Source organism: Nomascus leucogenys, chromosome 13 (assembly GCF_006542625.1).
Source record: "Nomascus leucogenys isolate Asia chromosome 13, Asia_NLE_v1, whole genome shotgun sequence".
Lineage (NCBI taxonomy): Eukaryota > Metazoa > Chordata > Mammalia > Primates > Hylobatidae > Nomascus > Nomascus leucogenys.
In genome coordinates, this window is record NC_044393.1 from 41,653,388 (window position 1) to 41,795,562 (window position 142,175).

Here is a 142,175-nt window from a genome sequence, read left to right on the forward strand (position 1 = left end):
ATCAACGGGTAGCCAACTCACATTGGCATTGGTGTAGAGGCAATTCAATGTATAAAGAACAATCTTTTCAATAAATGATGTTGGAACCATTGAGCTTCCATATGCAATAGAAATGAATCTGAAACTAAATTTCATCATATCTGCATTATAGAAGAATTAACTCATAATTGAATCCTAGATAAAAATATAAAACTATAATAGTTTTAGAGCAAAATATTCATGGCATGAAGTTAGAATTTTTAGACATGAGACCAAAGGCATGATCCTTTTTTAAAAAAATTATATATCTCTCATTTTATGTTAAGGAGTCATAAAAATGATGTCTCAGGATACAAAATCAATGTGCAAAAATTACTAACATTTCTATACACCAACAACAGTCAAGCCAAGAGTCAAATCAGGAATGTACACCCATTCACAATTGCCACAAAAAGAATAAAATACCTAGGAATACAGATAACTAGGGAAGTGAAAGATCTTTATAAAGAGAACTACAAGACACTGCTCAAAGAAATCAGAGATGACACAAACAAATGGAAAAACATTCCATGCTCATGGATAGGAAGAACCAACGTTGTTAAAATCAATATTGTTAAAAAGCAATTTATAGATTCAATGCTATTCCTATTAAACTACCATTGACATTCTTCACAGAACTAAAAAAAAAAAACTATTTTAATATTCATCTAGAACCAAAAGAAGAGCCCAAATAGCCAAGGCAATCCTAAGCAAAAAGAACAAACCTGGAGGTATCATGCTACCTGACTTCAAACTATACTACAGGGCTACTGTAACCAAAACAGCATGGTACAAAAACATACACACACACCAATGGAACAGAATAGAGAACCCAGAAATAAGGCCACGCACCTACAACTATCTGACTTTTGAAAGATCTGACAAAAACAAGCAATGGGGAAAGGATTTCCTATTCAATAAATGATTCTGGGATAACTGGCTAGCCATATGTAGAAGATAGAAACTGGACCCCTTTCTTATATTATATACAAAAATTAACTCAAGATGAATTAAATACTTAAATGTAAAACTCAAAACTATAAAGACAACCTAGGCAACACCATTTAGGACACAGGCATGGGCAAAGATTTCATGACAATGACACCAAAAGCAATTGCAACAAAAGCAAAAATTGACAAGTGGGATCTAATTAAACTAAAGAGATTCAGCACAGCAAAAGAAGCTATCAACAGAGTGAGCAGACAACCTACAGAATGGAGAAAATGTTTGCAAGCCATGTGTCTAACAAAGGTCTAGTATCCAGCATCTATAAGGAACTTAAATTTACAAGAAAAAAGCAAACAACCCCATTAAAAAGTGGGCAAAGGACATGAACAGACACTTTTCAAAAGAAGATATACATGCGGCCAACAAGCATTTGAACAAAGGTCAACATCACTTATCATTAGAGAAATGCAAATTAAAACCACAAAGAGCTATCATCTCACACCAATCAAAATGGCTGCTGTTAAAAATTTTAAAAATAACAGATGCTGGCAAGGTTATGGAGAAAAAAAGAATGCTTATATACTATTAGTGGAAATATAAATTAGTTCAACCATTGTGGAAGACAGTGTGGTGATTCCTCAAAGTCCCAAAGAGAGAAATACCATTTGACCTAGCAATCCCATTACTGGGCATATACCCAAAGGAATATCAATTGTTCTGTTATAAAGACACATTCATGCGTATGTGCATTGCAGCACTATTCACAATAGCAAAGACATGGAATCAACATAAATGTCCCTCAATGATAGACTAAATAAAGAAAATGTTGTACACATACACCATGGAAAACTATGCAGCCATAAAAAGGAATACGATCATATCCTTTGCAGGGACATGGATGAAGTGGCAGGCCAATATTCTTAGCAAACTAATGCAGAAACAGAAAACCAAATACCACATGTTCTCACTTATAAGTGGGAGCTAAATGATGAGAAAACATGGACACATAGAGGGAAACAACCCACACTGGGGCCTATTGGAAGGTGGAGGGTAGGAGGAAAAAGAGGATCAGGCAAAACTAACCAATGGGTACCAGACTTAACACCTGGGCAATGAAATAATCTTTACAACAAACCCTCATGACACAAGTTGACCTACAAAACAAACCTGTACATGTACCCCTGGAAAAAAGAAGATAAATTGAACTTCATGAAAATTTAAAGTTTTACTCTAATAAAGACACTGTTAAATGAAAAGGCAAGCTACAGACTGAAAAAGGATATTTTCAAATCACATACCTAAAAAATTGTAACCAGAAAAAAAAAAACCTCAAAAACTCAATAGTAAAAAAACAAACACACCAATTAATAAGTGGACAAAAGACATGAATACTTTACCAAAGATAAACACATAGTAAATAAACATATAAAAAGATCACTAGTTATTAGTGAATGGGCTCCATGTCATTAGTCCTTGGACAAATGCTGATTTAAACCATGATGAGATACCACACAGCTAAAATAAAAAACAGTGATAACAACAAATGCTGGTGAGGATGTGGATAAACTGTTTCTCTCATTCACTGCCAGTCAGAATGCAAAATAGTATAATCACTATAGATATGTTTTGCAATTTCTTACATAGGCATACCTTGGAGACATTGGGCGTTTCATTTTAGACCACCACAATAAAGTGAATATTGCAATAAAGTGAGTCACACAATTTTTGGAAGGGTTTTCCAGTGCATATAAAAGTTGTGTTTATACTATATTATAGTCTATTAAGTGTGTAATAGAATCCTGTATAAAAAACAATATATATATACCTTAATTAAATGATTTATTCCTAAAAATGCTAACAATCTGTGCCTTCAGTGAGTCATAATCCTTTTGCTGGTGGAGAGTCTTGCCTTGATTTTGATGGTTGCTGACTGGTCAGACTGGTGGTTGCTGAAGGTTGGGATGGCTGTGGCAATGTCTGAAAATAAGACAACAATAAATTTTGTGTCTGGTGGGCCGGAGTGACTGCACCTTTAAAGAGAAACTATCAACTTGCATTGCCACGGTGAAGTTTTAACATCTCACTAGGAATTTCCTTGTGGGCAGAATATGGGGGAGGTAAGTAGCTTTTCATCTTGTAGTCAGCTTACTTAGGAACCAAAAGGTGAAGGCAGGTTTGCATGACCCAGTTCCCAACTTGACTTTTCCCCTTGGCTAAATGAGCTTGGGGTCCCAAAATTTAATTTCCTTTCACAGGGTGTATCTGACTGTTTCCCTACCCTGTTTTGTCTGTGTTATCTTCAGTAAAATGCGGATTTCCAACTTTTTTTGTGCCATTTGTTTATGTGAAAACTGTGGGCTTCTCAATATCCCACCCTTTCCCCTTTAAATTTCGAGCCCTCAAAATCATCTTCAGAGAAAGGCAGAGACCTGTCTCCCAGATGCATCCTTAACTTTGGCAAATAAATCTCCAAAAATGATTGAGACTTGTCTCACCACTTTCCTCAATTGACAACCCTATGATTACAAAATTTATGAATTAAAAAGTGAAAGATGACTATTCAACAAATGGGGCAGGTAAAACTAGATAGCCATCTGTAAAATAAATAGATAAATAAATACATAGTTCAATCCCCAGGGCATTCCTTCCACCCACACAAATTCCAGATGGGATCAACAAGTACAAGGGATACTTCTGAAGTCTCCTCTGCAGCAGGACAGCCTCCCCGTGACCCTCTGGATCCTACTGAGGCTACAAGGGAACCCTGGCTAAATGGGGAGAAGGAGCCGGACTTCCTGTTGGTGGGGATATTTGGGGAGCTCAGCTGTTAAGCAGCCACCATTTGCCTTCTGAGCTGTGAAGGAGGATCCCATTGTATTTGTTCCCAGAATGGTATAAATGCATTTTAGGTGCTTATAAGGGACTTGGGGAGGCCAGCAGGATTTGTGGAAAAGGCGTTCTCATCTAATGTTGGCAGAAGTGCAAGCTGGGGAAGTATAAACAGAAGTGATGCTATAAACACTAGTTGTCTTGTGAGTTTGTTCCTTATCTGCTAGACCACTGGGAACCAGTTGAAGACCTCGCAGCAGTGGTGTAAAACTAGCTGTTTTGTGCAGGGAGAGGCCAGAGTGGACAGTGCAGGAATGGTCAGGATATTACATGAGTCTGGATGGAGTCAGTGAAGAGCGGGCTGGTAGGCAGCTGTGGAAATGCAGTCTATGGGGAAAAGGATTTTATTCATTCAATCATCCATGTGTGCATGCTTTCACTCATCCAACATATTTTTGAGCAATGACTTTGTGTCAGGCCCTGGAGATACAGTTGTGAATAAAACTAAATCCTGCGCCATGCCAGTGGTTTTTGACAGGTGTTCTGAAGAATGACCCAATGGGACCTTATGACTGACTGGGTACAAAGAATGAGCCAGAGGAGAGAACCAAAGTTTAACATTTGGGCCGGGCGCAGTGGCTCACGCTTGTAATCCCAGCACTTTGGGAGGCCGAGGCGGGCGGATCACGAGGTCAGGAGATCGAGACCACGGTGAAACCCCGTCTCTACTAAAAATACAAAAAAATTAGCCGGGCGTGGTGGTGGGTGCCTGTAGTCCCAGCTACTCGGAGAGGCTGAGGCAGGAGAATGGCGTGAACCCAGGAGGCGGAGCTTGCAGTGAGCCGAGATTGCGCCACTGCACTCCAGCCTGGGCGACAGAGCAAGACTCCGTCTCAAAAAAAAAAAAAAAAAAAAAAAAACATTTGGGCAAGTGCGTGCGTGTGTCTGTGTGTGTGTGTGTGTGTGAACATTGTCAGCGGTTCATTCAACATCAAGAACTGCACTACTTGTCAGAAATACAGAAAATAACAAATGATAATAACAACAACAATAATAATTGAACATTTTTTTAAAACCATTATAAGCTCTTTGCCTGGATTATCTCATTTCATTAGCATGAATGGGAACTATTTTATACCCATTTTGCAGGTGAGAAGACTGAGGCACGTTGAATGTAAGTAATTTGCCCACAGCCACCCAGCTGGTCAATGGTGGAGCCAGAGGTGAGTCCAGTCAGTCTGACTTTGTTGTCCCAAGGGATTCAAAGTGAGGTTCCAGAGGCAGAGCCGAAGAGCAGTTGAAGGGGAACAGCTTGCATGTTTTGATAGAAGTGTGGCCAGAGAGCAGTGGTATTCGTGTTAGCTTGGGCAGAAGGTGGGCCAGGCAATCAGAAGGCGCTTCCTGGAGATTGCTCTTCAGCAGAGTCCAGGAATATGAGCAGCTGTTAACAAAAGGAAGAGAAGGACGAGAGTGCTCAGCAGAGGGGAATCCCCTACCAAGACTGAGCTACAGCACGTATGCTGGAGACTTTGTAGGAGGGAATTCGGCTGCCCCAGGAAGCTCATGATCTTGGACTCCTATAAACCTACATCTCTTAAATGTTGGCCCCAATTTAATGGAAAGAGGAGGCCAAATGGTCTAGGGAAGGTGAGGAAAAGGAGTCTCTGGCTAAAAGCTCAGCCTCTCCTCTGAGGCCCAGCAATTCCAACTCCTCTGACCCCAGACCCATAAAACAAAACCCATCTTAACCAAAGTCCCAAAGGAAACTGGGACCACCTCCAATGGTCCAGGGGCCTTCCTTCCTGGGAACAGTACTGATAAATGTGCCTTTCTCATCCTCACTGTAATTCAGTGATATTTGCTGCTTCTCCTGGGAGACTGGCACCCTCCTGATTAATTGCCCACTCAATCCTCTCTGAGTCCAGCGAGCTGCATTGTTCAATTTGGCCGGGAGAACAGTTTCCATGAGACATGAAAGCTGAGGTAACAACAGCAAGCAAGAATCAACATGCAAGGAGACACATCCACCTGAGCTATGGGGAACAGTGAAGAAAATTTAGCAGGGCAGGAACATTCATTGATTGCAATCTGAAAACTTACAAAGCCACTGGAGTTGAAGAGTGCATGGAAAATTTTAGAAACCAGCGAGTTCCTCAGCATGTTCATCTATGTGAGATGACAGTTCAGTGGCCAGATAACATCTTCCAGCAGAGCAACTCCATGCCTGTGGCTGCGGGAACTTTGGGCAAATATACGCAAACTGCAGTCTGAGTATTCTATACCAGGTTGAGAGGAAGTCTTTCTGACAGCTGGAAAGGGCAGTCCATTCTATTTTTAATTTTAGCATCTTAACCAATTCTTGGTAGGATGTGGAAAGTCAGAAAGATTTTTTTGGAGGATAAACATGCTATAATATTGCATCCGTGGATGGATGTCTCCTAGCAATTAATCCATGGACCCATGGATCCATGTTACCAAGAAGAAGCCATAGGGGATGAGGTGTGGAACTGAGACATGACTAGAGGACTTGTGGGACTTGATAGCTAACTCTGGGGCTCCCAAGAGACAAAATAGGGTACCCCAGAGAGGCGGTGGAAGGGAGTCAAGACAATGACTTTGCCTGGAGGAGATTCAGTTTACAGTGGGACTTTCAAAGGAATTTGCAGCAAATAGGTAGCAATATAGAATCACACTTCAAAAAGGGAACTTGGAATGAAGTTAACTATATGGGAGTCACCTCTATAGGAGCATTGGATGTGGCCAAATTGTTAGTAACTGAGACTGTAGAAAAGGGGTTCCGAAAATAGCATCAAGGTTGGTGCAAGTACAATGGTATTTACAACTTATTGATCACAACCAGTTACAGATTCCTTTGTTCTTTCTCCACTCCCACTGCTTCACTTGACTAGCCTTTAAAAAAAAAATACATATATATATATATATATATACACATATATATACGTACATACATATTATTCCATGCCAAGGGATTGGATTCAGGGGCCTGTAACCTCCCTAAAGTCATATGCAACATTTTATGTAAATGTTACTGAATGTTAAATGGAATTTTTTATTAGTACAAATTTCAAAATCAGGTGCCAGAGAAGAATGTAAAATTTTTCATAGTGGATACAGAAGCCACCCGAATTGCTCACCAATGTTGAGAAAATGGAATGTCCAGGAGTCGGGAACAGAGGAAGTTCTGAGGGAGGTGATCTACCTGACCCTCGCCCAAGCTAGTGGTGACTGACTTCCTGCTTTTCTGGCCAGGCAGCCAAGAAGAGGCTGGGTTGAGACGGTCCAGAGCAGAGAAGGAACTGAGGTGGTAGGGATGTCAACAGGGCTCCACATACCTCAGCCAAAAGAACCACAGCAGTCCTGGCCGAGGCAAGAGCAGCCAGCAGCCAGAAGGGAGAGCCTCTGTGCTGCCATGACAGGCAGAATAACACCCCACCCGAGATGTCCACATCCTAACCCCAGAACCTGTGAACTTGTTACCTTGTGGGCAAAAGTGACTTTGCAGATGTGATTAAGTTAAGGATCTTAAGATGGTGAGATTATCTGAAGGGGCCCCATGTAATTAATCACAAGGGTCCTCAGAAGAGGGAGATGGAGAGTCAGAGAAGGAGACGTGCTGGGAGAACCAGAGGCCAGAGGATAGAGAGACTGAAGAGACTCCATGCTGGCTTTGATGAGGGAAGAAGGGGCCAGAAGCCACACAATGCTGGCAGCTGAAAAAACAGATTCTCCCCTAGGGCCTCCAGAGGGAATGCGACCCTGCCAATACCTTGATTGTAGGGCTGGTAACCTCCAGAATTGCAAGATAATAAAAGGGTGCTGCTTTAAACCACTGTTGTTAGTAACTAGTTACAGCAGCCACAGGAAATGAGCACAGCTGCCAGGGTAGCTGCAGGGGAGGGGCTGCTAGCAATGGAGGCTGGGCCGAGGCAGGAAGGGACCCCAGAACAGCCAGTTTTAAAATTCTGCCAAAGCTGGGGAGCACAGCAGCTGCAGCCAAGTAGGAATTTTCCACTCTTCTACATCTTCCTCCTCTGCTCGTTCTGACACAGAGGGGCCCTAAAAACCATGGCTGGTGAGATGGAAGAGGCAGAGGAGATGTGGTGCATAGGGAAAAAGAGAAAGAGCAAGCACTCCTCCCCAAATGCAAGCCTCCAGGAGGGAGAAGCGCAACTTTAAAGCACGTTCAAAATTTTGACCATCTCCAAAAACTAGCATTTCAATAACTGGATTGAGACTGTGTATATTGTCTGGGAGTCACTTGAAAAGTCACAGAGGACAAATAGCATAGCTGAGTCCATGCAAAGGAACAGTAGGAAGTGAGGACAAAGCCACACCATGATGACACTTCCAAGTGAAGCCTGTTCCCCATAAGGGGCACATTCTCTGTTTTCGGGGGGAGGGGGCCACAGCTTCCATCAGCTTCTCAACGGGGATTCTTGTATCTGCTGAGGTAAAGAACTATGAACACAGAGGAAGAGGTCAAGATTTGGGCTTGGAGAAGAGCTTGTATTCCAGCCTGTAGGGGAGTGGGGAGGGAATAACAAGAAGAAAAAGCAGAGGGGAAAAAAGACAAGATCAAGAGGGCTGGAGGACGTGGTGTTCTTCACACTGCTCACCTCCCCATGCAGGGCCAGGAGGGCGAGTGGATGACAGGAATAGAACCCACGGGCCACTGATGAGCTCAACCAAGAGGTAATGCTGCCAGTGCAACCCTGCGGAAGATCGACCACCTGCGCCTCCTGGCCTGGCTTCTTTGTTGCCACCCTCTTGCCTTGCTACCTGGGGCCTGAGGGAACTGGCAAGGTATGTTTGCACTGATAGAAGTGAAGGCCCACGGGCCGCCCACTGAGGTCAGAGATGAACATTGCCAGTTCTGCACAGCTGCAAAGCACACACGGGAGGGGATCCACAGTCAGACCCCCACAGACATTGATAGAAGGGATTCTTTGTGAGCCCCACCACCCTGCCCCACCACGTGCTGGATGCTTACATATACTATTCCTAGTCTTACAGCAACTCTGCCAGAGACATGTAGTAAGTATGTCTATACCATGAACAACCTAAATCAGACAATAAAAAACAAAATTTCATAAATACTGTTCAGACAATTGCACAATAATCCCACTACATATTAAGCACTTATTATGAGTCAGATTCTGTTTCAATTAGTATGTGGCCAGCCATGAGAATTAGAGACCAAAACTATGGTGGTTTAAGCACACAAGAGTTGAAAATATACTCTTATTTATATAAACAAGAAAATAAACTTTACTATAAAAGAGTTGGGATGGCAATATAGGGCTAGCACTCCAAAAAGTGGCAAGAGCACAAGGCACCACAATCCTTTCATCTTTTTCTCTCCATCCTCAGAGCTGGCTTCTGTTCTCCAGATTACTTCATGTTCCAATAGAGCTGCTGGAGCTCCAGCCATCATATCCTCATTCCCAGTGGCAGATAAGGCAAAAATGACTCTTTGCAACTAAGTCAGCAATTTACAGAGTAAATTCCTTTATGTCTCAAACAACAATTTCACTTAGATCTTGGTCATGAGACCACCCCCTCTGCAAGGAAGGCTGGGAAATGCAGTCTTTATTGCAGGCAGTCCCATACTCAAACAAAAATGCAGCTCTGTTACTGAGGAAAATAAAATGAGCAGTCTCTGCCCATAGGCTCTTAATTATAATATAAGAGTAACCCAATGAAAAGAGCATTGATATCCCACTTACAGCCGCTCAGGGAGCTCAGGGCAGAGGCCAAGCAGACCTCATACTAGGTCCAACTGATGCCCAGTTTCTCACCTTTTTCCACTTTGCCTTTGTGCCACCAGACAAATTGAGGCTGTCCTGGAAGCACAGACGGGAGGCGGAGACAGAGCCCTTCCACAGTGTTCACTCTGCGGTGATGTCAAACCCTCCATCAAGAGGCCGTGGAGGACGTGCACCCCACTGTACTCCAAGGAGTGAACCCTGAGGTCCATGAGTTTTGGGAGTGTGTGTGTGTGCAGGTGTGTATGTCTGTGTGTGTACTGTGTCTGTGTGTTTTAGTGTGAGTGTGGGTATGTATGTGTGGGGGTGTGTGTCTGTGTGTGTTGTGTGTGTGTTTCAGTGTGAGTGTGGGTGTGTACATGTAAGTATGTGTCTGCGTGTATGTTGTGTGTCTGTGTGTTTCAGTGTGAGTGTGGGTGTGTAATGTAGGTGTGTGTACCTGTGTGTGTTGTGTGTCTGTGTGTTTCAATGTGAGTGTGGGCATGTACGTGTAGGTGTGTGTTTGTCGTGTGTCTATATGTTTCAGTGTGTCGTGTACGTGTAGATGTGTGTGTAGTATGTCCGTGTGTTTCAGTGTGAGTGTGGTTGTGTATGTGTAGGTGCGTGTGTCTCTGTGTGTTGTGTGTCTGTGTTTCAGTGTGTATGTGTGCATGTGTGGCGGTATGTGTGTGTGTTGTGTGTCTGTGTTTTTCATTGTGAATGTGGTCGTATACATGTAGGTGTGTGTGTCTGTATATTTCAGTGTGAGTGTGGATAGGTATGTGTCTGTGTTTCCGTGTGTGAGTGTGACTGTGTGTGTAAGTATGTGTATGTATTTTGTGTCTGTGTGTTCGGGTGTGAATGTGGCTATGCAGCAAGTGTATCTGTGAGGGAAGGCTGAGCAGGGGTGTCAGGAAAGAGCCCTGGCTTCCTGGTTCCTGGCCTCCACTGGAGGCACATGAGGAAGCCTCAAAACAGGCCTTGGGTGTGCCCAGGGCTTCTCCCTGGGTTCCCACACAGGAGCCATCACTGCATATTTTTATATCGCATCTTCCCAAAAGACACCATAACAGGCCTTCTAGGAATCAAACATAACCGCGCCAAGCCTGCATTCTGTGTGCCATGGGACACAAGCTCTGGCCTCCACCCACCAGTGGCTTCTTCCTTCTCTAACTGGCAGCCAAGTCTGGGGACTCCCATCGGGTCCCCAGGATGGGACCTTTAGGAGACCAGAATGTCCAACCAGAAAGCTCCCTGTGTCTCACGCCTGAAGCTTCCTCGCCACTGCCTCCTCCTCCAAAACATCCAAGTCCAGTGGAGGCCACTCTAGGACTTGGCAGTACTGGGGAATCGTGGGTGTCAGAGTTGACTCTCCCTCCCTTCACACCTTTCTGTAGGGTGCCTCTGCTCCTTTGTCCTCTAAGGGAGGTGATTTTCCAGAACTCGTCTGCAGGAACCAGGTTGGGGGAGAGTGGCTTCCAGTGCAGGCGGCCCCTCCCCACAGTGCCCACCCCCACTGCTCACCCATGCACGCGCCAGTCCTGGCATCCAGTCTCCTCGTGTCTCCAGCAGCTACCATCCTCCAGGACTCCCAGGGGCCCTGGCCTGGCTCCCACCAAGACAATGCTGGGTGCACAGAAGCCTGTGTGTTGCTGAGGGAGCAGCCCCTCAAAAGAGAAAATGTGTGTGTTAGCATGTGTGTGTGTGGCATGAACTTAAGCAAAAACCATTGCACAGTCTCTTGCTGCTCTCCCCTAGAGTTCAGCTGCTGATGAAGAGGGAGGAGGAGGAGAGGAGAGCTGTGGGTGTCCACCACCAGCAGCTCTTAAATCCTGCCAGGGCAGGTAGGGTCAGTGTGATTCGACTTGTCCCTGAGGAGTGCAGAGAGGATTCTTCCTGTTCCTCTGCAGCTGAAGGATGATGGCTGAGCCCTGGCAGGCCCTACAGCTCCTGTTGGCCATTCTGTTGACTCTGATGGCCCTCCCCTACCAAGCAAGGAAGAAAACCTTTCTAAGCGTCCATGAAGTGACGGCAGTAGAAAACCATGCAAAGGACATCTTGCAGTGGATCACCGACCAGTATAACAAGGAAAGTGATGACAAGTACCACTTCAGGATCTTCCGAGTCCTCAAAGTCCAGAGGCAGGTGAGTGTGACTTCCCGCCTCTCCCCAGGCCTGATACGCCCACACTGGGTGGCCACTGGTGTCAGGAATAGTCCCATTCAAGGGAAATTCAACCTTGCTTAGTTTGAAGTGAGCACTTTAAGAGAAGCATAAATTCACTAGGGTGATGAAATTAAGGCACTTAAACGAAACCCAGGACCAGGAATCCTCAGCACATTACATCCCAAGGGCCAAATCTGCCTGCCGCCCACTTTTGTAAGTCGTGTTCTTGTGACCTAGCCATGTGTGTGCCTGTGCTTTGTCTGCCACTGCTTGCTGCTGCCACACTCACACTGAACTGAGTAGTTATAGAGACCGCATGGCCAATAAAACCTAAGATGTTTACTATGTAGCCCTTTACAGAAAAAGTTTACAGACCCCTATCCAGAACCACTAGCGTCACTTGCATTATCCAAGGGATAGATCTGCCCAGGGGGAAAGATCATGTTTCTGGTGGTTTCTGGTTAATTCTCTTGGAATGACAAAAACAATCATGAGTCAAATAGAAAGAGGAGAGAGGAGCCCGCTAATCCACCTAGGACCAGCTCCTTGCCCTTGGACGTAGGGTAGCGGGGCTCCCAGGCACAGAAACCACAGACAGGGGAGAAGGAGACACGCTGTGCCTCCCCCACGCCTGCCACCCACAGATCACTGACCACCTGGAGTATCACCTGAACGTGGAAATGCAGCGGACCACCTGCCGAAAGCCAGAGACCACGAACTGTGTCCCCCAGGAAGGGGAGCTTCACAAGGTATTGGGTAAAAGCACTTTAACGTAGACAGAAGTCCTTTTCAGTGAGGTTTTTCTGTGGCTTTAGAATGAGTTGGAAAGAATTAATTGGAATTTCCTCAAGCTGGCTTGAAAAGAATGCATGGGTAACACCTCCTTCCTCAGAGAGGGAAAGCAAAGGTGGAGACGGCCGGGATGCTGCTCCTTTGTTGCTGGAAGGAGTGTGAGGAGGCTGAACATGTCCAGAGAGAGGAGTTGAGGTGGCTGAGCTGCAGGGACACACTCTGGGGTGAGGGAAGCAGACAATTCCTAATATTTGAGCAGCCTGTGGGAGGGACCTGGCAGGTGCGCTGACTGAATACCTCAGAGTCAACATGACAAGGCCGCACAAGTGCTGAGCTTCTGTCCTCTCTCATTTCATCCAGCCGTGTTCATCCGGGGAGGAGGAGGTGAGGAAACAAGTTCAGAAGTGATTCGACTGGTGGGTGAGGGTGGGTGAGGGGCACAAACTTGCATGCATGTGCTCTGCTGGGAAGCCACCACCCCCGAAGGCAGCTCCAGCTCCAACAGGCCTTCATCCCACCTGGCACTGGCCCATCTGTGGGAGATGGTGCAATGGACAGATGGAGGAAGGAATGAAGCAAGGCTGCATGCACTGAGGGAGAGGAAGCAAAGTCAGGAAGTAAAGATGGATGGGTGGATGGAAGGAGGGATAAATGGAAGAATGAATGGAGATGGATGAGGGATGAATGGAAGGATGGATGAATGGGTTGATGGGTGGACAGATGGGTAAATGGATGGATTGGGGATGGATTGAAGGACAAATGGATGGACAAATGGATGGATAGACATATGGGTAGATGAATGGAGGGATAAATAGATGTTTGGAAGAATGGGTAGATGAATAAATGGAGCCAAGAGACGACAAGTAAGGGAAGAAGTGAAGTTTAAAAAAATGAGTAAAAATGAAGAGGGGGAAAAAAGAATCAGCAGTACCCATGGTGAATATGGGCTGCGCAGACACTTTATTTCTAAATATCTTGTTTGATATTTATTTTGATTTCAGCCGCTTGATAGTAACATTGCTGGGATCATTCCAGAAAATGTCCTTCTGTTTGTGGCCAAATAGGATTGTAGGGGTGGAGAGGTGGTGGCCTTTTCTCCATCTTCGTGTCTTACATCCTCTTCCTTCTCCTTTTAAATTTCACCTTGCATCTTTTAAAATATTGCCTTTGTTTTTTGTTTTAGCAAGTCAACTGCTTCTTCTCAGTGTTTGCTGTACCCTGGTTTGAACAGTACAAAATTTTGAACAAAAGCTGCAGCAGTGACTAGGTGTCCTGGAGCGTACACCTGTGGCCACTACATGTGAGAGAATCCTGCAATGAGCAATAATCCTTAATATAGGCAATAAATGTTTGTCAGCATATTCTCTTAAGATCGTGATTCCACTTTTTTTCTTTTTCCTTTTATCCAAATTCTTCAGCTCATAGTAATAATCTGAAAGTCTGCTGGGCCAGGGCAGTTTGGGGGTCCAAATGAGGTGACCTACATTATTCCTGACCTTATCACCTACACCTTCATGGTAGCAGAACTTCAATTTCATTCTCATATCAGGCAAGATTTTAAGATTCTTTAGATTTTAAAATAGTATGGAGAAATTGAGAAGCAGAATAAGGAGAGGGAAGAAGCTCAAAGCAACTGAACAGCCAAGAGACATTTGCAAGTATGGCCTATGATGGCACCTCTGAGGGGCCCAGTGAAGATCACCCTCTCTCCTTGCCTAAAGTGTGAAATAAGAAGAAATCACCAAAGAACTAAGAAAGACAAAGCTTTTGCTACTGATACGATAACCAGGTTGAGAGATGTGCCTTATTTTTGCAAGCAAGTGCACTTTCTAACTGGAAACTCCAGAATTAGACTTCTGCCCCCTTGCATGAGCAACACTGGACAAACTAGGTCTGTCTATAAACAAATTCCTCTCCTGGAGGAGCAAAGGGACATATGTGCCCCCCGTGAAGGAGGCAGACCTGGTGACAATGCCCAGTTCATTCTTCCCAAACAGACCAGTCAGATTAATCCCAGCAGGAGAGGAAGTCCTGAGGACAAGGAGAAGCCAGGAGTCCTCTGTTCAAGGGGCTTTCTTTCCACAGAAGGCACAGCAGCCACGGGAGGAAGCATCCCCCAACTCCACAGCCTGATTCAAGGTCTCAGATGATGTCGCCGGGCTTACCCCACTCCACTTCCTCCTCCATGTGGTCGCAGGGAGGCTGCCAGCAGCTCAGTGGGTTAGGTGTGTCCTCCTTCACATCCAGTAAGAAAGGCAGGAAGATCTTGTTCCCAAAAGCTCAAGCAAAAGCCCTGGGTTTAATACACCAGGTGAGGTCTAGGGACACCATAGCAAACACACACACACACACACACACACACACACACACACACGGCATTACCGCATTCATTTCCCTGCAGGGAGAGGGAGTTGGGGTATTTATCCAACAGTTCTGTTCCCATCAGTATTGGCTCTTAGGGGGCATGAATTCCCTAGTACCTCTGGCCTGAGGCAGCTCCAGGGCAGAGTAAGCAGCAGAGACAGTGCACAGATAAAGGGCCACAGGGAAGTCAAGCTGGCATGCACAGAAAGTGCAAGATTTGAGAGATTATAGGCAGAGTACCAACAGGAGAGCTCCTGCACGTGTGAACTGTGAGCTGAGATGCACGTCAGCAACACCAATTCTCACCAAGATGGGATTGGCTTTGAAAGAACAAATCATTTTTTTTTGGCTTTTACTCTCCCTGTTGAAGTGCTGGAATGCCCAGAACCCTGTTTCAGTGGGGCCCAGGTGGGGTTTCCCTGCGCCAACTGCCTGGGATGATGCTAACCTACAATGTCTTCATCTTTAACTGAGAATAACAGTACCTACTCCTTGAGGCAGTTGTAAAGATTGATGATGATAATGCATATAAATTGCTTAACACAGTGCCTAACATGAAGCAGGCATTCAAATAAATATTAACCATTAGTAAGAACACTGGCAGTGGCAGTGGTAGTAATTTAATACCAGTCAACATTCAACACTTTTCTGACATTTTTTGCTATGGTGTCCCCAAGGCAGGCATTACTATTCTTGGGGAGACTAAAAAGAGAAGGTGGAACATTTGTGCCCATTAATCTCTTGGATTTCTCAGCCAACGTTGTGGGGGCTTTCTTTGAAGTTTTTTAAAAAATTAGTATATATTTCCAGGAAGTTACAAAGGTAGTAGAGAGACGTACCCTGTGTCCTTCCTCTAGTTTCCCCCAATGGTTACATCTTATCACATCATAGAAAAATATCACAATTAGGAAGCCAACACTGGTACTGTGTGTGTGCCATTTAGTCACATGTGTACATTCGTGTAACCAGCACCATGCTTAAGACACAGCACTGCTCCATCGCCGGAGAGCTCTGCTGTGCTGCCTCCCTGTACTCAGCCAGGGTCTGGGTGCCCACTCCTGTCTCAATGCTGGCTCAGGCCCACCCTTCCTGTTTGCCAGTTATGAAAGCAAGGTGAGCGGGTGGGGTGGGGGAGTTCACTTTAAAAAATTCAAAGTAATGCCATAAAGTTTGGTAAAACATTATAAAAAGAATAGAGTGTCGATGTGAAATTGTGTTTAAAGAGATAGAAATACATATTGGGTACAGTGTGCACTGCTCAGGTGAGAGGTGTGCCAAAATCTCAGAAACCACCACAGAAGAAGTTATCTATGTAACCAAACGGCACCAAAAACCTATTGAAATAAAATAATAATAACAATAATAATAACAATAATAATAATAAGAGATGACTCTAAAGTTGGAAAGCAAAAAAAAGATAGAAATAGTATAATTAGACCATATAAATAAAAGATGTTCAAAAAGTAAGAACTTAGAGGTTGAACAAGATTTAAATCGATAAGTAAGTAACATTAGAAAAACAAATTAGGTAAAAAACAAACAATGTTTAAAAGTCTTGAGCAAAAAATAGCTAAAGGCTAAACGTAAGCATATCCTATTACCCACTAACTCTTAGGCATATATCCAATAGAAACACATGTATGTGGCCAGGCACGGTGGCTCATGCCTGTAATCCCAGCACTTCGGGAGGCCGAGGCAGGTGGATCGCCTGAGGTCAGGTGTTCGAGACCAGCCTGGCCAACATGGTAAAACCCCATCTCTACTAAAAATACACACAAAAAATTAGCTGGGCATGGTGGCAGGCACCTGTAATTCCAGCTACTTGGGAGGCTGAGGCAGGAGAATCACTTGAACCTGGGAGGCGGAGGTTGCAGTGAGCCAAGATCATGCCACTGCACTCCAGCCTGGGCAACAAGAGAGAAACTCCGTCTCACAAAAAAAAAAAAAAAAGGAAGAAAAGAAAAGAAGTACATGTAATGTGTCCAGCATTAGACAGGCACATACACGCTTGTTAATAGCTATTGTTCTTAGAAGCTGAAAACGACCCAAAAGTTCATTATCAGTACAATAGATAAATTGTGGTAATTTACACAAAGGAATTCTATACAATAAAGAAAGTGAACTATAACTACACATGACAACACAGATGTATTGGGTTCAAGAAACCAGAAACAAAAGAATACATATTGTATGACTCCATTTCTAAAAATGCAACCAACAAACTGTGTTAAGCTAGGATGTTAGAATCTGGACAGAGGCTGCCTTTGGAGGCTCTTCATCTATAAAGTGGAGGAAAAGTTGCCATTTCGTAGGGTGGTCATGATGATCAAATGGGATAATGTGGGCAGCAGGCCAGTGCTGGTCACCCAGTCAGCCCTCAATTAGCTTAGATTTGCAGGACTGGGTGCTTTCTTGCCTTTTTGTTTTTGTGATGTTTGTGGGAAGGTTGTTTTTGTGATTTTTTTTTTGCGCAGGAATTCCACCTCCTTTAACTCTCTTCCTCCATCCTCTCTTCCTCTCTCAGGCCTTGCTGTCAAGTTGCAGGTTCTTGCTCTGTGTTTATTCTTCCCCTTTAGCAATATTCCCTCAAGTTGCCATTATGACCAGCTGGTGGCACTGATGCCTGGGAAGAGGCTGAATGGTCAAGTGGTACAATAGGCACACTGTCAGTCATTGTGTGTGGCTATTACACCATTTCTGGTCTAACATGCACCTTCTCTAATCGACTGTCAGCCAGAGAAGAGGAGAAAACACAGGTCTTATTTTAGCAGCCATCAGAACATGGGAGGCTCAATGACTCAGTGTGCAGAAAAGAGTTTGCACGGCCCGCCTGACCTGCTGTCCTTAGAAAGGTTGCTTGCAGGCCGGACGCAGTGGCTCACGCCTGTCATCACAGCACTTTGGGAGGCCGAGGTGGGTGGATCACCAGGTCAGGAGATCAAGACTACCCTGGCCCACATGGTGAAACCCTGTCTCTACTAAAAATACAAAAAAATTAGCCAGGCTAATTTTGTGCGCACCTGTAGTCCCAGCTACTAGGGAGGCTGAGGCAGGAGAATTGCTTGAACCCAGGAGGTAGAGACTGCTGTGAGCCAAGATCGTGCCACAGCATTCCAGCCTGGCGACAGAGTGAGACTTCGTCTCAAAAAAAAAAAATAAAAATAAAGAAAAGAAAAGAAAAGAAAAGAAAAGAAAGGCTGCTTGCAAGGCTGGCCTTGGATGGAGTTTGAGAACTTGGAGGGTCAACAGTTCCCTACACCGGCAGAAAACTTTTCCTGCATGATAAGAGGGCCTCAGTGTGTCTACATTCTCTGTACAGCAGTGGGGTTGATGTTGAACCCCTGCTATCCTCTGGGAGTCTGGAATTTCGGCACGTGCCAGGCAGAGGCTGCCTTCATGATCAGCCCCCGGTAAAAACCCTGGCTGCTGGGTCTTAAGGAGCTTCCTTGTGACACATACTGTCACAGCTCACTTCTGGGGGAATTGAGCGTGCTCTGTGTGACAGCACCAAGAGAGAACTCTGGAAGCTCCTGGCTGGTTTTCTCCCGACCTAGCCCCATGCACCTTTTGCCTTTGCTGGTTTGGCCCTGTGTCCCACTGCTGTCATATCACAGCCATGAGAATGACTCTAGGCTAAGTCCTGTGAGTCCTCTAGTGAGTCACTCAATGTGAATTTGGTCTTGGGATCACAAATCACAAAAATGTGTGTGAGTCACAGTGTTGTGTGTGTGCTGGGAAGAAATAGGGCTCCCCACACTAGGGTCAGAGCTCAGGGACACGCTAAATTCAGAAAAGCCATAGAGAGGTGGGGTGGTGTAGAAAGAATGATGAGGTTTCACCAATGATTATGAACATTCTGTTCTAATTACATCAGCTGGGTGGGCGCAGTAGCCCACGCCTATAATCCCAACACTTTGGGAGACTGAGGCAGGAGGATTACTTGAGCCCAGGAGTCCATGAGCAGCCTAGGCAACAAAAGGAGATATTGTCTCCACAAAAAAGTGTTTCAAAAAATTAGCTGGACAAAGTGGTGTGCACCTGTAGTCTCAGCTACTCGGGAGGCTAAGGTGAAAGGATCACTTGAGCCTGGGGAATTCGAGGCTTCGGTGAGCTGTGATTGCACCACTTCTCTCCAGCCCGGGCAGCAGAGCAAGACTGTGTCTCAAAAAAAAAAAAAAAAAGAAAGGAAAAGAAAAAAAAGATTGCACCAACCCCTGAAGACCACTGAATGTGCGGGCGAGTGAGTGTGCATGTGCTTGACATGTATGAGTGGGTGGGTGGGCGGGTGGATGAGTGTGTGAGGCTGTTAAAGTGAGTCTGCATGTATGTAAGTGGTGAGAGCATGAGGGTGTCGTGAGTGTGAGCATTGTGTGTGTGGGTTGTGAAGGTAAGTGTGTACGTGTGTGTGTGTGTACACTCGTGTGTGTGTGCATGTGTGTGTGTGTGCATGTGTAATGAGACCCCAATGAGGGAGACATGATCCTTTACAGTTTAATAACAGCCAGTGCACAACTCAATCGTCTGAGCCCTCATCCAAGGTTTCTTTCTGCCCACATGCTCAGGCCTCCAGACAGGAATTGTTCCAGAGCTGGAAATAGTTTATCCAGGGCACGGTGTATATCAAAGACTCGCAAATTAAACTCTGTGGAAGAAGAAAGAAAACAGACTTTGGGGAAAGTATTTTTCAAAGGCGAGCAATAGGCACCTGTTCCCCAGGTCTGTCCCTGTGGCTGCTCATGAACCCCGTGGGCAGAGAGGGGAGCTGCCCACAGTCAAAGGTAGAAACAGAAAGGAGGGCCAGTCTGGAACAGGAATGTCACCCTGTCTTCCCCCTACCCAGCCACTTGGGACCTACAGCAGGTGAACCTGGAGCCTGTGGCCTGGCAGCAGCCTGTCATGTGGGCCAGGCAGGCCAGCAAGGAGCAATAGCATTGTCCCCTCCTCCTGCACCCCCCAGGCATGGGGGAGCCCCTTGTATCTGCCAGCTTTCAAGGGGTGCCACCCAGGGACCAGGAAAAATAGAAGGGAACAAGGAGGAAATTGGACAACCTTAGAGACCTGGAGAGGGAGAGAGAAGACAGAAGAAGGACCCCAGGGAAAGGGAAACACTGCTTTCACGCAGAGGGTCTGGGGAGCAGGCCAGGTTGGAGAAGGGTCCAGGCGACCAGAGGCCTGGGTGCAGGACTGTACCAGCCCAAATATAAAGCCTCCCTCCTTCCCCCAGCAGCCTCAGGAGGTGCCAGGCAGCCCCAGGGCTGGGCCCCAGCTGGCGCCAATCCACACAAGTGGAAAAATTGTCAACTTCTAGCTGTTGTTTTTTAAAATATTCACTTCACAAGTCCCTTTGGGATGACTTCCACTACACACCTTTCTCAGCTTCCTGCTTTGCAGGGGGCAGGAAGAATTGCTCGTGTCATTCCTCTTGCATTTGGTCCGGCCAATCTTCACAGTGACTATATACTCCACTCCCGTCGTCAGCTGCCAAGAATCAGTTGTGCTGTTAGTGTGGACTCCAAGCATCCAGTGGCTGACCCTCTCCTGGAGAAGCTAGGACTGAGCGTAAAGCCCCCAGAGCCACAGTCCTTGTTCCCGGAGCTTACCCACCAAAAGCATGGCTCCCTTCTCCCTACTTCTGGCTGGAGGGAGGGCAATGGCAGCCAAAGCCCCTGGTCATAGGTTGATTTTGCTGCAGCAGCCACAGAAAGCTTCTCACCTGCCTCCCTTCCATCCTCAGGACAGAAGAGGTAACATCAAGCTGGGTTGCCTGGCCACCACAGGCCACTCCCAGGCTGGCACATGTGGCCTTCATAATGCAACAGAGCCAGCATCTTGTTCCCACCCCCCAGTGCCTTCTGCCATTTCCTCTCTCCCTGCTATCATTCCTGACTAACCTAGCGGAAGGCAGCTTAGCAATACAATTAAAAACAGTTTTGGAATCGAATTGATTTGGGGCACACATTTTCCATTTAGTGACTGTGACCTGGAGCAAGTTACTTAGCATCCTCAGCTTTTTCACTTACAAACTACAAACCACAATTGTGCCTGCTCGTGGAGTTGTTATGTGGGCTAAATGGAAGCTTGCATTTCCCTTAATGCATAAAATAAATTTTAAATATTTTCATAATTATAAGTTATTAAATCTTTTAGCAAACTGTCTGCAGCGTTACTTTGAAGCAGATTCGGTGTTAAGAGAGTGACAGAACAAAAATCTGGCTTTACCCCCTGCAGACTCTGTAAATTTTCCTGAATCTCAGTTTCCTCATCTAGGAAATGAGGAGAATAATGCCAGTTTCCTCCTAGCGTGTACAGAAATGAAGGAAGGAGGCATGGTGGGTACAAGAGCTGTCAAGAACGCACGCCAGGGATTTCCCCATGGCTCTTTCACTTGTGATCAAGTGTGAGGCCATGAAGCCTGCAGGGGTTGGAGTCTGGAAAAGCCCTTGTGGGCAGGGAGGTCCTACGCCCAGAAGGGAGACTCTAACAGGGAGCTTGGGGGTTACGGTTCCCTGTTGGGTTCTGAGCTGGATTCCCGAGTAGATATGTGGATTAGTGGATCTTCGCTGGTGCAGGAGAAGCTCTGGGAGGCTCCCTGTTGCCTTGCCCTGTCACTGGTCAAGTCCAATGAGAGGGCTTGGTCATCTCTGGGGTGGTGACTGAGGCAGAGAGTGCCCACACTGCTCCTGGGAGGAAGACACCCTTAGCAAACACTGGGACAGGGCAGCAGGGAGCCTAGGCCTGAGGGCAGTACCAGCCTCCCCACACCCAAGCATGTGGGGGCCATCCACGCATGGGCATTTGCAGGGCTGCCCCAGGCGTGGTCACGCTCAGAATGTAAGGAAAAACTAAACCACCGGTCATCACTGTAACTGACGTTCCAGTGTGCAAAATGTTATTCGTTATTAGACTTATTTGTTTGATAATGACAGGAGTAGTCATAATAACAGCAAAGATTTTTACAGGTGCTACTAGATGTTGGCACTGTGCTAAGTACTTCCCTCCTATTCTGAGCCACTTCGCAGGTGAAGAAACTGAGGTCTGGAGAGTCTGGATATCACTTGACCAAGAGCCTCAATTGGGAGGAGCTGGGCATGAAGCCCCAGAGGCACCTTGCAGCCCTCCATGCCTGCTCTTGTCCCCTCTGTGAGGTGTAAGGACAGACACAGTGGTCATATGGGTGTGGGGGTGCCCAGAGGCCCATGCCAAGATCACCCAGCTACCAGGAGGCACGCCTGCTCTGTCTACTTATCAACGTGAATGACATCAAATGCTCATCATTATTCTTTAACAGCTAACTTAATGGTAATAGATTGATTTCGCAAGACAAGCATCCTTGGGGTCTTAACCAATCGAGGAAGAACCAAGAACCAAATAGGCAACATCGCCATCTTGTGGTAGAAGTGCCTCACTGAGCCAGCCCACGGGACAGTCTGCACTGGGATGAGGATTTGACTTAACGCTGACTCATCCTCCCCACCCTGCCCTCCCCACTTGCCAGTTCTCTCTGTTCCAGCCACCTTACTCTCTGGCCAGAGAGCTTTCCCATAGCCAGTTGTGTTTTCCCAAATCCAGCTAATTGAACTAGGACGTAGCATTGTTGCTGCCCCAACTTCTACAATCGGCCCTCTGTACTTACGAGCTGCACATCTGTGGATGCAAACAACCCTGCATCAAAATACTCAGGAAAAAAAAATGTATGGTTGCCTCTATACTGAACTTTTTTTCTTGTAATTATTCCCTAAACAGTACAGTATAATAATTATCTACATAGCATTTACACTGTACCAGTTATTATAATTAATCTAGAAATGATTTACCATATGTGGGAAGATGTGCATAGGTTATGTGGAAACACTATTCCATTTTACATAAGAGACCTGAGAATCCATGGATGTGGGCATTCTGAGGGGTCCTGGAACCAATTCCTCATGGACACTAAGGGTGACTGTATAGTTTATTATCTGACCTTGAGGAAATGTTGTACCAATAAAAGGGGTTCCCTAACAACTTTTCTTTCTTCTATTATCCTTCGATTGATATATTTCAGAGAAATTTTATATGTAAAACAGAAGGTGAGGTGATCTGGCTGAATCCTATCTCTCACATCCCCTCCACTTCCAGAATAAACCCTCTGTGTAATTTGAAGTTTGTATAACACAGAACACCCAGTTTTGAATTTTACAACCATGCACATTGAGAAAATGTTGGGGGCTACAGGCCTACAGAGAATATTTGTATTTTGCCAAATGAGAACTTTAAAGGGAGCAAAATTATCCTTGCTGTCACTCTGGCAGGGTCAAATATCAGAATGAAAGGCATTTCTTCCCAAGGAAAAAGAGTTGGCCAGGCATGGTGGCTCACACCTGTAACTCCAGCACTTTGGGAGGCCGAAGTGGGCAGATCACCTGAGGTCAGGAGTTCAAGACCAGCCTGGCTAACACGGTGAAAACCCGTTTCTACTAAAAATACAAAAAATTAGCCAGGTGTGGTGGTGCGCACCTGTAATCTCAGCTACTTGGGAGGCTGAGGCAGGAGAATCACTTGAACCTGGGAGGAGGAGGTTGCAGTGAGCTGAGATCATGCCACTGCACTCCAGCTTGGGCAACAAGAGCGAAACTCCATCTCAAGAAAAAAAAGAGTTTAATCCTCAGTGAACATTTTTGCCTCTAAGTGTAATGGAGTTAGAGTTCATGCCAGTCCTTAGAAAAGCATTTTGGAAGCGTGGCTAAGGACATTCTGGGATTTGAACAACTCTAATATGGACCTGTTACAAGTGAAGATGCTTCCCTCTTGGGACCTCGCGGAGAACCAGCACTTGGTTCTCTTGGGAGCCACCCCAGAATCCTCACGTGTCTGAACGGGCAAGAACAGGGCCTGCCGATGTCTGGGGAGAGCAAAGTACAAACCTGCATCTGACTTCGAATTAGCTTCTGGACTCGATATAAGTAGGTGTCATTGCTGGCATTGTTGTAGGATTGAATGAAGAAGTTGAGCGTTGAATTCATGTTCTTCTTGCTCATGGGCTTCTGCTGGAAGCCCTCCCACCTTTGGAAGTGACCCAGCTTGGCCGACAGGACCAGGGTGATCAGCAGCAGCAGGGGGTTTCTCCAGCATCCGATCCCCATGTCTACAGCCTCAGAAACCTTCCTCCCAACTGCACCTTCCAGAGTGTGGTGGTGCCAGGCAGTAGCTCACTCGTTCTCCCACCATAACCCTCACCAACATAGGCTTTCCTGGGGGATGGCCTGCCTGCATTTAAACAGAGATTCAGACCTGAACCTTGTCGTTCACTTTCCAGCCAGTTCATTTTCTACCCATTTACACCACCCATTCAGTTCTTTGGTGATCCAGGCAAGCAAAATTTTTAAACACCTGCCAAGGCGTGCAAGCCCCTCTCCCTGCCTTCACACGTCTCAGGGAAGAAAGCCCCCAGAACAGCCCCTACAGTGCTCTGCAATAAGAGCTGGGGTCATAGATAGAGAAGCATCACTTACAGGAAGGGAAGAGGCCTTATGGAGAAGGTAATATCTGAACTGAGATATAAGGAAGCAGTCACATGGAGCAAGGGGTGGTACATTCTTCTTACCTTCCTTGGGTTCCAACTGTCTTACAAAGCCACCACCTGCTCCCTGTGCTTCCTTTAGAGACAGGTTCTCCTTGCTCACCTGCCACCCGCCCACCACAGATTTCTGCCTGCGGGATCCCCCTATACCTGCAGGCCCTGCACTGGCTTTTTGCTATCTTGTTGTGACCCTAGTGGAGCATTGTGAGGTAATTGCAGCCTTCCTATGAGGGAGGAATAAGCTGTGAGCCCCATTTCGAAATTATCCTGCAGACCCCTGAAGATTAGGTGTTACTTATCCCCAAAAGCCCATGAGTGCCCTATTTTAAAAACATTTGCTGGCTGGGCGTGGTGACTCACGCCTGTAATCCCAGCACTTTGGGAGGCTGAGGTGGGCAAATCACCGAGGTCAGGAGTTCGAGACCAGCCTGGCCAGCATGGTGAAACCCCATCTCTACTAAAAATACAAAATTAGCTGGGTGTGGTGGCGTGTACCTGTAGTCCCCATTACTCGGGAGGCTGAGGCAGGAGAATCACTTGAACCCGGGAGGTGGAGGCTGAAGTGAGCCAGGATGGCACCGCTGCACTCCAGCCTGGGTGACAGAGCGAGACTCTGTCTCAAAAAAAAAAAAGAAAAAGAAAAACAAACAACAAACAAACAAAAAAAACCCTAAATGGAATCCTACCAGAAAAAAAATTAATGGAATAATTGATGAAATGTGAATAAAATCTGCAGATTAGTTAATAGTATTGTGTGAATGTTGATATTCTAGTTTTCACCATTGTACTGTGATTGTATAATATGTTAACATTTGGGGAAGTGGAATGAAGGGTATATGAGAATGCTTTATGCTATTTTTGCAACCTTTGTGTAAGTCTGAAATTATTCCAAAATAAAGGTTAAAATGTCCAAAACTAAATAAAGCATTGTTCTGTGAGGAGTAGCGTGCTGAGGGAGGGGAAGCAGGAGCCTTAGGATCCAACTGTCCTGGCTCAAGTCCTTCGCTGTGGACTCTGGGAGAGTTACCTCATCTCCCTAAGCTGGGTTTCTTCATCTGTAATATGAGAATGGGAAGAAAGACTCCTCTTGAATTGTGGTAGAGACTAACTGGATGTAGGCAAAGAACCTGCTCCCAAGTCAGGTGTCGGGTGCATAGTAATGTCTTCTTCGTGATTCTTCTGTGACTCTGAACCCACACTTAACCCATGGCCTGTCAGGTCCCTCCTGTCCCAGAAGCCAGGCCACCTTCCATCATGACAATGGTGCTAGCACCTGTCACAACATCTTCCCTCGGCCCCAGAGCCTGTCTTGAGAGGACTTGTCCAGCCGGTGGAGGTGATATGTTTGAAATTCCCTGAGCCTGAGCTGCCGAGGGCCACTTGCTGTAGAATATGTAATGAAGGATTCCGAGTAATCAGGGAGGCCAGTCAGACCTGGCCATCTCAGCATGCCCCAGACACCTGGGATACCCCCATCAGGCTGAGGCCCGTAGAGAGGAAAAATAACATTGGGTGGGCCATATTAGAAACCCCATGGACGTGGGGCTCAAAGCATAAACGATAAATCCGCTTAAGAAATATGGGAGTTGGTTGTGTCTATAAAGAGGAAAATGAGTCACTGGCAATTTTAATTGAAGAAAAGGAAAACACAGACCCTGACTATGCCACAGAAGGAGATGCGAGGGGCTTAACAGGTCACACTGGCGTTCCTTAGCTTGTGTCAGCAGAACGCTGATTTCTGACTCTGTGGACATGGAATCAGGAAAAAAAATATGATTCTGGTAAGGCACATGTATAAAGGGAGACAGGGAGCCTGGTTACAGCATGGAATAGGGGCAGTGCATAGTGGCTGACACCTGGGAGGCCGAGACTAGGAGGATTGCTTCAGCCCAGGAGTTCCAGACCAGCCTGGGCAACATGGTGAAACCCCATCTCTACAGAAAATACAAAAATTAGCCAGGTATGGTGGCACACATCTGTAGTCCCAGCTACTCTGGAGGCTGAGGTGGGAAGATCGCCTGAGCCCAAGAGAGGTCGAGGCTGCAGTGAGCTGAGATCGCACCAAGCACTCCAGCCTGGGCAACAGAACAAAGGGAAATAGACGACTTAGTTGTTGTCTGGTTACTGACATGAAATAATGGAAAAATAGGAGCCTGAGTATTTCCGTGAAACAAGAGTAAATTAGGAGCGCTGGCTATAACAAATAGGAGCCCTGTTCTTGCCAATAAAAGAAGGGAAAAATATGAGATCTGGTTAGACCATGGAATAATAGGAACTGTGGGGTCTGCTCATGTCTGTGGAATAAGGGGCATAGGAGAGAAGGATTGCAGAAGAGCATGAGAAAACTTCAGGTGATAGATATGTCTGTTGTATGAATTGTAGTGATAATTCCACAGGTGCATACGTATGACAAATTTCATCAAATTGTACACTTTAAATATGTGCAATTTGGCGAGGTGCAGTGGCTCACACCTGTAATCCCAACACTTTGGGGAGGCCAAGGTAGGCAGATCACATGAAGCCAGGAGTTCAAGACCTGCCTGGCCAACATGGTGAAACCTCATCTCTACTAAAAAACACAAAAATTAGCTGTGGAGCACACGCCTGTAGTCTCAGCAACTCTGGAGGCTGAGGTGAAAGGATCGCTTGAGCCCAGGATGTCTAGAATGAAGTGAGCTGTGATTGTGCCATTGCACTCCAGCCTGCCCAACACAGTAAGACCCCGTCTGGAAAAAAAAAGAAAGAAAGAAAGAAAGAAAAGTATGTTTCCCAGGAGTCCAGCAAACCGGGCCTTCTATCTCATAAGCTGAACCTGGTAACAGGCCACTGCTGGACCAGTCATGATGGCAAGTGTGGGATTCCTGTTGGATCAACCCGTGGCTGGGTGCTGTGTGGGCGAGATGGTGTGTGTCCCACAGAGGCCCTCTATGAGCTGCACAACTTCCTGGTTCTGTCTGTTGATGACCAAGCTTGGGATTTATCAGTCCAGCTCCTAGGAGAAGCAGGAAATAAACAAGAACATGATGGTGTGTTTTATCCCAGCAGGCTCTGCTTGTGTGGGCTGAGGAACCTGCAGACAGGGAGCTTCCTGGCTGTAGTTTTTCATCACTCCTTCACCAGTAGATATGGCATTGGTGCTGGGAAAGGGTCACACTGTGACACTCTCTTCATCAGCCGACAACTGCTATCTGAAATTTTCTCATCACTCTGGGGAAACAAATAATCCTCTGTAAACAATACGGCTGATCTCGGTTGGTTTCTTCTCTCCACTCTTTTTTTTTTTTTTTTGCATGTAGCACTATTTGACAAGCTCTTCTTTGTCCCCTAAATAATCCTGTTCTAGGCTGGCTGCTGACCTGGATGTAACCCAGGCAGAATGCAAATCTATTTGCAACCCACCTGCTGCCAGGCACCCTCCAAACATGGCCCAGGAAGGAACGGTCAGCAGTCTGTGCCTGCTTGAGGAATCTCCCAGCCATGGCTGCAGGGCAGGGGTAGGGGAGCAGAGTCCATGCTGCCAGCAGCAGCTCCCACTGCAGCCCTGAACCCCCTCCCCCAGGGCAGCAGCAGAAGAACATGGCTGACCTTGGCTGGAAATGCCTTCTGATTCTGGGGAGCAGGCCAGCAGCAGGCGCACAGAAAGTCAGCAAACAAGGCGGTGCTACAGATGGCTCCAAACTGGCATTGCTCCAAAGGTCCCAGGGTACATTTTCTCTTTCCAGACACAGAAACATGAGAAATCACAAGCCTTAAAAAGTCAGAGCGTGTCACAAGAGGCCAAGGATGCCCAGAGTGGAAGGGCTTGTGGGGAGGTCATTGTCCTCATCCAGCCTTTGGTCTCCTTTCTGCAGACGTTTTCCACAACACGATATCTGTTTACCAGCTCTTAAATAGTCATCAGGTTCCATTTTGAAAGCAAAGAAAAAGCAAGTGGATTCTGCAGGCTGTGACACTCCTGCTTTCACCTTCTCCTGCGATCTTTCTGGTTTTCTGTAAGCAGATGCTCTTCCCACTGAAGCAATGAGCGGCAAAAGCAGAAGAGGGCCAAGAGTTTGTTGAAATCTGTAATTAAGTCTTCACGTTCAAATCTTTTGCCCATTTTTCTCTTTGGTTGTCTCCAATTGATTTGTAGGATTTATTTGTCCTTCTCCAAATGTCATCCTCTGGGTTGTGGTTGTCTTTTCATTTTATTTATGGCATGTTGATGAAAAAATATTCTTAATCTTAATGGAAAGAATGTATTGATTTTTCTCTCTTGTGGTTTGCATTTTTTATGTCTTATTTAGGAAATCAAGGTCACAAAGCTACTTTTAAATATTTTTTCTGAAATTTTTAAAGTTTAGCATTTCCCATTTATGTCCATAATCCATCTAGATTTTTGTGTGTGGTATGTTTACTAATGTTTTCTTCAGAATTTTTGTATCTATCTTCATGAGTTAAACTGGCCTATGATTGTTTTTTCTCATATTGTGCTTTCCTGGTTTGGGTTTCAAGGTTATACTGGCCTCATCCAATGGGTTGGGGAGCATGTCAGTCTGGGTCTCCACAGTCAGCACAGGCATGCTTGCAACAGGAGAGTTCAGGGCAGTTTCTATATGGGGCAGTGGGCAATGGTGCAGGGACACAGAAACCCCGGGACACAGGGCAAGTGTCTGCAGCAGCCATGCCAGCTACCCTAAGCCTGAAAGATAAGGCAAACAATCTAGAAAGAATTGGCATGCCAGCTGGCCACTTTGTGGAGGGAGCAGGGGACAAACACCATGATCTCAATCCCCTCTGTCCTCTACCTCATTCCTAGGCATCTTGTTGTCAAATACAGGCAGAAGTTATAGGGCACAAGAGCCCCATGGATGGAGTCCATAGCAGCCTGTGTTGTGAAACAGAGAGCAGCATGGAGAAAGTGCATTAGTCAGGGTTCTCCAGAGAAACACAGAGATATGAAGAGATTTATTACAAAGGATTGGCTTGTACAATTATGGAGGCCTCGAAGTCCACCATCTGCTGTTTGCAAGCTGGAAACCAAGGAAAGCTAATGGTGTAGTTGGAAGGCCTGAGAGCTGGAGAGCCACAGGTGTAGATTCCAACCTGAGTCTGAAGGCTTAATAACCAGGAGCACTGAGGGCAGGAGAAGATTGATGTCACAGTCCAAACAGCCAGGCAGAGCTAATTCAACCATCTGCCACTCGGGCACTCATTGGATTGGATTGGATGGTGTCGCTCACATTGGAGGGGCCATTTGCTTTACTCAGTCCACTGATTCAACTGCTGACCTTTTCCAGAAACATCCTCACAGACCCATCCAGAAATAACATTTAACAGATAGTGGGCATTCCGTGGCCCAGTCAAGTTGACACATAAAATTAACCATAACGGAAGGTTAGCAAGTGGGGCTAGGGAGCAAACAGAAATTAGCCAGCACCAGATGATTTCCCTCTGTCTTAGTTCTCTTGAAGAGCTGCTAGTTTTTGCCCATTTCCTTTAGGGATTGGGAAAGGGAGATTCTATGATCTGACTTCATTTCATTTCTTTATCCAGATACTCTCCCAATGTGCAGCTGATTTTCATCATTTGCAGAAGTTATCTTCTATAAAATCTCTGCAAACACAGAAGTAGTAAATGCTAAACCATTGTGCCCAGGAAAAATACAAGGTTTGGTTTCCTTGAGTCTCTGGTTACAACATTTTCTGTCAATTGATCAATATTTAACCTCGTTTTATGTGTGTCTCTAGTTAGAGGTGTCTTTTAAAATATATATTGTTGACTCATTATCATCAAGCTCACCACCAACAACCCTGTAAATGCCTGAATGAAGGTAATTTAAGACACATTTTCTCCATAAGGCACTTCACAGCCTTCTTGTGCTTAGGAACTAGATAGCACTGCAGCACTATGCCTGGGGCCATTTTAAACGGCAAAATCACCAACCAAAAAGCACAAAACTCAAACCACATGTGGTGGCTCATACCTGTAATCCCAGCACTTCGGGAGGCCAACGCTAAAGGCACTTGAGCTCAGGAGTTCGAGATCAGCCTGGGCAACACAGAAAGACCCTACCTCTAAAAAAAAAAAAAAAAAAGACCACACAAAATTGTGAAACGTGGCACTAAACAGGCTGTGAAGAAGGACACTTGTTAACAATACAAGAGCTGGAACAAGGCTGGGAGTGGTGGCTCAAGGCCAAGGCGGGTGGATTACCTGAGGTCAGGAGTTCGAGACCAGCCTGACCAACGTGGGGAAACCCCATCTCTACTAAAAATACAAAACTTAGCTGGGTATGGTGGCACGTGCCTGTAGTCTCAGCTACTTGGGAGGCTAAGGCAGGAGAATTCTTGAACCCAGGAGGTGTAGGTTGCAGTGAGCTGAGATTGAGCCACTGCACTCCAGCCTGGTAGACAGAGTGAGACTCCATCTCAAAAACAAACAAACAAACAAAAACAACAACAGCTGGAACAAGAAGGCAGAGTGTTGCTGTGTTTGACCTCAGCTTGCAACAAGCTGTCAGGCCACCCACATTTTTGCCCACTCTGAGTGTCTGTGAATGATGGCAAAAGCACCACAAGTGTTGATTTTAGGATTGCAACTTAATTTTAGCAAGTAGGTGAGTTTGCAAATATGAAATCCATGAATAATAAGGGTTGACTGTGTTTTTAAAGCCAGTTACTACCATGCTAAGGGTAGATTTGTGAAGACCCAGTTCTTCCCACCTGATAATGAAGAAATGCTAGCACCGCACCCTAAATAAGACTGGGACCGTGTAATCTAGTGATGGGGAAATTATTTCACTCTCCAAGACAGTCTTAGATGTTTCCCTAAGAGCCAAATGTGATGCAAACCAAATATGCCACAGAGGAAAAAGGTTTTGTGAAATTTGATTCATTCAACTATTGGCCATTAACAATCAATTACAAACACTTATAGCAACAGAGAAAATATATGTTTCATAAACAAACAAAAAATACAAACTACAAGCATACTCCTAATAATACTTACATGTGTGTAAGTTTGATGGATAAAAGTGAGATAGCACTATATATGTACAAAAAATTAAAAATGTTTCATTGGGTAGGTGGAATTATGAGCAGCTTTTTTTCCCTAAAATTTCTCCTAATGTAATATTAAATAATGATGTGAAAGGAATTCAAAGAGTATGTGGGAAATAAACCATTTTTCCCTTTAAGCAATTGTGTCTGTGGCTCACAACCATAACTTATATTAAGCATAGATAAGAAAGGTCCTAGAATATATAATATAAATAAAAATTGTCAAAATGATCTTATGCTCATTTGCCATAAATAAAGGCGTCAAGTTAATTTCAAAACTTGTTTGTAGACTTTTACATCAACTAATAAAAAGAAGACTATTTGGTCTGGCACAGTGGCTCATGCCTGTAATCCCAGCACTTTGGGAGGCTGAGATGGAAAGATTGCTTGAGCTCAGGAGTTTGAGACCAGCCTGGGCAAGACAGCAAGACCTCATCTCTACTAAAAATTAAAATTAATAAAACAACTGGGTTTGGTGGTACATGCCTGTAGTCCCAGCTACTCAGGAGGCTGAAGTAGGAGGACCACTTACGTTTGGGAGATTTCGGCTGCAGTGAGCTGTGATTGTGCACTTTAGCCTGGGCAACAGAGCGAGACCCTGTTTCAAAAAAAAAAAAAAAAAGACTTACTAATGACAATAATGTGTATTTTCTCATAAGCATTTATTTTAACTTAATTTACCATTTTTTGTTTTCCCTAACAGATATTTGTGTATATTTAATTTTACCTTTTGTAACTTTTTGATCTGTATTTTATATAGTAATTTTTTAAGGAAAGGTTAAGTAAGATTAACATTTGGGGAAACTTGTAACAAATTTGACAGGGTGTGAAATGTCACCCCACACACATAACACACAAACACATAAACTGGTGTTGTTTCAAAAAGTTTTTTAGAGATTAACAAAAGCCATTTAATTATTTCTCTGAAATGTGCCATTCAAATGTTCTTGGGTTTTGTTAGTCTACGAGAAAAATGAAAAGAATCACTGTAAATAGAACAATTAAATTCTATCCTTAGAATTGCACAACCTCATCCACACAGATGGAAGATTTATTTTCATTAATGCATTCCTTTAACGATTTTGGGTGAAGAGCCTCCTGAAATGGACTTCTTCCTTCCCTGCCTTCTGAAGCAGAACACTCTGCTTTAGATGGTTTGACCTTGTCCGATGACTCTGAGCCACGCTTAGCATTTCAGGCAGAACCAAGGCTGAGATGTCATCAGAGGAGGCCACTGCAGACCTGGGCAGGGACCGTTGGGCCATGCCATGCAGGGCCATGTGACCTGAGGACTGTCCCCCAACCCCAGCGTAGGGACTCCAGCTTCCCAACTTTGTCAGTGCAACCAGAGTGGACCAGGTTGAGCGCAGACTCCCCCTAACCTAGCTGTTGTGGTGTGAAAACATCTGCAAATCCTCGGAGGCCCTCCCGTCAGGAGATGTCATCTCATTTCCCTCCCCTTTAATGTGGGTGAGCCTTCTTGCTTTGCTTCAGTGGAGCAGCAGTGATGTCCCGTAACTTTCCATACTGGATCTTTGCCTGGTGCTTTCTTACCTTCTGTGAACACACACAGATGGCTACACCCTTTCTCCATATCGATTCTGTTCTTTTCTGACTCTGGCTTTCTTAGTGTTGGGGTTCTCAAGTAGCTTCAGCCCTGTCTTGATGGATCATCTTTCGGGGTATGTGCTGATTCAGTCTGAGTGTCCAGGTGTCCACCTCCATCTGCTCACAGGGAAAAGCCAGTAGTACTGTTGGCTCTGCCTTGTTCAGGCTACAGGCTCCTTTCCTGCTCTGCCTTCTCAGAAACTCCCTGAAGGCTTTTTCTTCTTTTCTTACACGTGTCCAGAGCTTCTGAAAAGCAAAGCACATAGAGGCTAGTGCCATCTGCTAGGACTTGTGCAATGATAAAATTGTTCTCTGTCTGTGCAGTCTGATATAGTAGTATAGGGGGCTTCTCATGCTCCATCCACCTAGGCTCCTGGTGGAGTCTGAAAATTAAACTTATATAAGACAAATTAATAGCAGGAAAGCACACAGATGTATTTGATACAAGTTTTACATGGCCTGGGAGGCCTCATAAGGAAATGAAAACCCAAAGAAGCAGTAGAGTGTGTTACTTATTTACTGAGTTGGACAAAGAATAGTAAACTGAAAATGTGATGAGGCAGAGGGGCTTGGGCTAGGGTAGTTAATTGGATAGAAAAGTGACTAACAAGATAAGGGTTAGTTTAACAGGGTTTGTACAGAATTCTCTTGGCCTCAACTTCCTGTCTTTGATGATAAGAATGTTGCTTAATTTCTAGTATAAGAAGGACATCTTTCATATGGGAATTTCATCTCTTGCTTTAAATAAACAAGAGGTTGGGGCCAGGCGTGGTGGCTCACGCCTGTAATCCCAGCACTTTGGGAGGCCAAGGAGGGTGGATCACGAGGTCAGGAGATCGAGACCATGCCGGCTAACACGGTGAAACCCCATCTCTACTAAAAATACAAAAAATTAGCTGGGTGTGGTGGTGGGTGCCTGTAGTCCCAGCTACTCGGGAGGCTGAGGCAGGAGAATGGCGTGAACCCGGGAGGTGGAGCTTGCAGTGAGCCGAGATCGCGCCACTGCACTCTAGCCTGGGCAACAGAGCGAAACTCTGTCTCAAAAAAAAAAGAAAAGAGAAAAGAAACAAGAGGTCAGAGGGTCCAGTGTGTATTCCGTATGCAAAAAGGAAAAGAAAAAGTCAAAGTAATCTTCTTGCACCTGTTGTTTTGCGGGTGTCTAACTTTTTTTTTTTTTTTGAGTGGAGTCTCACTCACTCTGTCGCCCAGGCTGGAGTGTAATGGTGCAATCTCGGCTCACTGCAACCTCTGTTCCACCTCCCAGGTTCAAGTGATTCTCCTGCCTCAGCCTCCTGAGTAGCTGGGATTACAGACATGCACCACGACACCCAACTAATTTTTGTATTTTTTGTAAATTTTGTATTTTTAGTAGAGATGGGGTTTTACTATGTTGGCCAGGCTGGTCTTGAACTACTCACCTCAAGTGATCCACTTGCCTCGGCCTCCCAAAGTGCTGGGATTATAGGCGTGAGCCACCGCCCTCAGGTATCTAATTTAGTCAATCCACCAGGTATCTAACTTAGTCAATCCACCAGGGTGCTATATTTTTAACTCTTTCAGCTGCCACTGGCTATGTGTGGCTATTGAGCACTTGAAATGTGGCTAGTACAGCCAAGAAATGGAACTTTACATTTTATTTAATATTATTTAATTTGAATGTAAATGTCCACCAGCCGTGAGTGGCTCCATCCTGGGCAGCGCAGGTGTGGGCAGTGGGTCCTTTGCCTCTTCTCCAAGATGACTTCTACTCTTCTCCTGATCCACACCAGGGTTGCTTCTCCTTTTCTTTTCCTTCTTGTTTCAAGGATTCCTCAGCTGTCTGTCTAGTCAGGCCTTATTCTGTGAGGTTCATCTCTCTGCCCTGCCTCCTTTCCTCCCCCAGCCTCTGGGAGAATAAAACACTAGCTCTACCCAGTAATTAAGGTTTGAAGGTTTTCTCCCACTTTGGTGTGGACTGGCAGAACGGTGGGAGTGCCCACAAATTTCCTGTGACAAAGAAGAGAATGAAGGAAATTACCAGAAACCACCAAAAATGTCTCTCTTAATTGCAAGTACTAGCTTCGAGGAGGCAGTCTGTTCCAGCTCCTTTTCAACTGACTACAGATATGAGAATCTAGAACGGTGTGCTTTAGAATAGGGATGGAGAGTTCTTTTCAAAATGTGCACTTTCTAGACCCCAGCTGCAAGAGACCTTGATACCAAAACCCAGTGGCCTAGGAATCAGTATTTCTTAAATATCCATTAGAGCTTCTGCATCGAACCACGTTAGGGAACTGATTTAACCAACACACTGATATACTTAGGAGCTTTTGATTTAGCCTCACTCCATTAAACCCCCATAGACTGCTCTGCTTTCCAAATGCTTATGTTCACTTTTTACAGTTTTTCTCTGGTCTCCCCTGCATTTACGGTTACCTCCAATTTCCTGCCTCCTTCTCTCTCCAAAAGCACACAGATCAGCTTTTCAAAGTTAGAATAATGCATGTAGTAATCGTAAATAAACTGCATGAAGAGCTGAGATTTCTTTCTATCTCTACAGAGTCCTGAAATGTATGAACTCTGTGACATGTGCTTTAGTCAACTGTCTTTCTAGGAGTTTGGCCCCTCTTGCCTTGCTCTCTACAGACAGTCTTCATTTTCTAAAATTTTGCATGCCAGTGCCCAGAGTGTATTTATCAACAATTTGAAACTGTCATAAATCTCACTTGGCAGTGATTTTCTTATTAGTTTCAGCATCTCTGCCTTAGCACTGCCAAGCTTGAATGGTCTAGACATTGTATTCAAAAATAACTCCCTCTGGGACAGGCCCGAAAGTCTCTGGCACAGGATTCCATCTATCTATGGATACTTCTCCTAGGAGATTAGAAGTCTTCCTGGCAGGCAAACATTTTGTCCCTGGAGATCCATCCACTATGACCAGTATTATGTAAAGGATAAGAGTTCAATGGCTCACATCCATTGACTATAATTCAGTCAACAAAAGAGTGGATTATGCATATATTGCATATATGCAACTCATTTATAACCAAGGAAGAGAGGACCAACAGAAAGTTACAGTTTGGGGAGATTTAAAAATAACTTATATTGGGGACGTCTTGCTCTTGGAGATAAAAATGGCTCTTATTGCCAGCTGTTGCTCGTTTTTTGGTGGGCGGTATCAAGCATGTGATGCTTTGGTGGCTACACCAGATTCTCTTTTGTAGAACTTGCATGCAGGGTGTGGGTTCCATCCAATCTGTTATCCCCTGTTCCTTCATCCATCCCATTGCCATGCGAGTCTTACTGAGTAGGTGATCTTTACTAGAGGCCACGGATCATTTTCCATTTCTGCATACACAAAAAATTAAAGTTCACCTTGGTCCAGGACCCCTTTGGGGGGGTCACGCCCCCTGCGCCGATGTACTGGGAGCTAGCGATGCGCAAGCTCGGCTCACACACACCCCCTCCAGGCCTCCTGGGAACTGTAGTAGGCGGCTCGCGAATCCCCGCCGCCATGACAGGACCCGGACTACAGCTCCCGAAAGGCCTCGCGCGTCGCGCCTGCGCCTGCGCCCCTGCGACCGCCAGAGGGAGGGCTAAGGCGCCTGGGCGCGCAGCGAGCCGGCTGAGGGGGCTGTGGCGGCCGCGGCGGGCGACATGGACAACGCGGGGAAGGAGCGTGAGGCAGTACAGCTGATGGCGGAGGCCGAGAAGCGAGTCAAGGCCTCCCACTCCTTCCTCCGAGGGCTGTTTGGGTGAGCGCCAGACCGTGCATACCCTGGGGGGGGTCTCCGTACTTGGCCCCCTTCCTTTCAGGCTGACCCCCCCCCCACGCAACCTCTGGGGCCCTCAGACCACGCCTAGGGGCCCTCAGCCTGCAGGCGCCCTCCAGAAATCCTGTAGGGTCCCCCAGCGCCCCCTGGAGCTCCCAGGACGCCCAGGGGCCCTCAGTCCGCACGCGCCCTCCAGAGACCCCAAAAGGGCCCCCCAGGGTCCCTGGAAACCCCGCATCCTCCCAGGGGCTCTCGGCCCCCACGCTCACTTTAGAGACCCCCTAGGGTCGGCAGAACTCCCCAGGGTTCCTCAGCCCCCACACGCCCTCCGGATCCCCTAACACGCCCCCTTAGAAACCCCGGAGTCTCACAGGGACCCTCAGCCCCCACGCGCGTTTCAGAGAACCCCTAGGACCCCCAGAGCCCCCCAAGCGCCCCACGAAGCCCCTAGAACACTCTGGGGGGGCTGTCAGCCCCACGCGCCCTGTGTAGACCCCAGATCGCCCCCCTCGCCTTGGCTCGCGTTGGTGCGGGGGTCCCACGACCTAGAAGGTCAGCGGCTCCCTGAGGCCCGCGGGCGCGGTAGCTCGCGGCGCGCGTGGGGCCCCTTTCTCCATGCGTGGCGAGTCGTATTGGTGCATTTCGCCACGCTGAAGCCCGTATCGCTCCGGAGACCCGTCCGGGTGAGGCGCGCCCGGGTGGAGCCGGAGGGGTCGGTGCAGGGGCCGCCCCTGGCGCCTGGCACGCGCATCTGGGGGCGTCCCGCCTGCAGGTGGGCCCGGCGGGGGAGGGGGCGGTCCGGCGCGGGATCCAGAGCTGGTGTGCTTGTTGGCCTCCCTCCAGGGGCCTTGCGGCGAGTACAACTTTAGTAAATACTTGAATAATGAACGAATATATTTTCTCAGCGTAGTATTTTTCCTTCTCCAGAGATTGATTGATAGCCAGGGCCTCCTGTTTGATTAACGGTAACGCTGCTCCTGTTTAAGTCAGCGCCCTTTGGGAATCCCTTTAATTTCCTGTAATTCTTCCGTGCTCTCCTAAGGAGGATTTTAAATTCCAACCTCTCAAAAAGCAGAGCCCGCACTGACAGCCCGGAAGAATTCTGGGCTGTTGAATATGTGAATGATTCAGCTGTTTAGGATGAGAAAGGCAGAAATTTTGTGTGTGCCTGTTTCGTTGTTTTCTTTTGAAAGTGAAAGATCCTTTGCTGTTACCAAGAGCAGATACTTAACCCGTTGCATGACTAGACACGATTTTATTTCTGTACACATTCAGTTCAGACTCTATTTCAGAAGACAGACATAATGGGCTCTTAGCTTGTTTTGCCAACTTCATTGCTTTGGCTATAAATTATAACAGTTTACCGCTATTGATACATCTTTAGGAAATGCTTAAGGACAAGTTTCATGCAGTACGCATAACTGCAGAAATACATAAAGGGCTGCAAAAATGCAAGAAGATAAGGGTCCCTGTCCTCAGGAACCTCTCAGAGGGCATTTATCACAGCTGGTTTCTAGATTTCTCATGTGATGTATAGGAGATATAGCTAGAATTATGTTTTGTTTTGCATTTAAAAGTTATGACAGTACCATCAAGTGCTAGCGCCACACTAACTCCTTTTAAATGTTTTGATTCACAAAACATTTAAAATTCACTCTGATAAAATTTAATGTCATAGTACCTCATGCCAGGAGGTTATTTTAATGTTACAACATTATTTCAAGTCAGGAAGTGCTTCCCTGTGGGAGAGTCTGTAACTGGCAGAGGAAAAAGCATGACAGCACTTGGTGCTTGTCTCAGGAGAACACTCCTTTTGGGAAAGAGGTTTTCGATGTTTTTAGGAAACTAGGCCAAATCTTGAGCTTACAATCCTTAAAGGATTTTGAAAAGCCTTTGTTTTTAAAGAAACATCTCCCTTTTAAATGTTGCTACCTATGTTATTGACAGGACATATACGAAGACCAATCTTCACCATTCACACTCAGTTTACACAACAGTTAATGCATCTTAGTTCTTACCTGGGTACAACAGGTTGGTTTATTATCTAACTTTGGGACCTAGGGCAAGTTACTTAGCCTCTCTGTGCTTCAGTTTCCAGTGTATAAAATGGAGATAATAATGGTAGATCTCAAAATTTATGGGGGTTCAGTGAGGTTATGTTTGTAAAACATTTGGAACCATGGATGTTGGAGACAGTGACCATGAGATATGAATTAGCATATTCATCAAAATTATCAGCTCCAGTTATTTATCAAAGAAGCAGTAGGCCAAACAGATGACTTTTCCAGAATTTCAGAGCCATAGACTGCATCATTGATTTTTTTTTTTTTTTTGAGATGGAGTCTCACACTGTCGCCCAGGCTGGAGTGCAGTGGTGCAATATCAACTAACTGCAACCTCCGCCTCCCGGGTTCAAGCGATTCTCCTGCCTCAGTCTCCTGAGTAGCTGGGATTACAGCCACCCGCCACCACGCCCAGCTAATTTTTTTTTTTTTTTTTTTTTGTATTTTTAGTAGAGACGGGGTTTCACTATGTTGGCCAGGCTGGTCTCGAACGCCTGACCTCGTGATCCACCAGCCTTGGTCTCCCAAAGTGCTGGGATTACAGGCGTGAGCCACCACGCCCAGCCTCATTGATCTTTTAATAAAATAAAATATCTGAAAGAGCTTTAACCATGAATGTACCATGCAAGTGTGATTTATACTTTGAAGACTGTTATTTCCAGTAATACTTGCTCCAGGAAAGCTTGCAGGAAGGAGTACTTAGAGTTTTAGGAGTTTAGTAATATTGTATAATTATTGAAGCCAGAAAACAGACATAGTGTTTCTGTGACAGTAGGACAATTAAGATTCTGTATCAATTTTAGATGTTTAGAATCCTACCTTATAGATGGCATGTATCATCACCTTTCTAGACTGGAATACATGTTACTCCACCCTGCCCCTGCCTTGTTAGCTATAGAATGTCCCCATTTTCATTCCTAAAGGTCTACATGTAATCCTTTATTTAAAACGCAGGGTAATCCATCTCTATGTCAGACTCCAGAATTGATGTAACACAAAATTAATAAAACACACATACTGACTTGAATATCATCAGAGCTCATTTATTTAAGAGCTGACTAGCTGGTGCTTTAAAGAGGATAAGCCATCTGTTTTGAGGTTGTGGCAGTCGTTAAAAGGTGCTTGGCATATTGCAGATATTTCACATCACAGACATTCTGAATGCTCTATCTGCAGATTAAAGCCTGTCATGAGTTCTCTAGTGTTTACCACTCACTGGTTTTGTGGCAATACTGTATTCTTAGTAGTATTCTATAGCTTTTGTTTCTTGCTTTCAGTAAAATTAGATGAAAATATGCATATGTATTTATGAGAACGTGTCAGTCAAATATTTCTTCTCTGTGTAAGGCACAAATCCTCTGCCTTATCTGCTTGAGAGGTAAGGTATCAATATTCCTTCCCCATCCCCACCTTCCTCCCCAGGAAAAGAGCTGACAAGGGATGCAAACATTGCAGGAAACCACTGTTGTGGTGGTTTGTGTTTCTGCTTAATTACTGTTTAAGCAGTGATGTGCTTTTGTAGTTGTGGAATTAAAACTTTTTCTCAAGTTTGTAGTATAGTACATTTAGTAAAACTACTTCCAAAGGAGTTGTATTGTCCTTCAGTTTGTTGCCAGGGATGAGCTATGGAATTTTGTAATTAATTTCAAATTCCAACTTACAATATTAATGAACTACTGGTATCATTTTAAATCAGCCTGAGTCTGACATTAAGATTGTTTTGAATTGGAAAAGCCTCTTATAATACTATTCCCTCCATCTTGTTGCTATGAGACCCGATTGGGAATAACCTGCACAATGTACGTAGAAGAAAGTGCTTAAGACTGACAGTGGTGGCCAGGTGCGGTGGCTCACGCCTGTAATCCCAGCACTCTGGGAGGCTGAGGCGGGTGGATCACTTGAGGTCAGGAGTTTGAGACCAGCCTAGCCAACATGGTGAAACCCCATCTCTACTAAAAATACAAAAATTAGCCTGGCGTGGTGGCGAGCGCCTGTAATACCAGCTACTTTGTAGGCTGAGGCAGGAGAATCACTTGAACCTTGGAGGCAGTGGTTGTAGTGAGCTGAGATTGTGCCACTGCACTCCAGCCTGGGCCCCCGAGCGAGACTCCGTCTCAAAAAAAAAAAAAAAAAAAAAAAAGAATGCCAGTGGAAAGGTGTTTTTCATGGTTAACGCCGTCTTCCTTTGCCTTTCAGTGTTTAGTCTCAGAGTTTACACAAGAGCTATAAATCTGGCAATGTCAATGTAAATTTAATGAAAGGCCCCATTGGGTTATCTTGAAATAATTATGAATCTATAATTTATTAGTTTGTGAAAATTGTGAATATTTCTTAAGCATTGTAGACTATAAATTATCAGTATTCTTCACTTGTGTTTATTTCAACAAAGATTGCTTTTAAGTTTGGCCAAAATATGGTGGGGCCATGTGATAACATAGGTGAAGCATTTAGGTTTTCCTCAGTTACAATTCTTGTTCAAATGCAGATTGAACTTTTAAAAAATTATTAGGCTCAGGTTTACTTATAGAGATAGGTGATACAGTATAAGAAATATATACGTATATTTGTGTATCTTTCTCAAAAGAAATCGATTATAAATTGAACAATTATTTTTATAAATTATATAATATACATAAGAAATATAATTATATTATTATTCATGGGGAGACCAGGTGGAGGCTCAAGTTCTCTCATTTAATATTTTGGTGACCATGGTCAAGTAAATCATACTCAGAACTTGTTTTTTTTAGTTTTCAGATGGGCAGAGGGACAGAATCTATTTTTCACAGTAGTTAAGGATTGAATGAGGTCAGAATGCTTATTCAGTTGCACAGAGCTGTATAACTTTATTATAACTGTTTGGTTTTCTGATTTTAGGTTGTTACAGCTTGGTATCAAATGATAAACTGTTACCAGACTGACCTTTTTCTTGTTGCATTTTTGCAGTTTTCTCCACATATTCTTTCATTCTTGTGAGCTCTGTGAGGTGCAGTTACTCTGGAGAGAGAGGGAGGGCTGGTGATCATGTGTGGCTCCTTGGAAGTCTGCCTGTTTTGTTGCTGTGGCTAACACCTCACCCAGCTTGAGGTGTGCGGTGGTCACGTGGTAAATATTGGTGGAGAGAATGAATGTATTAATGCTAATACAAATGCTGATGTTTTTTCTTTTATTCTTACCTAGTTTTCAAGAGCAAAGCTATACCAAGTAAAGGAGAGTTTAAGTCGCTTTCTTCCGTTTTATTTATGCATTTATTTTTTTGAGACGAGCTCTCACTCTGTTGCCTAGGCTGGAAGGCAGTGGCGAGATACCTGCTCACTTCGACCTTGACCTCCTGAGCTCAAGAGATCCTCCCACCTCAGCCTCCCAAGTAGCTAGGACTACAGGCATGCACTACCATGCCTGACTAATTTTTTATTTTTGTAGAGACAGGGTCTTGCTACGTTGCCCAGGCTCGTCTCCAACTCCGAGACTCAAGCGATCTGCTCTGCTGACCTCATCCTCCCAAAGTGCTGCGATTACAGGTGTTAGCCACTGTACTAGGCATTTTATTTAAATATTTGCTTATTATAAACATTGTAGCTGTACACGGTAGAAAAGTACAAGGAGTACAGAGAGTTTTCTTCTTTTTTTTTTTTGAAACGGACTCTTGCTCGGTTGCCTAGGCTGGAGTGCAGTGGCATGATCTTGGCTCACTGCAACCTCCGCCTCCTGGGTTCAAGTGATTCTCCTGCCTCAGTCTCCCGAGTAGCTGGGATTACAGATGCGCACCACCACGCCCAGCTAATTTTTGTATTTTTAGTAGAGACGGGGTTTCACCATGTTGGCCAGGCTGGTCTTGAACTTCTGACCTCATGATCCGCCCACCTCGGCCTCCCAAAGTGCTGGAATTACAGGCATGAGCCACAGTGCCCAGCGCAGAGAGTTTTCAGTTGAAAAGTAAAGTTCTCTGAGTCTTCTTTTTCCATAATCTCACTCCCAAGGAGCAACCATTTTTAACTTACTAATTAGTTTTTCTGATGGTTACCACCACATTTCTAAATAATTTTAGAGCACTTCTACTTACTGATATCTTGATTTTTAGACAGTATCTATTGATTTTGCTAAAAATGATGAAGAATTTATTATAACTTACATGGTCTTACATTTTCCCCTTTACCTCCTCATTTTACTTAGTTATGTCTCAATCTCTATTACCTTTTATATATAAACAGCATATTTAAATCTTAATTCATCATATGAATTAATGCTGAATAATTAAGCTAATCAAAATATTATACTTAAAAATTTTTAAATATATTTTTCTATTTTGTGAGTTATGGAGTTAAAGAGAATATATTGTCCAAATTGTGATATTTTTGAGATACTAAGAAAATGGGTACAAGTCAAGCATATCTATGCAGTGAGGACACAGAATCACCCTAGTTACAGACTTCATATACTCTTCTTAGATTTTCACACTGTGTTTATTTGATTGGATGATAAAATCAGTAAAGCTTTTGTACCTTCAAAGAATTTTCAGTGACTAATAAAGTTCACAGTAAGGAAACTTGGAAGTAGTTTCAGAATGTTAACTATTTCTGTATTTAAGTGGAACTTATAAGTAATAACAAAATCTAATAAGTCAATACTTTCTTGAATTAAGATATCTTTTTTCATGGTGAGGACTTGTCTGTCAATTCCAGTTTTAGTCCGTGTATTCATTAGGGATTAGTGTTGTATTTTGAAAGCCTTTTTGAATATCTGTGGAGATAAACATTTTTCTCCTTAGAGTTATTATATGTTAATTAGTAAATATGAGGCCTCGTATTGTACTGTCCTCACACTCCTGGAGTAAACCTCTCAGGATTATAATATATTTTTAAATATAGATTCCATTTTTATTTTTATTTATTTGTTTATTTTTTTGCAACAGGGTCTCACTTTGTCGCCCAGGCTGGAGTGCAGTGATGTGCATATTACTCACTGCAACCTCCGCCTCCCAGGCTTAAGTGATCCTCCCACCTCAGCCTCCTCAGCAGCTGGGATTTCAGGCACAGGCCACCATGCCCAGCTAATTTTTGTATTTTTATTAGATATGGGATTTCACCATATTGGCTAGGCAAGTTTCAAACTCCTGGGCTCAAATGATCTGCCTGGTTGGTCTCCCACAGGGCTGGGATTACAGGCATGAGCCACTGTGCCCGGCCTAGATTCTATTTTTACATACATGATTTAGGATTGTTTTATCTACAATTCATTTGTATATAGCTTTACTTTATCAACTTGAAGTATTGCTGTTACAGGTGCCTCCTAAAAATAATTTGGATGTTTTTCTTTTTTTTTTTTTTTTTTTTTTTGGACTCTGGTCTTTGAAAGTTTAAGAATACACCACAGTGAAACCATTGGGGATTTTGATGGGTATTTCTTTGATAACTTTCTTGTTTTTTTCTCTGAAATTTGTAATGTTTAAATTTTCTATCTCTACTGAGGTCAATTTTGGTAAATTGTGTTTTCCTAGGAAATAATTCATTTTATCTAAGTTTTAAAAAATGTATTTGCATTGCGCATAGTAGTCTTTTCTGACTTTTAAAATGTTCTGTTTTAGTAATTTTCTTCTGTCACTTTACTTTTATATTTGTGTTTTTCCCCTTTTTTCCTTGATTCTTTTGATTCTTTTTCTCTAAACAACCAATATTTTATTGATTTGTTCTACTGGTTTTGTGTTTTCTTACTGACTTATACTTTTATCTTTATTGCTTTCTTTGGCTTCTTTTGTTTTTCTCTCTGGTTCATTTTTCTAGGGAGGTGTTCATTCACTGTTTTCATTACTTTATTTGTATGGATTAAAATATTCATGGCTATACATTTTTTTCTTAAAACTGCTTCAGTTGTATTTTATAGATCCTGTTACATAATGTTTTTATCTTAGTTTGTTTCCCCTTTGTTCCAAGAGGTTTTTATTTTAAGGGTTTTATTCCAGGTAGAAAGAACGGCCTTTCTTTGTACATTATTACTTAAACTTTTTTTTTTCATTACGATCAGAGAACTTACTGAGATTTTCTTTGCCACTTAATATATTGTTGGTGTTCATGAAAGGTCCAGGTATACTTTATTTAAAAATTTTTTTTTAGACATGGAGTCTTGCTGTGTTTCCCAAGATGGTCTTGAACTCCTGGCCTAAGCAATTCCCTGCTTTGGCCTCCCAAAGAGTGCTGGGATCATAGGCATGAGCCACCTGCACCCAGCCCCCATGTACACTTTATTGTTTTGGAGACAGAGTCTCACTCTGTCACCCAGGCTGGAGTACAGTGGTGTGGCTCACTGCAACCTCCGCCTCCCAGGTTCAAGTGATTCTCCTGCCTCAGCCTCCCCAGTAGCTAGGAATACAGGCACGCACCATGCCACCACACCTGGATAATTTTTGTGTATTTAGTAGAGACAGGGTTTCACCGTGTTGGCCAGGCTGGTCTCAAACTCCTGACCTCAAACGATCCAATTGCCTCGGCCTCCCAAAGTGCTGGGATTGTAGTCTCCCATGTATACTTTAGAAGGTGGATATTTTCTTATCAAATTTTGATAGAGATCCCTCTTGTCTAGTTATTGATTATATTGTCTGTGTCTTTCATGTCTGTATTTTCTGTTCACTTGATCTGTTTTGGACTTACAGGGACATATTAATATCTGCTTTCTTATAAGTGTATTTCTATCTTTTTTAACGTTTGCAATTTCTGCTTTATAAAGGGGGCCACTGTGTTTTTGGTACATAGATTTTCACAACTAATATTATTATGAATTATATTTTTAGCATTATGAAGTGAACTTCTTTATTTCCTTTAAGGCCTTTGAGCCCAAATTCTACTTTGTCTCATTGCAGGGTAGCAATCTCTGTTTTCTTATTGCTTGTGTTTGCATTCATTAAGACTTTTATGTAAGAGGATCATACATGCTGTCTGTTACCTTGTGCCCTCTGCTGCCAGTTGTGGCCATGTGACTGACTTTGACTGATGAAGTATGAGTGAAAGGCACTTCTGCCATGGCTTTTACCCTTCTGTAAGAAATTAAGAAGAGTATATATACCGTATAAGTGCTACATTCCAGAGTAGAGAATGATGACACTTGGAGAAAGAGCCAGCAGTCACAGCCAGTCTGCAGTAAACAAGTCAAGTGACTGAGAGAAGCCTTTGGGAGATGTCAGGGTTATTTGCTGTTATGACAGCTCTAACGAGAGCTGCTTGATTTGTTTGGTATACTTTTGACCATCTCTTTATTTTAAGCCTTTCAGAATAGGTATTTTAGTTGTGTTTCTTGTATTGAGCACAAAGTTGGGTTTTGGTTTTTGAGCAGATCTGAAAATGACAAGTATGTGATTGGTTCTTAACTGTCATACTACTATATTTACTGTATATTATATTTTCATTGCTATTTGTCTTCATGTCATCTCTTTTTTTATTTAGGAAGGTTTGTAATTTTGTTCTACTGGTTACCTTTATGCTATAAATGTTTTTAAAAATCCTTAGCTCCTTTTCCTTAGGCGCCTATTATTTTGTTCACTCCAGAAAACTCCTGTTACCTATGTGCTTCTCAGTGAGCATGTTCTACATCTCTTGTTCTCTAATATGCCTGTTTTTTTTTTTTAAAGCCGTTTGTACTTTGTCAGACATAGAATTGTTTCCCTATTATTTTTCTACCCTTGTCCCTACATTTTGTCTTAGATCTACAATACAACATATGCAGTGACACCACCAGTCATTTCAGCTATGTTTCCTAGTCATCTCTTAGTTATCCCTTGGGTCCTGGCTTACACTGGGGGGGTGCGTGATGGATGGCCTGGTGTTATAATCCTTGGCTCACACTTTTTTCCCCCTTGAGTTTCCGGTAAAGCATTGTTCCACTATTGTTTTGCTCTATATGTTGCTGTTGAAGTCTTAGCCTGATTTTCTTAGTTTTATAAGTAACTTTGCGTTTTTATGTGGAAGCCCAGAAATGTTCTTCATTTATAAAATCTAGTCGTCTTACTAGGATATGTTTCACAGTAGACTATTCTGGGTCAGTTTTCCAAGTACATGTAGGCCTGTTCAGTATTTAGATTCATGCCTTTTGTTTCCAGAAAATTTTCTCAGATTGTGAAAATGGGTTTTTTTCTTCCCTTCCTCAGGAACTCTAATTACATGGATATTGGCTCTTTGCCCATTCTGTATTACTTTTACTTAGATCCTTTTCTCTTCATTTTTGTTCCCTTGCCTGTTTTCATAGTTTTCCTTATTGTCAGTAGAATCTGCTTTCCCCTTAGGTATGTTATAACAGAGATTTTATTTCCGAGATCATTTTGTCTTTTTATTTCTATCCTTCTAGAATTTGAAACAAGAGTTCATCATCTTATTTTTTTGTGCATTTCCATGATGAGTTTTTAAATTTCTAGCTTATGGTGTACTTTCATAGCTGTTTAATAATATTTCAGTCATATGGAATTGTTTTCCTGTGCCTTGTGATTGTTTTAGGGAACGTATTTTAATTCTTGTTTCTTTTTTGTTTGGGGGCTTTTTTGGTATGACTCATTTTTATTTTAATATTTATTCTTTTTTACAACTTTTAGATTCAGGGGGTACATATGCAAGTTTGTTAACTGGGTATATTGTGTGATACTGAGGTTTAGGGTACAAATGATCCTGTCACCCAGATACTGAGCATAGTACCCAATAGTTTTTCAACTGTTTCTCTCCCCATACCCCTCTAGAGTCCCCAGTGTCTACTGTTGCCATTTTTATGCCCATGGGTATCCAGTGTTTAGCTACCACTTACAAGTGAAAACATGCGGTATTTGATTTTCTATTCCTGCATTAATTCACTTAGGATCTTCTTATGTAGTAGCTTCATATGGATGCTGTTTCTCCTTTCTGTTTAGTGTAAAGAGTCACAGAGTTTCTTGGACACACAATAGCATGTGTTTCTGTGACAGGAGATGAGGGGTTTGTGTGACTTCATGGGTTTCTTAGTTTAAATGCTGCCTTGTGTAGGTACAGTTAAGTGTGGTTTCTTTAATGAATGGTGCTGTGGAGGGGTAGGTTTGTGTGACTTCTAATTCTGTGATACTCTTTTGTTTCAAGAATGTATTTCCATCACTTGCCTTCTTTCATTTCGCTGCCAAGCCTCCATAGAGCTGCCCCCACCTTCTAAGTTGCCTTCTCCCAGAAGCAGTGTCTTCTGGAAACTGCCGTCTGTGGCAAAGCCCCTCTATTCTGTTCCCAGCTGCAGTGCTCTAACCTGCCAGGTCTTCCACCTGGTCTGGGGTGTTTGCCCACCTTGGTAGAGCACTTCCTTGTTGAGAGTTCTTCCCTGGATGATGATTGCCAGGTTAAACTCACCTCTCGTGTCCACAGACGCCCGTCTGACTGGCAGCAGAGGCAGTGTTGCTAGCTCTGGTAGTTTTGGATTTTTTATTTCCTCAATTATATTTAATGGAGGCTTGCTGAATACTGCCTCCTTTTGCTGTAGGCACGGATTATGGGTGGTTGTGTTTGCTTTTTGTTGATCTGTAAGGTTTTTGGAGGATGTGTGGATATATTTATCTGTAAGCAGCCACCATGATTTTTTGGGAATCACATGTCTCATCAGTATTTTCTGAAGACTGAAATTCAGCTTAAATTTTTATAAAGACTGAAATTCAATTTAAAAACTGCTCTTGGTAAATCAGGTTGTGTGTAACAGTCATTTCTGAATTGATCTAGCAGTTACCATTATCTTTCTTAAGTATTTAAATATCTTTGTTTTGTTTTATAAATAGGTCCAGTCTATACCTATTTCTTCTCTATAAAGATGACTACTCCCCATATAAAGTTGAGGCATTAGAAAACTATTGTCAAAATAACGTCTAACTAGCTTTCTTTGTTATACTTGTTCTCATAAGCTTTATTTCAAGAAATTGTGCTTAAACACAAATACTTTGGTCACAGTCCTTAAATGTCTCTGATTATTTTCTCTGAGAATCTATGATTTTTGTCCTTAATTAAGGAGAAGTTAAGTGAAAAGTTCTTACAAAATTGATTCTAAAAGTTCAAGGCCACTGAGACAGCGCTCCCCTTACTGGTACAGTGCTAGCTGGCTTGGTGGAATTTTTCTTTCTCTCCAAGACCAAGACAGGCCTGGCTGCTCCAGGGAACTAGAGGCTGGTAAATAAATGATAGTGTTCATTTGTAGGTGGTCTGACTCAAGCCCATGCCCTGGGCCTTTCCACCATACCTTGGGCTTCTGCATTACCAGTTTATAAAAGAACAGTGAAACATTTAAATGCTGCCTTTTGATGTAATAATTCAAATTAGCATTCTGGAGAGTATCTCCCTCCTACCTTTTTTAAAAAAATAGTTTTTAATTGACACATTACATTGCATATATTGATGGGGTACGATTTGATTTTTTGATATATGTCTGTGTTGTATAATGATCAAATCAGGATAGTTAGCATACTCATCACCTCATGCATTTATCATTTCTTTGTGTTGAGAACATGTAAAAATATCTCTTCCAGTTGTTTTGTGTCCTCCTGGGGCCTCTGCATCTCCCCCACTGAAGAAATCTCTACTTTTGCATCACATAAAATATTTGTACTTTTTTAAAATATATTAAGCCCTGAAATAAAGTAATCTTGGAAGGGTTAAGTTTACCTAGGAAAGCCCCCAGTTTTTAGAATCTGTGGAGATTCCAGGAGTGAAGCATCAGGTGGAAATAAATTGTTTATAGAGCCTATGATATCACAGAGTAGTTCTATATGGCAGAGGCACTTTCAGACAGATTTTGAATTTTCCTCTCTTATGGATTCTTTCTACATTTGCTTATTATTTTGAGGCATACATGGGAAAACTTAAAAAATTAATGTGGACAGTTTGTTCCATCCAGACACTAAGCAGTCAGCCTTGTTATTGTGGCCAGTGTGCCAGGCCCTGTGCTGCTTCCTCTTCCCCAGAGCATCAGTCTAGTGGCTAAGGAGATACTGCTGGTAAATAATGAGAAGAAGGAGGTACCATGCTTTGTGGGGGTCCCCCTGGGCTCCCCACACTGGGCAAGTCCCTTTTCAGTCTTTTGGGGTGGCTTGACACACCCCTTCATGGCATCTTGATGTTAAGAGCTGAATTTTGCCTCTGGTTCTATGTGCTTATCTTCGTAGTACTGTCACTGTCACTTTTTGTGGTATTTCTACTCTAATATCTTGTGATTTTAGAGGCAACTTTATTTCTGTCTCAGGAGTTGTCAGCCTTTTTCTTTGAGGTACATCTCATGATGTGTGTGTCATTAGTTCTCACAATTCTACGATGTCTCCTTCCTCCCACCCACAGTTTTAAAATAGTACGGACTATAGTTGTCATAATTTTACAGTGCTCTGAAATAGTTATTATTCAGGATGGGTGAAATCAAGATTTTAGATTATTTGAAGATGAATTGGTTTTCACAGCTCTGCTGTTCACTGGCTCCTGGTGGGACATTTGTGGCTTTGACCATGTTTCCTCAGGGGAACATGGGGAATTGATAGGCTTTTTCTCAGACCCTTCTAGCTGTGAAACTTGATATTCTTTCCTCAATGTTGTGACCTCCTTGTGGGCAAGAAGTTTATTTCCTTAGTGTTTTCTGGCACATATGGATCTCAGTAAATATTTCCTGAATAAGTACGGTCAAGAAGAAGTCTGCCTTGCCTCTGGAATGCAGGGGTGGTTCAGCTGGGCCAGCCAGGTGGCAGTGGTTTTTGTGCTAGCTGGGCAGTGTTTTCTTTCACGGTGGGGAAAATGTTTTCTTCTTCCAAGTCAGATTCCTGTAATACAAAAAAATAGTTAATTTAGCTCAGTTTAGCTTCTTAATGTCAATTGAGTGCCATGTATTTAACTTATGTTGCTGCTTAATACGGATTCCTCACAGAATATTTTTTCCAAGGATCTTCTGCCTCACTGTGAGACCTCTGGATGACAGTTGTTACTTTGAATGCAAATTCTGAATGCTTGTCCATAAAATTTACAAAAAATTAACTTTCACATAAAGCAAAATAAGCATCCAGCGTAATTTCAAAAGTACCTTTTTTCAGGAAGTTTTAAAGTTATGGTCGGTTTATGACAAATGGGTTTTTAAAGTGAGGCTACCTCTGGCGATTCTGTTTCAGGAGACATGAGGATCTCATGGTTTAGCAAAGTTCAAAGTTCACTGAACTTGAAGTCAAGTGTCAGGTACACTACTGACCTTGGCTGGGTAGCCTTGGATAAGCCATTGACCTCTAGATACCATTTTCTCTTCAGTAAAATGGAGATAGTGTCTTTCATGGTTGTAAGAATGAAAATGACATAACATATATGGAAATATCTAGCACAAAATCTAGAATAATGTAGGAACTCTGTTAATTCTAGCTGTATCCTGTCTCTGAAAATAAGTGGATAAAGTACATTTTAATTAAGCTAGTTTTATTTAGAAACCTTTAATAAGAGTGATTGAACTATAATTACAGTTCAAGATTCCCAGTACTCTTTAGAAAAACAAGACCCAAGAAAGTAGCAAGACTTTATGCCAAGGGAGGTATGGCTAAGGTTGAGAACGTTTTCATGTCAGGAATTTTCCATTTAGGAAACTTATTAGCTGTTTTTCTTTTTTTTTTTTTTAATGTGTAGATTTGAAGTGGAGGGAAAGGGACATGAAGGTGTGAGAGAAAGCTGTAGCTTATTCTGACACTTCATTTTTGGTATGGCTTGTTGCCATTCTGTCTTTCACTGTGTAACATAGTCTCCAAAGGTTTTTGTTTGTTTTTTGATTTTGTGTGTGTGTGTTGGGGAGGAGGTTTTATTGAGATTTAATACGCATACCGTACAATTCACTGATTTAAAATGTATAGTTCAGAGGTTTTTAGCCTATTCACAGGGCTATGCAACCACAGCAGTTTTAGAACATCTTCATCACCCCAGAAAGAAACCCTGTACCATTTAGCTGTCATTTTCCCTCACCTCCCTGTTTTTCCCCAACACTCCCGCCTCTAGATGTCTTTGCCTGCTTTGCGCTGCTGTAACACAATAACCTTGGCCTGGGTAATTTATAAGAACAGAAATGTATTTCTCACAGTTTTGGGGGCTGGAAAGTCTAAGATCAAGGCACCAGCTTCTGGTATCTGGTGAGGGCCTTCTTGCTTTGTCTTCACATGGTAGAAGAGAGAACCAGAGAAAATGGAACCTCCCTTTCACAGGCTCTTTTATTAGTGGCCTTAACAAATTCATGAGAGCAGAGGGCTGATGACCGAAACACCTCCCAGTAGGCCCTACCTCCCAACACTGTTGCATTGGGGATTAAATTTTAACTTAGTTTTGGAGGAGACAAAAACATTCAAACCATAGCACTACCAACCACTAACCTGTTTTCTGTCTCTAAAAATTTCCCTACTGTAGACCTGTCATATAAATGGCATCTCATTGTGACTGCTCAACCATGGTGTAGTAGGTACTGGTACTTCATTTCTTTTTATTGTGCATTAATATTCCACTGTATGTGTATACCACATTTTATTTATCTGTTAATCGGTTGATGGACTTTTGGGTTGTTTCCACTCTTTAGCTTTTTTTTTTGTTTTGAGATGGAGTCGCTCTGTCGCCCAGGCTGAAGTGCAGTGACACTATCTTGGCTCACTGCAACCTCCGCCTCTCAGGTTCAAGTGATTCTCCTGCCTCAGCCTCCCGTGTAGCTAGGATTGCAGGCACCCGCCACCATGCCCAGCTAATTTTTGTATTTTTACTAGAGATGGGGTTTTCACCAAGTTGGCCAGGCTGGTCTCAAACTCCTGGCCCTGAAGTGATCCGCCCACCTTGGCCTCCCAAAGCGCTGGGATTACAGGCATGAGCCACTGTGCCTGGCCACTTTTTAGCTATTATGATCAATGCTGCTGTGAACAGTTGCATACAAGTTTTTGTGTGGATATGTGTTTTCTCTCTTTCTCTCTTTCTTTCTTTCTCTCTTTCTTTCTTTCTCTCTCTCTCTCTCTTTCTCTCTCTTTCTCTTTCTTTTCTTCTTGACAAAGTCTCGCTCTGTCACCTAGACTGGTCGGCTGGAGTGCAGTGGTGCGATCTCGGATTACTGCAACCTCAGCCCCTAAAGTAGCTGGGACTACAGGCATGTGCCACCACGCCGGCTAATTGTTTTTGTATTTTTAGTGGAGATGGGGTTTCGCCATGTTGTCCAGGCTGGTCTTGAACTCCTGACCTCAGGTGATCCTCCAGCCTTGGCCTCCCAAAGTGCTGGGATTACAGGCGTGAGCCTCCTCGCCCTGCTGGGGTGTGTTTTCATTTCTCTTGGGTGTGTACCTAGGAATGGAATTGCTGGGTTATATGGTAACACTTTCCAAAGTGGCTGCACCCTTTTATATTCCTCCCAGTCGTATATAAGGTTTCTCCACGTATATAAGGTTTCTCCACGTCTTCCCTGACTCTTGTTATTTTCTGTCTTTTGACAGACAGTAGCCCATCCTAGCCATCCTAGCAGGAGCCACGTGGTATCACGTGTGTGGTTTTGATTTGCATTTATTCTAGATACATGTTCCTTATGAGACATACGATGTAATATTCCCAAAGGTTTTTATGCCTTCCATTCATGGATCTAGATACGATAACCATTCTGATTGAATACCTACTCTGGGTGAAGCTCTGCAGTGGCAGCTGTATATGGATTATTTCCTTTGATCCTCATAATAACTCCTAGGTATACATAATATTATCTTCAGTTTACACATGCCAAAACTGAGGTGTGAAGGAGTTAAAGAACTGGTCCCGGGCCATACTGTTAGTAGTTATTGCCTAAGGTCTGAGTCACACCTGAGCCTTGCTGTATGCCCAGCCTCTGCTCTGCACTAGGACTTGTGTTGACAGGGAGCTGCAAGCTCCTCTGCTGGAGCTTGGAGTTTATTGGAGTTCCTAACACGTGTGTGTGCATTCTTTCATGTACATGTGTTCATACCAGGCCCAGCATCCAGTGTCAGCCTTGACCTCTCCTATCTCTGAGTCCTTATGTCCATACCCCACTGAGTTCCTTGTTACGTGTACTGTACAGAGTCTACTACATCTCAGTTTTCCACTGGTTATTTTATGATTATAAATAGACAAGATAGATAAACATCTTTCATGGAGGAGCCTTAGCATAGTAAAAGCAAAGTTAACTCTGGGAGGATTACAGAGGATAATTTTGGCTTTTATGTGAGAAGAAATTTCCAAGTAGCTTAAAGCTGTCCCTCAGTGGAATCAGCTGCTTGGTGAAGAACTTTGCAGAACTGTGTATGTTCAAGCAACAGTGGAGGTACCCTTCTCTCAGGGTGTTGTAAAATGCATTTCTCAGGGTGTTGCAAAATGCATTTCTAAACTGGGCTGGACCCTGGGGCCTCCTCCAGGTTGGAGAAGGACTTGCCCTTACCAGAGTTGACATCATACAGCTGTAGAATGTTGTGCCACTTTCTCATAAGATGTGGCTTCTGAATAAACATAGTGATGAACTCTTGGGAGGTAACAGGGTAAAGATGTCTTTATCCTTCAAAATTTAATCTCCTTTGAAAAACGTACTTTTAACTACTCAGACTGATATACAACTTCCAGCTTTTATAGATGGGAAGGACTCTGATTAAAGATGTAATCAGAATAACATCTTTAGTTTGTAACACCTGTGGTTCTGGGGTCAGCCAGATCTGTGTTTGAGTCTTTTTTTGTCTTTTTTTTTTGAGACATAGTTTTGCTCTTGTTGCCCAGGCTGGAGTGCAATGGCGCGATCTCAGCTCACTGCAACCTCCGCCTCCCAGGTTCAAGCAGTTCTCCTGCCTCAGCCTCCTGAGTAGCTGGGACTACAGGCACATGCCACCACGCTCAGCTAATTTTTGTATTTTTAGTAGGGATGGGGTTTCACCCCGTTGGCCAGGCTGGTCTTGAACACCTACCTGACCTCAGGTGATCCGCCCGCCTTGGCCTCCCGAAGTTCTGGGATTACAGGCATGAGCCATCATGCCCTGCCCTGTGTTTGAGTCTTAATTCTGAGCTATCCTTTCTGTGTCACCTCAGGCTAGTTACTTTACCACTTAACACCCCAGTTTCCTCATCTGGAAAACAGGGATAGTAAGAGTATTTCCTTTAAGGTTAAGATTCTGTAATGCTTGTCTGGCACATAGCAAGTATATACTAAATGTTTATCATTTGAGGGAGGGAGAATTAGAGATGTGAATGGTTGTTAAAATGTAACCTAATTTTTAACTTTTTCTCAGAGGAAACACAAGAATAGAAGAGGCTTGTGAAATGTATACCAGAGCTGCAAATATGTTCAAGATGGCTAAAAATTGGAGTGGTATGTACAAAGTTTTTGTTTGTTTTTTAGGCAAATGGTTTAAAATCACTTTGAAGGAAGAAATGACTGTTTTCCCCTTGAAGAGCAAGACTATTGGCCCCAGAGACAGGTGTCAGTGCTGAATAACTGGTGTGGCTGCTACTGACATATGGAGACTGAAGGAGTCTGCTCTAAGTGAACGAAGCTGGAAAGCCTGGCTTAAGTTCAAGCACAGGGACAGTGTCTGTCTTAGTTTCTATAAACTTCTTAATAGAGTAGGCATGTGGTAACTAAAAATAGTTAAAATTACTTGGAATTAGAGTAATCTTTGCTTCTTACTAATATGTTCAAATAAACACAGTGCCATAAGGAATGAAAGTTGGAATAAAAGTCATTAAAAGTAGTGGGATAAAGAGAAATGCCTGGTTTTCTTTACCTGAACATTGGTTGAGAATGATCATTCTCTGCTATGCAATAACTTATTGTGATTCCACTGAGAACTATGACAGTGGGGTTTGGGGGGAGGGGGATGGATTTACATTAACCTCAATAGACCCCTGGTTATTTTTTAAAGTAATGTTTTCTATCCAGTGAGACCAGGCATAATAAAATCCACAGGATTATTATTTTCATTGGTCTGAGATGGGATGGCTCTTTGAGAGAAATTCATCCCTCTCCCTTCAGCAAAAGAGATCTTTCATGCCTTAGTGATGGGATATTTCTGTAGTGAAAATGGAGACCACCGTTGACCAGAGCAGGGGACGTGAGTGTTGCGCTCTGGCTCACAGCTGCTGTGGAATTGGAAGTGGGACTCGCCCTCTACAAGCTGTTTCAAGGCAGACACTTTAAAATCATTTCAAAGGAGAAAATGCTTTTGAGCTAGATGAATCTAAAAGGTCTCTTCTGGCTTTAAAGATCTTTGTAAGAAGTTTAGTTTTAGCTAAGGCTTTAGATATGCTATTTTTCAGAACATACTTATGCCTGAATTATATTGTATTTTTAAAATGGAGGAGAAAACAGTTTGTTTCACGTTCCCTCTTTTATTTTGTTCAGGTCTTATAAGTAAAAAGTGATCTTACCTGAAGAGACCACTTACTTACTTATTTACTTACTTACTTATTTGTAAGTAAATAAAACTTATTTGTTACTTACTTATTTGTTTATTTATTTATTTATTTGAGACAGAGTCTCACTCTGTAGCCCAAGCTAGAGTGCAGTGGTGCAATCTTGACTCACTGCAATCTCTGCCTCTGGGCCTCAAGTGATTCTTGTGCCTCAGCCTCCCGTGTAGCTGGGACTACAGGCACGCGCCACCACGCCCAGCTAATTTTTTGTATTTTAGTAGAGACGAGGTTTCACCATGTTGCCCAGGGTGGTCTTGAACTCCTGAGCTCAGGCGATCCAACCGCGTCGGCCTCCCAAAGTGCTGGGATTATAGTCGTGAACCACTGCACCCGGCTGAGACCACTTATTACTTATTGTATCTGGTGATCAAGTATTCTAACCTTTGGAAATTCCATTTCAGAGAGGCCACTGATCATGTATGTAACTGAGGCTTTGTATGTGCACCCCCCGTCATCTGTCATCTGTTGCCTGGAGTGATGCTCTAGCCTCCTGACATTGTCATACTGCTGCACTTTTCCAGTCTGTTTCCATTTATGTCTGAGGTTGCAATTTTTTGAATTTTGGAAATCAGACCTTGGCAATGACCTTGAGCAGTAGGATAGGATGTAAATAACTCCCACATGCTTAGCGTTCCAGTAAAGGAACACTAGGCATAAATGTGTTAATGAAGTAACGTAACACAAGTTAAGTAAGGTCATATCATTTCAAATAAGAGCTGACGTCCCTGTAGTGTCCCTCAAAGACTATCCCCTTCCTTGTGCACCCAGCTCCCACTTCAGAGCCTTTGCATGTACTGTTCCCTCTGTCTCCCTACTCTTCCCCCAAACAGAATGTTGCTGGGTCCCTGCTTCCTTCAGCTCCCTCTTCACATGTCATCTTCTTGGTGAGGTCTTCTCTGGCCACCCCTTTTAAAAATAACAATTTTGTCCTTCCTGGAACCTTTTTTTTTTTCTCCAACACTGTTATCACCATCTAGCAAAAATAAATTACATAATGTTTTATTCATTTACATTTACATGTTTTTATTATATTGTGATTCTCATTATAAAGTAAACCTTGGAAGGCCATGTTTGTGTGTTTTATCTGCTGTATCTCCAGGCCCTGGATTATCACCTGCAAAGTCATAGGTGCTCAGTGTATTTGTTGAGTGGATGAATATTAGACTCCTTGAAGTTCTATCCATGTTGCATTGGTGATGATAATAACAGCATTGCATCTCTATAGTTTTAAAAGTTCTTTCATAATGACTAAGCTAATTTGTTTGATACTCAGCTTTTGAGAGATCATCCTCACAGGTATTATAACAGTTTTGCAAGTGAGGAAATTTAGCCTAAGTTGTGTGGCTTCCCAGAGGCCATTTAATTTAATATATGATCCTTTAAAGACAGTTCCAAGTTCCCCCTCCACCTCCGAGAACGGAGTCTTGCTGTGTTGTCCAGGCTAGAGTGCAGTGGCGCGATCTCGGCTCACTGCAACCTCCGCCTCCTGAGTTTAAGTGATTCTCCTGCCTCAGCCTCCGGAGTAGCTGGGATTACAGGCATACGCCACCACGCCCAGCTGATTTTGTATTTTTAGTAGAGATGGGGTTTCTCCATGTTGGCCAGGCTGGTCTTGAACTCCTGACCTCGTGATCCACCCTAAGTGCTGGGATTACAGGCATGAGCCACTGTGCCCAGCCCGACACTTCCAAGTTTAGATAGACCGAGCTAGCATTTGCTGTCAGTGATTGGAATGAATAGTCAGAGTGAAAAAATAAGCCAGCAACTTGTTTTGGAATGTGGGAATGTGAAAATGTAAAATTAAAGCACTTAGTATTGTCTGGAGAAATGGAGGTAGCCCAGAAGAGCCTGGGTGTTGTGGTATTACTGAGCAACAAAAGGATGGCCCATGACTGATTCTGAGACAGGAAACATAGATAAGTTATCAAAAATGAAATGCCAGCAGGAGAGCAAGGATGTAGGTTGTAAAAAAATGATGGCATTTCAATATGCCAAACCACAGATATGATCTAAGGCTAGATTTGCATGTAATAATGAAAGTGGCCACCTTGTGTAATGTGAGTCAGGCCCTTCTAAGCACTTTACTTGTGAAATCCAAGCTATTACTACGTTCTTCTGAGGCAGAGCCCATCAAAGCTCCCACTTAGCCAGATATGTTCCTGAGTTGCCACTTCATGGTTAAGTGCTGCCCCAAGTACCCCAGGTGCATGGCCACTGCCCTGGCAGTGGCCTTTGCCCCTTCTGGATACCCACCAGCCTCTCATGATTCACCAGGGGCCAGCAGGGCTTCTTCAGTTCCAGCTCTAGCCCTGAGGCTGGCATGTACTCTGATTGTTCAGTGCCTTGGTTTCTTCCTGCTGCTATAACAAAATACCTTAGTGTAATTTATAAAGAAAATGAACGTATTGTTCAGAGTTCTGGAGGCTGGGTAGTTTAAGATCAAGGTGCCAGCAGACCCCGTGTTTGGTGAGGACTGTTCTCAGCTTCCACGATGGCGCCTTCTTGCTATGTCCTCATGTGGTGGAAGGAGCAAGGCAGCTCTCTTCAACCTCTTTTATAAGGGCACTCATCCCATTTATGAGGGTGGCGCTCTCATGACTTCATCACTCCCCCAAAGGCCCCACCTCTTAATACTGTCAAATTGGGTATCAGGCTCCAGTAATACAAATTCTGGGGGGATGCTACCATTCAGATCATAGCACTACCCATGTCATGCTGGTGGTTACATATTTTTCAAAGATGCCTGGGTACTCTTTTTAATCAGAAACTGGTACAGAGGAAGAATTGAACCTGGGCAGGTGGGCTCCAGAGTTTGTACTGTCCCTTTGCCCTCAGGTTCAGAAACCCACATGAGAATTATGCATTTCCTCTGGGGAGAGGGAGTTGGAACAAGAGATGCAGCTGAAGCTTTAGCAGAATTGGATGTTTACGGCTAGGTATAATCATCTGTAATCCCAGCACTTTGGGAGGCCCAGGCTGGAGGATTGCTTGAGCCCAGAAGTTCAAGACCAGCCTGGGCAACATAGTGAGAACCTATCTCTACAAAAAAAAAAAAATTTTTTTTTTTTTTTTTTTTTTTTTTTGAGACAGAGTCTTGCTCTGTCACCCAGGCTGGAGTGCAGTGGCACAATCTCAGCTCACTGCAACCTCCGCCTCCCGGATTCAAGCAGTTGTCCTACCTCAGCCTCCCAAGTAACTGGGATTATAGGCACCTGCCACCATGCCCAGCTAATTTTTTGTATTTTAAGTAGAGACAGGGTTTCGCCGTGTTGGCCAGGCTGGTCTTGAACTCCTGACCTCAGGTAATCCACCCGCCTTGGCCTCCCAAAGGGCTGGGATTACAGGCTTCAGCCACCAAACCCAGCCAAAAAATTTTTTTAAGAATTAAAAATAAAAAATAGCCAGGTGTGGTGGCACATGCAGCTACTCGGGAGGCTGGGGTAGGAGGATCTCTTGATCCTGGGAGGTGGAGGTTGCAGTGAGCTGTGATCACGCCACTGCATTGCAGCCTGGGTGACAGATTGAGACCCTGTCTTGAAAAAAGGAAAAGAATTGGATTTTTTTTTCTCACAAAAAAAATTTATAGCAAATGTTTAATATCAGCAGTGAGTACTGCTTTATGATAATTTTTTTGGAAACCCAAAGGTTTTGTGATATTCTTAACCATGCTTTTCCTGGTAGGTCAGATTCTTTCCTCTCCATTTCTGCTGTACTCACTTCCCCAGTGTGACTCATTTTTCAGAGGCAGTCTGTCGTGTTGCTTTCTCTGAACTCAGGAAGTTTCGCATGTTGATGTTGAAACCCTCTGGGAAGTGGCCTGATGCAGCTTCAGCCTTGATTTCCACTGGCCTCCTCCAGTCAGGGCAGGCTTGTCACTGGCCTCCACTTCCAGCCCTTTCTTACCTTCAAGCATTTCTTCTGTGTTCATGTGACTCCTCTGCTAGCGATTCCTTCCCCCTTTTTTTTTCCAGCACTCCAGAATCCATGGTCCCTGATCCGATACCTTTTCTGAAAAAGATTAGTTCATGTACCTTATATGTTGTACGGTGTCTCAGTTGGAGATCTGGGCAGTACCCCACAACCAGATCCATCAGTGATTCTGCAGGGAAATTTGTAAATTCTCACACTAAATGGGGTAAAATAGATTAAACCTCATATAAATTTCAGTCAGATTTTGCTGTAAACTAAAGAAAAAAATTTGGATTTTTAGACTTTTTTGGATTTCAAAATTGTGGGCCTGATTTTCACTCTTTAGGAAACTTACTTTATCCAGGAAGCCTCCATTAGCAGTTTCTTCCACACTGACAGCTAAGTGTAGGAGACACTAAGATAGAAAAGTGAGCAAATATCTTTGCGCTCAGTGTTTTACCTTTCTTTAATCATTTGTGGCTTGAAGCCCTTAGCTGGTGTTTATTATATGTTAGTGGAATTGAATTGAGTAGCCCAAGACTTGGCTATTGGTATTGAATGGCCAGATCAGGGAGTGGTGGCTTAGTGCCCAGGGACACTTGGAAAGTCTGCTGGAGCTGAGGTGGAGAAGCTTTCATCACTGTTTGACTTGATTCTGGTTATTTTTATATTTGCCCGAGTGGCACTGGACCACATGGATTTTCGCTTCTGACTAGAATGCTTCTTTCCAGTGGAATATAATTTTTCTAGGGAGGTCTAGTACTTACAGCATGGGCTGCTCTGGGGGGACTTGTTCCTCTGTGTTTAATTGTAGTGTCTTCTTCAGCTGCAGGAAACGCATTTTGTCAGGCAGCCAAGCTCCACATGCAGCTTCAGAGCAAACATGACTCCGCTACCAGCTTTGTGGATGCTGGAAACGCTTACAAAAAGGCAGATCCCCAAGGTAAGACAGCCAGGCATGTAGCATGCCTATCTCTTGTGTAACTAACCAGTCAGTACTTTCCTCAACGTTAAGGTCAGTGTTGGTGTGCTTTCAAGTCCTGGTAAAAAGGAATTTTTGTATTTTGGAATAATAGAGAAATTTTGATAACCTTAGGGATTTTTCTTTTTTAATCATTTGGGGGCTTTTATGAGGAGAAATTATGTTAAATTTATACTGGCTGTTTAGTTTATAGCAGCATTTAATTAAACTCCATTTATATTGCATTTTAGAGAATTTTTTGGAAATTACCTTTAATTTTATCTAAGACTTCTTGTATCTTAATTTTGTGAAAATGTGTATTGTTCATGAAAGGAAACTCTTATGTTCCCTTACTGCTAAATACCTAAGGAGTTTTCAGATCCAGTTAATGGGAGATTGTAATATTCAATCGTTAAAAAGTCTTATTCATATAGTATCCATTTGGTTTTTTAAAAAGTTTTTCAAAGTGTTTGTTTTGAGGAAAGAATGCAATTGGATATTTAATGTGGTAAAATTTTGCAAAGATTATTTCTTTTTAGTTAGAAGAGTGTAATTAAAAGTATTAATTTCTTCCCTTCCACACGCGTACACAGCGGAAATTTTGTGTTTTTCCTTTATCTTTTAGCAGTCCATTTTGTTTAACACACAGATCCCAAATTTTGAGAATAAATATGTCATAAAGAAATAGGGTATCTGCAAGACCTTTGTTATAAGGATTAATCACAGTTTATTTCCCAAAGTGACAAACTGGACACAGGTTAAATGAGCTGTTAGAGTGGTAAAATTGTAATGCATCAGTACTTTAGAATATGGTGCAGGCATTAAAATCCGTGGTTTCAGAGAATCTTCAGTAACCTGGTAAATGTTTACATGTCAATTAAAGAAGCACATGAGACTGAATGTTGTATAATCTCATTTTCAGAAAAAAGTTTGTGCACGTAGAAATGTGTCTAATAAACACAAAGGAAAAGTACATCTGAGTACTAACAGCGGATTTGAGTGGGATTATTGATAGATTATTTTTGTATTCTGTATTTTAAAAGGTGTAACAGGGATCCATATTTTTTATGTAGTTTAGAGGGAAATTGTTTCAATTTTTGTTCATCTGCTTACCTTTCTAATTTTGTAGTCAGGCCTTTCTACTTTGCTGCCTCTTTAAACCAAATGTAATAAACTTGGAGCTGTCACTGTATGCCAGCATTATAAACACCATCATTTTATGATAGGGAAAATTTTTTGGCTCACTTTTTTAGAAAATTAGTATAATTTATTAGCATTATTATTTATTAGATTTGTTTCTTCATTTTGTTAGTATGCTGCAATTTAGCATCTTTGAACATTATACAGAATGTTGACTTTGCTTAAGGGTTGTTTGAATAGGCATTTCAAAGTGCTTTTGCTTTTGGCTGTATGGAGAGTAGAATCTATTGAGGTGATTGTTCTTGTGATGTGGTGCCATGTTCCAAAATTAATATATATGCATGGTATTAATGAGGAATATGTTTGCATTCATATTTTAGCAGATTTATCAGTGTTGGTGACAACCTCTATGGTTTTATTTTCTTTATAATACAGTCTTTTGCCTGGATGGAGTCCTCACTTTAAGGTTAAGAGTAACTAAGCCAATGTTACTGCAGCTACAGTTCCCTAAATTATACTGTAGCTGCTGGGAACAAAGCCATGCTGATGAATCTGGACTTGTGCATGATTTTTGTTTGCTTCTCACTAACCTGCCCACCCTCCACTCCAAAATTATACCTCATTAACGTTCTAATAACAGCCAAGAAGACAGCCTCACCTGAACCCTCTTTGACTGAATGGACTTTTCCTTGTTTTTCTTAAATGCCTACGCTTCAGAGGCTATCAACTGCTTAAATGCAGCCATCGACATTTACACAGACATGGTAAGACATTGCATTGTTTGAGTGACTGTGGGGTGGAGTCTTGAGATGGCTTAGAGTTCTCTCTCTCTTTTTTATGTTCCCAAACTGGCATTCAGATAGGTAAAATGGGTGTGTGACTGTTTCTTGTTTTTTCCCCTAGGGAAGGTTTACAATTGCAGCCAAGCACCACATTACTATTGCAGAGATCTATGAGACTGAACTTGTAGACATTGAGAAGGTAAGCAGTGGGCACACTTCCTCAGATGTGAAGCAGGCAGATAAGCTGACTCAAAGAACTCTCTTCTCCTCAGTTTGAGAGTGATCATAGGTGTAGAGTGGTCATAGACGGCCTTGCCTGGAGACTTTCAGGGTCTAGCTGGCTAAGTAGATGGGCTGTTTTCCTGGAGTGGACATCTAAGACATGAGAGCTGGTTAAGATTTACAGAGATCACCTGTTGTTTCCACTGTCTCTGATTCACATCAGAATATTACCATTGCCAAAAGAACCGTCAGCTGTATTGCTTAGTACTCTAAGGCCCAGTGAAGAAAGTGTAAGAGGTGACCTCTGTACACTCAGTCAGCATCACAGCTTTAAGTATCTGTGTGCCAGTGACTCACAAATCTGACTGCAGCCCAGGCCTCTCTCCAAATGCTAGATTCCTGTATCCACCTGCCTGCTGACCTCTCCACTTTGTCCAGCAATCATCTCTAACCCAACATGTCTGGGACTGGATTCTCAGATGCCCTGTCCCCAACCCAGTGTTCCCCCCTAAACTACAGGCTTCCTTGCCCTTTCTCTTTCCCTACAAGCTGTGAGCAATTTTTCTGAGTGGTGTCCTTCCTGCTCCCAAGTCTTGGCACAACTCACTACCTTGTCTCCCAGCTTGCACTTGATCGCTGCAGGATCCTTCAAACCTGTCTCCCTGCTTTTGCTCCCCCTACCTTGCCAACCCCACATCCCCATGCCACAGAGTAGCCAGAGTGAGCCTTCTAAGCATTGCATCATACTCTGTTTCTCCACTGCTCACAGCCTTTCATTAGACCCCTTTCACTAAGAGGAACAGCTGGAGCTGTGCAGAGCCTCCATGGCTCCACTGAATTGCTTCCTCCCAGCCCCACACCCCCCATGCACCTGTGTGGCCTGGCCTCTCCTCTTTTCTCTTATTCTCCTCCTCTTGCATACCCTGCACAGCCATCCTGGCCTCCTTGCTGTTCCGCACACATGTCAGATGAGCGCTCCTGCCTCAGGACCTTTGTATCCACAATTTCCTCTGTCTGCAGAGCTCTTCCCCAGATGTCCATATGGCTGACACCTCACATCTTTCAAGTCTAACTGGATTTGAAAGTCGTGGCTAACTTCCCCATGCCCTTCCATTTTTGCTCATTTATTACCTTTTCCATGAGGCCTATTATGACCCCCTAGTTAATTTAGCCCCCCAAGAAAACATAGCAGATCCCCACACACCTCACTTCTTGTATTGCTGAGCAGATGTCTCCTTACAACATGCCGTCTCATATGCTTGTTCATCATTCTCATATTGGTTGTCTCCCTCCGCCAGAATGGGCACACGTGTCAGCAGGGAGCTTTGTCTCTGCTTTGCTGATGTGTCCCAAGAGCCCAGAACTCTGGGACCTAGTGGGATCTATATTTGCTAAATAAACAAATGCTACCCCTGCCTCCACCATACCAAATGGAGTCTTCCTGGTCTGGGGAAGGATCTGCTAGGCGTTACTGAAATTGGACTGGCATTGTTAACGTTCACTCTTTTGACTGTGTGACCTCCACCTGTTGGTTATTCAGCACAAAATTTGCTCATATTTGTTACATAAAATTTATTATTTGACCTTTTTTTTTTTATAATTGCCATACTTTTCTGAGGATACTCCCTGATCTTGATCAAGTCAGGGCCACCCTGTGCATTGACATGTGTGTGTGAGCCTTCTCTTTGGAAGGTTATCTGTGGATCCTGGAGGAAGGTGATGGAGCTGGACCTGAACCTCCTTTGTTACCAGATGTGGAATTGATGATGGAATGGGAGGAAGATGGGTCTGGTGTGGCTGGGGTATTTATTTGGTCAGGGTGTCTGGGATGGCCACGGTATCTTTATTTAGGTTTGAGTGAGTCTTGCGGGGATGAGCACTATGTGCAGAGCATCTTTGCCAGCAGAGGCTCCTGTTCCAGCTTCCTCTTTCACAGTGGTCAGAAGGGCACTCTGGGGCAGGAGCCTGCAGTGCTGTGTCATTTCTGTTGCCCAGGCATGGTCTCCAACACATGTGTCTCCATAAACTTGAGAGCAGATAAAATGAAATGGGACATACTCTTTTTTTCTCTTGAAAAAAAAAGGCCAGGTACAGTGGCTGATGCCTATAATCCTACCACTTTGGGAGGCCAAGGCAGGAGGATCACTTGAGCCCAGGAGTTCAAGACCAGCCTGGGCAACATGAGAAATCTCCATCTCTACTAAAAATATAAAAAAAAAAACTAGCCAGGAATGGTGGCATGTGCCTCATTCTGTTGCACAGGCTGGACAGGTTGGAGTGGCATGAACACAGCTCACTGTAGCCTCAACCTCCTGAGCTCAAGTGATCCTCCCACCTCAGCCTTCCGAGTAGCTGAGACTACAGGCATGTGCCACCATGCCCGGCTAATTTTTTAATTTTTCATACAAATGAGGTCTTTTCATGTTGCCCAGGCTGGTCTCAAACTCCTGGACTCAAGCAATCTTCCCATCTTGGCCTCCCAAATGCTGAGATTACAGCCATGGACCATCATGCCTGACCTTCACAGAATACTGAATTTTAAAATGCAGCTATAAAAGAATAGGTATCCTATGGTTCTCTTTTTGCAAATACTTAGTCACATACAGAAATAGTCTGGAAGAAAATATTTATTTGGAGCACCTGTCAGAGCTGTCATGTACACACATGTGAGATTACCTGATGAAGGTACATCTCCTCCCTCTAAAATGTGGGCTCTGTGAGGGCAGGGCCCATAATTGTTCCGCTCACCATCACAGCCCTGAGCCTAGCATAATGCCTGTTTACAAAGTGGGTGCTCAGTAACGGATGCGAAGTGAATGAAGACAAAGTGCATCACAAATGAAAGCTGCCTATAGTTCCATGGCCTGTTTAGTTTTATTCGTTTTCTTGTCCCTGGGGCTCTTTTCTAACTCACTAGGAGCTGCCTTGAAGCCACTTAACTAATGGGCTTGGGCAGAAAGGCAGCACCTTTAATCTGATTTTCAGAGACTGCTAGCTCCCTCATTTGCATTTGCTGGGAAACCTTTGTCATTCAAGCATCCTGCAAACCCACCACCTGCTTCTGTGTGTTTGCATGCTAAAAATGGTTTTTACAGTTTTTAATCCTTGGGAGAAAAAAGCATTTTGCGACATGTAAAAATTATATGAAATTAGAAATTTCATTGTTCATAAATATAGTTTTATTGGAACACAACCACACTTATTCATTTATATCTTGTCTATGGCTGCTTTTATGCTACCACAAGAGAGCTGAGTAGTTGCAAAAAAGATGCACAAAACCTAAAATATTTCTTGTCTGACCTGTTAGAGAAAAACTTTGGCTAGAGCCCTGGTTTAAAGAACTGCTCATACTTACCTCTTGTTATTTGGGGTATAGAAGGTTTTTTCAATCTTATGAGAGCTTTATTTCTAAGGCTGTCTACCACTGTCTACAAACCAGCTGATTCTTTGCAGAGTTCAGCTCTTACAAAACTGTGCTAAAAACAGCAGCACACACTATCATCTGGCTCTTCTCAGCCATTTTGCTTAGTTTTGGACTCCGGTAGACACCTATTTTTTGTTTGTTTGTTTGTTTTGAGACAGTTTCACTCGTCGCCCAGGCTGGAGTGCAGTGGCGTGATCTCAGCTCACTGCAACCTCTGCCTCCCGGGTTCAAGCAGTTCTCCTGTCCCAGCCTCCCAAGTAGCTGGGATTACGGGTGCCCACACCACGCCCAGCTAATTTTTGTATCTTTTTAGTAGAGACAGGGTTTCACCATGTTGGCCAGGCTGCTCCTGAACTCCTCACCTCAGGTATTCCACCCACCTTGGCCTCCAAAACTGCTGGGATTACAGGCATGAGCCACCGCACCTGGCCGACACCAGTTCTTTTTTCTGAGTTGCCACGTGCTTGATTTCACTAACTTCCACCACAGCATGACAAGGACTTCTAGCTTTCTGGCCTGTGATCTCTGTTTCTTCTCCACTTGATGCCATATGTTTTAGATTGACGACAACACCCTTATTCTAGGTGACACTTAAGGTATTAGTGGGTGTAGTCTGTGCTGCAAGTCATAGACGTAAAGTGTAATTAGGGCTTCATATCTCTCTAACAATCCAGTGTGGCTACTAAGGGTTTGACAGTGGTAGAGATACTGGGGTTGGAGGTACCTTGTGTCCTTTGTAGTTACTTAGGAACCTGCCTGACAGTTCTGCCAGTTTGGTGTCTAGCTTACAGTGTCACTCTGGACTTGGTCATAGCCATCCTAGCTCATGGGAAGTGGAAGGCCTGGAGGAGGATGCAAAGTGAGATATATGGCCCAAGCCTGGGAGTGGCCCCCAGCATGTCTGTTTACATTCCACTGGAGAGAACTAGTCATAGGCTGCCCCTCACTATAGAGGAAGCTGAGGAAGTGGTATAGCTGGGCATATGCCATATGGGGAGGGGGAAACAGATTTTGATGGTCAGCAAGCATTCTGCGTGCTTTCTTGTATTTCCTAAAGAAAGCAGGCCGAGTTGTGAAAAGTTTGCTGGTAGAGTAGGTTTATTTATGGAAAAATACCTATGCAAATGTAGTTTTAAAATGCAGCTCTCCAAATAAATTGTGTGTGAATAAAATATGTATGTTTTCAGGCTATTGCACATTATGAACAATCTGCTGATTATTACAAAGGAGAAGAATCCAACAGGCAAGTATTACTTTTCTTAATATGATTTAATGGGTTTTATTATGTGTGATAAAAAAATACTTCTTTATACTCTGTGAGTGTATTTGACTACACCAAATGAAGATGTTCTAAGGCCCAGTGCACATCTTTTGTTTTTCCATTGGCTTGTTACTCACTCTGCTTTGGTTCTTGATTTCAGCTCAGCAAACAAGTGTCTGCTGAAGGTGGCAGCATATGCTGCCCAGCTTGAGCAGTACCAGAAAGCCATTGAGATCTATGAGCAGGTGAGGATACTGTTGTTTCCTTGGAGAGAAGTTGTCTGAATAATTTTTTAAAATTAAACTTTTTATTTTTCTTTTTATTGAGATATAATCCACACATCATGTAATGAGTGCAGTTCAGCGGTTTTTAGTCTATTAACAAAGTTGTATAACTCTCACCACTACTTAATTCCAGAACATTTTCATCATTCCCAAAAGAAGCCCAGCAGTCCATTCTCTCCTCCCAGTCCCTGGAAGACACAATCTACTCTCTGTCTATATGGATTTGTCTATTCTGAACCTTGAATATATATGAAATCACATACCATGTGGCCTTTTGTGACTGCCATCTTTCACTTAGTGTATTGTTTTCAGGGTTCATCCATGTCATAGCAAATGTCAGTATGTCATTGTTTTTCGTGGCTAATACCTCATGGTTTATTTATCAATTTATGGATGTTTGGGGTTTTTCCACTTTGGGGCTATTATCAATGATGCTGCTGTGAACATTTGTGTTAAAGTTTTTGTGGCGGTGTTTTTAGTTCTCTTAGTTACATACCTGGGAATAGAATTGCAGTTGCTGGGCCATATGGTAAGTCCATGTTTAACTTTTTGAGGAACTGCCAGACTTTTTCACAGTGGCTACACCATTATACCTTCCCACTAGCAATGCACAGGGTTCCAGTTTCTCCACATCCTCACCAATACTTGTTTTGTTTTGTTTTTTTGTTTTGTTTTGTTTTTTTAAATAATAGTCACCCTAATGAGTGTGAAATGTTGTCTTACTCTGTTTTTGATTGTTATTTCCCTAATGACTAGTTATGTTGAGCATCTTTTTATTTGCTTATTGGCCATTTGTTTATCTTTGGAGAAATGTCTATTCCAGTACTTTCTCCGGATTTTAATTTGGTTGTTTGTTTTTTGGTGGTGAGTTTTAGGTGTTCTTTATATATTCTGGATATTAATCCCCTATCAGATATGTGATTTGCAACTATTTACTCTCATTCTGTGGGTTGTCTCTGGATTCTGTTATTAATGTCCTTTGATTTACTGAAGTCTTTAATATTTTTGAAGTCCAGTTTGTCTATTTTTTCTTTGTCTGGCTTTTGTTGTTATATAGAAGAAATCGTCACTAAATCTGATATCATGAGGCTTTTCCTTTCTGTTTTGTTCTAGGAATTGTATAGTTTTGGCTGTTAGGTTTAGGTCTTTTATCCATTTTGAGTTAATTTTTGTATATAGTATGAGGTAAAGGTCCAACTTTATTCTTTTATATGTGGATATCCAGTTTTTCTAGCACCAATTATTGAATAGAACTATCTTTTAACTATTGAATGGTATTAAGACCCTTATTGAAAATTATTTCACCATATGAAATATGAGGGCTTACTTCTGGGCTCTCTATTCCATTGATCTATTTATCCATCTTTATGCCAGTATTACACTGTTTATTTCTGTAACTTTGCAGTAAGTTTTGAAGTCAGTAAGTGTGAGTCCTCCAGCTTTTTGTTCTTTTTCAGAATTGTTTTGGCTATTCCAGATCCCTTGCATTTTCATCCGAATATTAGGATCAGTTTGACAATCTCTGCAAAGTAGCCAGCTTGGATTTTGATAGGGATTGTATGGAATGTGCATACCAATTTGGAGTGGTTTTAGAGTTTTCCAGAGAAACAGAACCAATAAGAGGTGTAGGGGTGTATGTGTGTGTGTTTGTGTGTGTGTGAGTGTGTATGTGTGTTTAGAGAGAGAAACTACTGGAGGGAATTGATTCGCTTGGTTATATAGGCTGAGAAGGCCTAAGATCTGCAGTCTGAAGACCCAGGAGAGCCAATGGTATAGCTCCAGTCCAAATCCAAAGGCCTCAGAACCAGGAGAGTTGATGATGTAATTTCTAGTCTGAGTCCAAGTCTGAAGCAGGAGAATACCAGTGTCCTGGCTCTAAAACAGGCATTGAGAATGAATTCTTCCTTTTAACCTTTTATTTTATTCAGGTTTTCAGTAGATTAGATGAGGCCCCACCCACATTGGGGAGGGCAATCTGCTTACTCATCCTACTGATTCAAATGTTAATCTCATTCAGAAACACCCCACAGACACACTCAGAATAACACCAAATATCTGGGCACCCTGTAGCCTACTCAAGTTGACACATAAAATCAGTCATCACAGAGAGTATTGCCATCTTAACAATACTAAGTCTGACAGTCTATGAATACAGAATTCCTTTTATATTTATTTGGATCTTCTTTCATTTTGCTTAACAATGTTTTGTAGTTTTTGGTGTGTAAGTTTTGTACTTCTTGGGTGAAATATACTCCAAAGTATTTTATTTTTTTTGATGCTACTACAAATTGAATTATTTTCTTAATTTCCTTTTAAGATTGTTAACTGCTAGTGTATAGAAATACAGTTGAATTTTGTATATCAATTTTTTGTCCTGCAACCATGCCAAACTTATTTATTAGCTCTAATAGGTTTTTTTGTGTGGATTCCTTAGGTTTTCTATATCCAAAATCATGTTATCTGCAAATAACAATAGTTTTACTTCTTCCTCTGCAATCTAAATGTGTTTTACTTCATTTTCTTGGTTGCCCTGGCTAGAATCTCCAGTGCAGTGTTGAATAGAAGTGACAAGAGCAGACATCCTTGTCTTGTTCCTGATCTTGTAAGGAAAACTTTCAGTCTTTCATATTAAGTATGATATCGGTAGATATCGGTAGTGGGGTTTTGGTAAATGCTTTTATCAGTTTGAGGCAGTTCCCCTCTCTTCCTAGTTTGTTGAGTGTTTTTATCATCAAAGGGTATTGGATTTTGTCAGACATTTTCCTGTGTCTGTTGAGATAAACATACGTTTTTTGTCCTTTGTCAGACTTTTTTCTGCATCTATTGAGATAAACATATGGTTTTTGTCCTTTGTCAAACTTTTTTCTGCATCTGTTGAGGTAAGCATATGGTTTTTGTCCTAATCAGCTTAATATTGTAGATTACATTGATTGATATTCGTATGTTGAACCAACCTTACATTCCTGGAATAAATTCTACTTGGTCATTACAAACTTTGAGGGGTTTCCCAAGAACACCCTCAAGTTTGTTAATAATTCATTAGACAAACTTACAGAACCCACTGAAAGCTGTTATACTCACAGTTATGGTTTATTACAGCAAATGGGTACAGATTAAACTCAGTCAAAGGAGAGACTCATAGGGCAGGGTCTAGGAGACTTCCAGGAAGAGCTTTCAGTTGTCCGCTCTCAGTGGAGTTATGTAAACAGCACTTACTTCCCCCTACAGTAATAAGTGAAAATAAGCGTAGACTGCTGCCAACCAAGGAAGCTCCCCTGAATGCAGTGTTCTGAGTTTTTATTGGGGTCCAGTGACATAGATGTTGACCACCCTTGTGGCTGACTCTACTTTTTGTAAGTGCCAGAATTGGTTTGCTAACATTTTGTTGAGAATTTTATGTCTATATTCATAAAGGATATTGATCATTAGTTTTCTTGTGGTGTCTTTGGTTTTGGAATCAAGGTAATTCTGGTCTCAATGCATTAGGATGTCTTCTTCCTCTTCTGTGTTTTGGAGGAGTTTATAAAGGATTGGTGTGAATTCCTCTTTAAATATTTGGTAGAATTCAATTATTTCTCTTCTTTTTGTTTTTATTTTCACTGATTTCTGTTTTTATTGTTATTTCCTCCATTTAGTTTTCTTTGGATTTGTTTTGTTCTTTTTCTGGGTACTTGACATGGAAGTTTAGCTTACTGATTTTCATCTTTGTTGTGTATGCATTTTTAGTGTTTTCAGTTATGCTTTCACAGGTTTGGCTACTTCCCAAATTTATTATATCATTATACTTTTATTTTTACTCAGTTAGTTGGATTTATTGATTTCCCTTGAGACTTCAGTGACCCATGGATTATTTAGTAGTGTTTTATTTAATTTCCAAGTGTCTAGCAGAGATTTTTCTGTAATCTTGCTATTGTTGACTTCTTGTTTTTAATTCTTTTGTGGTTAGATAACATATTTTTGCGTGATTTCAATTCTTATAAATTTGTTTTGTTTTATGGCCTAGAATATGGTCTGTCTTGGCATATGTTTTATGATTATGCTGTTACTGGGTGATGTTTATAAATGTTGATTAGCTCCTGTTGGATGATGGCATTGTTGAATTCTTTAATATACTTGCTGATCTATCTTTCTTTCTTTCTTTCTCTCTTTCTTTCTCTCTCTCTCTCTTCTTTCAGACAGAGTCTTGCTCTGTCACCCAGGCTGGAGTGCAGTGACTTGATCTCAGCTCACTGCAACCCTCCACCTCCCAGGTTCAAACGATTTTCGTGCCTCAGCCTCCTGAATGGCTGGGATTACAGGTGTGTGCCATGTTGGCTAGGCTGGTCTCGAATTCCTGGCCTCAAATGATCTGCCTGCCTTGTCCTCTCAAAGTGCCAGGATTACAGGTGTGAGCCACCGCACTTGGCCTTTGATTTTCTTTCTAATTCTATCCATTGTTGAGAGTTGGGTGTTAAAATCTCCAACTGTAGTTGTGAATTTGTCTGACTCTTCTTTCATTGTGTCAGTCTTTGCTTCACATACTTTGCAGCTCTGGATTGCTATTCTTGCTGGAGTGACCCTTTTATCATTACATAATGTCCTTCTCTGTCTCTGGTAATTTTCTTGGCTCAAGTCTACTTTATCCACTTTATAGCCCTGCCTGGTTTCTTTTGATTAACGTTTATATGATGTGTTTGTCCATTCTTTTTCTTTCAGCCTGTCTATATCATTATAACTGAAGTGAGTTTCTTGTGGTTGGATCCTGTTTTTTTGTTTGTTTTGAGACAGAGTCTTGCTCTGTCTCCTACACTGGAGTGCAGTGGAGTGATTTTGGCTCACTGCAACCTCCACCTCCTGGGTTCAAGTAGTTCTCCTGCCTCAGCCTCCCAAGTAGCTGAGATTACAGGCGCGTGCCAGCACACCCGGCTAATTTTTGTATTTTTAGTAGAGACGGGATTTCACCATGTTGGCCAGGCTAGTTTCATACTCCTGACCCCGGTGATCCACCCACCTTGGCCTCCCAAAGTGCTGGGATTACAGGAATGATCCACCACAGCCAGCCTGGATCCTGTTTTTTAATCCACTGTGCCAATCTTTGTTTTTCAATTGGTGTATTTAGATCATTCACATTTAATGCAGTTATTTATATGTTAGGGCTTAATTCTGCTTTCTGCCATTTTAGTTTTTGCTTTCTATTCTTTGCCTTTTGTTTCTCTGTTTTCTTTTTCCAACCTTTTTATGGGTTGCTTTTCTTTCTTTTCTTTCTTGAGACTGGGTCTCACTCTGTCACCCAAGCTGGAGGGAAATGGTGCAACCTTGGCTCACTGCAGCCTCCACCTCCCAACCTCAAGCAGTCCTCCCACCTCAGCCTTAGCCTCCAGAGTAGCTGGGACTACAGGCATGCACCACCACACCTGGCTATTTTTTGTAGCAATGGGGTTTTGCCATGTTGTGCAGGCTGATCTTGAACTCCTGAGCTCAAGTCTTTTTCTAGCAATGGGGTTTTGCCATGTTGCCCAGGCTGGTCTTGAACTCCTGAGCTCAAGTCATCTGCCCACCTCGGCCCCCCAAAGTGCTAGGATTATAGGCGTGAGCCAACATGCCCAGCCTACTTGATTTTCTAGTGTTTCTAAGTACAGTTATTCCTCAGTGTCTACAGGGGATTAGTTCCAGGACCTCTGTCATATATCAAAATCTGTGAATAGTCAAGTCCCACAGTCGGCCCTGTGGAACTCACATATAAAAAAGTCGGCCTTCCATTTATATGGGTGTTGAATTCCTAAGAATACTGTATTTTCAATCCACATTTGGTTGAAAAAATCCGTATATAAGTGGATTCACACAGTTTAAACCAGTGTTGTTGGAAAATCAATGGTATATATCTTTGTGTAGCTTTTGTGGTTAAATGCTCTAGATTGGTGTCATCATTTTATCAATTCTGGTGAAATATAGAAATCTTACCTCCCTTTCTGTTCTTTTACTCCCCCTATTCAATATATAGTTGTCTTAATGTTTCCTCTGCATACATTTAGAAGCACATGAGTCAATGTTAGGATTTTTGTTTCAGCCATCAAACATAATTTAGAAAACTCAAGAAAGAAAGCCTGTTATATTTACTCATATTTTTGCTTACCATGTTCTTTCTTCCTTCTGGATGTTCCAAGATTATTGTTTCCTTTCTGTTTAGAGAACCTCCTTTTGTCATTTTTTTAGGGTAGGTCTGCTGACAACAGATTTTCTTAGTTTTCCTCTATCTGGAAACGTTTTGATTTTGCCTTCATTTCTGAAACATAGTTTTCCTGGGAGTACAATTCTAAGTTGATTGTTCTTTTCCTTTAGTTTGAAAAATGTGCACTTTATGGCTTCAATGGTTTTACAAACTTCTGACATCAAGTGATCCATCCACCTCAGCCTCCCAAAGTGCTGGGATTACAGGCATGAGCCACCACGCCCGGTCGGCTTCCATTGTTTTTGATGAGAAGTTTGCTGTCATTCAACTTGTTTTCCCCTATAAAAAAGGTGTTATTCTCTAGACACTTTCATAATTTTTTTTCTTTTAGTTTCAGAAGTTTAATTATAATGTGGCTTGGATAGATATATTTGGTTTTAAGCTATTTGAGTTTCCCTAAACTTACAGAATCTGTAGGTTTATGTTTCTTGTCAAATTTGAGAATCGTTTAGCAGTTATTTCTTCAAGTACTTTTTCAGCTTCCCTTTTTTTTTTTTTTTTTTTTGAGACCGAGTCTTGCTCTGTCGCCCAGGCATGCCAGTTTAATGGCGCGATCTTGGCTCACTGCAACCTTTGCCTCCCAGGTTCAAGCAATTCTCCTGTCTCAGCCTCCCAAGTAGCTGGGACTACAGGTGCTTGCCACCACACCTGGCTAATTTTTGTATTTTTGGTAGAGACAGGGTTTCACCATGTTGACCAGGCTGGTCTTGAACTCCTGACCTCAAGTGGTTCACCTGCCTCGGCCTCCCACAGTGCTGGGATTACAGGCATGAGCCACCATGCCCAGCCAGCCCCTTTCTCTTTCTCCTCCCCTTCTAGAATGCAGATGCCGCAAAAGTGAGACTGTTTTATTATCCCATGGGTCCTTGATGCTCCGTTCCTTTTTGTCAGTTTGTCTTCTCTCTGTTGTTCCTGTTGTTGTCTTCCATTCAGTGCTTCTTTCCTCTGTCTCTTTCATCCTGCTGTTGAGCCCACCCATTTTTTATGTATGGTACTGTTTTTTTTTTTCAGTTCTGAAATTTTTATTTGTTTTTACTTTATATCTTTTTTCCCGTGGCTTCCTTTTTCTTTGTGCATGCTTTCTGTTTTTCCATTAGCTTCAGGTGTTATTGTAATTGCTTGTTGAAGCATTTTTATGAGGGCTTCTTTAAAATCTTCGTGGGATATTTTGGACATTTCCGTCATCTGGATCTGTCATCTGGAACCATCATCTGTTAATGGTCTTTTTTCATTTAGCTTGAGATCTTCCTGTGTTTTTGGTATTACAAGTCATTTCTGATTGAAAGCAGGGCATTTGCACATTAGGTTATGAGACTGGGTCTTGTTTAAACCTTCTCTTTCAGTTGGCCTTCTTTGACATTCCTCTGGCTGAGGAAGTTGGGGATGTTACCTCATTACTGCCAGGTGGAGGTAGAAGTGTCAGCTCTCCACCAGGTCTCTGTTGACACCTGAGGGGCCTAGTCAGCCCTGGGCAGAAGTGGCATCCCCTCTCCTTATCTGTTTCTGCCAGCACAGTGCTGGCTTGTTCTTGGTATGGTGAAAGTCTTCACCCTCCGTTAGACCTCTTCTGACAGCTCACCAGCTGGAGAAAGAAGGGGAACCTCTTTCCTGCTGGACAGAGACAGGATGCAGGCTCCCAGTGTGGTCTGTGTTGCCTTAGTGGCAGGGGTTGGGTGGGGATCAAGCCTCAGCTCCCTATTTGGCCTTCTCTGAAGCTCCTAAGCAGAGGTATTGGGGTCCTTCTTACAGTCTTTCAAGAATGGACTTTAGGACTCCTTCTTCAGCCTTTGATGATGTAAATGGGGTTAGGGCCTCAGTTTTTCTGTGGTATTTGGCTGGAGTAGAGCAGTTATTGTCTAAGTGTTTTCTCTCTTGCTGGGCTGCCCCTTTTCTAGTCCTTTGGCCAGAGAGAGCAGGCTTTTGTCTCTTCTCTTTTGATCTGCGCATACTGGCATTTCTGGGTTGCTCGTTCCTCAGTTTCATGCCATGGATATAGGAAGGGAAAAGAAAACCGAGGGAACCCACCACCACGTTTTCCCTTGGGAAACGTTTGTTTTTTAGAAAATGACCTGGGCTTTTAGTAGTGCTTAGTGGGAGGATTAGGGGAAAGGATGTTTACTCCATCTTATTGGAAGCAGAATTCTTCTGAGCTATTTTTAACTGGTTAAGACTTCATGTATTTAACGGTCTTGTCTAGTAAAATTTCTACTGTATGGTATTGGGATAAAATAATATATTTCATAGCTAAACTAACATAAGATAACGTAATTATTTTCTAAAGGACAACAGATGAGAACGACTTTGCCTGATATAGGAGGGTAAACCTTTTAAATTTAACTTTGCGTTCTGTGCCTAGGTTGGGGCAAACACAATGGATAATCCTTTGTTGAAATACAGTGCAAAGGATTACTTCTTCAAAGCTGCCCTCTGCCACTTCATAGTAGACGAGTTGAATGCCAAGGTAAGGAGTCCTTCAGCACTGATTGACTGATGTCCTTGAGCACTGATTGACTGATTTCACCCATAAGAATACGTACACATTCTCTCTTGTTCTTGGTATCATTTCATTTCGATTTTAGTACCAAGAATAAACTGGGTACATTAAAAATAAGTATTATTCTGTGATACGTGTCCCAGTTGTAATCTTTTAACAGCTGTCAAAGCTGTTCTCAAAAGTTACCTGATAGTTTATAGCCGTACCACCCTGAACACACCCAATCTCATCTGATCTCAGAAACTAAGCAGTGTAGAGCCTGGTACTTGAATGAGGGGCACTGCCTGGGAATACTTAGTGCTATAGGCTTAAATATATGTATATGTTCACTGGTAGCCACCGTTTTTTTTTTTTTTTTTCCAGTAGTTTTGCTTTAAAGAAATTAAGGGGCCAGGTGTGGTGGCTCACGTCTGTAAACCCAGCATTTTGGGAGGCCAAGTGGGATGGATCACCTGAGGTCAGGAGTTCGAGACCAGCCTGGCCAACATGGTGAAACCCCGTTTCTACTAAAAACACAAAAAAATTAGCCGGGTGTGGTGGTGGGTGCCTGTAAGTCCAGCTACTTGAGAGGCTGAGGCAGGAGAATCACTTGAACCTGTGAGGCAGAGGTTGCAGTGAGCTGAGATCGCACCACTGCACTCCAGCCTGGGTGACAGAGTAAGACTCCGTCTCAAAAAAAAGAAAAAAGAAAGAAATTAAGGAACTAAGGGAGGAGACAATAAGAGTAGGATAATATCCATTTAAAAAACAACCAAAACAACAGGCAAGCTCAGAAATGATGTTGGAGTGAGGACTGGGAAGAAGTTGGAAAGCACAGTGAGTACTGGGAGCCAAGAGGCAAAAAGACAGGCAGCCTTGGTGTGGCTAGTGTCTGGAGTTGGAAGAGCAGAATTAAAGCCAGTAGGAGAAACTGTTCTTTCTGTCAGCTTCGAGCAGGAAGCTAAATGTAATTTATTTGGAATCTGGACTGTATTAAGAACTTCTCCATTTAATGGATGGATACAGATACCTGGTCTGTGAGTGTTTAAGAATTCATTTTCATTTACACTGTCTTCTTGGCAGCAGCCTAACTCAGAAAAAAGTAGTTTAGAAATTATTCTTTATTGAAATGGAAAATTCAGAATAGACAGATTTTCTATGTTGATTCCGCTGTTGAGTTTAACTACATACTTCTTCAACACTTAATAGGATATAGGTAGATCTTATTTGAAGCTGATAGAATGTTGAAAGCTTTGTTTAGTAAGTCTGAAATTGATGAGTGGTTTTTCTCTCTCAGCTTGCGCTTGAGAAATATGAGGAAATGTTTCCAGCATTTACTGATTCAAGAGAATGTAAATTATTGAAAGTAAGTAATATTAGAACTTTGAAGAAAAATGCTTTTGTTCTGTTAGGTGACAGCACATAAGTGGGATTGGGTATGAAGTGAAGTTTTAATCTATAAAGTCTGCTAACTGAGGGGCCCTGGTACTTTCCTGCTTTCGCATTATAGGTGTTCAAATGCAATTAAGGTCAGAAACATGTAGTTGTGTTCTGAAATAGGCACCTAAGAAATGTTAGTACAAAAGCTAGATCCCTAACTTGGCTCTTGACTTGTATACGAGTATTTCCTCAGTTGTGTGCAATATTTGGCAACATTGGTATTATACTTAAAGTATATATTTAGAAATGAGACTTCATCTTACAGAACTGTTTTTTAAAATATTTTTATGCTACCAGAAACTCCTAGAAGCTCATGAAGAACAGAACAGTGAAGCTTACACTGAAGCAGTAAGTTATGCTTTTGGGACATGGTACATTATTTGAAGATTTAAGTTAAAGAAACTTCTTTTCCTTTTCATTATGTAAATTCTGAATATTTATTTGAACATGACTCCAGCATACCTTAAGTTGTATTTTCCAAACGTCACCTTTTATATATCACACAAATTAAACAGTTCCATTAGCCATGCTGAGATTCAGCTTATACTCAAAACTAATTTAGCTGTGAGACTAGTTCAGGAGCAAATATTCCATTTATATTCTTATAATTTTCTGTTTTAATTTTTTCTTTTGAAAATAATCTGACCCATAAATAAGTATAAAGTAAAATTAGTTAAGGCCAGGCACGGCGTCTCACACCTATAATCCTGGCACTTTTGGAGGCCGAGGCAGGCAGATCATGAGTCAGGAAATCGAGACCATCCTGGCCAACATGGTGAAACCCCGTCTCTACTAAAAATATAAAAATTAGCCGGACATGCTGGCACACGCCTGTAGTCCCAGCTACTCGGGAGGCTGAGGCAGGAGAATCACTTGAACCCGGGAGGCAGAGGTTGCAGTGAGCGGAGATTGTGCCACTGCACTCCAGCATGGTGAAAGAATGAGACTCTGTCTCAAAAAAAAAAAAAAAAAATTAAATATAATTTAAAATATAAAAACTAAGTAGTGAGAATTTGCTGTATTTGTGGCATAAAATAAATGGAAGGTGGCCAGGCATGGTGGCTCACACCTATAATCCTAGCACTTTGGGAGGCCAAGGCGGGTGGATCACCTGAGATCAGGAGTTTGAGACAAGCCTGGCCAACATGGCGAAACCCCATCTCTACTAAAAATACAAAAATTAGCCAGGCATGGTGGAGTGTGCCTGTAATACCAGCTACTTGGGAGGCTGAGGCAGGAGAATCTCTTGAACCCAGGAGGTGGAGGTTGCTGTGAGCCAAGATCACGCCATTGCATTCCAGCCTGGGCAACAAGAGTGAAACTCCATCTCAAAAATAAATAAATAATAAATAAATAAAAATATATATATTAAAAAAAATGAGGGTTTTTTTCTTTATACTTTTTGTTTTTCCATCTTTTGCCATCTCATGTTTAGAATCAAGCAAAAAAATTTTTTTTAATATATTTTGAAACAGAGCCTCACTCTGTCACTCAGGCCGGAGTGCTGTGGTGTGATCACGACTCACTGCAGCCTCAACCGCCTGGGTTCAGGTGATCCTCTCACCTCAGACTCCTAAGTACCTGGGACTACAGGTGCACATCACCACCCCCAGCTAATTTTTTTTTTTTTTTTTTTTTTTGTATTTTTTTGTTGAGACAAGGTTTCACCATGTTGCCCAGGCTGGTCTCTTAACTCCTGGCTTAAGCTTTCCACCTGCGTTGGCCTCCCAAACTTCAAGGATTACAGGCATGAGCCACTACATCCAGCCTCAAGCAAATTTCTCAGTAGCCTCCTGTAACATGTTCATCACAGCTCAGGCGTGATAGTGGAAAGGAATGTTTTCCTGTCTAACTTTTGCCTACCACATCATATTCATCCTATTGTAATTTTATTCTTGGGTAATGCATTGAAATGTGTTAATTCCGCTTCCATACATATTCTAACTCTGTAATTAATGTTTTCCCATGTTTGGTGAGTATTAATTTTCCATATTCCTTTCAAATTTTTATACAATGTCCAGTTTCTTTTGCCACAATAATTATGACTTAATGAATTTTTTTCTTACACATGTTTGAAAACAGAGAAATGTCAAGCCCAGGAACTTGTCACTAGTATCATCAAAATAGTAACAGGATAATGAAAAAATAAACAATTTTTTAATGAAGAAAGTTATAAACTGGAATGATTAATTTCAAATGATGAAGAAAGTTAGTAGATTATGGCTGTAAAGGTATAAACAGCTTGGGTTACTATTATTTTGTGTTTTTAATGTATTTACATGGGGTAATTCCTGTTCCTCTTTCCTTACACTAGGTGAAGGAATTTGATTCAATATCTCGCTTGGATCAGTGGCTGACCACCATGTTGCTTCGCATCAAAAAGTCCATCCAAGGGGATGGAGAAGGAGATGGAGACCTAAAATGAAATGTTTTTGTCTTTGTGGCATGCAGCTAACTCCTCTTTAGTTTTGTCTTAGGGTCAAGTGATCTTTATGGGATCCCTATTTAATGGCTTAATTTTGTTGCATATGAGCCAGACGGCCTGTGTATTATTTAAGCTCGCCAAGTCTGTGTTACTGTGAAATGAATGAAGGAGAGGCTCCTGTTCATCTTGTGGTAATGATGGGTTGTTTCATGCTCATCAGAACCCCCAGTGTTTTCTGAGAAGTACTTCAGAATCTCATTCCTCATATTTCATTGGTATTTGCGGAGCCTATGTTTAATGTTGCCACGTGTTTTTATGTCCTTTTTGTTGGACTTGAGTACTCAACCCAGTTGTTCTCATAGATGCTTTGCATTTTCTCTGTGCTTTGGCATCTGGATATGTTCTTTAAATGTGTGTTTAGTTTAGGACAGTTACTAGGAATGAGTTTATAATTTTATTAGAAATCATTTCTATTTTTGTTATCCTGTGATTATTTTGATGGTGCTAGTGACTAGTTTCTTTGCTTTTTGTGTTGTTCCGTACGCTAACATGTGCATGGCAAAAATTTAGAATAGCCAGGGTCTGTAGGCATCACATTGTGAGGAAAGGAGCTTTCTGGAAGTACTTGCTTCATGTATGGATGAGTGTCAAAGTGAATTTGATTTGTACTTAGACACACGCACACACACACACACATCACAAGATCTATTAGAAATGGAATTTTTCTCTTTTTCTGGAGATAGTTTTCACTTTTAGTTGGAGGAGAAATCCCTTTACATTTGCATTAAAGTATTTTAATTGGCACAGCCTGCTCATTATTTTCATGTTTATACACTTTCCCACATTGAGGTGGTGTGTTCTGTGCTGTGGCTATAGAAATCTTGGTCAGGGCTGGATAGATTATCTAAGTCAAGCTTGAGTATGAATGTATGTAATTTTCCTGTTTATTGCACAAGATGGGTTAGGTGGGGTGAATGTGGTACAGGAATGTCCTGTATGCCCAAGTGGGCAAGAACCCCAACTTGTTTCTCAGGGGACTTGATTGTTCTCTTAGCTGGTGGAATATGTTGACTTATGTGTTTGAACTCTGTCATGTTTAATTGGTTTATATATGTATGCTATCTTGATTCATGAACTTGATTCTATTATTTTATATGCTGATATTGTACTTTAGACATATGCTTGTCTCCTGAATGTCCTCTGCATATTTTATAGTTAAATGATTCATATTTGAAATGTGTTGCCAGACTTAACCCAGCAGACACTCTGACATCATGGAGCTTCACTGATGACAGGTAACGAAACTTCCTATGATATGTCAGGTAGTAGCAAGTAGTATTGGAATGATGTTTTCATTTTTGGTGGCTCTCAACTGGAATTGGTAGTGTTTCCAGGCCAAGGGTCGAGTCAGGTTGTTTGAGAAATGATGAGTAGGTCAGTCTAGGAAGAAAGAGAAAGTAGCAGGAAAGGAAGTGGGAAGGGCCAGCCGAGGACAGATTGTAGAGGATCCACATCAGGTGGCCACGAGGACTTGCAGGCTATAGTTATGGTGGTGACATGCATGAGGTGGGCTGGTAGAGCAGGAAGCTCTGTGATGTCACGGCATCCACTGGGACTACAGGTGTACTGTAGTCCCCACTACTGGGGGTGGCAATGAAGATGCTCTGTCTGTTGGGCCCTAGAATTTAATGTGGATTTCCTCCTTCCTTCCAAGTTCTGAGATTCTTAAATCAGAGCTGGCTGTCTCTAGAGGTAAGACCTGGAATGGAGTCCAGTTGGTACTTTTTCACTCCCTCTTAGAATCTCTTATGAAAAAATGATCAGAGAGAAAAGTGGGGTTTTGTTTCCCTACCTAATATCGTGCAACCAGCCAAATGCACTTTTGTGAAAATGGGGTATGAGGAGTGGTTCTGCAGCTTGAGTCCTCTGGTTTTAAGTAGTTTGTTTCTACTTGTTTAAAGAATCTTCTGGTCTGACCACTTAAAGTAAAAACCAAATGATTTATTTTAGGGCAATTATGTTTAGCTTTCATCATGATACTCCAACAGACCCCTGTCTGAATGGGTATTTTTTTTTAACAATAATGTTTGTAACATTTTGTTGTGCCAATTGGAGGGTCACTTGTTTGTATTGCAATAAACACTGGGACCAGTTCCGGGGTTAAGAATTAATTTTTTGGAATTAATTTTTGTTTTTAATATTGTTTTTAATATTTAATACATGAAAAGAATCAAAGTAATTGTAATGGCTAGAAGAGACCTGCCAGAAGATTAAAAAAAAGAATGAGAGAAAAGCCCAGTCAGTGATGTGCAAACTTACTTCCTTTAAATGTCCCGTGGATGTAGGACAGTGCCATGTTTCAAGATGCCTGTGAGCTAGGTCTTCAAGATTTATAGAATGTTACTTATGAACAAAATATAATTATTTATGGTACAATTCTTGTACTTTAGCAAATCTGGAGTTAGTTCATAGTCAAAGTCAGTTAATATTTCTTACAGGAAAGTTTTGCATTTTGTGGCAACATTTTTATAGCTTGTGTGAGTTCCTTTTTTTATTTAATGATTTGAAAGCAGTATTTTTGCACAGTCGTGACCGTGTGTGGTGGCGTCACTGTAACCAAAGTATATGCACCAGCCCTTGTGCATTTATTGTTTCTCCTGATTTTGTGCATTTAAATGTCCAAATGCAAACCTTTTTGACTTCCTTTGGAGGACTTGGCAGCACAGCATGCCCCCGTGACCTGCCTGCTGTGGTATGAGCTATGACCAAGAGCAGACTTCCTGCTCCATGGAGTCCTGAGTTGCTCTGGGGCAGGGAATTACATTATGAAAATTAACCATGTGTAACAATAAATCTACCTTAGCAGAAAAAGTATGTTTGTTTTATTTTAACCTGTAAAGTGGAAATTATCAGTAATATTTTGATGAGTCTTGTTGCTAAATTGGCATAGGTCAAAAGTAGCTTCCATTGTTTCAAGTTGTTCCCGTTAAGATTAAGGCAACAGACGTTAATACTCTGTAGGCTCTGGTCATTTGATGGGAATTCCAGGGCACCGTAATGGTTTTGCAGACTGAGGGTTTAGAAGGAAACCCTGGTTACTTCTGTTGATGCAGTCCACTAAAGTACATGATAACCCTGCAGACCTCACATTCTTATCCCTTCCTTGAATCCTTTAGGGTCTACAGTTACTTGCAAAGTTGAGGAAGTCATGGTTGCTGGAAGACTGGTGGGGAGGTGAGGCACCCCTAAGCCTGACACTCTCCTACCCCAAGAAAGTACCACTCAACTATCTGGTCAGTGTGGGCATTTATCTTAATTTTGCAAAGTATCTGCACAGAGAGAGGAGATGCCCCTGGGGAAGGGTCAGTCCCACTGACCACTGGGGCCTGAAGTTCTGATGAGGAAGAGGACCCATAGGGGGTAGTGCAGGCTGGCTCTTCCTACCATCTTATCATAGAGCTTTGTTTTCAGGTCCTAAGGTATATTCACAACACTTCAAGTCAAAGCAAAATATTTTACATGGTAGAACAAGCTGTCCCCATCTAGGCATTGAGTTGTTGATCATTCAAAGCCTAAATCAAGTGGCTCTTCTTAGAATCAATTTCCTAATGAAGATGCCACCATGGTAGTTTAAAAGCTTAGTTTTGTCAGCCTTAGTTAAGAGTCCACGTACGGATTGCCAAAGGTATGCAGATGATTTTCTGAGTCTCATTTAGGATGATGTATCAGGGGTCCCCAACCCGTTAGAAACTGGGCCTCACGGCAGGAGGTGAGCTGTAGGCAGTGAAGCTTCATCTGTATTTGCAGCCACTCCCGTGGCTCACATTACCACCTGAGCTTTGCATCCTGTCAGATCAGCAGCGGCATTAAGAGTCTCATAGGAGTGCAAACCCTATTGAACTGCACGTGCACGGGATCTAGGTTGTATGCTTTTTATGAGAATCTAATGCCTAATGATCTGTCGCTGTCTCCCATCACCCCCAGATGGGACTGTCAAGTTACAGGAAAACAAGCTCAGGGCTCCCACTGATTGTACATTATGGTGCATTGTATAATTATTTCATTGTATATTACAGTGCAATAATAATAGAAAGTGCACAATAAATGTAATGCGCTTGAATCATCCTGAAACCATTCTGTCCCCCAACCTGTGGAAAAATTGTCTTCCACAAAAGTGATCCCTGGTGCCAAAAAGGTTGGGGACTGCTGTGCTAGATGATCCTCTGACCTGGTTGGCTTTCTCAGTCACATCAAATGAAATATTGTTACTCCTGAGTACATGAGTATCATGACATTTGGTTAAATTGACAAGTACCCATCTTGTTTCTCAAAAATGAACTCCTTGGAGTGACAAGGTTTATTTAACAGGTTAAAAATTAAATTATACACTCAAATTTACTTGTTTGGATAATCACCTACAGCAAAATCACATTTCTGTAAAAATCACCTTAAATAAAGGTCTCCACCACATGGCCCATTTTTTCCAAACGACAACAAAGAATTTGGTAAAACAAAAGGCTGCACATCCCTTTAGAGTTTGGGCTGACAGTATTTCACAGAAAATGGTTGGAAAATGGTTGAAGTAAGCTCCTAAATGGCCCTTCTTGAGGCTCTGGGAGAGGCAGTGTGCCGGCACCTGGGCACTTTCCTCATTACACACTTGGGACCAATCCACTCAGAGGGTGGCCTCGCTTCCACTCAGCATGGCTGTACTTGGACTTGGAGGAATGGGGCAGACGCTCCAGGAGGTCCTCTGTAACCAGTCCCCTACAGGGTTAGGTTTCTCTGTTCTCAGGGACAGAGAAATGTATATAGTAGAAGTCATATCTTTGATGCCTACTTTTTACATCGAAGAAAGTGGCAGAGAGCTCAACCGCCCTTTGAGCCCGGTTGCGGCCTGCGCGTGAGCAGAGGCCAGGATTTCTCTCCAGGATCCCACTGCCAGAGACCAACTGGGATCCAAGCAGTTAAACAGCTTAATCCTAGGACTGTATGAAATAAAGGCTTATGGACCCAGATTTTACATTTCATTATTCATCTAATTAAGCAAATTATATGTTTCAATTAAGAATCCTATTTCTGCAGAGCCTAAATTATCACAGAAATAGATCTTTAAAAAATTGCAAAACTGCTTTTACAAAGCAGACATTAACAACATTTTTTTGTAGAATTTCTAAAGAAACAAATTCAAGACAAAAATCCCTCCAGTAGGTAACAAAATAATCTATTGTTTCAATTCCTTCTGATCAAGTGACTTTATTCCATAAAACAGTACATCAGCTGGGCAGGTTCGGTCTCCTCTGGATGTGTGACAGTCATTATTTATTTCTGTAAACATAACTAGGATACAGTGACATTGTCATAACTAAATTTGAAGTACATTAGTACTGTGACCTCCAAGGGCAGGTGTGAAACATGTTATCAGCGCTTGAAACACCTTGTAGTGGTTTCACTAACATAAGTTAAAACATAAGCACTTAGGAAGAAAGTCTTCCCTCATTAATTTCTGGCATAGTGCAGCTACATCTTCATCCTGGAACTTAAGGACAAAGTACCTTCCTCTTAGAAAATCAATGTTTTCACAGCAAGTTTAATAAATTAAAAATGTGGACAAAAAGGGAACTAGCGAACGAAAGAATTCTCCAAGGTTCCCTTTTCAAATTAATATGTTTAAATGTTACATGTGAATCAAAGCATTTCACAAGCACGTGGCACATATTCAAGGCCCTAGAACCAAATGTCAACATTTAACAAATACAGCAGAATCGTCTTTTCATTGTGAATTTTTTAAAGCAATAATTAAGTCCTGCATGAAACAGCGAAAGAAGCATTTGAGACAGTTACTGGTTCTTCACAATCAACTCTTTAAGGCATAATCGGAGGTAAGTGTGCTGAGACTTTTGGTCCCTACTGCTGTGTTCTCACATGCTCCCAAGGAAATAGACATGTCACTTACTTGCCTGTTTCCATCTCTAGGTATAGAAATGAGAAGTCTGGGTTTCTGGAAATTACAGAAATCAAGTCAGAAAAACCTGGCAAAAATAATAATACTCTGTGTTCTATAATTTGCCACAGTCACCTCATTTTGCAAATAAAATGACTACACAACTTTCAAGTACTCCAAAGCATCTAATTTTTCACGCCTCTGCAAAAAAATACTATATTGTTTTGCTAGACTCTTTGGTAGGACAGCTTTTACCTAATCTGATTTTTTTAAGACTGAAACTTAACAGTCTCATCTCATTTCTAAGTTGATTTTATGACAAACTTCCTAGCTGCATGTGTGCTGAGATTATGCTAGCAGTTTTGCAGGTGTTCAATCTGTCATACCTTGTTTACTGCCTACAAATGGGGGGTGGGGAGGAATGAATGCAACAATCTATTTCTTCAGTTGCATTTGAGGGTCCCCACAGAAAATCCGATTTGCCTCAATTCAACAGGGAAGAAATGACTGAAAATATGTGGCCCCAGTTTTATTTCAGCTTGGAAGAAAAATACCTTAAAAGTAGTTATGAAAGAAGTAAACCCACATGGAAATATAAGGCAGGGTGAGAAGCCAGGAGGACTGCTAACGACAATATCAGGAGCTGGTTCAGTGCTCTGTACTCTGCAGTTAAGACCAGCAGTTGTCTAAACTAGATAATCAAGAATTAGAACGATTAACACATACACCCTACACCAGAATTAAGTAAGGTTATGTTCACTGCCTTGTTTGTCAATAAAGTAGCTGAGATCATGCAGATCAGGATTTTTGAGGGAAAGCTTTAAAAATGCTGTGATAAAGCCGTGCAAGTTAGCAGAAGTTCAGGAAAATCTGCAGAGGCCATTCTTGCCCACATCTTTGCACATGGACAATTATTTTTCTTAGCCCCACATCATCTTGAGTTCAGCTACCACACAGACTAACAAACAGGATGGGAACTGCTTGAAGCTCTTATTCCATGTTGCTCAAAGAGTGAAGCTGTGTGGGCATCGAGTCTGTCTGTGGGGTCAGCTCGCTAAGCTCGCTGATGGTGGTGGCCAGCAGGGTGTCCTGGGACACCACGGAGTCATCCGACTTGCAGGCTGTGTCTGCAGAACTGTTCTCCTGCATGGTAGGTACAGTGCCTTGGACTGCAGCCAGGTTGTGGAAATGGCCATTTTCTGCAAAAGACAGCAATTTATCCGAAAGCTTGGATGACACATACTCTTCATCAGGCTGTTCAGTCTTGTGTCTGTCATTGTTCTTGGGCGAGCCATCTACAATGACAAGGAAAGACTTCCATGGAGTATTCTTATCGTGTATCTATAAGTTAAACACAAAACAAAAGTCACTGAATGTGTCTCTGAACGAGTGCATCTTTTAAAACAGTCCCTCTACAACTTCAATTTTCAACTTTCACTAATAAGTACCCGCCTGCCACCACCCTCACTGTTACAGAGTAGTCATCGTGGATTATGCTTTCCCTGGGCCTTGGGGCTTGGTGTTCCACTTCATTCACTCCGTGAGTGTTCCACTGCAGAGACAACCCAAGGAGAAAGTACCTGTTGTCTCGACCTCTAACCACCTTGAAGAATGGTGGTAGGTATTTCTCTTTCCATGTATCTAAGGACAGCAGCTTGTTTCTCAAATAAGCCAACCCACTGCTTACTGAGGTGTGCCGCCGAAGAGTGGACTTGTCGGTGAATGTCCGTCCGCATGCATTGCACATGAATGGCCTCTCCCCTGTGTGGATGCGGCGATGGCGCTGGAGGGCGTTGAGCTGGGTGAACTGCTTGCCGCACTGGTCACAGCAGTAGGGACGCTCCCCTGAGGCAAGGAGAGAGGAGACTGCTGGTGGGTCCCTTTGGCCTACTGTGCTTAATTCTGAATACATACTTGAATGAATGATGCTGTTGTAAACCACTGGGAAGCCTCAGCATCCAACAGAAGGAAGGTTATGTTGGGAACAACTTAAGGGCTACAAATCTACTATCTCTATAATACCAAAAATTTATGGCCTACACCAAAAAGGGGCCAGGACATGTGCCTGCAGCAGGTATTATAACTATAGGAATGACACCTGTTTTCCACGGTAATGGAGTATATAATTACAAGACCCCTAACAACTGAATATGCATGTGTGTGTGTGCATCTACTAACATGTACAGATCATTATCCCTATGTCCACACATCCACATCTACTTCCTACATTCACACCATGACTAAGCTGTCTGTCCTTTTCAGTAAAAACTCCATGTAGCAAAGGGACTTAGTCTTCTCCCATTTACACACATAAGTGCTCCCACTTTTCAGTTTCTCAGAGTTAGAAACAATCTCTAAATAAATGCTATTATGACATACAAAGTTTGGCCAGTTTTCTTCAAAAGCTTAGTTCCAAGTAATTTACTGGTAAATCTACAAGCTTTGGAATTTTTTTTTTTTTTTGGCCAAACTAAACTCCCTTCCCTGGGACATTCCAACCATACCTGTGTGGACTTTAATATGCTGGTAGAGTGAATTCCGCTGGGCAAAAGTCCTGAAACATACTTCACATTTAAAGGGTTTGGATCCAGTATGGATTCTATTGTGGTGTTTTAAGTACTCCTTAGAAGCAAAACTCTTGCCACATGTTTCACACATAAAAGGTCTTTCACCTACATGAAAAAATGAAATAAAGTCATAAACAATACAGGCATTAAAAACACATGGAACAGTAGGTCTCCACTGTTAAAACCCACATGAACTCCTCAAAAGTGCCTTGGTAGGCAGCATGTTACATTTTCTAGTAAAAACTATCATAAAATATATATTCATGTATGATGCTTGCTACTTACTGAAAGTTGGTGTAAAATATCCTTGGAAATTGCAAGAAAAATTCCATTTGACTAGAATCAAAGAGGTATTGTTTGTTCAGCTGGCTCACATTTTAGAAATTTACTCATTCCAAACAAGAAAATAATTTCACAACTTCTGTTTGGAGGAACTGCTGGATTATTTTCAAAGGAACACTTCTATGGATCTTTATCAGAATAAAGGGGAAGTTGACAATGGATATGTATCACTATTCTAGAGTAGCAACTCCAATCAACTTGATTGAATTGTAGGACAAAAGTTTTAAATACCATCTCACTTTTTGTAGTTTAATCCCACAAATAAGACTTACCAAATTATTAGCTGTGCCCGATTTCAGACACCAAAATAAAAACAGCGACTTTAGTAAAATCTTACCATGTTAATATTCTTATCAAAGGACCAATTCTAACTTAATCCTTCATTATAAGCTGACTTTGTCCCCAATCCTAAGCTTTCTTTAAACACCAATTCTACTCATTTCTGTAGTCAAAACTCATGTCATTAAATGCTAATTTCATGACATTAAATGAGATTTTCATTTAATAACATGAATTATGACTTCAGAATGAGCAGAATTGGTGTCTAATCACACAGATGTGGTGTCTAATGAGTCAGAGACATGTCATCTCTGTCTCACATGCATCTGAACTTGAGGCTTGTAAGCCAGTGTTTACAAGTAAGAATAAAAAATGCAAGCAAAGAAGAAACTGAGAAGAATTGGAACACTTCAGTGCTGTATGCTTCTGTATCTTCCACAAGATTCTAAACCTCAGGGTTACTGTGCTGAAGCAGAATAAAGCCAACTTAAATTTTCTCTGTCACATAATAAATCATAAAGACTTTGGAAAACAGAAATGAGATAATCCTACTACCTTAATGTACCATATAACAACTTATTTTCTTCTGGTCTTTTATGTACAGGTTTTCAATACAGTTGAGGTTAACTGTACGCTTAATTGTGGATTTTAAAGTTGAACATCCAAGCACAGACTTTTTCATGTCATTCAGAGCCCTTACTCTGAATAGCCGGGTCATAAGCCAGGGTATAGATTTACCAGAGTTTACTGGAGCACTTCCTTGTGGTTGGACAATCAGGCTGTTTCCCATTCTTAGTTAATAAAAATAGCAAGAAGTGGGATAACAGCATACCGCTCTTCCCATGTTGGACAATTTCTTTAGGACAGAGTCTTAGAAAAAAAGTTTTCAGTTACAAAAGAACTATTTTATATCTCTTGATACCTAAGACGTGCATGCCAGATCCTATGGCCTGGTGGTATAAAAGCCATGGCCATGTGCACACTAGCAACAAAGGCAATGGGGGTATGTTTATTCATTTTGCTCACTTACTAGATGGAAAAGCTATATCATGGCTTTAACCTGCACCACCTTGGTAGATGCCAACTTCAAAATTAATCAATTGCATTTCCTTCTAGATCTAGGAAAGACATTCAATCACAACAGCATGGGTATTTACCTGTGTGACACCTTTTATGATAAATCAGCATGTGGTTCTGAGTGAATCTTGCACCACATTCATCACAGACAAAAGGTTTTTCCCCTGTATGAATTCTGAAAGTACAACATTCAGATGATAACTTAGGATGTATTTCAAAGCTCACTTTGCAATACAATTTCCACTCTATCCTGCAAAAATCATTTATTCCAAGAGACCTAATGAGAATGACTGTAGTGACAGGTCAAGAGCCCATAATCTCCATCCCAAAATAAACTGAGTTTCTGCACAAGGTCAATGGATCCACACATTTTCCATAAATCACTGACTGGAATGTTCATCTACACCTGATCACAAGCCCTATTGCTGATGCTATAAGGCATGTGCAGGTAGAGACCAGGCCTTTGCAGATTTTTTAAAACACTAAAGACCACAATCTAACATTTGTAAAGCTGTCTCATACAGAATCAGCCACAAACACCTTAGGAACTACTGCTGATTAAGTGTCACATGATCAAAAATGTTACTCTCATTTCCTAATATGACATCACCAGTAGAGAAAGGAGAACTGTTCTCAAATTGCTGAAGGTGGCATTTTTAAAATGCGTAAGCATTTTAATGTCACAACTAGTATGAAGTAGCAATCAAACATAATTTACTGAGCACTTCCTAAACCAAGTATTTTTAACTTATTATATAGAGTAAAAGATGAACACCATGCTACTAACCCAAGACTGACCGAGGTTTGAGGGCAGATCTAGAATAGAAGAGAAAACAACTGCTTGTTGGGATTTCAAGAATAAATATACTAAGAACTATAAGGAAACATTTAAAAACATCAGCACACACCTACAGCTCAGAAACATATTAAGAAACAGAAAGCACTGTCTGTCCTGATTCTGGAGTGTAGACTGCCCAGATGGCACTCCTTCCAAGCCTGAGAACCGAAAGACCAGAGACAAGTCCTAAAGCCTGAAATGGCATCTCACTGAGGTCTCTACTGAGACTGTGGGACCCGGAGGGTCACAGAACCCAAGATCTAAATGAAGAGTCAGGAAAGGAGAAATAAAGGTAACGAGGCCCAACTCTTCCTCCAGCACAGTGGGGCGAGCCCGCGGCCGCTGTCGCAGTCCCACCAGGGGGACCTCCTGGCCAGCAGGGGCGCCCCAGGGGTCTCAGAACAAGGGAGCAGAGCCATCACGCGCAGCCCCTCTACCTTGACAGAGAACTCAACGCTGTCTCGAAATAAGCCCCCACGTCTGGAGCGGAGAAATTAAGCAGTAAGACATCAAATCCCAGGACGACCTCAGTGCTTGCCACACCCTTCCAGTGCGCAGGGACCCCTCTGGATGGCTCCCTGCGTACCTCATGTGCGTCTTGAGTGCAGACGGCTGCGAGAACCTGGCGCCACACTCAGTGCAGCCGTAGGGCCGGTCTCCCGTGTGTGTGCGCTCGTGCAGCCGCAGTGCTGTCTTGGAGCTCAGGCCCTTTCCGCACTGGCCGCAGCGGTGCCGCTCGCCGCCGCCCTCGTGCACCTGCAGCACGTGCCGCTTCACGTCCTTCTTGCGCTTGAACTTCTTCCCGCACAGCTCGCATGGGAAGTGGCGCTCGCTGCTGTGCACGTGGCGCTGGTGGCTCTTCAGGTTGCAGCGGTTGGCGAAGGTCTGGCCGCAGGTGTCGCAGCGGTACACCACCTCGGTGGCCACGCCGTGGCGGTGCTTGCTGTGCTTCAGGAAGCTCTTCTCGTACAGAAACGCCTTCTCGCAAATGCTGCACTTAAAGTTGCTCTTCTTCTTCTCCCCTTCTTCGTCCTCCTCCTCCTCCTCCTCTTCCTCCTCCGGCCCTGCTTTCTTTGACACTTCCTCCAACTCAGCACCTGCCTGGCAACCCTCATTTTTGGAAACCGGCTCCATCTCCGTGCCCACCCTGTCCGGGCTTTGGTCCTGGGGACACCTGTAGTCCCCCACGTCACCCTCAGCACTTTTCTGCTGCTCTCGGAGTCTTCTCGTATATTTCTTTTTAGGGATCTCCACAAAGACCTTCCTCCCCGCCAGCCTTCCACTAGCTCTCCTGATTTTAGGGTAGGGAGGTTTAACTACTTCCTTCTTCTTGTCTAGTTTGTCCTTGGACTTCTTCGGTGGCAAATCTGAAGACATGCCATTGCTGGCTGTCTCTCCTGGGTAGCCCAAGGAATCCGTGAGACCATTGGGGTGAGGGCCATCAGTGGCCACACTTGCCCTGGGGGCAGCAGGAGCACTAACTTGGGAGCCACTGCTCACCTCCACCTCCTGAGACTCTGAGAAATTTTGCAACTCCAAAAGTACCGACTCTAACATCTGTTTCTTTAATTGAAAACAAGTTTCTGATAAGTCCAAACATTTCAGCTTTTCAGCCATTTCCAGCATTCGCTGCACCCGATCTTCTTCTACCTTTACCTTTGCAGTGTAGACAAACTCAAGAAATGAAGCGAAGTCAGCAACCTGTACTTCATTTAAGTAGACATTAGTCCTAGTACCATCCACACTCTTCTCATTAAGGAACACTTCCTTAAAAAACTTGCTGGTGGCAGCCAGCACTGCCTTGTGGGCCATGAAGTCTTTGCGGATGCCCTGATACTCCACGCTGACTGTCACGTCACACAGGTGACCCAGGAGGCGAAGTTCATGCATCTCATGCAGTAGGTTAAATGGGGAGGATTTGGATTCCAGCAGAACTGCACTGCTTTCCATCTTTCTTCCTTCCAAAAACAGCTTTGAAAAAGAAACAAGAATTATACATGAGCAACCACTGATGCAAAAGGACTAAAATTTGAGGATTCCTTCAGTACTTGAGAGGATATAGACTCATTAACAACCTAGCTTTACTCAGGTAAAGATTCAAATGACATTTCACTTCTTAGCAGTTTTCTAAAGTGAAGTTCCTCATGCATTTTCCTAAGGTAATAAATTGGCATGAAAAAAAGTGTATTCTAAGATTTCCTCCAGTGATAAACAAATGATGGAAGCTGTGATTAGTGAAATACATTAACACAGTAATTTGCTCACCAAGGTCACTGTCTAATTTGCTTACATAGTCCCCAAAACTGTAAAAGAATTCATGGCAACAATAATGTCTAGTTCTCTGATCAGGAAACCAGATAATTAAAACACATAGCCACCACCATCTGGGAGCAAATCCAAAACCTTAGGGAATCATTTTTGCTTTTGAAAAGAATCAACTAAATAACTACTTTCCATGAGGAAAACTTCTTGGAAAAGCAGTTCACAATTCATCGCCCATTCCCAACATCCTAAACTCCTCATAATTTGAACTATTGTTACTCTACTGAAATAATGTAAGTTCCACGGCTTTTATGTTACTTTGAGCAAGCTACTTCTGTGAACCCATTTCCTCCTCTGAAGAAGGCTGACCGGCTGTTACCAGGGTTCCATGAGCCTGAAACTTGTTGGCTAGTTGTTATTGGTTTCCCACACATAGGCCAAGGTGCTACAGTGATCCCCATTTCATAGATGAGGATCTATCAAGGTAACAGTCAATGGCTGGTTGGGACCTGAGCCAGGGCCTGGTGCCCGGATTCAACTCAAACTACTCAACACACTCTTCCCCTCGGCCTTGCCAAAGGCAAAGGGCTATCTTTAGCCCCTAAATCTTTCCACTGCAGTGGGCATGCAAATTTCACCAACCCCACCTAAGGCCTCCAGATACCTTCACCCCATCGTCATTTCTGCTGCTTTGCCACAAACTCCCTGAATGTGTTTTCTCCACGAAGTTCGTCCCTGCCCTTCAGCTCCTGAATCTACCTTCCTCTTTGATTCCTGTTTCCATCCATCCAAAGCACATGCCTTCCTTCTAGCCTCTTTCGGCCAGACCACAGATGTCACCTCGGATTCAACATGTCTAGAAAAAAACTTGTCATCATCTTCCCTGAAAAACTAGTTCCACCCCTCTCCCCTTCTGCAGTCTCATTAATGATACCGCTCCCCACAACCACCAGTCCCCCAAACATGGAAAAGACTGCCCTCTGGGAATTCCACTGTAAACAGGTACCTATGAGGTTTGATCAATGTCGCCTGAAGGAGACGCCACAGTAAACTGTGAGAACACTGACAAAGCCTAAGCAAGGGATCTATAAGAGTGGGGCGGGGTTTCAGTGGTCCCAGCCCCAGCCTGGGGAAACAAGACTGCAGAGGGCTCTCTCAGCCTGATGCCCACACGCACCGCCAGCCCTGACTTCCCCAGACCTCTGCCAACAGGGCCTTCGAGGGGACCTGATTTCTCAATCAGCAAAGTGGGTTCTGAGCGCGATTTCCTATGTTGCTTGGCTACTGGAGTGCAGGCACTGGAGGTGGAGACAGGGCCCTCTGCGGCCGGTGACAGCTGCGTGTCCGCCGAATCTCATTGGCATTTCGGCCGCCTCCTAGTGCGCCCGGCATGTGCACCACCGTCGGCTGCTCCTGAATCCCCGGGGCTCACGGAGCCAGAGCCCTTCCAGGAGACGCTGCTATCCGCAGCCCCGTCCACGGCCACAAGGGCCAGGGTTTCCAGGGAGGCTTAAAGCCGCCGCTGTCCTCGCCGCCCTCACGGCACCTCCCACCCTGCCCGCGCCACTTGGCCGCCCCAGCGCCCGGACGCCGCTCCGCCACTCCAAAGACGACCCGGAGAACAAACTACTGCAGCCACAGAGAAGCCCCTCCTCGGCCGGACGCACCGCCTCCCGACGCGGGCATCCGGGGCCGCGTGGATCAGGCCTTCGGGCCGCCCCCTGCCCCCGCTCCCACATCCCCGAGACCCGCAGCTCCACAGAGCAGCCGGGGCGCACGGACCACAGATAAGTGGCGGCGGGCGGCGGGCGGCGAGGGGCCGGGGCCAGGCCTGTGGGCCGAGCACTCACCTCCCAGCCGGCACCCCCGCTGCCGCCGCTGTCCGCTGGACCAGGCCGGTAGGAACGGCCGGCCCGGCTGGGAGTGGCGTGGCACCCTGCGCAGGCACCGCAGATTGGTCGCTGCAGGCCCCTCCTCTCCCGCGGCCGGCCCCGCCCCTGGCGGGGCTGAGGAAGTGGCTGAGCGCACACTTCGCGCGACGGAGCGGTTCCGGCAGTTACCTGATCTGGCCGCGCGACTGACTGGCGACGCCGGTTGCGTCACCCGCCGCGAGCCAAGGCCTGCGCCTGCGCAGGAGACAGCGACGTCTGCGCTGCGGCACGCCACAGAGGGGCGGGGCCAGTCGCGAAAAGTCACATGAGCGTCAGAGGTGCGTGGTCACTTTCGCGTCCGTTCCGGGCTTCTGGCCGTGAGGCGCCGTCGCTTCCAGGCCCCAGCAGCCAGCGGTCAGGGCGTGGCCTGCAGCTCGCTTGCCACTAAGAGCTGCTCAGGTCCCCGAGGCCGAGCGCACCCGTGGGGCCCCGTGGCCACGCGAGGGACCTCGCGGCAAGCCAGGCTTGGAGCTGGCACTCACCGTGGCTGCTGGGGGCGCAGCCGCGCGCAGATGCCTCCACGGGCGCTGGAGAGCTGGCGCCAGGCGGGGCGCGGCGCTCTCCTCTGGGGCGCTTCTTTAGCGGTGCCCTCGCCCCTACTGGGGGACGCGGCTCGCCAGGAGCCGGGACTGCACCCTGTGGTCTTTATTGCAGGGCTTTATTTTTCCAGGAGTTCCCATCCCGGCGAAGGCTTTGTTCACTACAGAACTTCCCCAGAGACCCATCCACTTTTCCGGGGAAAGCACAATTGATGCCCTAAGATTCGCTGACTCCTCGAAATCTTGCTGTTTCCACCAGTTCTTGCTCAATACTAACCAAAGCCCGCTTTGAAACACCTTCCTTGAGTCAGACTTCCAGTTCTCCATAAACTGACCTTGCCTTTTGCTCCCAGCCATTGCTAAAGCTTTGCCAGGTCATGCAGTCCGTTACTGTGGCCAGCAGTTAATTCAGCCTTGTCTTATTGATAGGTTGAGTTTGTAATGTTTGGGGACTGTCAGGACAAAAACAAATTTAAAATAAGAGGTTTACTACTTCCTGTTGGAAATAAGAGATTTCCCTCCCTTTTACTTTGAACATTTACTTTTAGAAAATTGGTAATTAGTGTAAGTACTTTTTCCCCTCTTTGAAATATATAAATCCTTTTGAAGACTAGTTAGGCCTTTTTTGTCCGCTTTATAACCTAGATATGTCTTTCTCTAGGACCTAGGAGCCATCTCTTTAAGTATCAAGGGAGTTAATGCCCCTATCTCCCAGTTTTAATGGGAGAGTAGGAGCCTAACTTAAGTGGGCCGTTAGCTCCAACTTACAAAATTATATCATAAAGATACAAGTTTCTTTTTCCTCTAGATAAAGCCAATTGGCTAACACAGAGGATAACCCCAAATATCAGGTTAGATGAACTGTGTGATGAAAAATGCTGCCAACTTCCCTTGAGAACTAGTTATTGTTTATCTTGAAAATGTGCGTAATAGATTGCTTGGCTGCACAAAAGAGGGAGATTTCGTTCTGTCTTTGCAGTCTCTTAGTGGATTGCCTCTGATGGGTATCACATTCTAGTTTAATGCTTATTCAGTTACAAAGTGTTTTCTTTCTCCATTACCTTTCTGAAAAGGATTGGGAGATTGTACTTTTAATTATATTTCCTGAACTGGAGCCAGTTTCCCACACATAGTAGGTGCTCAATAAATATTTGAAGAATGAATGAGTGACAGAAATCTTTCTTAGGCGGACTCTCTTTATATTTGCATTCCATGATTTGAAGAAATTGGAATGAATGCAGTTTTCACCCATGGCTCCAGCAGGCCCAGAATCGTGTTTTATGATTTTGTTTTGCATTACAAAAAGGTGGTCAGGCACCATGGCTCACGCCTGTAATCCCAGCACTTTAGTAGGCTGAGGCAGGCCGATCACTTGAGGTCAGGCGTTCAAGACCAGCCTGGCCAACATGGTGAAACCCCGTGTCTGCTAAAATACAAAAATTAGGCCAGGTGTGGTGTCTCACACCTGTAATTCTAGCACTTTGGGAGGCCAAAGTGGGCGGATCACCTGAGGTCAGGAGTTCAAGACCAGCCTGGCCAACATGGTGAAACCCCTTCTCTACTAATAATACAAAAATTAGCCAGGCAAGGTGGCACATGCCTGTAATCCCAGCTATTCAGGAGACTGAGGCAGGAGAATCGCTTGAACACGGGAGGTAGAGGTTGAAGTGAGTGGAGATTGTGCCACTGCACTCCAGCCTGGGCAACAGAGCAAAACTCCGTCTCAAAAAAACAAAACTAAATTAGCCGGGAGTGGTGGTAGGCACTTATAATCCCAGATGCTCAGGAGGCTGAGGCAGGAGAGTCACTTGAACCCAGGAGATGGAGGTTGCAGTGAGCTTAGATCACACCATTGCACTCCAGTCTGGGCAATAGAACGAGACTGCATCTTTGATTATGTTAGCTAGCATTCAATGCTGAAAGGATTGCTTTAGTTGCGTGTCTTAATAGCTTTAATGCCTAACCAAAGAAAGAAAAGGCATATGATAATCATATATTTTATATTAAAATTATCTTTAGAAATGCCACAGGAATTTATAAACTAGATCAGGTTCAAAGGTAGAAATTACAACAAGCTTATTCAAAGGAACTTCTGGAAATCAGTAAGGTAAAAAACACCAGCCTAACACAAAAGTAGCAAAGTATACTGTAAACTAAAAATAAAATTCTAAGCCCCCCAACTGATGGAACAGACTCCCTCTTGGCCAAGAGGGAGAAAACAAACATTAAAAACAGGTTTTTTTTAAGCCAGAGAAACCTTAAAAACTGAGTTCCTGGCCATGATGGAACAAGAGGTTGGACAGGCCTCATTTCCGTGCACCACCCATCCTAGCATTAAGGTTAAAATAGAGGTCATAAGACTCACAGACTCTTTGTGGCAATACTAAATGATAAAGAATGAAGGGCCATGCCCAGCAAGGGTTGTCATGCACCTCTACACTTCAAGAAGAAACTATGCCTTAACTGCCACAAGGTTTTTATTCTCTAGCAGCCAAACAAGCACTAGCCTCTAGATAAGCAATATTCAAACAATGTGCTTTGCATCCACATGCTGACTGACACGCCCCCGGCCCCAGCCCCGCCACTTCCACAAATAATTACTGCTTTCATTGGACCAGAGACTGACTGCAGTAACTTTTTCCTGATGGGAAACAACCGAATAGGGTCTGATTCTGGCGGTTTACAGAGGCTGCACACAAGTGCATCAGTGTTCTGAAAAGATCTTTCAACTTAGAGGGTCTAAGTGTAATACATGAATACATGTAAATGCTGAGTCCACCCCAAAGTAGGTCACCTATAACATGCACGTTTGTCCAGTAAGCTTGGGTCAGGACCCGTTTCATGAATATTCATAGCTCTTCCTGTGGCCTGTTCATATGTGTACTTGGCTAAGCCCTTCAGCTTAAATCTGTCTTAGGCCCCCTTCCCTCCAGGTGCCTGCCTTTTGAGCTCCTGCCAGAAGCTATGCTTCCCAGCCTGTCAGAAGGGCCACCTTGCAGGTTATCACCCTTTAAAGAAATAAAGCTCTCCTTTCTAAGTTTATGTTGTGATTTTTTTTAAAATAATACAAATAGACAACTCACTTGAGAGTGTGAATGGCATACTTCACTGACAATAGAATACTATAAAAACAATAATAAGCCACTGATAAACATCACCCTGACGCAGTTAAATATAGTGTTTCATGCTGTAGAACTCTGCACGAGAAAAGTACACGGGAGTGAACAATTTTTATGTAAGGACGTTCACTGCAGTGGACTCACATTAGTGAAACTTTGGAAACAATCTCACCTATAAGGAGATGGCCGAATAATTTGATATATCCAAGCACTGGATTATTATGCCGGTCATTAAAACAATGTTTAAAAACATGTGTAATAGCTTAGGGAAATGCTCACCATGTTATAATGAGTAACGGAGGCTACACTATTTTACATAGGGTCTGATCTGATTTGAAAACAAATCTATAGAAATAGACTGGAAAGAAATGTATCAAATTCTAAACTGCACTAGGAAGAACACTGACGCACGCGCAACCCCGGGGCCCTGCCCACTAGGCGCCCTCGCTGCCCCTCACCTGCACCGCCGGCTCACTCCCACAGGCTCCTGAGGGAGCAGCCGGTGGGTCCGGCTGGGCGGCACTCCCCGCCCATTGGCTGTCCCGGAGTCCGGCCCCGCCTCTCCCCGCCTTCTGGAGCCGCTGGGATAGTTCCTTCCAGGGCTCCTTGAAGACGGACGGCGGGGCTAGGGCGCCGGAGTCACGTGGTCGCGCCACCACGCGATTATTAGCTGAAAAAAGAGTTCTCCGAAGTATCCTGAGCGGTCGCAGGGTAATGACGTCGGTCGTATCGGGGATGCTGGAACCTGCGGTTGTGTGCGAAACCGGCGCGACCCCCTGCGTCTTGGTCTCGGGCTGGTGGCCAGCGGGGTCTGGGCTGTGGTTTTACTCAGCTCCTTTGCTGAGCTGCTGTCCTTTCCTCAACATTCCCACTCGGCTGGGCAGCCTACCCTCGGTCAGTACGTCCTGGCGAGAGCTGCCCATGGGCGCTCTGGGTTCCGAGAGCTGCTTCGGGCGTGGCGTTCGTGTCGCGGGGGCCTCGGCTCGGAAGCGAGGGAAGAGCAGCCCTCAGAGGAGCGGCGGCCGCGCTCACCGGGAGCCCAGGTTGGGAGAGGGCGCCCCAGGAGGGATGTGAGCTCCGATGGAGAAAGAACGCCACCGCCTCGTGGGCGCTCTTCCTAATGTGCAGATTCCAAATCTCTACCATGCTGCAAAATAGGTTACAGTCCACATCAAATTAAGCATGCCCTAAAGGGCAGCTGGGGTTCAGTTGAAACACACGCCTTTACCTGCCTTAAAATTGGGCAAGGTATCACAACGTTAAACCATTTCTCACAAGGCTCGTTGGTGATGTTTAGGATTTTTTGTTTGTTTTTTGATACGGAGCCTCGCTCTGTCGCCCAGACTGGAATGCAGTGGCGCGATCTTGGCTGACTACAACCTCCGCCTCCTGGGTTCAAGCGATTCTCCTGCCTCAGCTTCCTGAGTAGCTGGGATTACAGGCGCCCGCCACCACGCCCAGCTAATTTTTCTATTTTTGGTAGAGACGGGGTTTCGCCTTGTTGGCCAGGCTGGTCTTAAGTTTTGCATCCTGGGTCCCTCCTCTTACCAAGTCCCAGCCTTTTGTCTACAGGACAAAGCAACTTTCTGCAGTTTTCTGTTTGCTCTTTAGAGAGACTGGGCCCTAATTTGGCAAGGTGGTAGGGGAGGCAGGGCTGGTGTTTAAGGTCGACCAAAGCAGCATCTAAATCTCTGCTCTTCCCCCAAATTGTCCAAATTAGCAGCAACAGGTGTGCACCTTCCAAGCTTGCAACAGACCACATTCAGAAGCTTCTTGATTTCCTGGTGTTCTGGCAATATCAGGATCAGAGGTAACATGGTTCAGTAGGACTCCTCAGCTTCACCCAGTGTCCATTTCACCTCCCCAGGCCTTCCAATGTCTCTTCTTCCAGATTTCTCCAAGCCACTCTCCCCTTCGTCTCCTCCATTCCCCAAGGCCCCAACTCCTGCCCCTCCCACCCCAGCCCCTGTTCTCCCTGCCCACCCCCTACCCCACTGGAGTGGCCTTTCATCAAACCCAAACCAAAGAAACCACAGACCTTGCTGTCACCACTACTGTGGGACCTGGAAGTTGAAGCGAGGGAGAGACGGTGAAACACAGAAAGCAGAACGCCTTCTGTTCTTCCACACAAGGTTTGTGGATGTGACCACTATTAAGAACTCGCACTGTGTGATTACACTCAGCACAATTAATTTCTTAAACTTTTTAAAATAATTTAAAATTTAGAAAAAGTTGTAAAAATAAAAACCAGTAAACTCTTCACCTTCATCTGCCTTATAATTAAGGCAGTGGTCAGCGCGCTGGACATAACGGGAGGGGCTTGCGCTTTCCACCGGTGGGAAACCCCACCCGCAGGGACGAAGGAGGAGGGTGCCACGCACACTTGTCTTCCCAGGTGGCGGGGGTGTGGCAAGGGCGGAGCTTCCCGTTGTGCCCTTGGAGGCCACCTGCAACCAGGCTAGTGTGGGTGGGGACACACGCCCAGTACCCTATCCTCCCTGTCCACTGGGGGTCTGGCCCGGACCTGAGGGGCAGTAGTTGGGGCCGTCCCCGTGTCCTCTGGGCCCTATAGTGAACAGTCTGCCCCATTCAAATCCTTTTCCTCACTTAGGATTGCTGCTGTGTGTCAGTGTCACACACCCCAAATTGATAATGGCTTAAGATGGGATTTCTCATTTAAAAAGAAGTCTTAGGTTGAGTGAGCTGTGGCTATTTTGGTGTTTCCACATGGGACCTAGACTCCTTTTAGCTCAGCACTATCCTACCTCTAGGGTATAGCTGAGCTGTTCTCTTGGCCAAGACTGAGCCAGAGCCCATGGTCAGGCCAGCATAACCTTTCCAGGCAGCAGGATAGAGTGGGGAAAAAAGGTCTGTTGAAGGAAAATTCCCCCAAGTTCAGTCCTACTTCATTGGCCAGAACTTAATCACATGTCAGACCTAGCTACAAATTGAATGAGAAAGTCAAGTCTTTAAGATGGGTCCCTTGTCTCTCAAAACACTGGGCTTCAGATAATAGAGAAGGGAAGGGGTGTCAAGAGGAAACGGCTACCCATGTCACTGTGCTCATCAGGATTCTTACCCTTCTCAAAATTTCCCATCTCAGTATCTTGACTACCCTATCCCAAACTTAGCACACTCTTACCAAAGACAACTTAACTGGGGAAGCTGCAGCATGGCAGGCACATCATCTATTGGTCAAACTTCTACAGGGTTCTCTATTCTTTACATTGGAGAAATGCAATTGGGTTTGGCCTTTAGGATCAGTAAAAGCAGCTTCTAGTTCTGATGTCCCCCATCCCAGTTTCAGTGCTTCTTCCTCTCAGAATCAGTGCTGATTCACTTTCTCTTTATGAATGAGTTTAATATAGTGGCGTCATTTATAAGCAATTATTAGCTAACTCTAGTATTTCATCTGTTCTCAACATTTAATTTTTAGCTAAGGTGCTAAGGTAGGGCCCAGCCATCTGTTAGGTGATTTTGCTGTATCCTAAGGTGATGTATCCTAAAAGACACCTAGGGTGCTTTTTAAAACTGCCCATGCCCAGTCCTATCCTCAAAGATTCAGGCAAACAATTAGCCAGCTGTGGTAGCATGTGCCTGCAATACCAGCTACTCAGGAGGCTGAGGCACAAGAATTGTTAGAACCCGGGAGATGGAGGTTGCAGTGAGCCGAGATTATGCCACTGCACTCCAGCCTGGGTGACAGAGCAAGACTCTGTCTCAAAAAAAAAAAAAAAAAAAAAACCAACCCCCCTACCCACCACCACACACACACATACTCAAGCATGGTTGGGTCTGGAGTATGGCCTTGGCATAGGTAATTTTCAGTATCCCAAGAGATTCTAGTGTGCATGGGGCTGTGAATCACAGCTCCAGGTGGGTCAACTATGTGCACACTGGTGCCTGGGGTAGGTACTAAGCTCTGATCCTCACCCCTGTGCGGGTGCTTCCTACTATGCTTTCTGCCTTTAGCCCTCCTCCTCCCTCAAAACCTGGTCAAACACATCAGACAGGGAGAAAGAAGCAACATGTGTATTATTAAATTATTTGTCAGAATTTCCAGAATCAGAGTCTCTACTGGGCAAGTAGAAAAATAGAAAAGTTTACTACTTTGAAAAGGAAACTATGACAAACAAGTATATATTCAGGAAAGGGACTCCTAGAGCTTGAGCAACAAAAAAAGAGTTCAACCTCAGCACAGTGGAGTCTGCAGTGTCTCCGCAACAACAGAAATGAACTTGTGTTCCTCACATCCTTGAGAGTCGAGGTTTGCATTTCTCTACAGAGCTAGGGCTGAATGAAGCAAAGAGACCTCTGCCACCCCCACTAGCTGGCCCAGTCCTGGAAGCGGAAGCAGTCACTTGCGATCTTCCACACTGTGTTGCTGGGTGAGGCCTGGGCGGTCAGGATGAAGTTCTGGTTGAAGTCCCGTTGTTTGTTCCCCTCAAACTTCACTGATCCACAGATCACAACAAGGACCGTGGTCTGGCTCGGTGTGGCTTCATCATGAACAGGCTGGCAGTCTACCACGCTGATTTGGAACTCGCTGGAAGGCAACATTTCAAAAAACTCACTCAAGGATTCTTGTCCTGAAACAGCATTGCCATTCCAGACCAGGGTGGCTGTGCCCATGTACAGGCGGGACAGCAAACGCCGCCGCTTATCCATGGTGGTGTAGTAGACGTTGACAAACTCCTCAGCAGCTCTGCAGGCCTGATCCACATAGGTCTTGAAATCCACAGATGCCATCTCTGGTTCTATGGCAGGAGGGCTCCACCAGGGTATTTCCTCTGCCTTGGGGAACCAGGGGCTGCGGGAAGTAAGGTTGAAGAGATGTGAATGCCAAAGTTCATTCTGCCCTGACAATGGAACATTCCTCCTTTTCTACTACTGGCAAAATAGTTACAGACTGCAGAACAATGACTGTAGGCTCAAATAGTGCCTAATGCCTAAATGCCTAATTTTACTAAGCCTCAGTTTGCTCATTTGTTAAGATAAGATTACCACTGTGGCATACTGAGACAGTATACATTAAGTGTTTAGTTAAAAACATTTCGTTATAGTCAGCACTCCATATCTGAGGGTTTTACATTCACAGATTCAGCCAACCTCAGGGCGAAACCTGCAAATATGTTGGGCTGACTGTACTGTGCCATTTCGTTTTTGTGACGGAGTCTCACTCTGTCACCCAGGCTGGAGTGCAATGGCGCGATCTCGGCTCACTGCAACCCCCACCTACCAGGTTCAAGCGATTCTCTTGCCTCAGCCTCCCAAGTAGCTGGGACTACAGGTGCCTGCCACCACGCCTGGCTAATTTTTGTATTTTTAGTAGAGACAGGGTTTCGCCATGTTGGCCAGTCTGGTCTCAAACTCCTGACCTCAGGTGATCTGCCTGCCTCGGCCCCCCAAAGTGCTGGATTACAGGCATGAGCCACCGTGCCCCGCCTTAACGCCATTTTATATCAAGGACTTGGAGCATCAGCAGATTTGGTCTGTTGTGGGGGTAGGGGATGCTGCTGGAATCAATTCCCAGAGGATAAGGAGGCCTGATTGGACCATGAATTTTTAAAATCACATTTTATAAAATAGAGTACATTTGACTATGGAAGGCCACTCTTTCCTGAATGCTTGCAACAGACATGACTGCCCCTTGGTAAAGACAGTGGACCATGTTGAAGGGAAGAATGGTCACTGGCCCAATAAAGGCCAACCAAATCAATGAAATGCTTGTCAGCTGCTGAGTCCTGGAAAGTCTATCATGAGCTCACTGAAGAGGAACTGGGAGGGCAGAGAAGGCAGATTTCTTAAGAGGGTAGAAACACAAATGATATGAGGACAGGACCAAAATGGCAGCCATAATCCCCATGATAAGCTGGAAGCAGCAAACCTCTTGGGTGAGTGGGGATTAGAAGGCAGGACACCCAGCTTACACAGGTACTAATATCCACCAGATAAGTCCTGTGGAGCCACAGTGCCTCAACAGAAAGGCATGTTACATTTCAAAGCTCTTGGGTGTGTGGGCACAGAATGTGAACTATAGCTGAAATGTCACATTGTCCCCCCAATAAAAAAGTCCAAAAGCATAAAAAAATTGACATTTACTTTTTTCAGGGTACAGGTACAACTGTTATGTTCTTTTCTCCATAATTAAAATATTTCACTTAAAAAAAAAGAGGACGTGACTAAAATAGTGGATTACTAAAATAGAAGACATTACTAAAATAGTTTATACTTACAAACTTAAATAGTGAATATTTTCATCTCAAAAAAAGACTTTTTTTTTTTTTTAATGATTAGCTTATGAAATAGATAAAACATTCCACAGAGGGCTGGAAAGAGCCAGGTACTTATAACGGCTGCAAAGGTGGTGCACTGCTTCTGGTAAAGGGCTGGCTGGGAGGGAAGCTGTCCTAAAAATGAGCAGTTAAGAGCCAATTTCAGACGTGGGTCTTTCCACGCCCTCCACAGACCTCAAAGTTAAGCCTCAACTGTACTCTGAACTGAGTACAGCGGTCCCTCGGTATCTGTGAGGAACTGGATTCAGGACCCCCGAGGATACCAACACCTGCAGATGCTCAAGTCCCTGATAAAATAAGCCCCTTTCATTTCTTTCACATAACTTATTGTTTGATATAACCTATGCGCAGCATCCTCCTATATACTCTCATCATCTGTAGGTAACTTATAATACCTAATACAATGTAGATGGGATGTAAATAGTTGTTATACTGTATAGTTTAGGAAACAATGACAAGAAAAAAAAAGCCTCTACATGTTCAGTACAAACGCATTTTTCTTTTTCTGAAGAATATTTTTATTTGAGGTTGGCAGAATCCACCCCACGCGGAAACCACGAATAAGAAGCGCTGTGTTTGCTAAGGGCTTCGCATATTTAAATGTTACCACATTTAAATGTTACCATAAATGGATGAAAAAGGTGTAACAATTTTACAAATGAGAAAAGGTTAACCTAGGGCAGGATCAAGGTAACGACGGTTAAATACACTCCTGATCTATCATTTACAAGACTAGACTGAGGGCTGAAATTCTGTCAAGACGACGCTGTCCTTTTACTCGCATAAGCAAGTCTCCATGAGCACAACTCCAGGACTGCTGGAGTGGGAATTTTCTCCCAGTGACCCCATTTCTCTTTGGCTGGAATTCCCGATCTCCACCTCACTCCTCCTCCCTCCATGGCACCAGTCCCCCCATCATCTCAGAAATGCCCCTCTTCTCCGCCCCTGGCTGTCTTTCCAAACACAATCTAACAATTGGCCACGCCCCCACACCCCATAGAAGTACCATCTCCACTTTTGGCTCTCAGCTACGTATGGGGCCGTCAGTGCCGCTGTCTGTGTCAAATCAGAAAAAGAACCAGACCGTGAGGACTGGAGTAAGAGGCTGTGAAGACCGCCGCCTCCTCGCACCGCCCGCACCGTCGAGCGTCCGGAGCTGGACGGGAGAAGCTACCACAGTGGCATGGCCTTATTTCCTGTGAGTCGCCTTTAATTCAAAACTAGACAGATGCACGCCCTGCCCGGCCCTCCTCAGACCCGAGAGCTGCTCTGTGAGGGGACGCGCCTCTCCTCGTTGAAGAGAATTCGCTGCCACGCGTTTTGCACAGGCGAGAGCCTCACGCCGGCGGCAACTCTACCACGTGGACAAAGGCACAGCCGTGTCTCATTCGCGACAATGGAGGAGAGCGTGGGGTATGCACGAGGGGCTGTCTCGGGGGTTCAGACCGCCGGGGGACGGCAATCTACCTGCGCGGCGACGTCCAGGGTCAGCGCGGGCCGCGGGGCCCACGGTCGGGACGCCCCCCGCGCGGGCCGCAGTACCACTGAGGGGCCGGTCGCGGAGGTCACAGGGTGGGCCCGCCGAGGCCTCGGGTAGGGGCACGGGAAGAGCCGCCTTTCTCCCCTCCTCTTCCTTCTTGGAGACGTACTCTGGGTCACCGGGGCCCCACAGCCGGGGGACTTTCCGGCGCAGTTCCGCGGCTTCCCGCGCGCGGCCAGCCGGGCTCCGCGCAGACGCGAGCGCCCCGGCCCCGCCCACTCCCGCATTCCCGTGACAGGCAGCGAAGTCAACCAGTGGGACTGCGGGCCGGAAGGCTAACTCCGCCCATGTGTGGCTTTTAAGAGGCGGTAGCTTCCGGGAGTGTCACGTTCCCAGAAATCCCGGCAAATCCGCCCTTGAGTTTTCGTTGGTCCAACCGGGTCACAGTCTCCGGCCCATCTGGTTAAGTGGGATCCCTGATTGGGCCAAATCTCTCAGGTCCCGCCCCCTAGGGCTGGGTGTGGCGTCTCCTTTTCTTTCCGCTGCGCGGAGGCCGCTTGGCTGGTGAGGACGGGGAAGGTGTGTGGGGTCGGCTGAGGTGCTTACCCCTCGTCCCACATGCGCCTGTATTGGAGTGATTTCAGTTAAAAGGCTAGTGAAACGTCACCACTTGATGCAATCACGGCCAGCAGCAGCTGCCTGATCCCGCCGAGGCCTTCCGTCTGGCAACATGTGAGGCGCCGCAATGCTTGAGGCCACGGAGGGCAACGCCGGCCGCGCCCCGTTTAATCCGCGTGGCGGAGTGCCTGAGCCGATCGCGCTCCTTAGGAGCTTAGGCCATTTCTAAGCGCGACGTCCTGGTGGATACGGAGGAAGCCGGTTTTAGTCAGATGGGAAACGTAGCTAAAAGTGGGAGGAGACTGGGCCGAGGGTGGGACGTGGGTGAGGCGGAGGAGTGACGGCGGCTCCCCACAGCCCTGAGGCCTAAGGGGCCCCGGGAAACCCGGGCCTGGCTGGGGTTGGGATTCTGTTTTAACGCGTCCCTAGCTACGATTCAGCTGTTCTGGAATGAGAACTGGATTTTTACTGAACTTCACGAACAGGCTCAACAGGATGTAACCATTCAGTGTGGAGGCATGACAAACTAGCTTGTAAATTAAAAGAAAAACCTAATTTCTTTAGATAACATTTTCAGCTCCATCTGCTGGTCTAAGGCTGAATAATTAATTGCAAAGCCAGGAGAGAACTGGGGCTAGATGAAGTGAGGTAGTTTAACCTGTGCTTTCTTGGCGTCTCGTCGGCTCCCTTTGCTTGCATTCACAAGAGAATCTTGGTCTCAGATTTCAGGACAAGTTGAAAACAGTTGGGCTATTTAGTATAGGACACCCCTTCCCCCCCCCGAACCCCCCCCCCCCACACACACACTTCAGTTAAGTAGGTGGAAAGTTTGGATTATTAAAAAGACACGTCGAAGGCTGAGCACAGAGGGTGAAGGAGCATTTTCGGGGCTTTATGAACTAAAATGGCTTTTTGAACCCCAAGGCAGTGATACTTGGATTGATCTAAATCGGCGTGGATGGAAGTGGGAGTGAGAGTTGATTTACCGCATGCTCAGTAGTTTGGATGTTGTGCTGCTTTTGTTTCCTATATAATAAGCCCCTTTCATTTCTTTCACATAACTTATTGGGGGAGGTACCATTATTTCTGATTTTATCTACAAGGAGGCTGACAAAGAACCATCCTGGTGTCACAGGGTCGATTCATACCTAGAAAAGCCGGTTAGAAGAACATTAATGCAGCTCCAAGGCCTTTTAAAAATGTGAGACTTTAGCCTTGAGAGGCAGGTGTTCTGCCTTTTAGGTTTGTGGGGTCTGCCTTTTAGGTTAGGGTCCTTTTAGGTTTGTGGGGTCTGCCTTTTAGGTTAGGGTCCTTTTAGGTTTGTGTCTCCAGCATATAAAATTGTGCCTGACCCATAGCAAGGGCTCAATAAATACTGTTTGAATGAACAGACAAGCCTGGGTTCAAATCATTGCTCCTCAACTGCATAGTTGTGATGATCTGTCCTCAACACTCACTCCCTGCTCTCTTTGGAAGCAACCCTGACTTTTATTCCCCCTATTGTAGCAGGACAAGCAGCAGACAAAACCCCTCAGAAACCAAGTTAAAGAAGGAAGGGCTTTATTCGGCCGGGAGCTTCAGGAAGACTCAGGTCGCCAACAACCGAGCTCCCCGAGTGAGCAATTCCTGTCCCTTTTAAGGGCTCACAACTCTAAGGGGGTCCACGTGAGAGGGTCATGATCAATTGAGCAAGCAGGGGGTATGTGAATGGGGGCTGCATGCACAGGTAATTAGAACGGAACAGGACAGGACAGGGATCTTCACAGTGCTTTTTTAATGCAAATAACCAGTTAGGTCAGGGGTCTGTCTTTACCAGGCCCAGGATGTGGCGCTGGGCTGTCTGCTTGTGGATTTCATTTCTGCCTTTCAGTTTTTACTGCTTCTTTCTTTGGAGGCAGAAATTGGGCATAAGACAATATGAGGGGTGGTCTCCTCCCTTACTATGATCCTGGAGTTTGGGGAGGTCAGAGACATCCCTGGTTCCAAAGGGCACACGACTGGCATTGTATGCGTTGAGCGCAGCTGAGGGTGGTCGGGGGCCCAGTTAGGGCCACTGAGCCTGGAGGTGTTTGCTGAGGGATTCTAGGGAAGGAGATTTTTCTCCCTTCCCTTCTGGACTCACAGTGTGTGGATAGCACTGCTGCAGCCATCTTGCTGCCCTGAGTGGTAGACCCTTGATGATGAGGCAGACAAGAAAGCTGGGAAGAAATCAGGCTCTTCATGACTATGTTGGGAGTCAAATCATCCCTCAAGTTTGGACTTTTCAGTTTCAAGAGCCAGGAAATCACTTTTATCTTTTATACTATTTAAAATTGGGCATAAACATAAAGTTATTTGCAACTTGACTAATGTGGCTTAAGCATTAGCAGGGTGGCTGTGGCAAGTGAGTTAGCCTCTTTGGGGCTCAGCTGCCTCTTCTGTACAATAGGGGCAATGGTCATATCCGTCTCCTCGGGCTGACGTGAGGAGCGAAGGAAACAATGCATGCTAAGTGCTTCACATGGGGCTGAGCACCAAGTAGCATCCAGAAAGCGTCAGGAAAGCAGAATCATGCTTTGACATTTTGCATCTACAGCAACTTCCTTATTTGCCAACAATCCCTCCAATGACTGGCTTTTAAACTTGGAAGAAGTATATTGACAAATTGGTGGGATTTGTCACCAAATTGCATGGGCACCTTCTGAAGATGAGCCCAGTGGTCCCATGTGCAGCGTGGAGTCCGTCCAGGGAGGAAGGGCACATCTGGTCACACAGGCAGAGTCCTTGGCAGCTCTGATGACAGGCTTGACTTAAGGATCTTTAAGTCTGTAAACACAGGATTGATCTTTTCCCTCATTGTCAATGTTGTTCTCTGGCGCAGGATCTTAACAGCATTTGTTTGCCATGAGAGGCTGCATTACTTGGAGCCAGTCGATCTACGGTGACAGCAAAGCAGTTGTGACTCTAATGCACTGCCACCAAAAACACTTTTTTTCCATCTCTCGGCCTTAGCAGGATCATCTGAGCCACTGCCAGTTCAGAGTGAGCTCGGGCTGCTTTTCCAGGAGGGCAGTTGGGGACCTGACTTTTGAGGAGATTCTGAGGTTTACCAAAGGAGCAAACCACGTGGGGTCAGACAGTGTTTTGTGAAATCTGAGCTCTGCCTTTTCTGTCCTTCAGTTATTGCCTCTGTAAAATGGGGATGTGGAGACTGTAGACATCAAATGGCAGTGTATCAAGGAGGCACCATCTGGAGCATTTGCCCAGCCTGCAATGATGCCGTTTGTCTGAGAAGGTTGTAGGGATCATTTCTGGTTTGGATCTCAGTCCTCTTCCCAGCTCAGCCACCAGCCATCTGGAATCGTGAGAGAGGTCAGATGGCTGCAGAGCCTCTATGTGGAATTGGAACTAAATATGCATATTTATCAGTGTTTAATGGAAGATTGCAGGATGCTTGCAGAGTCTACAGAAGGCACTGGGTAAAGTGGCTCGTGGAGTCTGGGAACAAGAACTGGGCAGTGGATGCCTCAGAGGCTGAGTTGGACTGACAGAGCTGTGACCAGTGTCTAGCACCGGGATTCTCCACTAAAGTCAAGATTCTCAGGAGAGAGTTGGATTGGCCCAACTTCAGTCATGTGCCACCCCTCTGCTGCCCAGGAGGGATGGGTGGCCTGAGGGACAGTCCCACCAAAAACACCTGGGGAGGAAGTTTCTCAAAAGAAGTAATGTGGAGGAGCTGTTCCCAAAGGAAGGAGGAGGGATTCTGAGAAGGCAGGAATAACTGAGGCCGTGAGCACAGATAGCGGATGAAGCAGAGGTCAAGGCCATGTGACCAGAGAGAGGAGAGAGCTGCAGCAAGACATGTATGCACACACACGTACACATGGACACTCACATATACACACTTACATGTACACATGCACACTTACATGTACACATGTGCACACACGAGCTATGGAGAGTGGTTGCCTTGATTCCTCACTGTGATGGATTACATTTTCTGAAAATGGCCGCAAAATAAATATCTGGTCCCATGTCCTCATCTGGAACTTCACCTTGCCCCCCTCCCCCACCCCCTGTCAGGAGATGGTGTTGAGTCCTTCCCTTGGTCAGGCACACCTTTGTGACTGTGCGAGCTCAGGCTAAATGGTGTTACATGGCTGCCAAGGTTGGCCTGTAAAGGGAGATACAGTCGGTGCTGCTCTCTAGCTATACATGTCCCTGGAGCCCAGTGCTGTGCTGCAAAGCCCAGCTCCAGCTGAGCCACCCCACAGTAACATGTGCCCAGTAGCCAGTTGTGTGAGTGGCTTGTGTGAACCACCGTGGTCCTAGGTTGGCATGACTTGGAGAGAAATGAGCCTACCCTGCCATGCCCCACCCAAACTGCAGATTTGTGGGCAAAATAAATGATTGTTGTCATGCTAACCCACTAAGTTTTGTAGTAGTCTGCGATGCAGCAAGACGGTGTTCTTACTCATTACTTTCCTTCTCCAAGTCCTTGCTGTGGTCCTGCCCCAAGACTCCAGGGAATAGCCTAGTGCTGGCAATAACTCCTTTTTAATGTATGTTTGACCTGGGTTTGCCACTTGCTGCTAATGGAACCTTGAAAATAGGGCCCCTTGGCTGGGTGCGATGCCTGTAATCCCAGCACTTTGGGAGGCCAAGGTGGGCACTTAATGAGGTCAGGAGTTTGAGACCAGCCTGGCCAACATGGTGAAGCCTTGTCTCTACTAAACATACAAAAATTAGCCGTGAGTGGTGACAGGTACCTGTAATCCCAGCTACTCAGGAGGCTGAGGCAGGAGAATTGCTTAAACCCGGGAGGCAGAGGTTGCAGTGAGCTGAGACCACAGACCACGCCATTGCACTCCAGCCTGGGTGACGAGACTCCATCTCAAAAAAAAAAAAAAAAAAAAGAAGGCCCCTCAAGGCCTTACGTAGTGACGCCACCTCAACGAACTCACCACAGTCCTGAGGCTGGCTTTGTCCTGATTTCTGAAAATGGGTCCATTGGCCAGGAACAGTCACAAGAAGAAGCTCACAAGGCTGCACTCCAGAGCGGGTGTTGGTTCATCTATGGCCAGAACCAACTTCCCAGGGACTAAGCAGCATGTGTTCATGTGCTCTGTATGTGAGCAGGTGCAGGTGGCTATAAGAGCATGGGTCAGAACAAGGAAACACAGTAGATGGCGTGATCCCAGTGGCCAAGGGCACAGGTTGACAAGGCCTGAAGGATCTATGTTCTCAGGAAAGAACGTGGTCACCAGGGAGACCAGATAACCCACCGTGAGTCTGGTGACCACAGTCCCTTCCCGCCAGCCCCGCCCACATTTGCCCCTGTGAATTACCCCACCCCTTTTTGGGCGTTTCCACGTTCTGGTGGTGGATATTTTAATTTGTTCACCTCATGGGCTGGGAGCCTCTTTTCTCTTAAAGGTGACATTGCATAGGTATGTTCTAAGTCTTACTGACTTTTAACTCTCAGGGACACTGTTATTTCTCTGCTTCTAAGCTAGTTTTATAAATTACTGTGTAGGAAGTGCCTAGGACATGGTACATGTCTTAGTTTGGATTCCCCAAGAAGCTGATCCGAAGCAAGTATTTTGGTGCCAGTCATTGATTTGCTAGGCATAGGGGTGTGGGGAATTGGGATGGCTGAGGAGTAGATTACCCAGGCTGCTACCACTGTGGGTGACTGGATCCTCATCATGCTGTGCAGCTCCTCGTAGAACAGCATAGAACACATGCTTCAGAATTACTCCCCCTGGAGGGCCAGGAGCGTGTAGGAACTGTGGAATTTACACACAACTCCTGAGAGTTGAGTGCTGCTGGGGAGGGTGTCGTTTTCTTGTCTGGCAAGAGGGGCAGAGAAGCTTTTCTTCCACTGGCCTGGAAAAAAAGCCCTTAGGCATTTTGAAATCAGCTGGAGCCCCCTGAAAAGGGAAGTTCCAGGCCTCAGACAGGCACTGAAGGTGTCAATCATAGCAGGTGTTGTAAGTGGCTGCACAAGCAGCTTCTGGAGGACCTGGCGCATTCAATGTCCTTCACAAGCAACTCCGTGGTGACCTTGGGCATAGCCTTGGAGGTGGCTGTTCTTGTTGACCCAACCATGCAGGCCAACTGTAGATCTGAGTGGAAAGGGGCTGTGAACCTCATTAAGCCATGGGTGCTCGGAGCTAATGACACAAAGGAAAGGTAAAATGTATGATCCTTGCTCTCAGTGAGCTGAGCTTTGAGCTGAGGGCATGACACTTATAAACACGAGGCTCTTAGGGAATGATGGCCTTGTAAAATGGCCTGTGCTGCTTTGTTTACCAGGAATGCCCTTCTCTGGACATGCAAATCAAAACCCCAGTGAGGTGCCATTCTGCAATCTTAGGATGCCTAGAATCAAAAAATGGAAAATAACAAATGTTGGTGAGAATGTGGGGAAATTGGAATCCTTGTGCATCGCTGGTGGGAATGTAAAATGGTTCAGTCACTGTAAAAAACTGTATGATGAGTCCAAAAAAAAACTCAGCATAGAACTGCCATATGACCTAGCAATTCTACTTCTAGGTGAATACCCAAAAGAATTGAAAATAGGTACTCAAGTGAGTATTTGTTCATGATTGTTCATAATAGCCAAAAATTGAAAACAATCCAAATGTCCAGTGGATGAATGAATAAACAAAATGTGGTATACCCATACAATGGAGTATTATTCAGCCATGAAAAATAAAGTACTGGCCAGGTGTGGTGGCTCATGCCTGTAGTCCCAGTGCTTTGAGAGGCTGAGGCAGGAGGATTGCTTGAGGCCAGGAGTTCCACACCAGCCTGGGCAACATCATGAGACCTAGCTTCTACGAAAAATTAAAAAAAAACTTGCCAGGTGTGGTGGGTCACACCTGTAGTACTAGCTATTTGGGAAGATAATGTAGGAGGGTCTCTAGAGCTCAGGAGTTCAAGGCTGCAGTGAGCGATGATTATTCCACTGCACTGCAGCCTGGACAACAGAAACCCCATTTCTAAAATAAATAAAAATAAATGAAGTACTGATACATGCTGCAATGTAGATGAACCTTGAAAACATGATGAAAGAAGCCATACACAAAAGTCACCTGTTGTAGGATTCCATTTCTGTGGAATATCCAGAATAGGTGTATCTGCAGAGAGAATGGAGAATGGTGTTTGCCAGGGGCTGTGGGCAGGGAGGAATGGGGAGAAGCAGTTTCATGGGTACCAGGCTTTTGAGTCATGAAAATGTTCTGGAACTGATAGAGGTTGGACGATATTGTGAAACTGCTAAAAGCCATTGAATTGTTTGCGTTAAAAGAGCCCATTTTATATAAACTTCACCTCAATAAATTATTAAACAGAAAAAAAAAATTCTCTTTCCTCGAGGCTCAGTTGACATGCCAGCTGCCCAAAGGCATGTCTTCTGGTCCAAGTGACTGGAGGTGACTTTCGTGACCTCACGGCCACTGGGTTCCTCTGCTTCTAGATGCTTTGTCTCCCAGCTGCCGTATGTCCCTTCCTCCTGACTCTGAGAGCTGAGGGCTGGGGCCAGTGTCTGTATCCCTTCCTCCTGATTCAGGACTAGGGGCTGGGGCCAGTCATTCCTCTCACACTCTGAGGCTCACACTTACTTCAGCCTTGCTGAGTCGCTTATGCCCCTGCAGCTCCTACTGTGGGTCTGGAGTTTGGGCTGGGGCCATTTGAACAATCCTGGTGGATAGAGCAGAAAGAGCATGTGAACTTGGAGTCAGACCTGCGTGACCTCCTGTGAATGATCTAACCCTCTGAGCCTGTAAAATCAGGGTAGCTGCTCCCCAATGTTGGCATGTGGATAGCTGAACAATGCCTGGGTAGTGGGTGCAGCTCCTGTGGCACAATTACCCCAACTCCACTCCCATCTTCTCTTCCTCTCTTAACGGGTCACTGACTTTTCTGGTCCTGAATCCACACATGCTCCTCAAAGGGACTTGCCTGGGGCACAACTGTCACTCTGCAGTATCCCTACTTGTGAGCTCCCCATATCCTAGACTAGGGTCCCAGACCCGAGGCCCTCCATAATGAGACATGAGCTGGGTTCCCACCATTCTCCCCCTGTCCCATGTTTCAGCCAGGCAGAATCCATGCTGCTTGCCCCAGTCCTTAGGCTGCCCTCTCTGCCTTGCGTACCTTGCCCCCATTTCTGCACACAGTTCTGCTATCCTTCAAGGACTGGCTCAGATGCCACCTTCTCTTTACAGCCATCCCACTTTGTGGAAAGGTCTGTGGTGTTCCCCTTTCTGAACATTCCTGTGCCCCTTTTGTGGCATTCATTTCTCGCTCTCTCCCCTGTGTTCGGCCAGGCTGTGTGAGCTCAGGGCCAGGCTCTGGTTTGCCCAGCATCAGCAGAGACGTTTTAGTGATGCATGGATCTGAGGGCTGGTCTGTGTGCGGAGAAAGGCTGCTCCCAAGTGGGAGACGCTGAGGTGCTTGGCAAAGATGGGACCTGAGAGAGGCCTTGATTGATGAGTGGGCTTTGAATAAAGAATCAGAGTCTTGAGAGCTCAGAAGTGAGCGGCAAGCACTTTTTGTCTCCCACTGCAGCCTGGGAAAGCTGAGTGGAGCAGACAGTGAGGTGTCCTCTTCACTCCTTTCCAGACCGGGGTTTTCTGGCCACAGTCTTGGACCTTACTCACGGCAGGGCAGGAATGCCCAGAGTTAACACCCAAGAGCATCCTTCAATAAGGACAGATGGGAATTGGAGGGTTCCAACCCCTCCAACCCCTCAGGCAGGACATCTCTGAGGCACACCCTGCATCATCCCGGAGCTCCCCAGGGACTGAGCCAGGCACCTGCAGTGCTGCCCCTGTACTGGCTTCCCCCTGCCCTGCCTCACATCCCCACACCCCAACAGGTGCCCCTGGGATCACCTCTCAAATAAGTGGCTTGCAGTGCAATTGTTGTCTCAGGGGCTGCTGCTGGGGACTCTGTCTAAGCTAGGGAGCAAAGAAAGGACTTTCTCTCACTATTAAAACGCCTGAAGAATGTCTAGATGGGTTTTCCTGGTCCCTTGAAGGGTCAATGTCTTGGCTAACAGCTCTCTTTTGGTGCCAGACAGTAACAAATCTAATGCTAACTACAGTTCTCAAAGTGAGGGAGTGTCAGAATCCTTGCTAACACTAGGGTGCCAGAGCCTTAGCTTCAAAGTTTCAGACGTAGCAGGGCCCAGGCAAGGCCAGAATTTGCATTTCTAACCAATTTCTAGGCATGCTGGATACCTGGGACCACACTTCGAAAACAACTGCCCTTGACTAGAGAATAAAAGTAGCCTGGATTGAAAAGTGCTCTGCAGCTTATTTAATGAAGTAAATTATTATTTTACAGTCTTCTGCAATTAGTTCAGGCTTGACTGTTGAGCTTAGTTTTCCTTTTTTTTTTCTTTTCTTTTTTTTTTTTTTTGAGACAGAGTCTCACTCTGTTGCCAGTTTGCAGTGCAGTAGCACAGTCTTGGCTCACTGCAACTTCCACCTCCCGGGTTCAAGCAGTTCTCGTGCCTGAACCTCCTGAGTAGCTGAGACTACAGCCATGTGCCACCTTGCCCAGCTAATTTTTGTATTTTTTAGTGGAGATGGGGTTTCGCCATGTTGGCCAGGCTGGTCTCAAACTCCTGAGCTCAGATGATCTGCCCGCTTCGGCCTCCCAAAATGTTGGGATTACAGGCATGAGCCACCGCGCCCAGCCAGTTTTCCAGCTTTTGAAGCTGTCTGATCTGTATTGCTCTTTGAATCTGAATTGCCATTCACAGAAGCAGCCACACGAGGGTGGTCTAGCCTTTGACAAGAGCCGCTCTGCTTGCGTTGTAGACAGGATCTGAGTGACATCTCATCTTTTCTGATCAAGAAACCAAAGTATTCCTTCCCTATATCAAACATAGGGCATTTAAAAAGTCCAATAAAATCTCCTTTGTGTTGACAGGTGGCTGCTCAGAGAGGCTTTTTTGTTTTTCCCTAGGAGATTTTAGAACCGGTTTGGGAAAGCAGATGTCTCTGCCTTTCCAAAGCAGCACAGCTTTTAGTGTGGTGCTATTTGAAATTCTGAGGTGCTGTCTCAAAAATGCTTCCTGGTGAGCATTTTCATCTAATGGCTGACTTTGGCACTTTGTTCCGGGATGGTTCCGAGGCAATGAATGCACAGTGTACAATGGGATGAGCGCGATGGCAGGTGGGGGGATCAGCTCAGGGTGCCGGCGCAGGGCCCCAGGCAGCCCGTTCTTGCCAGCCAGTGCCTACGACCAGCGAGGGGTGCGGGCATCGAGAAGATCCTGCCCCTCCCCACGACTCTACCCCTCCTCCCGTGACGTAAGAGGGTCATCCCAGGTGGAACATTCCCAGTCTCCCTTCCTGCTCCCAGCTGTGGGCCCCTGGAGGGCACTCCCCGTGATGAGGATTCTCATCCCTGCTGGGTTTGAAAGGGGCACCCTGACAGGAGAGCTGGCCACGCCCCAAGCCCCCCCAAGCCTTACCCTCTGCATTCCTTGGGGGCCCTGGCTTCGTGGGGATGGGGGATGGCAGCTGTCAGCAACAGGCAAAGTGGTTCTCTCTTCTTTCTGGCAACTCTTCTGTCCCCAGCCTTGAGTGGAAGCAGAGGCTGCATTAATTTAATTAAAAAATTTAAGGCAAAGTTCCAACTCGTGGTACAGAGATCCAAGAGCATAGAAGGTTTGTAAGGAGAGCAGGTACCTCTTGTCCTGCCCCTTGCTTTCCCTCGCATTCAGGCTCGTGGGGTAAACACTTGCAACTGTTCCTATGTTTTTGTTCTTTTGGCAGTTACCACTGTAATTCTAAATAATGAGCTTGTAATTCAATTGCTTGACTTATCTATTTTGGACAATCTTCAATGACTATTACAATAGAATCTTACAAAATAGTCTCTTAGCTAATTGCATTAGATTTAGTTCTAGTGATGACCTTTATAGCTTTAAATACATAATTCTTCTCTGCTGCTTATTCCATCAATGATAAAGACTGTTGTCTAACTCTCTGCCCTCTGGGATGGGGTAACAGTTCTCTCAACCATCTCTTCCTAAGTCCCATCTCTGTGACTAACCCTTGAGCCGCTGTCACCTCCATGCTCTCCTCTACCTGTGGAAATAGAACCCTGACTTGTATGTGGCCACTCAGCCTGAAGACCATGCTTCCTAGTTTCTCTCCCACTAGCTGTGGCATATACCTCATCTGGTTGATGAGATGTAGTTTGAGTTGTTGTGTGGGACTTCCTAAAACTAGGGAGGCTGGGCCATCTCCCATGTCTTCATTCAACTGCCTGAAATGCAGATGTGATGGCTGGTACTTTGGCTGCTATTTTGGATCATGCAGATGTGGGCCAGATCCTAGGGATGGTGGAGAGGAGGGTGAAAGGACTTGGCTCCCTGTATTTCATACAGCTATGTTAAGTTCTCTTTTAGGCAAGTGAGAACTACAAGTCTATTTTGTTTACATCATTTTGAGCTCATCAGTTAGATGCCATCAAAACTAATTCTAGGTAATATAGTAAGAACTGTCTTCACATTTACAGCATCAAGGATGACTATATTTACCTTCTGTTCTACAGCGGCGGATTAGGTTTATTCTTTGTCTAGACTGAGTCTAAGCATTGAAAATAAATAAGCAGCATTTTCACTATTAGGCCTAACTATTGATTACTATAGAACCACACATGTAGGACTCACTCTATTCTCTCCCACGATGTCTGTACCCCCTAAAGGGTGACTTTCCCAGATTCAAAGTCCAGTGTACAGCCTTCTCTTTTCCAACCCTCCTTACACCATGCTTATTTTAGTTTACTTTCTATTCGGCTATATCTTTGTGGAACAGGATCTTGTTTTTCTTGGAGTTCCTAATTGTTTTTGTCTTTGTTGCTTTTGCTGTTAACAAAATAATGTGCCTTAATCCCTTCATCTCGTGGGCCAGCCTTTCCAGAGCACCCCTCATTGCTTGAAAGGCCCTTTACCCCTGGAGTCACTCCCTAATGATCCTTGGACCTTTCCAGTCTGTATGGGTTTCCTTCACCCTCTGGAAAAGTTATTCTATTTTTTTTTTTATGGCTTTCCCCGATTTACTTTCTCTCCTCTTTCGTTTTTGCAATTTTGGCCTCTCTCTTGCTTGCTTTCTTTTTTTCTTTTTTCTTTTTTTTTTGCCTGTGCCCTGGGAATTAAAAATAAACAAACAACTTTATTGTGTATCCTTTCTATTGACTTATTATTTGCCTTATCTTGCCAATTATATCTTTATTTTCTAAGCTTACTTTCATGATCTCATGTTTCTAACTGTTCCTTTTTTCTAGTATTCTGTTCTTCTATTGTACTTTTTGCCTTGTTCCTTTTTATATGTAAGGAATGCAATTACCTCTCAAAATTTATGAGAACAGACTCAAGTGCATAGAAACCTCTGGAGCTGAGCATCCTTAGTTCAAATGCTGGCTCTGCCACTTACCAGCTGCAAGATCCTGGGCAAGTTAGTTAATCTGCCTCAAGGCTTTGGCAAGATCAAAGAGTTGCTATGACCTGATGCACACGTGGTGCCTGACTTCAGGTAGGTACTGAGTGCATGTCACTGGTGGCAGATTGCATTGCCCAAAGGCATCTGCACAATTAAAGATGTCTCAGACCTCCTGCTCTAACATCATGACTGACATTGCTGTCACTGAGAGGTGGCCTCTGTGTTCCTCCCCTTAAATCTGGGCAGAGAGGAGTTCTCAGGCTGGGTCATAGAAGGTGATGCAGCTTCCACTCAGCTCACCTGTGCTCACTCCCTCTTCTTTTTTTTCCTCTCTCTCAGTCTCTCTCTCCCTCCAACTCCCCACACCTCTGTCTCTCTCTGCTCACCCTTGAATGCAGCTACCATGCTGTGAGGAAACCTGGACTAGGCCAGCTGGAAAGACGACATGGACAGGCCTATTTGGGGAGGAGCTGAGTGAGGCCCCAGTGACAGCAAACATCAGTTGTCAGATGTGCAATGGATGAGCCTTCAGCAGGCTCTGCTGTGCCCTTTTCAAATGCATATTTATTATGCAGCCAGAGTTGGCAGCAAGCACTAAGCTGTGACAGTGCATGAAGTAATTTAATTGGTGAGGCCCATTCTGGCAACCACCTCTGTGACTAGTGGAGTCAACTCAGATCCCAGATAAAGGATGGGGTGCTGGGTCAGCATGCCAAACCAAAGCTACCCCAGGGGGTTCAGAGGAAGAATAATGTGCTGGAAAGGGCTCTGTGGCATGTAAAAATGGGTGTCTTCTCAGGATCTAGCAGTGGGACTAGATTTGGGCGGAAGAAGTGCCAAATGAGAGAAAGCAAAGACTCTGAGGATGAGATTTAATGAGGTTGCTGCCTTATGTCTGGCCTGTCCCCCGCTGGTGCTCCTCTTCCAAGGGCATTCCTGCCCATGGGGAACAGAGGCTTTGGGTAGGGAACACAGCCATCATATTGTATGAGCAGCCACACAGGGAGGCTGGCATGAAGCTAATACAGGCTAGAAGTCTCCCCTGGGAGGAGGCTGCCACGTGGGGGTCACAGAGTGCTGAGGGCCACTTGGAAATTGTGGATCCAACAAGGATCCTGGGCCTAGGAAGCTCCACAGCATCCCTCAGTAGCAGGCTGTGAAGTATCTGACCTGTGTTATCAGTAGAGGGTCTTGGTCTTGACTGCAAGTTGTCCAGGTTCTTGGTGTTTTGAACAAAGAATTAGACAAAACGCACAGCAAAGCAAGGAAAGAATGAAGCAACGAAAGAGCAAAAACAGATATTTATTGAAAATGAAAGTACACTCCACAGTGTGGGAATGGGTGGAGCAGCAGCTCAAGGTCCAGGATATAGAATCCACAGAGTCCAAATGCCCCTTAGAGGTTTCCCATTGGCCACTTGGTATTCACTCTTTGTAAATGAAGTGGCGGCCTGCTTTCTGCAACCAGTCAGAGGCTGAAGTGAAGTTACAAAGTTACACTCCTATGCAACATCTGATTGGTTGCAAAAGGCAACCAATCAGAGGTACTTTCAGTTTCCCATCTGCTGCACAGAAAAGGTGAGGGTTTGCAAAGGGAGTAGTTTCTGATCTTTTTGTTACTAAGGTGTGGAAAGTTAGGGCTTTACTTTGAATTCAGTTCTAGGAAGTCAGCTTGAAATGGCCTTAGGTTCCCTGCCTCCAGACCCTATTCTTCTGCCTCATCTGGACCACCCATGTGGGGGCCGCTCATCGGAAGATTTATCCTTAGAGAACAAAGGGCTCAGAGAAATACTGCCTCAAGCTGCACATTGGCCCAACTCAGTTTTATTTTATTTAATTAATTTATTTATATATTTGTTTATTTGTAACAGAGTCTTGTTCTTGTCGCCCAGGCTGGAGTGCAGTGGCATGATCTTGGCTCACTGCAACCTCCACCTCCCGTGTTCAAGTGATTCTCCTGCCTCAGCCTCTTGAGTAGCTGGGAGTACAGGCGCCTGCCACCATGCCCAGATAATTTTGTATTTTGTAGAGACGGGGTTTCACCATGTTGGCCAGGCTGGTCTCGAACTCCTGACCTCAAGTGATCCACCTGCCTCAGCCTCCCAAAGTGCTGGGATTACAGGCATGAGCCACTGTGCCTGGTCAGTTTTTTTTTTTTTTCTTTTTTAAGTTTCTTCTTGGCATCACCAGTTAAAAGAGATTGAGAACAAGAGCGTTCTTTCAGCATGCCCACACCCCTGCCTGGCTTAACGAGTCTGAAATGTGAGGGGAAGCCAAGTAGCCGGCTCGCCTCTGTTACTGATGGCCCAGTGGGTCAGCTCATGACCCTCAGGCCAGCCTGTGCCACTTTGGTGGCTGGTGGCTACTTTGTGGTCAACTCCTGAAGCATCAGCACAGCATGAACAAACCAAAAGTGAAATTCAGAAATGGCTGCAGAAGCCAAACTGTTCCCCAGCCCCTCTGAAATCCCCCAAGCACTGGGGGAGCCACAACCAGTTTGGGGGCCATTAGGAACATTTTAGTCTATAAGGCTATGTGCTATGGAGGGGTGGGGGAGAGATGGTTGCTGGAGGCCATGGGAGGGTTGAGACCAACAGGCCAGAGTCCAGGCAATAAGACCCTGATGATGAGAATGTTGACAATAACAAAATACTACTACTACTACTACTACTACTACTACTACTACTACTACTACTACTACTGCTACTACTTATGTTTTAACATTTTTCAGAGCTTTACTATTTATAATTATTCTGTCCTAGATGATTGCAGCAACATTATGAAGTACGTCTCAGGTTGGGTCCCCTAGAAACAGACCCTGAGATGGAGATTTGCATGTAGGGGTTTGTTGGGGAGGGGATCTTGGGAGTCCCACCTGGGAAGGGTAAGAGAGCAGTGGGGCTTTGATGCTGCTGCAACAGAGGCCTCCACTGGACCCTGGGGAGCTTGGAGCTTTGGAAACCTGCAGAGTTGAGGCAAGGGTTCCCCGTGTCCCTGCCATAGGCTGCTCATTAGACCAGTGGGGGTTTGGTGAGATGCAGAAGGGGCTCAGCCATCAGTGGGGAAAGGGTACCCTGGCCTTGGAGCAGGATCTGAAGTGGGCACTGAGCACCCACCACACGTGGGCACTCTCAGGATCTCTGCTGCAGAGCAGGTGCTGAGTAGTGAGAGATTTGCCCAGGGGATGAGCCTGCCTGATGGGATCATCATGTGGACCTGGAGGTCCTGACTTACTCAAGACCACTCAGCTACTAAGTGGCCACACTGGGATTCCAGCTAAAGACTGTTTTAGGTTAGAGCTTCCTGATCTCAGAATGGACTCCCTGACCTAAGAAAAGGACTCCCCACCTCGGGATGGACTCCCCAACCTTAGAATAAACTCTCTGACCTCAGAATGAATTCCTGGGCCTAAGAATGAACTTTCTGACCTCAGAATGGATTCCCTGACCTGAGAATAGACTCTCTGACCTCAGAATGGACCCCCTGACCTAAGAATAAATCCCCCACCTAAGAATGAACTCCCGAAGCAATAATGGATTCCCTAACCTAAGAATAGACTCTTCAACCTAAGAATAAACTTCCTGACCCAAGAATGAATCCCCTGACCTAATAATAGACTCCCCAACCTAAAAATGAACTTCCTGACCTAGGAATGAACTGCCTGACCTCAGAATGAACTTCTTTACTCAAGAATGAACTTTCTGCCATCAGAATGGACCCTTGACCTCAGAATGAACTCCCCGACCTCAGAATGAACTCCCCGACCTCCGAATGGACTCCCTGACCTCAGAGTGGACTCCCTGACCTCAGAATGAACTCTCTGACCTCAGAATGAACTCTTTGAACTCAGAATGAACTCTTTGAACTCAGAATGAACTCTCTGAACTCAGAATGAACTCCCTGAACTCAGAATGGATTCCCCGACCTAAGAATGGACTCCCTGACCTAGGAATGAACTCTCTGACCTCAGAATGAACTCTCTGAACTCAGAATGAACTCCCTGACCTCAGAATGGATTCCCTGACCTAAGAATGAACTCCTTGATCATTTTGCAGGTGATGCTCAGGAGCACCAGTAGGGAGTGGGAAAGCAGACAGGGAAGGGAAAGAAGGCCGGCCAGGCACAGTGGCTCACGCCCATAATTCCAGCACTTTGGGAGGCCAAGGTGGGTGGGTCACCTGAGATCAGGGGTTTGAGACCAGCTTGGCCAACGTGGTGAAACCCTATCTCTACTAAAAATACAAAAATTAGCCAGACATGGTGGTGCACACCTGTAATTCCATCTACTTGGGAGGCTGAGGCAGGAAAATTGCTGGAATCTGGGAGGCAGAGGTTGCAGTGAACCATGATCGTGCCACTGCACTCCAGCCTGGGTGACAGTGAGACTCCATCTCAAAAAAAAAAAAAAAAAAAAAAAAAAAAAGAAAGAAAGAAAGAAAGAAGGCACTGGGAATACTGAGGGGCTCTGGCAAAGGGTGATTATCTATCCAGAGCCCTTTCTGAAGCATTGCTCTGCAGACCTGCCAGCCAGAGTTTTCATTAAGTAGCATTAAGTCATAACATTAAGTAATAAAGCAAGCATGCATAGAAGGGCAAAACCAGTCACTTCTCAGACCCCGAACCCCTCAGCGAAAGTTGGTGCATGCAGCGGGCTGGCCCTTGGGTAGAGACTGAAGAAAGAGTTCATTGCAGGTGGGAATATTATTTAACCAGGGACTGATGGAGGACAAAAGGGGCTTCTGGTTCCATGAGGCAGGACATAAATGAGATGGGAATCCTGAGTCATGCATTTTATTCACTTCTCTGGAAAGAGTTTTGGGGGCTCATTTAGCAGAGAAAATAGGACAAGAAAAATGGACTCAGCTGGCATTGGACAGAGTCAAAGCCAAATGACTTCTGGGTTCGAAATTTTTTTGTTTTGTCTTTATTCATATGTGTTGGTTGTTTGGGTTGTTTTTCATTGACCATTGTAAGTTAAATCTATATCAGGAGGATCTGAAAAGCTCATAATAAAAATATAAAGTAGAGACCAAGGGTTGTAAAAGTGGCATTTTACTCAAGATACAGTAAGGCTGTTTTACAATAGTGGGTCGTAATCAATAATTTAAATGAAAACCCTCAAGGTTTAGATGGTGATAGAGCCGATGCTCTTCTTATTGACCAAGATGCACCAACCAGTCTTAAAAGAGGATCTCGTTTTGTAAAGGAGCCATGCAGAAGAAGAATTCCCAGAGGGAGCCTAATGTCTGTGAAATGTCATATATTGCTTACACAGAAACCAGTTACTCAAAGAGCTATGCTGTTCTTATGCCCTGTGATGGATCTACTGGGGATAAAGATCAGAGCCTGTCTGCCTACTACAGCCTGTACACCTGATCTTCCTTTTCCTGAAGCAACTTGTCATGCCTTCACAGTGCACACCTGACCAGTTCTAAACCAAAAAGGGATGTGCCTGGATGTGTGTGGATAGATGGTTGAGGGAGACATTATTGTTGTTGGTGAGTGAAATGGTTCTTTCTTCCTGGGTCTGGTATTTTATTTGAATGATTCTTTAGAAATTATTTAAAAATTTTCTGCCAGCCAAAGGTTTGTGCAAGTGTCAACAAATAGCTCACCCTTACCTAAAAAAGGTGAGATTTGAGGGCTGGAAGTTTATGTAGTAAGGAAGACGCTGATTCTTATGGTTTTAAGATTTATAATAGGAAGTAATGGGGATTTGTCAGTATTGAATTGTGGTGATTTTTAATGAAGCTATTGTGAGAGAAAGACGAATTGATGATCTCAGGATTGAGTCCCTCCTGAAGGACCTTGGTTGGTCAGATATGGCTCTAGCAAACATCTGAGAAAAAGAAAAGAAGACTCGAATGTGGTCGTTTTGTTACTGATACCGTTATCGTCCCAGTCAGTCATGCGTAAAACATCAGCTTAGTCACTTCTTCCTTTTTCCTTTCCAGTCTCTGCCATGGGTCTCTTTTAGTATTTTCCAGTAAACTTTGCTTAGAAAAAACACCAATAAAAATCCTTGAAATGAAATCATCAGACCCTGAAGAAGTAGCATCTTCTCTAGGGATTGATTCCTTTTCTCCTTCTAACACCAATAATACCTCCCTTGGCCAGCCACTGACCCCCTTTTGGGGACTGTATTTTTGGCTTGAAACTTGGCTTGTCAGTAAATTCGAAGGGGTGTGTATTGTTCCAGGGTTGATGTATTATAACTCTGCAGGTGCCCTGCCCAATTCATTTTACTGAGTGGTCACACCCCCAGCTGTTGTGTGTGCTGGCTGGAAATAGCCACATTACCAACATGGTGCCCGTGAGTCAAGGTGGATCAATGAAACAGTGCAGCCCCTGCTCCAGAGCCCCCAGTGGGGCCAGGCTGAGGTGTGACTGCAGAGAATATGAGGCCATCTCACTCCTTCCCTGACTTGTTCTGCTTCCCTCCCTATCTTCCTCCTGAGTCCTCCCTCCAGTCATGGGCACCCACACCCCTGTCTCTGGCTCTGCTTCTACAAGACCTGACTCGAGGCTCTGCCTTCACACTTGGATTACTGCAAGTGCCTCCATCCTTCTTTGATCTTCTCCAGGTGTCCAGCACCCCCTCCCCTTAGTGCATATTATATAAACTGCTGGACTGAGCTTCCTAAAATGCAGCTCCTGCATATGTCCTTGTTCCAGAACATCTATGGCATTGGTTCTCAAACTTGTGTGCAACCACAAGCAAACAAATTATGCAAGTTTGCTTAAAATGTTGAACTCAAGACCCATCTCTAGTGTTTTGATTCGGTCCATCTGGGCAGGACCTGGGAATGTGTGCTTCCACAAGCCCCCACTCCCACCCTAGGTGATTTGTATTTTGAGAAATATACTTTAACACTGATTCTTTCCTGGTTCCTATTCAAGTTCTGAACCTGTTTTGATTTCCTTTCTGGAGCATCTTTGAGGTGAGTTTATACAACTCTTTCATCTTTGTGGGAGACAACCTTGGCCCTATCTCTGAGTATAAGTAATCCTATGTCATAAATATTCGATAAGGAAGAAAGGAAGAAAAGAGAGAAAAAAATAAGGCCAAGAAAGGGGCAGTTGTAGCATGTATGTGGGTGATCATCCTGGGATATGGTGAGCTACCCAGAATGCTACTACACTTGGTATAGTAGTCAGGGTTCTCCAGGGGAAGAAAACCAATAGGATAGTGGAGATATAAATCTATATATTTTCAATGGGTGCTGTTATATATAATATGTAATAATAGTATGATAAATTATATTAATATAAATTATATTAATATAAATTATAAATATAAGAATTATATGAATAAATATATTTCCAGATATATATCTAGAAAAAGGAGATTTATTATAAGCCATTGGCTCACATGATTATGGGGTCAAGAAGTCCTACAATTTGCCATCTGCAAGCTGGGGATTCAGGAAGGCTAGTGCTGTAGTTCAAAGGTCTGAGAGCTGGAGAGCCAATGGTGGGGATTCCAGTCCAGTCTGAAAGCCTGAGGACTAGAAGCACAGAGGGCAGAAGATCCATGTCCCAACTCAAGCAGTCAGGCAGTTCTTCCACCCAAGAACTCAGAAGCCAATGTGCTAAGACCTGGCTGAGCCTGGAGACCCGAGAACCAAGAGCTTCAATGTCTGAGGATGGGAGAAGATGGATGGCCCAGTTTCAGAAGAGAAAGCGTTTGCCCTTCCTCTGCCTTTTTGTTTTATTCTGGCTCTCAACAGACTGAATGATGCCTATCCACATTGGGGGGAGGCATCGGCTTTACTCGGTCCACCAATTCAAATGCTGGTCTCTTCTGGAAACAGCTTCACAGATACACAAGAAACCATGTTTAAACAGTTATCTGGGCACCCCGTGACCCAGTCAAGTTGACATACAAAACAACCATCACACTTGGTGAAGTTTTATTGTATCCTTGACTTGTGTGTGCTGGACTGTTGAGAATAGGGTGCAGCCATGCAAAAGCAGACTGAGTTCCACAAATTGCCTTTGATGGAGAAATGCTCCCAATCTTAATCATTGGGTGATGGCAACAAGGAATGACTCCAATAGGCACTATGGAGCAAAGAACAGCATCTCTCACTTTATCAGATACAATTCTTCAGCTAGGATAGTCGTTTCAGCTCTCAAGGACCTAATCTTTTTAGCAGATGGCAAATAAAGGCATTCGTTTAGGTAGCAGCTCAGCAAAAGAGATGGTATCCATCCAAACCAGGGACATTGGGCCTTCCTCATTTTATCTAATTTTTAAAAACTGATAGAGCCCACTGTTAACCATAGCAACAGCAAGCCCCAGTGGGGTCTGGTTGGCCCCATGTCTTATGGGCTGCACCATGAAGGAAAAAGACTGAAAAGATGGGTCTGGGCCCACCAAGAAGGGTAGACAAGGACTGAATGAGAGCCTGCTGGGCAACTACAGGCATGAGGAAGAGATGGGGTTCTAAAGGCTTGGGCTGAGAAGGGGAAATGCCTTGGTGGTACCATTGTCCATGAAAACCAAGAGGTCTCAGGAGGGCAGTTCCACCCACGTGTGTGTGTGCAGAGCAGGGTCCCCAACAAGCCAGAAGTTGGCCACCTGCACTTTGTAGGTGCAAGGGCCTGCAGAGATGCACTCCCAGCCCTGAATAAGAATGTGGTACATGAACCTTGGGGGTTTCGTGAAGGACCAATGGCTGGGAGCAGCAGGGCAGCCAGGGTAGAAGCCAATGGCCCACCAGGCCAATATGTCAGGAGTCAACTGCTTCCCCAAAGAAGAGGAGAAGGCCACTTCTTGAGATCCCTAAGGCAGAGGGCAATGGTGAGGGAAAGGCAGACATCTTTGGCCAAGGCTTACCCTCACCCAGAACAGCTGCTGCTAAAACACAGCCCTGGATTCTCTCTGTTCTTGTGCGTATTTCTTAAAGCCTGTGCTGTTGCTTAGGAACAAGCCCTGTAATTTGGAAATCACATCAGATATTTTATTTTAAATAACTTGTGTAAAACAATTGCAAAATTATCATTATTCACTGTCAGGATTCATGATTGGCAGCAGCTCCTAAATTGTGGAGTTTTTTTAGGGGGAGGCAAAAGCAAACTGATGCTCCAAACTGAACATTGTTCTTCAAGATTCTGAGTAAATTGCTGCTTTTCTCATCTTAAATAGTGATGACTGCTTTCATCTGGGTATGGCTTTGTAGTTTTTGAAGATCTTTGCAATGGTCCTGTCAGGTGGATTTTATGACTGTCTCCATTGTACAGATGAGGAAACCGAGGCTGAGAGGTGAGATTGGGGCACTGTGAGGAGCAGCGTCATGCTTTTTGTTGGGACAGGACTCCAGGGAGGGGCTGCACATGCCTGAAGAACCAGCCAGCTACACCTCAGGGCTCTGGCTGGATGGTGCCTTTTGACCTGGCCAAGCTTTGTGACCTGAACCCCTTCACTGCATGGCTCCAGGTTACAGCTGGCCAAAGAAAAACTTGCCTGAGATCCAGGAGGCTGCAGTGAGGTGGCAGTCATCACTCTCAAGCATGGTCGAGGTTGGATGTGGCGATGGACAGATGCAGAGTTGTCCAACAGGCCCCGGCGTGGCATGGCCCTCCTTTGCTCAGGTCCAGCCTGTCCTCTTGACCATCAAACCTGCTCACCAGCAGTGGCTCAGGCTTGGGAACTGTGAACATCAAGCAGTGTGAGGTCTGACTGCCAATTAGAGCAGAATTTGTTTTTACCTTGAGTTCTTAAATATAAGAAGTGGACAATTACAAAGGAGAACTTTTTGATCTGCAGCTTGAGACAGCCACTTTGCTCTTTTGCCAGAAGGGAGAAATCTAATCTCTAGGGGCCCACTGAGGCCCAGTGGCTGGTGCCAGTGTGGTGTCCCTCTGCTCCTGCCACAGTCTGTGTTGTGCAGACACTGAGCCTCCTGTGAACCCTGTGCAGGGTGCCGGCTGCTGGGGAGACCTTCGGATGGTGGCCAGCGGCCAGAGAGGTATAGAACTTCCAGGTCCTTGCCCTTTCAGATGCAGGTGATGCTGAAATCCCCAGGCTTCTGCTGGGATCCTATGGCCTCCTGTGGTTCCCTCTTCCCTTGTGCTGCACTGCTTAATTCCCAGAAAAAAATTCCTTGCTATGGCATTGTTGAGAAATGATATCTTCTTGAGGCCGTCTGGGGAGACAAGGGTGTTTCTGTCATTCAGCAGGCTTTAGCCGTCTAAGCCATCTCCACTTTCCTGCCCCGTGGCCCTGGTTGAGGGTCTCCCCTCAAGCCTTCCCAGCCTGCAGCCTCCTCTGCGTGTCTGGGGCTCTCCCGGCTCTCTTTACAGCCCTCCTGTGACTTAGGCAAAGATTGTGGGTAAGTTCGTGATGTGCCCCCTTGTGCCTCATCTGGGATATGGATGACATCCAACCCAGGACACTGGCTCTTCCTCATTTCATCTAATTTTTATTTATTTATTTATTATTTATTTATTTATTTATTTATTTATTTATTTAATTTTTTGAGACAGAGTCTTGCTCTGTCACCCAGGCTGGAGTGCAGTGGCATGATCTCGGCTCACTGCAACTTCCACCTCCTAGGTTCAAGCGATTCTCCTCCCTCTACCTCCCAAGTAGTTGGGATTACAGGTGCCCACCACCACGCCCGACTAATTGTTGTATTTTTAGTAGAGACAAGGTTTCACCATGTTGGCCAAGCTGGTCTCGAACTCCTGACTTCAGGCAATCTGCCCACCCTGGCCTCCCAAAGTGCTGGGATTACAGGCGTGAGCCACTATGCCCGGCCTCATCTAATTTTTAAAAAACTGGTAGAACCCACTGTTGACCTCAGTAGCAGTGGCCTGTGGGGTCTTGTGGGCATGTGTGGAGAGAATGTTTGCAAGTGCTTCTTGTGTTCCACACATAGCTATCTGCATGTCACTGGCTGGTTCCATAGGGGGAGCAGCTCTGCGTTGAGACTGGAGAGCAGGAGGTTCACCGGGGAAAAACAAGGCTGCAGGTGTCTCCACAGAGGCCTCAGCCACCCCCAGGGACCTGTCAGGCTATAATGGCCCTTCAGAGCTGGTCAGCTCAGGGGAGGGCCTCCACCCTCCAGGTGGATCAGTATTGGGTGCAGCTGCTCCCAGGAGAGACAATACTTCATGTGGACTCAGCTGGGCTGAGGCGGCTCCTGGAGAGAGCTGACAGCTGAAGGTATCGGCCCACACACCTGCCAGCGGCTGTGGGACAGATTCCTTGGTCCTGAGAGCAGCATGGCTGCTGCCATCAGCGCGCGAGAGAGGCCTGGCTGGGGAGGGAGGACACCGTGTGTTTCTCTTACTTGTGGGATATGCCAAGCCCTGGGTTTCCAGTGGCTGCCCTGGTGGACAGGGAGGTTGGAGACAGGGAGGCTCCATTCCTTCCCCACAGCTTGTCTGCTAATTCATGTCCTCTGAATGAGGAATTGCATGGTAATAACCTCCTGAGAATCTGTGATTTCAGCCCCCTTCATCCCCTGAACCTGAATTGGTTAGAACCTAGATTTGTCTGCTCTGATAGCCACCCCAAATAAGAGAGGTTCCACAAAGAAATAACTTGCATAATTTTCATTCTTTCCACGTGATAGTGCAGGTGTAGGAAGTCCAGGCAAATGTGATGGTCCACAGTGTCTGGTACTTTTTTGTCCTATTCCTTATCTTCTTGACCCAAGCAAGATGGTATATTTTGACCAAGGTGGGAAGGAAAGGGGAGACAACTCTTCTTTTTCGGCATCAGCAATCTTGGTGGCTGGAAACGTCCTCGTCGTCACTCAGATGGCAAAATCGTTAACTCTTCTTTTTAAAGAAGTTGTATACTTCTTCCTGCTTACTTCCTGCTGGCTGGAAATTAGGCACATGGCTATGCACAGCTGCAAAGGATGCTGAGAAATGTGGCTTTTATGCTGAGTGGCCATGTGCTCAGAGGAATATTGGGGATGGAGAAAATGGATATTGAGGGACCATTTTCTTCCTTGATAGACAGCCTGCATTTGTCACTGTGGATTGGGTGTGCCTCTTCTAGAGCTTCCCATGGGGAATTGCACTTACATGTGGTCCTTTGCACTTGGGTTCTTTTGTTCAGCAGAATGTCTTCGAGACTCATCCATGTTCAGTGCATTGATGGTCTGTCTCTTTTCATCACTGAGTAGCATTCCATGTATGGCTGTTCTACAATCTCTTTATTTACCTGTGGGCTGTTTCCAGTTTTGGACAAATAGAGCTTCTAGGGGATATTGTCTAGAAGCCTTTTTGTGATGTTATCTTTTAATTTCCCCTGCCCCCCACACACACCCCCCCTTTTTTGAGACAGAGTCTTGCTCTGTGTCCATGTGCCCAGGCTAGAATGCTGTGGCACGATCTCGGCTCACTGCAACCTCTGCCTCCCAGGGTCAAACAATTCTCCTGTCCTCAGCCTCCCCAGTAGCTCAGACTATAGGCACCCACCATCATGCCCAGCTAATTTTATATTTTTAGTAGAGACAGGGTTTCACCATATTGGTCAAGCTGGTCTCTAACTCCTGACCTCAAATGATCCACTTGCCTCGGCCTCCCAAAGTGTTGAGTTTACAGGCATGAGCCACCGTGCCTAGCCTTTATTTCCCTCGAGTAAGTATCTAGGGGTATAATTGTGATCTTGTGGTTAAGTGAACATTTCACTCCTTAAAGAATGGCCAGTTTTCCAAAGCACTTGCACCATCTTACATCCCACCAGCACAGCATGAGAGCTCTTGTTCTTCCACATCCTCACCAGGACTTCATAGGAACAGTTAAAACACAAAGGACTTTATCTGAGATATAAGCTAGCAAAACAGCCTCCTGCAGGGATTGCAGTGAATGGAGGGTTTGCTGTAGCTGGAGAGCAGGCTGCATGCTGGAATCAGCAGGAGAGCTGTTTAAGCTTGACCCATCTGGGCCTCATCCTAGATCAATTAAATCCAAAATTCTGGGGTGGTTCCCAAGCATAAGCATTTTTCAAAGCTGCATAGTTGAGGCTGAGGTCCACTGTTGCAGGAAAGGTAACATCCTACAGAAAGAGCTATTTTGCAGAGAAGGATGGGACCTGGTGCCAGGGAAGGTGCTGCTGCCACCAAAAAGGCAGGAGCTGTCAATCCCAAAGGACTTTGTCACCCCTTCTCACTCCTAAGGTGGATTCAACCTCCCCAGCTGCCCTCTGTCCTGTTTCTGCTGCCTCAACTGATTACATTTCTTCCTGAGCAGGGGGTGCAGTGGCAGGGTATTGGGCAAAAGCCAGAGAGGGAGCCCTTTTTCTTACTGTTCCCAGTGAAACTCATAAAAGGAACAAGAAATACTCTCTGGGTCTCCCTCTCCCCACCAGAAGCCCCTTCTCAGTCTCCTGTGGTGGTTTTTCCTCATGGCCCAGTCTTCTAAGCACTGGCATTCAGAGTTCAGTTCCCACACCACTTTCTTTCCATTCCCAATATAAACAGAGCCCGTCCTGGGGTTGCACATCCTATCCAATTGTTGCTGACCCCACAACTTACATTTCCTGCTCAGATCCCTGAATTTCATATTCGACCTCTCACCAGCCAGCTCCACTTCTCTTCATTGGGTGCCTAGTAGGATGTCCCAAATCAACACCGCTAAAACCAGGGCTTGACTCTTGCCCCTCCCCACAAACCTTCTTCTTCTCCATCTCACTAAATAACAAGTCCAGTCTCCTAGTTATTCAGCTAAAACTTCTGCAGAGGCAGAATAATGCACCCTAATGATGACCATGTCCTAATCCAAGGGACCTGTGACTACGTGACCTTACATGGCAAACGAGATCTCTCATGTGTGGTTCAGTTGAGGATCTTGTGATGGGGCAATGATCCTGGCTTCCCTGTCTGGGTAGGCCTGATGTTCTGATAGGAGGGAGGCAGGAGGATCAGAGTCAGAGAAGGGGAAGTGACTACAGAAGGAGAGGCTGGAGTTAGGTGGCCATGAGCCAAGGATTGCAACCATGAGCCAAGGAATGCAAGCAGCCTCTAGAACTGGGAGAGGCAAGGCAAGGATTCTCCCCTAGAGCCCAAAGAAGAAGCCCAGCCCCATGCACACTTTGAGTTCAGCCCAGTGAGACCTGCACCAGGTTTCTAGAGGGCTGTTTGCTTTATCTGTGTTGTTTCAAGAGACTGGTTTCTGATAATTTGTTGTGCAGCCATGGAAACCGAAAACAATTTTGGTTCCTGGCTCCCCTCTGTCACTCACATCCACACCTAAGTCATCAGCAAAACAGATCAGCTCTGCCTCCAGAATATTTCCAGAATTTCACCACTTCTAAATATCCACTGTCAATCTAAAAAGAAGAAGCTGGGGCACAATTTATATAAGTAGAGTTGATCCAGGCCAACCTTGAGGATTGCAACCTGGGAGCATTGATTCAAGTTGCCTGAATACATATACTCCCTTAGCAGCACTGACAAGGGGATTTTCAAAGGCAGAAAAGGGGGACAGGGAGTGGGCCAGTACGAAGTTGTTTGCTAGGAATTCTCATTGGTTTAACTGCAATAATATTGGTTAGTGATTGATTGGCTACACATTGTTAAGCTATAAAGTGTGGGTTATAGTGTCTGCTGAAGCATTATTATGTTAATTAGCTACATAAGACATTATAGCTACTTGTGGCAATAGCAGGCAGTTTCAGGAGATAAATTCATAGCTCAAGGCAGAAGTAGTACATGATTGCTGTCTCATTTTAATATCTCTGGCCTGATGTTTATTTATTTCTATTTTTTATTATTTTTATTTTAATTTTTAAAATTCTTTTATATAGATTTTATTCTTTTACATAGAGCAGTTTTAGGTTCACAACAAAACTGAGCAGAAAGTACAGTGAAATCCATGTACTCCTTTACCCTCAACTTATTATTAATTTTAAAAATTATTTTTTAAATTTCAATAGCTTTTGGGTACAAGTGATTTTTGGTTACGTGTATGAATTGTATAGTGGTGAAGTCAGAGGTTTCAGTGCACCTGTCACCTGAGTAGTGTAGTGTACATTGTGCCCAATATGTAGTTTTTCATCCCTCATCCCCCTCCCACCCTCCCCCTTCTGAGTCTCCAGTGTTCATTACGCCACTCTGCGTGCCTCCACATATCCACAGCTTAGCTCCCACTTATAAGTGAGAACATACAGTATTTGGTTTTCCATTCCTGAGTTACTTTACTTAGAATTATGGCCTCCAGCTCCATCCAAGTTGCTGCAAAAGACACATTATTTTGTTGGCTTTAATGCCTGAGTAGTATATTCCATGGCACATACATCCCACATTTTCTTTATCCACTCGTTTGTCAATGGACACTTAGGTTGGCTCCATATCTTTGCGATTGTGAATTGTGCTGCAATAAACATACATGTGCTGGTGTCTTTTTGATGTAATAATTTATTTTGCTTTGTTTAGATAACCCAGGAGTGAGATTACTGGATTGAATGGTAGATCTACTTTTAGTTCTTTAAGAAATCTCCATACTGTTTTCCACAGAGGTCGTACCAATTTACATCCCACCAGCAGTGTATAAGCATTCCCTTTTCACCCACACTCACACAAACATCTATTGTTTTTTGACTTTTTAATGCTATTCTTGCAGAGTAAGGTGGTACGTTATTGCAGTTTTAATTTGAATTTCCCTGATGATTAGTGATGTTAACCATTTTTTAAACATGCTTGTTGTGGGTTTGACATTTAAAAAGACTCATATTCCCGAGATAAGTTTTTTTCTTTTTTCACCCCCACCCCCACTCTCCCCATCCCAGTTGAGCCTCCATCATCTCTCACCTGGACTGGTGCAGTCTCCTTCAAGGTAAAGATGGCTAATGGTCTCCCCAACATTCATCCCCCTTTTTCCTTAGGAACAGAACTCCTGATTATTTTGAAGTGGGAGGGCACATGGTAGCTCAGAATACAGACCTGGATTTGCCAGCCTCCCCTGGAGCTCTGGCCAATAGGAAATAAACAGAAGTGTCCTATACAACTTCCAGGAAATACACTTAAAAGGACAGAACGGGTTCTTCTTTGACCTTTCCTTACAACAGCTGGCTGGAATGCAGGCGTTCTGGCTGGGGCTGAACCAACCTCTGGGACTGTGAGGCAGCAATGCTGGATGGCCGGGAAGCAGGCTGGAAGAAAATTTAAGGTCTCCATTACCAGCCTCAATCGGCCTATCTCTATACTTGGTTTACATTAGAGAGAGAAGCATCTGTGTTACTGAAGTCATTGTTATTTGGGAATTTTGGCCCCATGCAGCTGATCCTAATTAGCCATGTCTCTGATATAGTTTCCTGCCCCTGCCCTTACCCAACCCCCTCGCTGTTTATTTCCAACATAGCAACCACAGTGGTTCTTTAGAAACTTGTCAGTACCCCCCTGCTCAAACCCTCCTATGGCTTCTCACTCACCCTGACTATAAGCCAAAATCAAATCAAAGCCAAGTCCCTGCATGGCATGTACCCCCCATCTCCCCACCTCATCTTCTCCCCCTTGTACGCTTGTTTACACCAATTCAGCTCCAGTGCCCTGTTTGCTGTTCTCAGAAGAAGCTGTGTTTGCTCCTTTCCCAGGGCTGAGGGTTAGGGGTTGGCTGTTCTTGCAGTGGACACTGACAGGGCTGGCTTTCTCTTTTCATCCTAGTCTCTGCTCAGATGTCACCTCATCTGAGAGACCTTCCCTGACCCTGCTACCTAAAACAGCTCACACCTTCCCCATCCCTGTCTAGCTGAGTGCCTTTTTTCTCTACATGTGATAAGGACAGGAGACAGGGAAATACTGAGTAGAAGTGGGCAGTTCTCCAGCAAAGATCCCACCCTCAATCCTGGAAACCTGTGGCCCTAAATGGGAACAGGCATTCCTGTTTTCAAGCCCTAAAGTTGTCTTTTGGCCTGCCATGCCCCCTATCCTGTACTTGCATAAACCCCAGACCTAGGCTCCAGAAGCAGACGAGGGAACAAGCAGAACACAAGAACAGCAGAATGGCATGGCAGAGAGAAGAGAGGGACCATCTGAACGCCAAGAGAAATTCAGCTGGGGGAGGTCAGAGAGGAGATAGAATGCAGGACAGCCAAGCCCTAGGGGAAGATCATCTTCCCACTCCATCCCCTTTCCAGCTCCCCATCCATCCTGCTGACAGCCACCTCCACCACTCAATAAAACCCTGCATTCACCACCCTCAAGTCTGTGTGCGACCTGATTCTTTCTGGATCCCGGACAAGGACCTAGGTACCAAGAGGGCACTGAGCTGGTTAACACTTAAGCTATCTGCAGGCAGCAAAGCTAAAAGAATTCACTGTAACACATGCCTACTTGGGCTTTGGGAGTTGCAGGCACCCACCCCTAGAAGCTACCATGGGGCTGGAGCCCCAAGGTGCTTGCCCTGGCTCCTGCACCTGCTCGTCTGCATGATCCCCTTCCTGTAAGGGGTTTGCGCAGTTGAGGTGGCCAAACAGATGAGCTACACCCCATTGCATGTCATGCGAGGGGGGTCAGGGAACTCTTCCATTTCACGTGGACTTCCCACTGAAGTATATTCATTTCCTTGTGTGCTGTCCCCTTCCTCTCCACTAGAGGGAAAGTTCTTTGAGGCTGGGCTAGCCTCCGTCTTGTGTGCAGCTTTATCCTCATTACTCAGAGCAGTGCCTGATGTGCAACAGGTGCTCAGCTAGATGAATGCAGGAATAAATAAGCAGCGTAAGAGGGGCTCCTGGCTTCTCTGGGGAGGAGGACACAACAACTATGGAGAACCAGGATGGTTGGAACAGATCACTGTGTAGTCTGGGGTCTTGTTTCCAGCTGGCCAATTTTTATTGAAAAAGGGTCTTGCAGGACGGGCGTAGTGGCTCAGGCCTGTAATCCCAGCACTTTGGGAGGCTGAGGCAGGTGGATTATTTGAGGTCAGGAGTTCAAGACCAGCCTGGCCAACATGGTGAAACCCCGTCTCTACTAAAAATACAAAAATTAGCCGAGTGGTAGTGGCATGCAGCTCTAATCCCAGCTACTCAGGAGGCTTAGGCAGGAGAATTGCTTCAGCCTGGGAGGGGGGAGGTTGTGGTGAGCAGAGATCATGCCACTGCACTCCAGTCTGGATGACAGAGTGAGACCCTGTTTCAAAAAAAAAAAAAAAAAAAAAAAAAAAAGAGATAAAAAAGTTCTTGCAGAGCTGAGTCAAAATAATTGAGTTCTTTTCTTGAATAAATATTTAGTTCTTCTGGGTCATTGCTCTAAATCAGTGGTTCTCAAGGTGGGACATTTTGCTCCTAGAGGAAATTTGACAGTGTCTGGAGACAGCTGGTCACACTGGGACTGGGGGTGCTACTGGCATTGAGTGGGTAGAGGTCAGGGGCATTACTTAGAAAATACTTCCATGCACAGGACAATACCCCACAACAAAGAATTACCCAGCCCCGAATGTCAATCATACCGAGATTGAGAAAGTCTGGTTTAAACATCTCATGAAATAACAGCATTCAAATCATATTATATGCTGCTGGTATGAATACAGAATTCTGTGAGATTCTTCAAGTTCAGGAGAAGTGGGAAGAAGACTATATTTTGCTTTCAGGATCATCAGTCCTTAGTTATTTACAAGTGTTTCCGTAAATAGATCAATAACCCAACAAACATTTACTGAGTATCCCAAGTGTGTGGCGTACTGGTTTATTGCATTCTTATTTCTTTCTCTCTCCACCTCTGCTCCCCTCCACACCCCACCTCTGGGCCTTGTCACTGGACTTTTGTAATCTTACTGTACCATGGAACCTCTTTTAAGAATGAATAAAGGAAATTCACATCGGAAGGTAGACAACATGGAACTCAGGTGGAGGGGTGGGTGTTGGGCCATGTGGCTGTCTTTGGGCCAAGGAAATTTCCCAGACGGGCTTAGCAGGGAGCCTTTGGCAGCCACCATCGTGGTCTGTTAGGGGATGAGGGGTGTCTGGGAAACCACAACACAACATTCACCATGGCCTTTCCCATTCCATGATGGCTTATTTAACCGAAGCTCGATTCTTCCATTTTATAGGGAAAACCCAAACATGAATTGTTCCCAGTTGTTCCCAGATATCAACTTCTTTCTGATAGATGAATAACCAAAAGACATATTGTTTGAAAATTGTTGCTGTTTCCATTCTAATTAACAAGGTCTTACTTCACACAAACATCAAGATTTACAAAAACACACCTGGCAGGGCTGGGGCAGGGAAAGAAGGCAGGTGAGGATTGACATTGGCACAGCAAGATTCATGGGACTGCTTTAAAGAGCTCCATCCTCCAGCAGCCATGCTTTGCCGTAATTGCATTGCCATGTGCCCTTTGAGGAAGTCCACTCCTGGATTTCCACGACAGACTATTGCATCCCTTCTGCCTTCTTCCAGTGTCTTCTAGATATGTAATGTATTTAGTTTGCACTTTAAAACTCAGAATGTCTGAAATTAGCAGAAAAGAATACGTCCATGTGGTTAACTTTGCCTAAACTTAATGAAAACCAGAATTCTTCCAGCACTGGCCCCCCACCCTCCACACAGCTCCCTGTGTGGGCTTCTCCTGCAGAGCTCAGCCTCTCGTTGCTCTAGGACCCATTTACAACATTGCATCTCACCTTGGGGAATAATGTGTTCAGTTGGTAAGGGTGAGGGGTGGATGAAGAAGCATAATTCAGGGTGCACGGTGCCTGCAAGGTCTGGATGCAGAACACAGAAAAGATTATGTTGGTTTTATCCTCTCGCTGCTGTTAGCTTAATTGTTGTTTATTTAGAGGAATAGGGCAGACAAAAAAAAAAAAAAAAAAAGGACTGAGCACAGTGGCTCATGCCTGTAATCCCAGCACTTTGGGAGGCCGAGGCAGGAGAATCACCTGAGGTCAAGAGTTTCAGACCAGCCTGGCCAACATGGTGAAACCCTATCTCTACTAAAAATACAAAAATTAGCCAGGTGTGGTGGAGGATGCCTGTAATCCCAGCTACTTGGGAGGCTGAGGCTGGAGAATTGCTTGAACCCAGGAGGCTGAGGCTGCAGTGACCAGAGATTGCGCCATTGCACTCCAGCCTAGGTGACAAGAGCAAAATTCCGTCTTGAAAAAAATAAATAAAAAATAAGATAAATACAAGTAGTTTGAAAAACAAGCCTGTCAGCAAGTGGTTCCCTCTATACCATGCGGAATTTTGCTCTTGCAGCTTCTCACAAGGGCTTCTGCTTGGGCTTAGGACAGAGTCCTATAGTGACACAGGCAAAAATATTGTAGGGAAATCATCGAAGCCCTTCCAAAAATATCTTTCCCCATGGAGATAGAAGGACAGCCAGGTGATTTTGCTTTATGACCCTTTTGAAGGTGCTTGAGTTCTCACTTTCAAGCAGGGACCTCAAATCTGAGCGTCTGAGTTCGAGTCCTATACTTTCTGGGTAAGTTACCAATCTTGTGTTGACACAGGCGAATGTGGAAACTGGAGAGGACATTTGCAAAATATTTTGAGAAGGTCACTCAAGAGGGTGGGGCATGAGCTCCCTAGCAAGGGTAGAAAAAGTTTCTGGGTTACTCTGACCTAGTTATAAATTTAAAATGATAGCTTTCCCTTAAGGCAAATAACTCCTACAGCACAGGGTTGGCATTTGGGAAGAGTGGAAACAATGAAGAAGGAGCCAGAAAACCCAAGCACCAGTCTTGCTTCCTGCCAACTCATAGGTTTGTTCCTCCCTGCCTTTATTCAGTTGTTAAATTCATTTGCTGAGCACTTTGGAGGGGTGGAGTGGAAGAAAGCCATGGGAAAGTTGCACAGACATAAAGCATCTTGGCTTTCCCGCATGGGACCTTTTGGCCTCTGACATGCACATTAGATCCTCCTCACCACTGTGCATGGCCACCCAGGTGCCTGGCGCCAGGGCTGACTTCCCAACACATGGTATGTGCAGTCGCACAGGGCTCAGAAGGGCCCCATGCTAGGTTAATGCTCTGTGGTCATCGTCTTGAGTTTCTTAGTCAGTTTTGAACAAGGGAACCTGCATTTTCATTTTGCACTGGGCCCTGCAGATTATGTGACTTGTTCTGCCTGGAACTTTGGTTTTTTACGCAAAGAAGGAAAGAGCAATGTGACTGTGCATGGTGGCCCTTAGAGAAGATGGCATGACATTTGAACACAGTGCTGTGGACAGGGTCTGGGCAAGGCAGCGTTGGAATAATGGGCCTTGAGAAAAGAACCCCATGAGGCATCTGGATGAAGCCATGTTGCCTTGGGCCCAAGGGACCACATACATGATAGAAGAACCCCTTACCCTGCACAGAGCCCAGCCCTGCCTCAACATCCAAATAGCTGGGAAAGCTCAGGATATGGAGCGTGGTGTGCCTGTGACAGGCACAAGTGGCAGGTGGTTTGTGGACAGCAGAAGTTAACAAGGAACAGCCATCGAGGGGACACGGAGCATGGTGGACACTCTGTGCTGCCTGCTGAATGGCCTGTGGACTCAGGTATGGTTTCCGTCTGGGAGCGGAGTGGGGATTGGAGCCATTTTATTTGCACATTGGGATAATTTGTACTGTGAGAGTTTAGTAGCCTAGAGACATTTGGGGGACAGGTAAACAGGAGTCCGGGGACCTCTGGCTCAGGGTTGCTGTGAA

The 142,175-nt window shown here is 44.6% G+C and overlaps 5 protein-coding genes across 8 annotated transcripts; 2 read left to right on the forward strand and 3 right to left on the reverse strand.

The window, feature by feature from the left end:
- Window positions 1–11,412: 11,412 nt before the first annotated feature.
- Window positions 11,413–13,888, forward strand: CST11 (cystatin 11). 2 transcript variants are annotated; one of them, XM_003280840.2, is made up of 3 exons: window positions 11,413–11,705; window positions 12,371–12,475; window positions 13,702–13,887. In XM_003280840.2, the coding sequence occupies exons 1-3, from the start codon at window positions 11,478–11,480 to the stop codon at window positions 13,783–13,785; spliced, it is 417 nt and encodes a 138-aa protein (XP_003280888.1). In that variant the 5' UTR covers window positions 11,413–11,477; the 3' UTR covers window positions 13,786–13,887. The 2 variants fall into 2 exon arrangements, with proteins under 2 accessions (XP_003280888.1, XP_003280887.1); XM_003280839.2 differs by lacking the exon at window positions 12,371–12,475 and having other exon boundaries at window positions 13,702–13,888.
- A 5,471-nt stretch (window positions 13,889–19,359) lies between these two features.
- Window positions 19,360–24,634, reverse strand: CSTL1 (cystatin like 1). The gene is made up of 4 exons (XM_003280838.3): window positions 24,466–24,634; window positions 23,786–24,128; window positions 20,250–20,360; window positions 19,360–19,524 (listed from the first exon to the last, which is right to left on the reverse strand). Exons 2-4 carry the CDS (start codon window positions 24,002–24,004, stop codon window positions 19,441–19,443), a joined length of 414 nt encoding a protein of 137 aa, XP_003280886.1. The 5' UTR covers window positions 24,005–24,128; window positions 24,466–24,634; the 3' UTR covers window positions 19,360–19,440.
- Window positions 24,635–36,608: 11,974 nt separating this feature from the next.
- NAPB (NSF attachment protein beta) lies at window positions 36,609–83,712 on the forward strand. 2 transcript variants are annotated; one of them, XM_030826862.1, is made up of 11 exons: window positions 36,609–36,823; window positions 55,130–55,209; window positions 61,048–61,164; window positions 63,040–63,086; window positions 63,226–63,303; window positions 67,938–67,993; window positions 68,172–68,256; window positions 76,860–76,964; window positions 78,274–78,342; window positions 78,714–78,764; window positions 80,731–83,712. In XM_030826862.1, the coding sequence occupies exons 1-11, from the start codon at window positions 36,726–36,728 to the stop codon at window positions 80,839–80,841; spliced, it is 897 nt and encodes a 298-aa protein (XP_030682722.1). In that variant the 5' UTR covers window positions 36,609–36,725; the 3' UTR covers window positions 80,842–83,712. The 2 variants fall into 2 exon arrangements, with proteins under 2 accessions (XP_030682722.1, XP_030682723.1); XM_030826863.1 differs by lacking the exons at window positions 36,609–36,823; window positions 55,130–55,209; window positions 63,040–63,086 and having other exon boundaries at window positions 61,105–61,164.
- Window positions 83,713–85,180: 1,468 nt separating this feature from the next.
- GZF1 (GDNF inducible zinc finger protein 1) lies at window positions 85,181–96,215 on the reverse strand. Of its 2 annotated transcripts, none has more exons than XM_003280834.3 (6): window positions 96,001–96,215; window positions 92,475–93,859; window positions 91,131–91,225; window positions 89,290–89,457; window positions 88,473–88,630; window positions 85,181–88,126 (listed from the first exon to the last, which is right to left on the reverse strand). In XM_003280834.3, exons 2-6 carry the CDS (start codon window positions 93,836–93,838, stop codon window positions 87,776–87,778), a joined length of 2,136 nt encoding a protein of 711 aa, XP_003280882.1. In that variant the 5' UTR covers window positions 93,839–93,859; window positions 96,001–96,215; the 3' UTR covers window positions 85,181–87,775. The 2 variants fall into 2 exon arrangements, with proteins under 2 accessions (XP_003280882.1, XP_030682724.1); XM_030826864.1 differs by having other exon boundaries at window positions 88,473–88,651.
- A 7,542-nt stretch (window positions 96,216–103,757) lies between these two features.
- NXT1 (nuclear transport factor 2 like export factor 1) lies at window positions 103,758–107,828 on the reverse strand. Its single transcript, XM_012512241.2, has 2 exons — window positions 107,503–107,828; window positions 103,758–104,549 (listed from the first exon to the last, which is right to left on the reverse strand). Exon 2 carries the CDS (start codon window positions 104,486–104,488, stop codon window positions 104,066–104,068), a length of 423 nt encoding a protein of 140 aa, XP_012367695.2. The 5' UTR covers window positions 104,489–104,549; window positions 107,503–107,828; the 3' UTR covers window positions 103,758–104,065.
- Between the last annotated feature and the right edge of the window lie 34,347 nt (window positions 107,829–142,175).

Bases quoted from the DNA above. Each gene is read 5' to 3' on its own strand.
- CST11 (XM_003280840.2), top strand. From the start codon at position 11,478: ATGATGGCTGAGCCCTGGCAGGCCCTACAGCTCCTGTTGGCCATTCTG. The intron at 11,706-12,370 runs GTGAGTGTGACT...TGCCACCCACAG, and splicing joins TCCTCAAAGTCCAGAGGCAG to ATCACTGACCACCTGGAGTA. The intron at 12,476-13,701 runs GTATTGGGTAAA...TTTTTGTTTTAG, and splicing joins AGGAAGGGGAGCTTCACAAG to CAAGTCAACTGCTTCTTCTC.
- CSTL1 (XM_003280838.3), bottom strand. From the start codon at position 24,004: ATGGGGATCGGATGCTGGAGAAACCCCCTGCTGCTGCTGATCACCCTG. The intron at 20,361-23,785 runs GTTTGTACTTTG...GATTCTTGGCAG, and splicing joins TAATTCGAAGTCAGATGCAG to CTGACGACGGGAGTGGAGTA. The intron at 19,525-20,249 runs GTGTGTAGTGGA...CTTCTTCCACAG, and splicing joins AAAGCAGGAAGCTGAGAAAG to AGTTTAATTTGCGAGTCTTT.
- NAPB (XM_030826862.1), top strand. From the start codon at position 36,726: ATGGACAACGCGGGGAAGGAGCGTGAGGCAGTACAGCTGATGGCGGAG. The intron at 36,824-55,129 runs GTGAGCGCCAGA...ACTTTTTCTCAG, and splicing joins TTCCTCCGAGGGCTGTTTGG to AGGAAACACAAGAATAGAAG. The intron at 61,165-63,039 runs GTAAGACAGCCA...CCTACGCTTCAG, and splicing joins CAAAAAGGCAGATCCCCAAG to AGGCTATCAACTGCTTAAAT.
- GZF1 (XM_030826864.1), bottom strand. From the start codon at position 93,838: ATGGAAAGCAGTGCAGTTCTGCTGGAATCCAAATCCTCCCCATTTAAC. The intron at 88,652-89,289 runs GTATGGTTGGAA...ACCCACCAGCAG, and splicing joins GCATATTAAAGTCCACACAG to TCTCCTCTCTCCTTGCCTCA. The intron at 88,127-88,472 runs GTAAGCAGTGGG...TTTAACTTATAG, and splicing joins CTCTTCGGCGGCACACCTCA to ATACACGATAAGAATACTCC.
- NXT1 (XM_012512241.2), bottom strand. From the start codon at position 104,488: ATGGCATCTGTGGATTTCAAGACCTATGTGGATCAGGCCTGCAGAGCT.